General features: G+C 51.7%; 1 protein-coding gene and 1 long non-coding RNA gene across 2 annotated transcripts; one reads left to right on the forward strand and one right to left on the reverse strand.

The window, feature by feature from the left end:
* Positions 1–2651: 2651 nt before the first annotated feature.
* On the reverse strand, positions 2652–111338 carry LRP5 (LDL receptor related protein 5). The gene is made up of 23 exons (XM_055311371.1): positions 111214–111338; positions 81336–81732; positions 74869–75066; positions 71293–71489; positions 70042–70173; positions 53965–54361; positions 52394–52565; positions 41956–42172; positions 39410–39699; positions 37603–37829; positions 36256–36440; positions 31743–32066; positions 30338–30537; positions 24373–24581; positions 22985–23175; positions 22126–22335; positions 18922–19047; positions 15585–15821; positions 13086–13196; positions 11046–11282; positions 10698–10837; positions 5243–5340; positions 2652–3081 (listed from the first exon to the last, which is right to left on the reverse strand). The coding sequence occupies exons 1-23, from the start codon at positions 111275–111277 to the stop codon at positions 2820–2822; spliced, it is 4821 nt and encodes a 1606-aa protein (XP_055167346.1). The 5' UTR covers positions 111278–111338; the 3' UTR covers positions 2652–2819.
* LOC129500704 (uncharacterized) lies at positions 110804–116334 on the forward strand. Its single transcript, XR_008662591.1, has 3 exons — positions 110804–110892; positions 115502–115659; positions 115856–116334. It is a non-coding gene; the product is annotated as an uncharacterized LOC129500704 (long non-coding RNA).
* Positions 116335–143198: the final 26864 nt, after the last annotated feature.

A 143198-nucleotide genomic window follows, 5' to 3' on the forward strand; every position in this document is an offset into this window, starting at 1 on the left:
ATGAATCAAAGCAGGTTCATTTCACTCCATTAAGACACAGCTCAGATATTGCCTCCTCTAGGAAGTCCTCCTGGCCCTCCCATCTGAATAGGATATTCTCTCTGGGCCCCAGGATATCTCAGCACAGAGCTCTCCCCTCAGCTTTGGAAACTGTCTGTAGCACCCTCAAGAGAGGCCCACATCTGACTCATCTCTGGGTTCCCCAGCATGCGGTTTAAGTACGGGGCTCTGCACGTAGTGGGTGCTTAATGAAGGCTGACAGGGTCACTTAGAAGGTAGTAGTGGCCAGCAGGTCGGCCCCCATTCCTCCTCGCTGACCTCATGGCAAGAACGGGTCCGGCAGAGTGGCCTCTAGAAACATGCCCGGGATGCTGGGGGGAGGGCTAAAGAGCAGGTCTCAACTCGCCTGAGCCCAGGCAGGCTATCACCAGGGGGCGGCAGCCCAGGCCACCCTTCACCCTTGCCTGATCCCTAGCTGGCCTAGGAGAACACATGAATGAAAGGAAGGGCAGGAGCATGGGAGGGTGTCCTGGTGGACTCCCACAATGCAGCTCCTGCTTTGGAGTCAGCCAAGCCTCCCACCCCATCTGCCCGGGCTGAGGTTAGTGCTTCCAATTAGCACCTCAGGGCTTGTGACCCAACCTGGAAGAACAGGAACCCCGAGTGCTTGGGAGGCCCCAAACCCCTGCAAGCAGCTCTCTGGGGGCAGGGGACCCCACCTCAGGCCTGAGAGCTCTGGGTGCACCCTCTAGCTCTGCTGGTCCTTAGCGGTGTGACCTTGGGTGAGCATGTCACCTCCCTGAGCTTGAACAGGTCACAGGTTCCATTTACTACGGAAGTGCTACTTGCCAGGCCCTTACTGGGCAAGGCTCCTCTCTCGATAGGCATTATCTCAGGGAAGCCTATGACGGTCCTGAGGGTGGGTGACAGCGCCTTCCTTAACAGAAGCGGCCAGCTGGTGAAGTGGATAAGTTGTGAAGCTGGCCTTCCCCAGGCAAATCCGATGCCTCCTGTCGCAAAGGGTCCTGTAGTGTAGGTCCCCACCAGGACCGGACCTCCTGCACAAGCTGTTGCTTGCACTAATGGCAGGTCACCTCATCCTCTTGTCTCTTGCAGCAGCACCAGCAAGTGCACCAGCCCCCAGCACCACCAATGCTAACCATGACCTCAGGGGACTCCTGGGCAATCAGGGAGCGGGGGAGGCAGCTCCCCAAAAGTCTCAGGAAACCAGGCCTGGCAGGCTTACGTGCCTGATGTCCCCAGCTATGTCCCCTGGTCGAGCAGTCTTGGGAGCCCCGAGGGCCACCACCTGTCCCATCCTGCCTCCCCAGCACCAGGGCCCCAGGATCTGAGTGTTCTGGGGTTTCCGCATCCTGGAGCCTGTCACCTCCGCATTCCAGGCTGTGGGGGTTGGCCAAGGGTCCCATTTCCGGTCCTGCTGGGAAGCCCTTCTTCCAGATCTCCATGCTGATTCCTGAGTGGAGTATGTGCCCAGCACCAGAAGTAGTGGTTCTTCTTTTTTTTTTTTTTTTTTAAACAGACCACCAGGTCCCTACCCCAGCTTTCAGGTCAGGAATTCTGGGTAGGGGCAAGGATCTGCATTTCTTTTTTTTTATTTTATTTTTATTTAGTTATGATAGTCACAGAGAGAGAGAGAGAGAGAGAGAGGCAGAGACGTAGGCAGAGGGAGAAGCAGGCTCCATGCACCGGGAGCCTGACGTGGGATTCGATCCTGGGTCTCCAGGATCGCACCCTGGGCCAAAGGCAGGCGCCAAACTGCTGCGCCACCCAGGGATCCCAGTAGTGGTTCTTCTCTGACCTCCCCACAACATTCTGGTTGGGGTTTGGCCCTTCTGGCCTGGCACCAAGGGAACAGCCAGGCTTCCTCATGACTCATGACTTGCTGACTTCTCCATCTCCTGAAGGCTGGAGGCACCCCCTGGGCAGGGAACAGGCCTTATCTCTTGGCCTCCTCCAGTACCACCCCAGTAGGTACAGCGCAGGCCTGGGGCAGTGTTTACTGACTGCCTCTGTGAGGACCCGGCTCTACAGGGCCTGTCTGCTGGCAAGTCTGCTGGAAAGGACAGGGCGGAAACTGGGGAGGCAGGAGGGCTGGGAGCTTCCCACCCCACCCTGGGTGAATGCAGCCTGGCAGCCTCATCCCCAGGGCTCCACACGGACGACAGGGCTGGGAGGGATCCCCTGGCCCTGTCTCCACGGACTGCAGAAGCCTGGGCCGGCCACACACAGAGGTCAGGTGGTAGCAGACTCCACCAAGGACCAGCCCAAAGCCCAGGTACATAATCTGTCGAGCCGAGTGCAAAATGAAAATGCAGGGCCTCTTCCTTAAAAACGATTTAGAATTCCGGGGTGGCGACAGTGGCACACAAAGCAAGGTGCAGGGGCCCTTCAGTACTGCATGACTCAGGCACCAGCCTGCACGCCTCTGCCTTGGGGTTCAGCCTATCCCGGGGGAGCCTTATGGAGACACGGTGCTCAGAAGGACGCTTGCACAACCCGGACAGCTGCCCAGGGGAGGACCAGAGGTCAGGATGCACTCCGGGAGAGCACTCAGTTCAAAAAAACACACATGGCACAAAAGAATGGCAGTGACGTTTAAAAAAAATTAAGTTTATAAATATTTTCTCCACTGTACAAAGTTTTCCCAGCCCTGCCCACCCCATCACGGTTCACATTTCTCATGTTTTTAAAATCCCAACTCTATTTATTTTTTTTAAATCATAAAATATATTTTTTTCTTTGTTCATATTTAAAACTATTTACAAGGGCACAGAGAGGCCAGGGTGGCCCGGCAGGGGTCAGGATGAGTCCGTGCAGGGGGACGGAGGGGGAGGGAAGAGATGGAAGTAGCTCCTCTCGGTGGCCGGCGAAGGGGGGCAGCTGTCCTCTGCAGACAAGTACTGGCTGTGGGGCGTGGGCGGTGGCGGGTAGGGGTCTGAGTCTGAGTTCAAATCCAGGTAGTACTTGCTGGCCTTCCAGCGGGTGGCGCTGTAGTCGCTGTCGCACACATCCGTGCTGCAGGGCGTCGTTGGGGGTGCCACGCCTCGGATGATGTAGGGCCTGAAGGAGACAGAGGGACCCAGTGGGGTCTGGGCTCAGAGAACAGCCCTGGGGGCCCCTCGATCATGTGGCCTCCCTGAGCCACACGTTCCCCCCCTCTAATGCGGGCAGGCCTGTACCCGTGCTCCAGGGCTGCAAGCCCCGGCCCTGGCAGGGACCTCAACCCTGGGTCGAGGGTCCCTTCAGGGCCAACACAGCCTCCAGAGCCTACCTGGTTGGCCTTGGGCAACAAACTTAACTCCTCTGGGTTTCAGTCTCTCCGTGGTCAAATGAGGAGGAGAAAAAGAGCACCTCATTCAGTAGGGGGCTGTGGGGGCACCAAAGTACTCAGCGGTTGAGCATCTGCCTTTGGCTCAGGTCGTGATCCCAGGGTCCTGGGATCCAGTCCCACATCGGGCTCCCCATGGGGAGCCTGCTTCTCCCTCTGCCGAGGTCTCTGCCTTTCTCTCTGCCTCTTGTGAATAAATAAACAAAATCTTAAAAAAAAAAAAAAAGAGTAGGGGGAGCTTGTGAAGGTTGGATGAGATTCTGCACAGGAAGTGGAAGACACAGTGTAGGACACCAGAAAGCGCTGGACACCTGCTCCCCATGCTATCATCACTATAAATATCAGAGACCGATGGGCCTGAAGAGTCCCCTACCAAATTAAGACAATCCAACCCAGGAGATGCCTCCCAGATGCCCCCTGCGCCCTAAGGTTTTATGTGGGGCAGCCGCTTGGCCTGAGTTGGGGGGGCATGGTGTGTTCAAGAGCCCCAGTGGGCTCAGAGGGTCAGGAGGTGTAGCCAGCACCTCGGAGACAGCCAGGGGCACCTGGTGCTGAGAAAGAGTAGCAGGAGGATGTGCCTCACAGGATCCTGGGGAGGGGGGCAGGAAGGGGCCCTGACACACAGAGGGAGGGAAGAGTTGGCCCCCAAATTGGACATAATGAGTAGAGTAGGGGGTGGACCAGTAACTGAGGAGATCTGGGGATGCACTGGGACGCTGACACACTGGGAGGACCAGTTCAGGTCCTTGACTAGGGCAGCACCCAGTAACACTGGGTGCCTCTCCTCTTCAGGGCCCAGAGTTCCTGAGATGGCCACCAGATGGCGGGAGGCACCATGCTCTAAGGCTCCTCTGCGGGACACCTGGTGGCTCAGCGGTTGCGCATTGCTTTGCTCTGGGCCTGATCCTAGAGTTCAGGAATCAAGTCCCCCGTAGAGCTCCCTGCATGGAGCCTGTTTCTCCCTCTGCCTGTGTCTCTGCCTCTCTCTGTATCTCTCATGAATGAATAAATAAAATCTTTAAAAAAAAAAAAAAAGGCTCCTTTGCACCAGGCAACTCTAGGGAGGAAGAAGAGGAGGAGGAGAAGAGGAGGGGGAGAAGAAGGGGGAGGAAGAGGAAGAGGAAGGGCCTCCACTCCCAAGATCCGCCTCCACTGGCCCCTTCAGGTAGCTCCCTTGGGGTGAGGGGTCCTGTGCACCTCTGCAGTAGGCCCTGTAGGCTGAAACTACTGGGTTGAAGGTCATCTCAGGCCCTGACCTGGCTTCTGGACACAAGCCAGGACACCTAGATCCCTCTTCTCAACATTCTCAAGTGCCCCCTCCTGACCCAGGGAGGTGGGGAATGTGACCCCAACACAGACAACCTGGGGCCCTGAGCAGACCTGTGGGTTTCCCTGTAGTGGGTGGAAGAGGGGATCATCCATTCAAGGGCTGCCATGGCAGGTGCCACAACTGCACTCAGGTGATTTGGATTTGATCGTCATGGGATGGAGGCAGCGGCGGCATCACTACTGGGGTCCTGTGGCTAGATTCAGACACAAACCTTCGCCCCTGTGCATTAGCCTCCCTGGGCAGTGGGGCCAGCCGTGCCACAGTGAGAATCCCTTGGTGGCACCATTCCAGCCACGCCTGCCTGGATGTGTCCCGACTCACAAAACACCCCCAAAGATACTTCTAGATTCTAGAGCCTGCTCAGAAAATGTGATTTGATCGGTTTCTGTACTCAACAGGCAGGCCAGGTAGGGTCTGAGGGGCCAGGAGAGCCTACCAGAACCCTGGACCTCTCTGCCAGGGTCTCTCACCCGGGATATGGGGACAGGGCCCCTCCTCTACCACAGGCTGTGTGGAGGCCCAGACGACCACGGGTGGGGAGGGCCAGAGCAGGGACTTCGTACCTGTAGGGTCTCGCAGTGGTGGGAATGTTTGAAGAGTAGAACACATCCACGTTGTACAAGGAGGGGTCTGTGGCAGGGGACGGCGGCGGGTTCAGGATCTGAGGAAAGCCAAGCAAGGGTGATGTGGCCTGACGGAGCAGCACGCTCCTTGCGGCCCCCTGAGCAGGCGGGTAGATGGGCACAGGCCTACTGGGCTAGGCGGGCTCCACATTATGGGTACAGCTCTGGGTCAGGGGTGGTGACACTTGGAAAGTGGACAGGAATCCACAGCTGTCACGTCACCCCTGGAGGTCATCACAGTGAGAGGCAGGGTGCCTGTGGCCCAAGTACCCGCCCTGCACACTGGTGGGGACCCCCAGGCCCAAACCCAGATGCTCAACCCGACTCGGAGGGGTCCCCAGGTGCCTGCACCAGCCCCTTGCACTGGCCCCCACACTGGGCAGCGAGAAATGTCTCCCCAGCCCTGGGGTGTCCCGCGGTGCCAGGGGGCACCTCGCAAGGGTCCTCTGGGACATCTCCAACTCCCCTCTTAGACCACTACAACCCCCTCTCTCCCCACATGGTGCGAAGACCAATTCCTACAAGACATTCCTTATTCCCAACACCAAGGGGGCTCCACATTCCGGCTGGAATCCTGACCACGTACAAGGGTCGCCAAGCTGAGAGAGGGACCCCAGCCATGCTGCTGGCCCCCACGGCACCTTTCTCAGGGCAGGTACTGCCCCAAACTGTGCTAATGAATACACAAGCTCACCAGGTAAATGCATCCTCCAGAGCTGGGCAGCCCACAAGTGGCCCCACAGAGGGATAGAGGCCTAGGCCCCGGTGACCCGCCCAGGTCTGCATCTCTGCCCGCAGCCGCCACTCACGACACTAACAGGCAGCTGTGTATGAGTCCCGATCCATCACTTCCCACTGTACCATGCCCCCTGGTGACACGCAGATAGTAACCTGTAAGAAGCGCCCTCTGGGAACTGGCAAGGGTCCCCATTGCTTATTCTGGGGAGGGTCTTCTTCAGCCCCAATAGCCAGCCAGAGGATTCCTCAGGACTTGACCCCAAAGTCGAGAGGGCATGATACAGAGGTGTCATTCAGAAGGGGAGCAGAAACCAGGCAGGGAAGCCCAGCAGGAAGGGCCTCCTATAACTGCCCCCACGCCCTTGGGGTCCTGTTTCCTCTTCTGCCCAAGAATCTAACTGGATCTGCTTTCACTTGACCTCTACCCCCCAGGGGAGCTTTGAGATCCTGAATCCCTTCCTCTGCTGCCAGTCAGGGCCATGGCCCCAATGCACTGTTGTCTGGCAGCTCTTCCCAAATTCCATGGGGTGGAAGTTCATGACAGCGCCTCCTTCTGGTTGGGTTACTGTCACATGTGGCGAATGCATTCGCCAGCTGGGAGCCTCACAGGTGCTCAGAAAAACCAGCTTTTGGGACACTTGGGTGGCTCAGTGGTTGAGCATTTGCCTTTGGCTTGGGGCATGATCATAGGGTTCTGGGATCGAGTTCCGCATCAGGCTCCCAGCATGGAGCCTGCTTCTCCCTCTGCCTGTGTCTCAAATAAATAAATAAATAAATAAATGAATAAATAAATAAATAAATAACCAACCTTTTTTTTTTTTTTTTAAAGCCAGCTTTTACTTACTGTTAGCAAAAAGCAGAGCTTGGGGAGAAGCTATCATTGCCTTCAGATGCTATCGTTTGGGTTTCAAAACATACATATGAAACTACTCTGTACAATACCCTAATGGTGGAGTCGTGTCACTGTACACCTGTCCGAACCCACAGAATGTACAACACCACCAATGAACCATATAGAAACTGTGGAGTTTGCGTGATTATGATGTGTCCATGCGGGCTTGTCCATGACTATCTTACTCTGGTGCAGAGTGATGACATTGAGCAAGCTGTCCATGTGGGGGGCAGGAAGCATGTGGGAAATCTCTGTACCTTCCTCTTAATTTTGCTATGAACCTAAAATTGCTCTTAAAAAATGGTCTTAGGGGTGTCTGGGTGGCTCAGTTGGTTAAGCATCTGCCTTGGGTTCAGGTCATAATCTCACAGTCCAGAGATCAAGCCCCGCATCAGGCTCTCTGCTCTGCAGGGAGCCTGCTTCTCCCTCTCTCTCTCTGCCTGCTGCTCCCCCTTCTTGTACTCTCTCTCTGTGTCAAATAAACAAAATCTTTTTTAAAAAGTCTTTAAAAAGCACCTATGTAAAACTTGTAAAATCTGAATAGAGCTAAAGAATATTCCACCAATTCCCTACTACTTATGTTGCGCTATTGCCATAGACTGAACATGTCCCCCAAAAGTCCTATGTTGAATCCCAGCCCCCAGTATGATGGTATTAGGAGGCAGGGCCTCAGAGAAGTGATTCAGTCATGAGAATGGAGTCCACACGACCCAGGCCAGTGCCTGGATAACAGAGCTCATGAAGCTCCCTCACCCCATTCTGCCCTGTGAGGAGGATGAGGCCATCTGGGAAGCAGGAACTGGCCCCCACAAGACACCAAATCTGTCAGTGCCCTGATCATGGACTTCTCAGCACCCAAAACTGTGGAGAACAGTTGTTGAAGCCACCCAGTCTATGGTACCTTTGTCAGAACAGCACAAGAGGACCAAAACATTACCTTTGGGGGAGTCTGGGTGAAGGGTAGATGAGCTAGATGAGCTCTCTCTGTATTCTTACAACTACATGTGAATTTACAATGATCTCAAGATAAAAAGTAAAAAAAAAAAAAAAAAAAAAAAAATGACTCTTGGCTAGGAAAACAAAGTCCAGACTCTTGTATACTTGCTTGTTTACAGACTACCTGGGAGGACACACAAGAAACTTGCCATAGGGGGATCCCTGGGTGGCCCAGTGGTTTAGCGCTGGCCTTTGGCCCAGGGCATGATCCTGGAGTTCCGGGATCAAGTCCCATATCGGGCTCCCCACAAGGAGCCTGCTTCTCCCCCTGCCTGTGTCTCTGCCTCTCTCTCTCTCTCTCTTTCTCTGTGTCTCTCATGAATAAATAAATAAAATCTTAAAAAAAAGAAGAAGAAAAAAAGAGGGCAGCCCCTGTGGGTCAGTGGTTTAGTGCCGCCTTCAGCCCAGGGCATGATCCTGGAGACCCGGGAGTCCCACGTCATCCCACGTCAGGCTCCCTGCATGGAGCCTGCTTTTCCCTCTGCCTGTGTCTCTGCCTCTCTCTCCTCTGTGTCTCTCAGGAAAGAAAGAAAAGAAAGAAGAGAAGAGAAGAGAAGAGAAGAGAAGAGAAGAGAAGAGAAGAGAAGAGAAGAGAAGAGAAGAGAAGAGAAGAGGAAAGAGAGGAAAAGAAAAAAAAGAAAGAAAAGAAAAGAAAAAAAGAAAAAAGAAAAGAAAAGAAAGAAACTCGCCACAGGATATGCCTCTGGTAGGTGGGGGTTCTTGCTCAGGATGAGGAGGGGACCGTCTTTTTGCTGTATATTCTATTGTACCTTTTGAATTTTGTACCATGAGCATATATTACTGATGTGAAATAATGCAGTAAATTTGAAAACAGCTAGCTTCACGCAGGGTTTTTTTTGGAGGGGGGCGGGGGGAGACGAAAATGTTCTAAAACGGTGGTGAAGGTTGCACAAATCCATAAATATACTAACCACCACCAATTTCTTCCCTTTACACGGGTGAATTGTATGGTATGTAAGTTTATCTCAACAAAGCTTTTTATTTTTTTTTTATTTTTTTTTTTTTATTTATTTATGATAGTTACAGATAGAGAGGGAGAGAGAGGCAGAGACACAGGCAGAGGGAGAAGCAGGCTCCATGCACCGGGAGCCTGATGTGGGATTCGATCCCGGGTCTCCAGGATCGCGCCCTGGGCCAAAGGCAGGCGCCAAACCACTGCGCCACCCAGGGATCCCTCAACAAAGCTTTTTAAAAAAGAATAGCTGTCTGGTAACAGAGTTATCCTCTGGCTGTTAAGAAGACCCCCCCAGCTCCCAGCAGAGCCAGAGGACAGAGAAGCCAGGGGACCGAGCCTCCTGGTGTCTGCATGGGGGGGGTCCCAGGGGCTGTCCTGGAGTGGGCTCGGCCTTTCATGATTGCTGGTATTTCTAGCTGGTCATATAGCACATGTGAGAGTCAGGGGATGATAGCAGCAGAGAGGACCAGAGGGATGGTGGGGAGTAGTGTAAACTCTAGGCTTGCGGCCCCTCACTTTGGCTGCCCCTAGGCACAGCCCAGACGTATAGCCTCCAGGAGGCACAGTTCTCAGCAGCCAGAGCCGAGACAGAGATCCTTGCTGCTCCCTTCCTCCGGGGGCTGCCAGTGTCAGATGTGGTAAGGAGGGGAGACCGGATAAAATTTTAAAAAAGGGAGGGGGGGCGCCTGGGTGGCTCAGTGGTTTGGTGCCTGCCTTTGGCCCGGGGTGTGATCCTGGAGTCCTGGGACTGGGTCCCATGTCGGGCTCCCTGCATGGAGCCTGCTTCTGTCTCTGCCTCTCTCTGTCTCTCATGAATAAATAAATTAAATTAAATTAAAAAAAAAAAAGGAGGGGAGAGCAGGACATGGAAGACACCAGGAAGGCAGAAACACCAGTTCTGGCAGGGGCAGCTTCCTGGAGACCCCAGAGAAAGCACAGGAGGCCACATTCACCTTAGAAGGGCAAATGTGGCAGGAAGTCAGGTCTTTAAGGATTAAAAAGTATAGAACTACATAAAGTTAGACCCTGATGTTTGTCTACATAGATTGACTCTCGTGAATCAAGTTCCCTGGGGCTGTACTCTTGTAAATGTCCCTCCCAGCCAGCCTCAGGAGAGGTCCCCTGGCAGGATCCTGGGGATGGGGGCGGGGACACTGGGGGATTTAGTGTTTCACCCTCTGTATGGTCATTTCTCTATAGCATGTCGCCAGGCCAGGTCCTCACCCTACGTGGGCTCCTTGGAGTATTTCAGCCACAAAAGTCACCCGTGAGTGTCAGTCCTTTGGAAAACAATCCAGGTACTTCCTGGGACCCAGTAGGGCCCTGGGAGGGAAAACAGGATGCTTGTGGCAGAGACCCTAAGGAGAGGTCACATAAGCAGACTTGGAGCACTTGGTCCAGACTGGCCCTACAAGAAGTAGTCACAGGGGCAGCCCTGTGAGGAACACAGGTGCTCACCGGGACACTGACATGCCAACGGCAACCCCAGGAGGTGGGACTGTGGGGGAGACTCCATCTGTGATATTTTTATGAGGTTTCCAGATTAGCTGCAATGAATAAGGGGTATACACCCCTTCTTTTTTTTTTCACCCCTTCTAAACAGAAAAAAAAAATGCCATAGGAGAAAGATGACAAGACACACACAAGGAAGAAAGTGAACACTCCCACCATTCTCTGTGCTGGTAGGACAGCTAATAATTCTAGGCACCCTGAGGTCACGAGAAGTGGCCCCTGGCCAGCCACTGATGGTGGAGGAGCCCCAGATGGCCAAGCCTGCTCCCGCCCCCACTTACCGGCGGGTACAGTGTAGCCTTGGTGCTAGACGAGCTGCTGGATGAGGCCCCAGTGACATGGTTCCGGTCATAGAGGGGCACTCCGCCCCGGCCCCCCATCAGGCTCACAGAGCTCATCATGGACTTGCCACATGAGATGCCTGCCCGGGAGAGAGGGACAAGGCAGGTCAGGGGCCAGGGCACTCACAGACAGACACAGCACACGCTGTGGTTCCTGCTGCCTGTAGGACCCAGGCTCAGGGGCACGAGTCCTGTCCTGTCCTTGCCCCCATAGGCCCCTCTGCCCCCTCGCCCCACACCGTGCCCACCTCTGCCCAGGATCCCCGCACACATCAATCAGCTCCTCACCTGGGAAGGGACCATGCTGGGAGCTGCCAGGGGCTATGAAATTGAGGGGAACATGGGGGGTCCCGCTGACATACTCATGTGGGAAGGGCCCGTTGGCCCCCGTGTAGCGCTGACACACCACACGCTGGCAAACAAAGTAGACCCCGCCCATGACGAAGAGGGAGAGGATGATGCCGATGACCGGCCCGATGGCACTGCTGTGGGCCGGGGTGTCATCGGAGGGTGGCTTGGTGATCTCTGCCAGAGAACAGACGAGACAATGGACATTAGGCGCCAAGGAACAGGCTCACCTCTGGGGGTGGATACTGTGTGCTCTGAAGGGGCTGGTGCAGGCACAGCACCCATTGGGAAGAGGGAGATGCTGGGGTGCTGGGGCACCATATGACCTCAGTACCACTGACACCTGCCTACCTGGCCTGCCTGGAGCACCTCTTCCCTCCTCCTCTCCAACCACCCTCCCTTACCCCCTCCCGGCTGGCTAAGCTTTACATACTTTCCAATAACCCATCAACAACAACTCCTCTACAGTAGCCTCAGATTCATCCCTGTGTCTGGGGGCTCTCTGGGTGGCTGAGAGTTTGCGCCCTGGAGGCTCTGTGAGTCACGCCCCTAAGACAGCAGGGCCAGGAGGTCCCTGGAGCCGGTTACCTGGAGCTGACCATGGGGCCACAGGTGTGGGGCAGGTAGGCAAGGCCTAGGGTCCATGAGCCTGTCTAGCTGGGGACAACCCACGTGCAGGGGCTGCGCTGGGCTGACAGAGGCACCCACGGGTGGAGGCCTTCACCACAACAGGGCTCACAGCGCCCCCCATGCCTGCCTGAGACAGCGGCCCACCATGAGAGTAGCGTGAGGGGCAGAGCGTGATAGGGCCTGGGCTAGGGGCTCTGCCAACCTGCGAAGCCAGAGCCCACTCAGGACTACAAGGTACCTGGAGGTTTTTCTGGGTGCCCTGACAGTGTGCCAGCCAGGAGGGGACAGTCCTCAACTGGCTCCACTGTCAAAGCCTGGGGCATAGGGCAGGAGCACGGAGGCTCTCAAGTCAACTTTGACAAAAGGACATTCACTTTCCCATCAGGCTGGCCCAATGGTTCCAAGGGTAAGCCACTGTGACCCTCCTGCCAGCCTAAACCCAAAGGGAAGGAGGAAAAGTGTTGGCTCGGGTGACAGGACCAGACTGTGGATAAATGTCACCCCCGACACTGGAGCCACCACCATGCCAGAGGCTGAAGAGAGACACTGTCAGAATGACGCATGCCCAGCAACGGGGTGGGGCTTTAGACCCCTGGTGGCACCCATCTCTGCCCACTGGCCCCAGGGACCCAATTTCTTGAGATAGTAACTGAGGTGCCTCACCTGGCTTCACTTGAAGGTACAAAAGTGTTCGGGGACCCCTCCTCCTTCCCTGCCCATAAGACCTCTCTCCTGTAGTCAGCTCTCAGCCTAGGTACCTCTATGGTAAATAGAGAGCCCATGTCGCCAAGCATGTGTACACATTCCCACTTCCTGTCTGGGACTCCAGCTCTCTTCCTGTCAGAATCAAAGACAGGCTTTCAAGAGCCACCACCGCCAGGAAGCTTTCCCTGACTGCCCTGGCCTCACATCCTGTGGCTCCTGTATCCCTGACTGTATAGGCTGCATCACTCAAGAGGTATGGAGCATATGTGTGCATTTGCATACTGCAATTCCTCTGCCAGAGAACAGTCTGCCAGGGAAGGGGCCACCCTAAGTCCCATCAGTAACCTTGCTGCCTGACAGATGCTGCTGAGGTCCTAGTGGGCACAAGCATTCCCTCTCAGGCAGTCAGCCTCTTCCACAGGGGGCCTGTCTCTCCATGGCTCACAATCCTCTCTCCCCATCCTAGTTCAGCCTCACAACTGCCTCCACTTCCTCCTTCCTCCCTTGCCCACCTCCTCCACAGGCTGAGTACTCCCAACCTTCTAGCCTCTTCGTTTGGCCCCCAGCATACCTCCTCCCTCGAGACCCCACCCTTGTGGGGAGGAACCCAGCCCACGGTGAACCCTCTACAGGAAGCTGGCTCACCACACATGAGCTCATCCGAGCCGTCGATGCAGTCGGGAAAGGAGTCGCACTGCTGCTTGATGAGGACACACTGGCCACTGGCACATCGGAATTGGTTGGGCAGGCAGACGGCTGCAAGGAGGAGTCTTGCATTCAGAGAGGCTACAGGGTATGATGCAGCCAGGTGTGCTAAGTGCATAGCCACCAACCATTGCTCCCTGCCCCGCCACTGAGACCCAACTGAAAGGTCTGGGTTCCAAAGCAGAATGGACGAATGGGACCCTTTCTAGGATGGGGTCAGGGAGTGGTCACAGCAAATCCAGTCTCCACCCTCCCCTCAATGACCCCTGTTCCAATGTCTATGTATAGCTGGGGTAGGACTGGCAGGAAAGAGACCTCGATGACTCCCAGGAAGTATTTATCAGCTCTTACCATGATGGGTCAGCCCATGCAGAGCCAGGACTAACACAGCCCCTGCCCCAAGGCTCTCCTGAGTTATGGGGAGGTAAGAACCAATTGTAGGAATGATCCAGAATGGGTGAGGCAGGAGACAGGTGATACATCTCAGCACAGCTCCGTGGGTGGAGAATCAGGAAGGCGGAGCAGAGCTCAACCAGGAAGGCAAAGGCAGTTCAGAGCCTTTTGGACTAGGAGGAAGAAGGCTGGGTATGGCTTGCTGTCCCTGTCTCACTCCATGTTCCAGAAGGCTGACCTGGAAGGAGCTACAGCTCTAGGCACTGAAAGACACTGCCTGGGGGGGGGGGGGGGGGGGCGGGCTCAGCCATCACCCACCCCCAGGGCTTGCTACTTCAGCTCCCCAACTGCCCTGGCCTGTCCGGAGTGCCCCTTCCTGGGAACTAGAGATGAGGGAAACCTGTCCTTTCAGAGGGTGGGACAATTTGTTGGCAACAGAACAGGGGAGGAAGCTTCTAAAAGACGGTAAAGCCCAGAGCCTGAAACAGTGCCTGCGGTCAGCACTGCACTTTGCACGGGGATAAACATTTACAGGGGAAGAGGCAGGGAAATGGTGCCTCATCAAGGCTCCTGTCCTGCTCTGAGATTGTCACCAAAACACTCACGCTAGGGCAAGAGTGGGTAGCAAGGCTCAGCAAACTCTTTTGTAAAGGGCCAGGTAATAGGTATTTACGCTTCAAGGGCCACAGGTCTCTATTGTAATGACTTAACTCCACTGTTTTATGCAAAACCAGCCACAGACAATATGTAAACAAATGAGCCTGGATATGTTCCAATAAAACTTTAGGAAAACTGGTGGAGGTCTGGATCTGGCACTCAGGCTGTAAGCAGTCTGCCAATCTCTGGTCTCCCACCTCCATCAAATCCTCAGAGGGTCCATAGGCAGGAAAGACTTCACAATTGCAGCTTTATAGAAACAGCTGAAGAAGTGACTCCCCCCACCCCCAGGCCCTCATCCTCCACAAAATGGCTACACATCATGAATGGGGACAGTGGACGGTGACCAATGAGCATGTGAGTTATCTAAGAACAGCATCTGGCAGCTGTTGGGGAGGCAGTTAGAGCAACCCACTAATAGCTCAGTCATGGAGCCATGACCCTGACGATAGATACGTGGCAGGAAACAACCGAGCAAGTCGTTTATAAAAAGAAAATTCAGAGGATGCACACAGATGAGGTTTCACTGTTAAGGTCTAAAGGAAGATCCTGCTGGTCAGAGTGGACTGGGGATGACTAAGCAAATCTTTTTGTCACTTTCGGCTCAGTGGGATGCTAGAAACCACCCAGGAGTAAGCATTATCCTACAGACTGCTCTGTGGAGGACAGCACTACCTTTTGGGATGGAGATTAATAGAGTGAGCACCATGGAAATCCTGCTGACTACTGGATTTGCCTTGGGTTTTTGTGAAACTCTAGCTCCAATGAGGGAAGGCAAGATAGACTCTTAACAGTCTGCCTTCAAGTCAAATTGACCCGCAGGACAGGACAGAGTGGATGGCAAGGTTTTCCTCAGTGTACCTAAAAGGATCCTTGAGGATCTGACAGTTTTGCTCCCGGCAAAGGTTCTACACCAAACCTACTCTTGTGTGGCTGGACTGAGTCCAAGCTCCAGGAGGGCAGGACAAGCGGCTGGCTGGGGCCTTTATCTCAGGGAGGGCGGCAACCAGGAAGGGGCCGGTCCAAGGTCAGGTAGAAGTGGGGCCGGGGCCAGGGCAGGAAGGGGTGGGACCAGGCAGAGGTAAGAGAAGGGTCGAGAGCGAGAGCGGGCTGGGGTAGGGGTAGGGTCAGGGTGGGGGCGGGTGGGGGCAGGAGGGGCAAAGAGCGGAGGTAGGGCCAGAGAAGGGCGGGGCTGGAGCAGGGTCTGATGGAGTGGAGGCGGCTCAGGGAGCGGGGGCGGGACCAGAGAGGGGGCCAGGGGTAGGGTCAGGCAGAGCTGGGGGCGGGGCCGGAGCAGGGTGCGGTGGGGAGGAGGTGGGGCCAAGGAAAGTGGGCGGGGCCACGGAGGGCGGGCCGGGTCAGGCGGGGTGGAGGCGGGGCCGGCCTCACCGTCGCAGTCCACCTCGTCCGAGCGGTCCTGGCAATCCGCTTCTCCATCGCAGCGCAGACGCAAGTCGACGCACTGGCCCCGCGCGCAGGGGAACTGGGCGGCCGAGCACACGGGGCAGCCCTCCTCGTCGCTCTGGTCGTCACACTCGGGGAAGCCGTCGCAGCGCCAGGCCCCGGGGATGCAGTCGATCTCCCCGGTAGCGCACGCAAACTGGTCAGGGGAGCAGGTGGGGGGCTCTGCGGAGAACACAAACACCATCACGCACCACCCTGCTGGGCTTCCAAGCAGGAGACGGCTCAGCTCCATCACGGTGCTATATCCACGCGGTCTCCACTGCAGCGTGACCTGCCGCTGTCCCGCCTCCTGCCCCAGAGTAAGATGAAGGCGGGGATCATAAATGTTTGCTGAAAGGAGACGTAAATCTTTGTTGCTTTTTTACTGTGGAGGAGAAAGGATGCTGATTTGAACGTGAGCTTTAAGCTGCAAATACTACACCAAGTTGAGCAGGAAATGCTCTGGGCTGGAAACTCGACCCTGACCGTTGAGAAGCCAAGGCAGACCCCCGTAGGTCTCCAGTCTCCTCACATGCACCTGGAGGCACTGGACCAGGTTTCTGGGGATGCCCACTGGAGCCTCACCTTTGCCTCCCTGGGGTCCCAGGTCTGTGTGCATACCTGGCTGGCCACACCTGAGCATCCACTGCATGCACACGCACATACACCCCCCCCTCCCACACACACACCCCTTAGGAGATGGAAGGTCAGAAAGCAGGTGCTTAGGACCTGCACCCATTAAAGGTCTCAGGCAGCTGGAGCAGCGGGGCTGGGACTCTGTGAGTGGCCAGCATGCCCACAGATACAGCAGGGGGGCTAGTGGAGGACCTACCAGGCATCTTGCTGAGAGGAAGGCTAAGGAGAGGCGGGAGAGCGAGGATACCATGATGGGAGAGTGCAAGAGGGAGTAGGAAGGCTCCCGGTGGAAGGCGTCACCTGAAGGTGGGGAACTGGGTGAACAGGAGACAGGGGACCAGGGGCCACCTCCTTCCTGGTGACCATGGCAAGTCGCTCTACTCCTCATGTCTGACTACCTCAGTGCAGGCCAAGTGCAGGCCAGGACACAGCTGGAGAGCAGGGTAGAACCACGTGGGAGCTAGACAGCTCTGGGGTTGAACATAGGCTCCCCTTGGCAACTTTGCTCAACCAGACAAACACCCCAACCTCTCAGGGCCTCTGTTCCCTCATTTCCTAAAACAGAAGTAGCAATGCTACATCCCATGCTCCTCACAGGACAGCAAAGTAAGCGTGGGGGGGTGTGACTGCACATGGCTCAGAAGAGCTCAAATGGCTTTGGGGCTGATGCGCCCTGAGAATGCTGAATGAAGCATGTGGTGGTACCTCCACCATCTGGTTCCTGCCACTTCACGAGGCACAAGGGCCCATTGTCACCCCCAAGAACCCCCAGAGCTCTCGTCCTCTTATGCTCTCCCCAGAGAAGTAGCCAGGCAGCCCCAGTCTGAAGGGCTAAGGGCAAGGTGGGGAAGGGGCAGGGGGCACATCGTTCCCGTCATTCATGTCATTCACACAGAGACCCAGGGTTGCAGTCCAAGGGATGGCTGAGTGCTCTGTGTGGTCCCCTCTTTGCCAAGGCAGCCTGGACATCTGTGGGAGTTGCCAAGCCACTCAGGCCACAAAACCACATGAGCCCTGGGGTTGGAATTTGGAGAAAAGCCATAAAGAGCTCAGGAGGGTCAAGGTAGCGGGGGACAGCCACAAAATGTCCTCTCTGCTCTGTGCACCACTCTTGGGGGTTCAGAGTGTAAGGCAGGGCAAGAGAAAGCTCCAGAAGGACAGACCCTATGGTCCTACTCCCCAGGCTCCTAGGCAGTGGATATTATCTCCAGGGGCAGGGTAAGCTGAGAACAGGCATCAGTGTACTGACGGCATATGCTGAGCACCTGCTGTGGGTAGGACACAGTGTGCAGGCCGGGCCGTAGGGGTGAAGATAAGCAGAAACAGGACAGGATAAAAACCAGCACCCAGGAACTCAAAGAGAGGAAATGAGAGGATTCAATGTTACCTGGTGGACACTGGGGGCAGCAGAGAGGAACCCTGGGATTTGGGCTTCATCACAGTGATGATAACAATTGTCTCTTTTTATTATGACTGCCCAGTGTCCCACAACCAATAGCAGCTAGCATTTCTGTGTGCCACATGCCAGGGACCCCGCAAAAATGCATGTTACTTAATACCACAACAACTCCAAGGTTACCAGGCACTCTCAAACTCTCTGTTCCACAGAAGAGAATGTGGAGGCTCAGAGAAGCCAAGTGACCTGCCCAGGATTGCTCAGCTGGGAAGTGGTAGAGCTAGGATCTGAACCAGATATGTCTGACCCCAAAGCTTACATTTTGACCACTCCCCACCCAGCTTTAGGGAAGAAGAGGATCAAGGGTGGAAGGAGGGAGAATGGACAAAATTACAAAGAGAAACAGACAGGCCCACTATTGGAGTTGGAGACTTCAACACCCTCATAACTGAGAGCTCACAGGCAGTCAGGAGGGATATAGACAGCCTTGAACAACACCATCCATCAACTGGATCTAACTGATGTCTACAGTACAGTTCCCCCAAAGGGAGCAGACAACACAACCTTTTCAACGTGGAGCACTTGCCAAGAAAGACCACATGCTGTGTTGTAATACACAAATGAACAAAGCTAAAAGGATAGAAATCATACAAAGTATTTCTCTGACCACAGCGGAATTCAACTTGAAAGCAGGAGCTCCTGGATGGCACAGTTGGTTGAGCATCCAACTCTTGATTTTGGCTCAGGTCATGATCTCAGGGTCCTGGGATTGAGGCCCACGTCAGACTCTGTGCTCAACAGGTAGTCTCCTAGAGATGCTCTCTTCCTCTGCTCCTCCCCCTGCTTGCATTCTCTCTGTCTCTCTCTCAAATACAAATAAATCTTTAAACTAGAAATCAGTAACAGAGAGCTGGCTGGGAAATCCCCAACTATTTTGATATTAAAATAACATACTTCTAAATAGCTCAGAAGCCAAAGAAATTGTCTTAGGAGAAATTTTAAAATGTTTGAACTAACAGAAGAAAATAGAACTTATAAAAATTCGTAGGATGCAGCAAAAACAGTATCTCAAGGGAAATTCATAACCCTGAATGCATACACTGGAAAAGGAGGGAAGACAAAGAGACAATTGGCCCTGGAGACTGGATGCCACAGTGACTGTGATTTTAAAAGGATGCTGGGGAGGGACCTGACAGGCAGGAATCCAGTCCCTGTCCATGTCCCAAAAGAAAGCATTGAGATCACACCTACCACCACAGGTCAGCAGATTCTGCAAGAGCACGAGATGGACTGGGCATGAGCACCGTGGTGTCCCATCTCCCTTGGCAATGCAGATGTGGGAACAGCCACCGTTGTCCCGGGCACACGGGTGGGCCGCTGTAGAGACAAAAAGAGGGAGGGGGTCAGGCTCTGCCTCTCACCTCAGGACTGCAGCCCAGAGGGTGCTAGAAATAAAGGCCAGGTGAGAACTCACAAGAATGTGTGCTCCTGTGGCCAGGCCCCTATACATCATCCCACTTAATTTCCAGGGCAGCCTACAGAGTCTACTTTCTCAACAATGTGCATTCTACAGAAGGAAAATGAAGGCTAAAAGCACTCTCATCACAGCCAGCCTGTCTACACCAGCTCCCACTGCACCCACAACCACCACTCTGCACTGTCTCTCATGGTGTGCGGCCTCCACACATTCACGTCCTAATGCCTGGAATCTGTGAATGTGACTTTATTTGGAAAAAGGGTCTTCACAGATGTAATCAAATTAAGGATCTGGAGATGAGATCATCCTGGATTTTCTGGGTGGGCCCTAAATCCAATGACAGGTGTACTTGTAAGAGACCACAGGACAGGTGAAGACATGGAAGTCTGTGTGATGACATAGGCAGAGACTGGAGCCCTGTTGACCCAGGGAGCACCTGCAATCACCACAAACTGGAAGGGTCAAAGAGTGTTCCCACCCACAGCCTCCAGGAGGGGTGCAGTGCTGCTGCCACCTTGTTCTTGGACTTCTAGGCTCCAGACTGTAGGAGAATACACTTCAGTTGTGTTAAGTCACCCAGTTTGTGGTGATTTGTTACAGCAGCCACAGGAAGCTAACGTACATGGGGATAAATACCAGGCCAGCGAATCCCCAAGGAATGTGGTGTTTTTGATTCAATTAGCTGGATTAACTAACACCTGAACAACAGGATGAAGCCTGGGAAGGTACCTGCCCTCCCTCAGGTGAGGGGAAATGACAGAAAGCATGAGCCCAAGCCCCAACCCCACAGAAAAATCGGTGGCCTGCCTCAACCTCCAGGACTAAGTATATAAAGTGATAAAAGTCATGGTTCAGAGCAGGGGTCAGCAAACTTTTCCTATAAACAAGAAAGTAAGTAGTTTTGGCTTGACGGGCCAGACCATCCATCACAGGTCTGCCAGCTGTCACATGAAGGCGGCTGTGCATGACACATAAACCAATGGGCATGGCTGGGTGCCAATAAAACTTTATTTACAGAATCAGATGTCTGGATGGAGACCAGAGGCCGTGGAGCGCCACCTCTGGTTTAGAGTTTACTGTAGAGTTTCCTGAGTAAGCAGGTTGGGTGCTCCATGTCCCAAATCTCCACAGGGGAGCACACTCAAGGATCTCAAAAACGTCATGTCACCCTAGACACTGCACAACTGCATGCACACGGGCGCCCCAGTGTCTAACCTCATCCCTTTTTGTTAAACATTTCCTGGCTCTCCCACCCCCTCAGGTCTAAGGAGCTGCTGGTTATATGCCTAGCTTTGCACCAACACCAGCAGGTCTGGACATTCGTGGCCTTGAAGTTCACCATTTGGACCACATGCCAGCCATTCTAAAGGCTGTGACACCTAAGAATCTGTGGCTTCACTGAGAATGATGTGAGGGGCCAACGGGAACTCAGGCCCTCTGACCCATCTATCGGGCGTCTGAGCCATCTGGAAGTCACTTCCCCAGTGACTTCACTTATCCAGGACCCGACCAAGAACCCACAGGACAGGAACCAGCCACCCAACAGTCATCACAGAAGTGACCAATTCAGTTTGTCACAGGTCACATCCCCAGCTCAGAGCAGGGAGCCCCAGAACCCCACTCAGACCCACGTGTTTGTACTCCACACACACCTCTGCCAATCTCAGCTGCTAATCTACCTACCCCATAGGAGGTAAGCATCAGAAAAGCCCAGTGTGGAAACCCAGGCCCCCAGACCCAAGCCCCACCCTGTTTACTAGCCACTTGACAAGGAAAGCTAACACCCTTTCTGAGCCCTGCTCTCCTCGGATATAATACAGAATTAGAGTAAAATAACACACATAACATAGTGATGCACTTGGGCATCTGGGTGGCTCAGTCGGTTAAGCATCTGCTTTCAGGTCAGGTCATGACTCCAGAGTCCTGGGATCGAGTCCTGCACCAGGCTCCCTGCTCAGTGGGGAGTCTGCTTCTTTCTCTCCCTCTCCACCCTGCTCACGCTCTCTCTTTCTCTCTCTCAAATCAACAAAATCTTAAAAAAACAAACAGTGATGCACTGAGCACAAGGACGAGGTGCTATCCATCTGAGCGGCGTGGCTGAGCAAGGAGGCCAAGAGAGAAGCTTATCCACTGAGAACACGACACTTGAGCTGAGGGAAAGCCAAGGAATTAGCAGGATTCACTCAGAGCAGGAAAGGGGATCAGAGACAAGGACTCTGGGGAGGAGTGGACATGTCCAGTGGGAGGGTGAGGGGCCCAGGTGAGGTGGGCACATGGGGCAGCCCCCAGGGCTTTGAAGACAGGCAGCTTGAAGGAAGCCAGACCAGAGGCATCACAGGACAGAGATAGTGATGGCCCTGTTCACTGCTCTGTCCCAGTAGCAAGCATCTAGCTGGTAGCTGGGGTATATTTACTGAATACAGAGTGGAAAGACAGATGCACACATGCCCCTACATCCATCTACAGCCATAAATGGAGAGGGTGGAGGAACAAGAGGTCTTAAGTATAGGGGTCCCTCTCTCCCAGCCCTTGGGCACAGCCCAGACTGTTGTATGTGGAATCCTAAATCCCATTCCCCAGCCTGATCCTCTGCACAGTGGGTGTGATGAGCTATCATGCCTGTGGTTTTGTTACCATATACAGTGGAGGGGTTTTACAGAGCATTAAGGCTACTTACCAGTTGAGTTGGAGTTAACTAAAAGGGATGCTAATTTAAAGGTGTGTAAAACTAATCACAGGACCTCTGAAAGGCAGAGCAGGTTGTCCAGCTTGTAGTAGAGGAGGAAGTCAAACCTGGATCTGTTGCTGAGACAGAGGCGCCCAATGAGGGCCTGAGAGTGGCCCCGGCCAACAGCCAGCCCCGCAGCCATTGCACTGGTCAGCCTCCTACTTGCTAAGAGGGGTTGGCTCAGGGCTCTGCACAGATGCCCACCCTCTTGTCGGGGATCTGCCCGCAACACTTCCCCTGCTCCACGTACAGAACTCCTCTAGGCTGACATCCTCCACAGCATGGATGCCGGTCAGGTGGGCGACTCGGCCCTGGACTCGCGTCCTCTTGTCTCCGGTGGTCTTCTCCACACGCTCAATCATCTGCTGCTGGCGGTCAATCCAGTAGAGGTGCTTGCCCAGGATGGTCAGGCCCAAAGGCTGCACGATGTTGGCATCCTCCAGGGTCAGGCGGTTGGCCCCTGCAAGTGAGACAAATGCCCCCTGAGTGGAGGCTGACCCTGAGAGCTCACCCCTTGCTCATCTCAGAACAGAGGGCTGCCAGCGACCCTGGGGGATTCTGTGCTCTGGCCAGGGCCAGGAGCTAAAGCAGATTCCCTGGAAGCAGGCAGATCTGAAACCAGCTGAAGCAGCTGAAGCAGGCAGATCTGAAACCGACAGCCCTGCTCCCTTTGTGCCGGTCCCTCCCTTACCTCACCTCATGTGTGGAAGAAAAGCCCCTCAAAGCACCTCTCCAGCCTCAGGGCATCCCAGTCTAAGAGGCAGCCCACAGCAGAGTAGCTACAAGTGTGGGTGCTGGAGGTGGAGGGGTCAGACTCCTGTTCCAGCCCATGCTATGGGACCCTGGACAGGTCACCCACCCTCTCTGAGACTCTTCTTCTGCCTCACCACATGGAGATCATTCACGATCTGTGTCCTGGAATTCTTGGCTGGGACTATATATTGTAGACACAAAGCTGCAACACAATGCCCACCTGAAACAGATCCTTGACGAATGTGGTGGCTGGTACCAAAATTACTGATGACAAGGGAGGCTGGCTGGCCCTGGGAAAGTCAGACCTGTCAGTTGCTGAGGGGCCCAACCCCTGGGGGAGCCCCCAGGGTACCAACCTGACAGGTCACAGCTTTCGATGCGCTTCAGGTCCGCGTCCACCCAGAAAAGCTTGCCCAGCCTGTTGTCCACCACGAGGGCCACGGGCCGAATGAGGCCTGTGGTGAAGAGGACCTCACGCTCAGTGCCATCCAAGGCTGCGCGCTCAATCTTGGCTGCTCTGTCTTGCATGTTGGTGAAGTACAGGTACCTGTGGGAGGGGAGCAGGTGAAGGTCAGGTGTCACATCCTGACCTGCCATGTCCTCATCCAGGATTGAGTGCACAAAGCCCCTGATCCAGCAGGCCTTTGGGAAGATAACAGTCACATGGCCCTGGCCTGTCAGGGCTGGCCCCCAAGGCTGTACAGAGTTGAAAGGTGTCCCCCAAGAATTCATATCTGCCCAGAGCTCAGAATGTGACCCTAATTGGAAACTGGGTCTTTGTAGATGCAATTAAGAATCAAGGTGAGACCATCTGGTCAACACCTGGAGCCCCCAGAACCTGGAAGAGAGACAAGGAAGGGTCCCCGTAGAGCCTCCAGAGGGGGCACAGCCCTGCTGACACTTGACTTTAGACTTCTGGCTTCTGGAACCATGAAAGGACAAACATCTGTTCTTTCAATCCCCCCAGCCAGTAGTCATTTGTTGTGACAGCCTCAAAGATGAGCACACGCTCTGTCCCCTTCCACAGCTAAGAAGTCCCTGCCTCCATGGAGGTCAGCCTCAAGGGAGACTCATTAGGTTGCTAAGGAGCCACCTGAAATAAATGGGTTTGTGTTCCCCAAGCCCTTGTGGGCTGCAGGGGCTGATACCATCATCATCCCCAATTCTCAGATAAAGACACCAAATCCCTGAGGTTACAGCACCTGCCTGAGGTCGCAAGGGCAGTAAGTGATGGGGTCAGGTTTCAAACTTGCACCTGGCCAGCCCAGGGCCTGTGTTCACACTAGCTGTCTTTACCCCTCCACCAAGTGGTGCCTCCACAAGTCTGAGTCCCACCTGGCATGGCAGCCCTGCAGGTATCTTAAGGTAGCTGCTGTGTGCCTGCCACCCACCTCCAAACCTCCACATGCTTAGCTTTATTACTGAGCTTTATGTCATGCGGCTTTTTGGTCTCCCTCTTGCCCTGGTTATTCCCTTTGGGACCCTCCAAGTCTGCCTACATCTTCATGGAAGGAGAAAGCTCCCAGGAGTTGGACTGCACCCAAGAAGGGAGTGAGCTCCCTGTGGTGGAACATATGCAAGTGAATAACAGCCATCAGCCGGCATGCTATGGAAGGGATTTTTGCATTGGGTTCAATTTGATGGGGATGGTACAAAACCTATTAATTAAAACTATGTCCTTCCAATGTCTCCCTGCTGAAGTAAAACTCCACGCTGCAGTGCCTGTCCACCCCCAGCCTCGCACCCTCGCTCAGCATTGACGACGATGGCCCGTGGCTTGTCACGATCCCCACGGAGCACCACACCCATGGCGTCTCCATTCAGCCGGTGGACATTGATGGTATTGGTGGCCTCGCACGTCCAGAACAGCGTCCGGCTGTAGATGTCGATGCTAAGATCGTGGGGCTGCCTGTCCGGGTTTTGGCTCTGGCTCGGCGAGGTCAAAACAAAGGGCTGTAAGACAGGAAGAGACGAGCATTGGCTACAGACCCCAGGGGAGGGTGGAGGCTTTGGCGCCTGAGTCCAGAATGAAAGTCGAGACTCCTGCCCTGTCTGGGGACCTTTCCTGTTGGATCAGCGCACCCATGTGTCCACCTGAGAGGAAGATTGATCAAGAAGCAGCTCCTGGGAGGGCGCTCGCCCATTAGCTCAAATCTCCAGCCCACTCACTAGGAAATTCGCAGTGCGCTGTCACGTTCCATGCCCTCTGGGTCCCATTCCTGCCCCACAGAAGGGCCACCTGATGGTTCAAGAGTTACCACCCCACACACAAACCACAGCCTCCTTCTCAAGACATCATCTCTCTTCCTGCTTATCATCTTGGACTCATGCTTTTGGATTAAGACCTTCAAACCTGGGACACCTGGGTAGTGTCCAGGGTCCTGGGATCAAGGTCCGCATCAGGCTCCACAGGGAGCCTGCTTCTCCCTCTGCCTGTGTCTCTGCCTCTCTCTGTGTGTCTCTCATGAACAAATAAATAAAATCTTAAAAAAAAAAAAGAACTTCAAACCTTGTTATTTTTTAAATTCAGGGTGCCAGGACAATTAGATGTATTGAACAGAAGCCCACCTCTCGCAGCCCTCTTCCCTGAGGGAGAGACCAGGGCTGCGGGCCCTGGCAAGGGTGGATGGGTGACACACAGCACACCTCCAGAGCAAGGGGCCAGACACCTCTCCCAGCAGTGGTTCTGTCTACACCCTGGGTCTCTGCCCTGGGAGACTCTCTGGAGAACTCTGCCTGACTCTATGCCATCTGCTGTGTAGCAGGGTCGAGCCCTGGCTTTTGGAGCTCCCGACAGAGAATGTGTTTTCCAAAATGCCACAGGAGGAGGGGAGAGCCCAGTGTCACCCTCATCTCCCCTACAGGCCAGAAGCCTGGCTCTCTGTTGCATCTGGGTCCCTCGGGGTTACCCTGAAAGACTGTGTTCAGGTTCTCAGGTGACACGACCTGGTGCAAAGTGGACTTCCCAGAGGTCCCACCATGAGTTTAGATGAAAAGTCCTTCCCTCTAAGAAAGGCATCATTAAGATGATGCTCTGCTAAGAAGTCACTGCAAATTTTTTCTCTTGTTAACAGTCAAAACAAAGTCTCCTGGGGCAAGAAGGGGCTTATAGCTGAAAAGAAGCCCAGCCTCTTGAACCCAGCTAGAAAGGAACACCACCCCACACACAAACCACAAACAGCAGCCTCTGATCCAGCCACACTGGGCTGCTAGAAGCGTGTGATTCACGTCTGAACATAGAGAACTGCTTTCAAGGGCCATGGGTCCCTGCAAGTAACAACAGCCATATCCCCAAGAGTTGGGGGCTCTGGGAGCCAAGCATCAGCTCCAGCTGCAAACATCCCCTTCCCCAAAGCCACAGACTCTGGCCAGAGACCACAGCCCAGAGCAACGGCCAGGCTGGGAGTAAGGTTCTAGCCGGCCTTAGTAGGAATCAGGCTCTCTGTGGAGGGCAGGTCTGTGAGGGCCCAGGCATAAAACCAGACTTTGGGACACCAGTCATCAGAACAACCAGCCAAGAAACATACGTGGTATGAGGTGACCCGCTGCTCATACCTCTTCCCAGGGCAGATGAGCTCCAACGACTGGCCAGCTATAAAATGCAAACTCCAATTTTAATGTCAGTAACAAAACTTAGGCTAATGCAAAAGTTCTTTTTTCTTTTTTTTTTAAAGGTTTTATTTATTCATGAGAGACAGAGAGAGAGAGGCAGAGACATAGGCAGAGGGAAGCAGGCTCCCTGCAGGGAGCCCAATGCAGGACTGGATCCCAGAACTCTGGGATCACATCCTGAGCCGAAGGCAGCCACTCAACCACTGAGCCACCCAGGCATCCCTAAATGCAAAAGTTCTTAAGAGAATCCTATTCGATACCACAAACACCACCACCCCTCCATACCAGTACAAAGTAGCACCTGGCCATGGGGGAGTGTCCATAACAGTGCAGTCATGACAGCCCAAGGACCCGGGATCCATCAATGGGGACAGAGGGGGTGCCTGGGTGGTTCAGTGGTTGAGTGTCTGCCTTCGGCTCAGGTCATGACCTCATGGTCCTAGGATGGAGCCCCATGTCAGGCTCCCTGCTCAGCAGGGAGATCTGCTCCTCCCTCTCCCTCTCTCCCTCCTCTTTGTTCAAGCTCTTTCTCTCTCAAAATAAGTAAATAAAATCTTTCTTTAAAAAAAAACAGATGGGGATCCCTAGGTGGCTCAGCGGTTTTGGCGCCTGCCTTTGGCCCAGGGCGTGATCCTGGAGACCTGGGATCGAGTCCCCTATCGGGCTCCTGGCATGGAGCCTGCTTCTCCCTCTGCCTGTGTCTCTGCCTCTCTTTCTCTCTGGGTCTCTCATGAATGAATGGGTAAAATCTTAAAAAAAAAAAATTAAAAAAAAAAAAAAACAGATGGACAGAGGAGCAAACTGTGGTATATCCCCTGTGGAGTATTTTCAGCCTTAAGAGGAAGGAAACTCTAACACCTGCTACGATGTGGATGAACCTTGAGGACATTATACTGAGTCAAAGATGCCAGGCACAGAGAAGAATACAGCATGATTCTACTTACATGAAGTATTTAGAAAAATCTAATTCATGGAGACCCAAAGTAGAAGGGAGGTTGCCAGAGCTGGAAGAGGGGGCGGGGGAACTAGTGTTTAGTGGAGACAGATTTCCAGTTTGGGAAGATGACAGAGCTCTGGAGATGGTCATGGTAACAGCTGCATGACCATATGAAGGTACTTAGTGCCCCTGAGCCATATACGTGCAAATGGTTATAATGGTAAAATCTGTTACATATGTTTACTGCAATAAAAAAAAGATTTACTGCAAACACAACTTAGTCAAGTAGATAATAATTTAAAACATCATCCTTGAGTGGTGGGGAGGGTCTTGGGTAGCTTAGTTGGTGATGCATCTATGCATCTGCCTTCGGCTCAAGGTCATGATTTCCGGGTCCTGGAATCGAGCCCCACGTGGGGTTCCTTCCTCAGCTCCCTCTCCCTCTGCCCACTGCTCCCCCTGCTTGTGCTCTCTCACACTCTCTCTCCCAAATAAATACAATCAATCCATCAAATAAAATAAATAAATAAATAAATAAATAAATAAATAAATAAATAAATCCATCCATCCATCCATCCATCCTTGGGGGCACATCCCTAATAAAGAATGAAAGCCACCAGAGGGTGGAGCTTAGCAAGACTCACAGGGAGGGAAACAGATGTGTCCCAAATTAAGTAGAAACCCAGAAGGGAAAAGAAAAGAAAGAAAAGAAAAGAAAAGAAAAGAAAAGAAAAGAAAAGAAAAGAAAAGAAAAGAAAAGAAAAGAAAAGAAAAGAAAAGAAAAGAAAGAAAGAAAGGAAAGAAAGAAAAGAAAAGAAAAAAGAAAAAAAGAAAAGAAAAGAAAGAGAAGAGAAGAGAAGAGAAGAGAAGAGAAGAGAAGAGAAGAGAAGAGAAGAGAAGAGAAGAGAAGAAAAACCCAGAAGGTGTCCCTAAAGGACTTTTCCTTCAAAGTCTCTCCCTGCTTTTGGCGGACGCTAAGAAAGAACACCTCTTGATGAGACTTCAAGGCAATTTGCGCCCAGTACCTGCCTCCACAGGGAAGCCACCAGCCATCAATTAACACTTCCCGTTCTCCAAAGGACTCAAAGTGACTGTCACCTGCACAGTGGAGGGATGGTGGAGGGATGAAAGGAATGCATTCCCACCATTCCACCAGGCTCTACCCCCTGCAGAGATGATACCACAGCTGCCCAGGCCAGCTGAGACTTTTATTCCCAACCAAGGACACAGACTGCCAACGTCCTATCTACATCGTTGTGCTGTCAGATGGAGTACTTTGTCAAAAGTGATGCCTAGCCTGTACACACAGCGCTGGTGCTCAATTCAGGGTGGAGAATGGCCAAAGGAATTCAGAGGCACAAAAATTGTCTGAAAATCTCCACCAGCAGCATTTCTCTGTGTCACTATCGTAATGGTGCCATGATTTCACTGTGGAGACGTGAGTTCCTGCCCTGACCATGCCACAGAGAGAGGGACCCCTAGGTTCTGTAGCTTTCATAAAAGGAGTCTTTGGAAACTGACACAATGAGCCAGGCCAAGTCCGTGGATGACACACCAGCGGATGCCAGCCACAGCTGCCTGCCACGTGGAAACTCTGAGTGGGTCCCAAGGCCACAGTGAGAATGTCCTTCGTGGAAAAGGCCACAAAAACTTAACATGAAGGAAGTCAGTTCTGCTAGAATAAGCATTTTGAAAATGCTTATTTGTTCTGATGGAGTGATACACCAGGGCTAGTTTGAGCCTAACATAGATTTTGCATTTGCCAACACACAATTTTTTTTAATTTTTATTTATTTATGATAGTCACACACACACACACACACAGAGAGAGAGAGAGGCAGAGACACAGGCAGAGGGAGAAGCAGGCTCTGTGCACCGGGAGCCCGACATGGGATTCGATCCCGGGTCTCCAGGATCGCGCCCTGGGCCAAAGGCAGGCGCCAAACCGCTGCGCCACCCAGGGATCCCCCCAACACACAATTTTAATCCAGTGAGAAATGCTAGGAGAGGGCGAGGACAGCACGCAGCATGGAGTGAGCCACTAAGGAACACACAAGCACACACACCTCCAACGCTCCACCTCCCTTGTGCCGTGAGCCACGCCTGTCTGTGACTGCTGGCTCCTCACTCCTGTCCCATTTCAGACCGTTCCCTCCCGTCAGTTCCCGCAAACCCACCAGCTGCAGCCCTCTGGCCCCATGTCCTCAACCAACTTGAAGGCTTTCCAAGGTAAAGCAATGGTCATAAGGAGTTATGTCTTGACCCACTTAACATATGCAAAAAAGTGTGCCTGTATTTATGAGGTCCCTATCTCTTCTTCATATATTGCCAACAAGAGTTTTGAGTGCTGTGTGCCTCACCCCCTTCCCCTATAGCTCTGTGATTTTACTGTGTGAATCTGTACAGTGTAGTGAGTTTTAGGAACCTATATGTTGCAGGACACCTGGGTGGCTCAGTGGTCAAGCATCTGCCTTCGGCTCAGGTCGTGATCACAGGGTCATGAGATCGAGTCCCACATCGGGCTCCCTACAGGGAGCCTGCTTCTGCTTCTGCTTATGTCTCTGCCTATCTCTTTGTCTCTCTCAAGAATAAATTAAATCTTATTATTATTATTATTTTTTAAAATATTATTTATTTATTTATTCATGAGAGATACAGAGACAGACAGAGAGAGGCAGAGACACAGGTAGACGGAGAAGCAGGTTCCATGCAGGTAGCCCGATGTGGGACTCAATCTCGGGACTCCAGGATAACGCCCTGGGCTGAAGGCAGGTGCTAAACCACTGAGCCACCCAGGGACCCCCCTAAATAAAATCTTTAAAAAGAAAAAAAAGGAACATATATGTTGCATTACAACAAAACTGACTATATAAGTCCTATGAACTAAGAATAAATCCAGAATAACCAATAACAACTAGCTTTGCACAAAACCACTGTGGAAAGAAAAAAATCCCATTTCTACATATAATCATAATCTAAGGGTTTCACACTGCTCAGGATTATACCCTAGGATGACATAATTAGAGCCCAAAGGGTCGTTGACGCAAGCCGTGCTCTGTTGGCACCCCCTCTGCTAAGCAAAAGGGGTAGCAGCCTGGAAACTGCCCAGGGGAGTTCCTCACTGAAGTGACCCCTGTGGCTCCCCAACGGGTACACTTGCCTGGGTCCCATCATCCTTGGCTCGTTTGATGTTCTGGCGCCCATCCACCCAGTAGATGAACTTGTCCAGCGGGTCATAGTCGATGGCCTTGACGTTCCTCAGCCCATGTAGGGGCAGGATGAGGTCTGGGCTGTGCTGGTCATCAGGGATCATGCGGCTGATGGCACATTTCTGGCTGAACAGCAAGAAGCTGGTGGGCGCTAGAATGGGGCGAACAGACGAGGGGGCTGCACATCAGCGTCTGCAACTGAAGCCAGGTTGGTGGGGATGGACAGCATTCCGCTTTCTTGGAAGAGGCAGATTTGCATATGCACCTACTAGATGCAGTGGGGAAAGCACTGGAGCCAGTGGTGGCGGAGGGGCGGGGTACAACTTTGGTGAATTTTACTCTCCATGTTATGTGTGTCTCTGCTGTTTCGATATTTGGTAAGCGCACGAACTCTTTTAAAATACAGAGCATGTTTTAATTCTCAAGACTTAAGACAGAAGAAAGGAAATGGTAATAAATATGAAACTCCCAACCATACACGTACTTAATGCTCGGGTAACCATATTATTTGCCTTATGCCTAGATGTGCTCAAGTGAACGCTGAAACTGTATGAAGTGAACATGACATGAGAGGGGACACTGTATGGGGGTGGCAGTGAGCAAAACTGTCTAGGTGCAGAAATGGCACTGCTCACAATGTGTAGGAGGCAACCGTTAGAGCCACAGTCAGAGAATTACAGTTGGGTGGTTTGAAACTATGTTATGGCCCCAAGTCTGCTGGCCACAAAAGCAGAGACTTGCATTACAAGCATCCCCACCAGCGGGTTATGTGCACCTCTGCTTGATCTTTCAAGGTTATGGCCCCCAGGGGAAGGGGACAATAGGACCAAAGGGGGCGCATGCGCAGGGAGGCCCAGGCTGCATAGAGGACCTGTTGCTTCATCATGACTCAAGGAAATGGGCTGAACCCTCAGCAGAGACATTCCATAGGAGGATCTTTGGGTATAAAATCCAATCACTGAGGGACGCCTGGGTAGCTCAGTGGTTAAGCATCTGCCTTGGCTCAGGACGTGATCCAGGAGTCCCAGGGTTGAGTCCCACATGGGGTTTCCTACATGGAACCTGCTTCTCCCTCTGCCTGTGTCTCTGCCTCTCTCCCTATGTCTTTCATGAATGAATATATAAAATCTTTAAAAATAAATAAATAAAAATAAAAACCAATCACTGGGAAAATCCCTCGTTTCCACAGCCAGGTCTAGGCTTCCAGGTAACATGCAGCTTATGCAGTGTACAGTCTACTCAACCAGCCATGAACACCAAGGCACCTCCAGCTAAGAAGCTCCTTCCTGCCTCTGCGCCCAGGGCCAGCCTGATCTGATATGGAGGAGAGGCACACGAGCAAAGCAAGGCACTTACGGCTGCAGTTGCGGCTGCTGGGGTCTAGGGTATAATGTGAGGCACAGCCACAGCGGTGGCCGCCAGGGATGGCGAGGCACAGCTGCCCACACTGCCCATTGTTGTGCATGCAATCATTGAGGCCATCCTGGCGGGAGGAGTGGAACACCAGGATGTCCATCACAAAGTCCAGATGGCCCTGGATAAGAGTGCGGTTCCGGCCACTGGTCTTGTCAGCCCTCTCAATGCTGTGCAGGTTCCAGTCTGTCCAGTAGATGTAATCGCTGTACTGTGTCAGGCCGAAGGGGTGTGGGAGGTCGTCAGCAATCACAACCCGCTCCTGACCTGCATGGAGATACATGGGCACAGTGTCAGCAACGCATAGCCAAGCCACAGCACGGGGCCACGTGCTTCAAAGCTGCCTGGCAACCTGGGTCAAAGTTCAAGTGTTCAACCACTTTGGACAACAAGCAAGATCGGTTGGAGCTGGATGCCACCTACCCTGTGACCGGGCAGGCCCCCTCCTACACCACAGCAGAAATACACTCATTTGTGCACTCAAATGACAGAGACCATCATATGCACAGCAGCAATTGTTTGTAAAAGCCAGAACCAGGAAAGAACCCAGATGACCATCAGTAGTAGACTGGATAAAAAATGATGAATCTTGATAGAATAGAAATAGCATAGCAATAAAAAATAATAATGTGGGGAAAATCTCACACAATTGTGAGGTTGAAAGAAGCCAGGCCCTAAAGAGCACATGCTGTATGATCACAAGAATAGAAAGTTCTAAAACAGCAAAAGTAGCACCTGAGACAGAAGCCAGGGCAGCAACCACCCCTGCACTCCAGCAGCAGAGGACTCTTGAAATGAACCGTGGGATAATCATACGGTAGCGGAGCCGTGTGCGGAGCACATGTGTATGCACCTGCTATCTACCAATTATCGGCTGTGTGTCGAGGAAAGGAGGTGAACGTGCTGGCTCAGGGGGACAGTGCCAATGGGGGCTGAACCATGGGGGAGGCAGAGCCCATGTGCAGGGCCTCTGTGACCTTAATAAGCTCTGTTCTTCCACCCTGCAACGTTCTCCAGGTCTCCACCTGTCAGACCCTGTACTACGTTGTATGAACACTTCGAGCATGTTCTACATCATAATAAAGAGGGTGTCGGTGGAAACACGTTAATGGCATGAGAACATGCTTGTGATACTTGCGAGAGAAACCAGAACGAAAATTACATATGCCATGACTTGAAACAACGTTTTAGGAATTATTTTCAAAAAGTAAAAACATAAGAAAAACTTCAGATATTGACAAGGATATTTATCTTTAAAAAGTCAAGTAAGGGGCGCCTGGGTGGTTTAGTCAGTTAAGTGTCTGACTCTTTTTTTTTTATAATAAATTTATTTTTTATTGGTGTTCAATTTACCAACATACAGAATAACACCCAGTGCTCATCCCATCAAGTGCCCCCCCTCAGTGCCCGTCACCCATTCACCCCCACCCCCCGCCCTCCTCCCCTTCCACCACCCTTGTTCGTTTCCGGAGTTAGGAGTCTTTATGTTTTTTTTTTTATGATAGTCACACACACACACAGAGAGAGAGAGAGGCAGAGACACAGGCAGAGGAGAAGCAGGCTCCATGCACCGGGAGCCCAACGTGGGATTCGATCCCGGGTCTCCAGGATCGTGCCCTAGGCCAAAGGCAGGCACTAAACCGCTGCGCCACCCAGGGATCCCCAGGAGTCTTTATATTCTGTCTCCCTTTCTGATATTTCCCACACATTTCTTCTCCCTTCCCTTATATTCCCTTTCACTATTATTTATATTCCCCAAATGAATGAGAACAATGTTTGTCCTTCTCCGATTGACTTACTTCACTCAGCGTAACACCCTCCAGTTCCATCCACGTTGAAGCAAATGGTGGGTATTTGTCATTTCTAATGGCTGAGGAATATTCCATTGTATACATAAACCACATCTTCTTTATCCATTCATCTTTTGATGGACACCGAGGCTCCTTCCACAGTTTGGCTATTGTGGACATGGCTGCTAGAAACATTGGGGTGCAGGTGTCCCGGCGTTTCATTGCATCTGAATCTTTGGGGTAAATCCCCAACAGTGCAATTGCTGGGTCGTAGGGCAGGTCTATTTTTAACTCTTTGAGGAACCTCCACACAGTTTTCCAGAGTGGCTGCACCAGTTCACATTCCCACCAACAGTGCAAGAGGGTTCCCTTTTCTCCGAATCCTCTTCAACATTTGTGGCTTCCTGCCTTGTTAATTTTCCCCATTCTCACTGGTGTGAGGTGGTATCTCATTGTGGGTTTGATTTGTATTTCCCTGATGGCAAGTGATGCGGAGCATTTTCTCATGTGCTTGTTGGCCATGTCTATGTCTTCCTCTGTGAGATTTCTCTTCATGTCTTTTGCCCATTACATGATTGTATTAAACTCAACACCAAAGAAACAAACAATCCAATCATGAAATGGGCAAAAAGACATGAAGAGTGTCTGACTCTTGATTTCGGCTCAGGTCATGATTTCAGAGTTGTGGGATCAAGCCTCTGTGTTGGCCTCTGCACTCAGCAGGGAGTCTGCTTGAGAATCTATCTCCCTAGTCCTCTGCCCCTCCCCCAGCTTGTGCATTTTCTCTCAAATAAATAAATCTTTAAAAAATTTTAAATTAATTAAAAGAGTAGCTGGCTTAGTCCATGGAGCATGGTCACAGGTTTGGGCCCCATATTGGGGGTAGAGACTACTTAAAATCTTTACAAAATCAATTAAAGGGCAGCCCGGGTGGCTCAGCGGTTTAGTGCGGCCTTCAGCCCAGGACATGATCCTAGAGACCTGGGATCAAGTCCCACATTGGGCTCCCTGCATGGAGCCTGCTTCTCCCTCTACCTGTGTGTCTGCCCCTCTCTCTCTCTCTCTCTCTCTCTCTCTCTCAAATAAATAAATAAATAAATAAATAAATAAATCTTTTAAAAAATCAATTAAAAATTTTGAGACTAGAAAAAAATATGCTGACATGTCAATATTGATTATCACGGGGTGGTAAAAATTATGAATAACTACTTTTTCTTTCTGTACTTCTGTGTTTTCAGAAATGCCCTATGTTGATTATTTTACCATTAGGAACAAACCAGTTATTACATAAAGACGCTCCCAAACTGCCTCCACGTGCCCCTGGGTCCTGCACCCGGAGCAGGTTCCCAACAACCGTCATCAGGGAGAAGTGCTTTCACCCTGACTGCTTCATTCAATTCTCCCCATGGCAGCTATGGGAGGAAAGTGCCATCAGTATCAAGGAACCGAGGCCCAGGAAGGTTAAGTAACGTGGTTGAAGTCACACAGTAAAAGGCACGGCCAGGACTGCAGCCTGACAGTGAGGCCCCCAGTGCAGGAATGTCTGCGGTGTTAAATAGAGATTGTGCAACAGCAGTGATAGGCAGGCCTGCGGCACGGGCCCACCCTCGGTCTGCACGGCTATGCAAGTTTCAGGGGCTCCTGCAGATTTCCACCCAAGTACGTCTATCCCCCCGCCCCCGGGGCAATCAGTGAGCTTCCTTATTTCAGGCAACCCCTGCTGCTCAGTGATGGGTTCCTCATCAGGCACCAGCCTCTTGTAATTCACTGTGGGGCTGGGGTGGCTGTCTCAAAGACACCTTCAAACCTTGCCATCGGCCTCAGAAACCTGGACAGTCAGCATTCAGGGTGGGTGCAGCCTGCCCTGAGCAGAAACCAGGACACTGGGGTTCTAGCTCTGGTTCTGCTCACACAGTACCTGGCACAAGCCTCTCAACCAGCCTATGCCTCTGTTTTCTTACCTGTAAAATGGGTACAACCACACTCATCACAGGGGAGCAGCATCAGTGATCAGAAAATCAAATTCTCTCTATCACACAGGGCAGCCCTATCACCCGGTGCATCACTGGAGACAGCTAACACAACCACTCCCCTCCAGCTGTAGAGAGTCTAGACTTGTGTCCCTGCCCCTGCTGGCAGGTGACTTGGAATAAGGTATTTTTCCTCTTTTTACCTAATCCCAGGATGTTGGGGGTGGCCTGTGAGGGGTCCCACAATAATACCCAGCACCTGGTAGGTGCCCAGGATCATATGGAGATTATGTGTGTAGCCCCGGAATCTGAGCAATTCCCTGCGACCTCAGGGAAATCCAGTGACCTCCCTGGGCCCTAGCTTCTCCATCAGTGAAAACCTACACCATGTTAGGGTCCTGGCCCAGAGCTTAGCTGGGCCCCAGCTCTTGTAGGTGTGCAGAAACAGCTGTCACCAAGGCTTTGGCCGACATGCCTAGAGCAATGGCACAGGGTGGAAGGGGACAGCCCCTGGGAGAAGACAAGGCTGGATGGGCAGCCAGGGCTGTGTCCACACTTCCTGTGGGGCCTTGGGACTTGCAGGTCAGAAGTGCAGCAGGGGCTGAGAGACAGCCAGTATCTCAGCAGGGGCTGAGAGACAGCCAGTATCTCAGCCGCAGGAGGCCCCAGCCCAGCAGGACCCCACCTGGCTCTCACCCAGCATGTCGGACGACTCAATCATGTTGGTGTCCAGGTCAGTCCAGTAGAGACGCTGGTCAGCGTAGTCGATGGTGAGGTCGTTGGCCCGACCCACCTTGTCCACCAGCGTCATGCAGTTGGTCCCATCCATGAAGGCCCTCACGATCCTGGGTTTCCCACCCCACTCAGTCCAGTAGATGTAGCTGGAAGACACAGGGAGGGCAGGGCGGGCTCAGGAGCATCCACTCATTACAGGGCAGGAGGACACGACCACCACCATCTCCTCGGCGTGGCCCTCTCCATCCTGGAGAAAGCCACATTGGCGATATCCCTCCAGGAAGTAGGAACAGGGCAACACCCTGGGAGCCCCCCAGAACCTTAACATCCCCCAGGTGCATCACTGCGATGCCTCCTACCTCCTGGATTCCCACAGCAGTTCACCTGCAGGGTAAGTGCGAACATATCTGTTTACAGACACAAGCCGGGTGCTCAGCTGGGGTGACCATGTAATAGAATGCCCAGGTGGGATAAGCTGGACAGGATGCCAGGGTGACGGGGAAGCCAGGATGAATGTGGGCAAATGAAGATATACAAGATATCCCCTTACTCAAAGAGGGCAGAAGATAAGAATCTGAGGCCAGTGAGCACTACCGGGCCAGGATCCAAACTCAGCTTTCCTGCTTCCAATGGGTCCTCTTTCTTTGTTCTTCAGCAGCTCCAAAAAAAGGAACCCCGTTCCAGAATTGTGTGCCTTTTCCTTGCCCTTTGGCTAAAACTGGGCCTTTCCCTCTACTCTGCCATCCTAAAATCTTCCTTTCCTAACTAGTTGCCTGTGAAGACAGGGCTTAGGGAAAGCTGTACACATCACTGATGTTAGGGGGCAAGCGCTGTGTCTGTGGCACAGAAAGCTCTGGTGCAGAGGAGACTCCACCCTGGCCCCTCTGGACACCCTGCCCAGGACAGGTCCCCCCAGCCACCTATAGATAAAAGCAGGTACCTGGCAAAGCAGGTGACACCCTGCCTAAGAGGCCTGTGAGGAGCCCTTTCTGAGCACTCTGGAATCCAAGTGGGGCAAGGAAGGAGCCCAGCTCTGCTCTCCCCAGTTATGTGACCCTCAGGAAGTCACTCACCTTCCCTGAGCCTCAGTTTCCACATCTGTGAAATAAACTAGATTCCTCCTCAGGTCCCGCTGGCCCCAGCCACCTCAAAGCTAGTGGTGGTCACCAGGGCTAGTAGTGGTCACTAGGGCGCTAATCACAGAGTGCCAGCTGGGCAGCCACCCCCCGCGGCCTAAGGTCGTCATACACTGGCTGATGTACAGAAGTGGGAGGGGGCAGGGACACGTATGACAAAAACAGCTCTTACCCTTGGGTGGGGTCCAGGGCCAGTGACCTTGGGTTGTCCAAGTCCCTCCACACGAGGACCTGTCGGAACTGTCCATCCAACCGGGCCACTTCGATCCTGTTGGTCCCAGTGTCTGCCCAATAGAGGTTCTTGCCCACCCAGTCAACGGCCATGCCTTCCGGGTAGTCGAGGCCAAACTCGATCACGTGCTCCACAGAGCTCCCGTTCATGAAAGCTCGGCTGATGGTCTGGGAGCAGGGGGCAGGGGCCACGGGTTAGGAGTCAGCAATTCTGCAGACCTCTAACCACAAGATGCTTGGTCACTTGGAGCAGCTACTGACCACATCTGGGGCCAGATCGCCAACATTTGACAGTTTTTTAAAAAAATGCTTGATATACAGCAAGACACACTTTTTTAGGAGAAAAATGACTTGGCAAGAGTTAAGCACTTATATTTATATATGTATATCACATAGAGATAAGTCTTTTCATCCAGTAATCCGTGATGTGAAGTTTTATCCAAGGGAATAAAAATGCAAAAGATGAGACACTACTAAAGCAACACAGAGGTGCTCGTGATCATGATAAGGTTTAGAGTGGGGGAGACTGGAAGGGAACGGTTACACAAAATGGGGAATATCTGTGCAGTGGAACACTTCACACATCTAAAGACTTGTATTAAAGAGTTTGTAACAGGGGCGCCTGGGTGGCTCAGTCAGTTAAGTGTCTGCCTTTGGCTCAGGTTGTGATCCTGGGGTCCTCAGATCAAGCCCCTGGTCAGGCTCCCTGCTCAGCAGACAGCCTGCTTCTCCCTTTGCCCCTCCCCGTCCCCCTGCTCACTCATGCACATGCTCTCTCTCTCAAATAAATAAATGAATCTTTAAAAAAAAGAAAAAAGAAAAAGAGTTCCTAACAGCTTAATCAATTACCTCTTAAAATGTTAAGTTAAAAAAAAAAACGAGGATACAGAATCCTCTATAGCACCTACTGGTGAATGTCAGGGACATTAACATCAGAACTACCCTAAAATGCTGGCTGGGGGGTTATGAGTGAATCTCATTTTTTTATTTTAATTTTCTTCTGCATACTTTTCTATTGCTCTCTTTCTCTAGTAAGCTCCCATGAGTTTTAGAATCAGAAAGATTGGAGAGCTGTGTAATATAATCGATAGAATAAAAGATCAAGGGCCACACAGAAATGTTGCAACTACCCAACCTAGTGGCACAAATGCAGCTGTAAACAACCCATAAACAAATGGGCATCGCTGTGTTCTAATAAAACTTTATTTACAAAACCAGGAGGCCAGCCCGGGAACGAGTTTGCCAAATCCTGCTTTACAAGATGAAAAGGCCCTTCCACGTGTTCACATATATTCACACCATGCATAAAGATAGCATTTGCTAAGCAGGTGGGCACCTGCTGAGGGTGTGAATCCAAAGACAGTGTCAACTTACCACAAATGTTTCACAGATACACAGTCTAGAAAAGCCCACTTGTGTGTCTACTGGATCTGCTTGTTACAATCGTTCACGTTAGTTTATTAAAAGAGCTCACTAATACTTTGTCATAGATCAAATTACAATAAATATTACAGCTCTTTTTTAAAAAAATTTTTAATAGGCTCCATGCTGGGCATGGAGCCCAATGTGGGGCTTGAACTCACAACCCTGAGATAAGACCTGAGCTGAGATCAAGAGTCAGACACCTAACCGACTAAGCCACCCAGGCACCCCTAAATATTACAGCTCTTTTAAAAAGAACGTAAACACCTTTGAGGTGTTGCTGTCACAGGCAAAGCTGCATGCATAGGACACTTGGCAGACTGTACCTTCAGGCTGACATCTGTCCAGTAGATGTGATTGTTGGACACATCAAAGTCTAGCGCAGAGGCCTCCTTGACGCCCGTGAGCGGGATGGCCACGTCATTGTTGTTGGTCTCAAGGGAGATCCTGTGGATGGCAGCTCTGCTGGTGAACACCAGGAAGGCCTCAGGGACGATGCAGGTCTTCATGTCACTCAGTAGCTCTAGGCCGATGGGGCAGCCGCACTTGGTCGCATGAGGCGTAAAGAAGCAGAGGTGGCTGCACCCCCCATTCTTGTCCGCACACGGGTTGGTTCCTGGAAGTAAGCATACTAGCTCTAAACCTTGGCAGTCCAGCAGAGAGAGGCGTGCATCGATCCACAATCACACACGGCTTTGCCTCAGCCACACATCACATGAGGATACCAGTGGGGATGATGGAAACCGAGGTCCTCCCCCAGTACAGGGAAGGGCAGTGGCAATGACAAAGTGGTAGCTCTGGGCCCAGTGCGACCCAGTGCATCTGAACTCACTCTGTCTGCCCAGCAGCCTGGGAGGTGGGAGCCATTCCCACCCTTTTTCCAGTCTCAGAAACTGAAGCTCAGAGAGTCTGATGAAGGTGACGTAGGCAGGAAGTAGCACAGATGGAAGAATGTCACATGACAGGACAAGTCACACACCCCCAACCTCACCCCAGGCCTGGACTCCAGGCCTGCTGTTTGGACTGACCACCCGCATGGCCCATCCACTGCATCAGTTCTCTGCAGCCTCACAAACCCAGATTCACCCAGGACCGCCAAAGGGGTCTCTTCTTTATTAAAGCAGAGTACTTAGGGTGTTCATTTATTTTTGGCCAGCCTGTTAATCTCACTTACCTACTGAGGTGCTATTAAAATTGGCTTTAATTTAGTGTTAAGTATTTCAGCTAAAAAAAGAATCCTTTCCCCCATCTCTCTCCAGAAATCCTGAGATGAGAGAGAGAGAGATGAACCCAATTTCTCAACTTTAAAGCACACCTGACAGACACATCTTTTTTCTCCTGTCAGTTTTACTTTTTGTTTTTTGTTTTTTAAACAATAACTCACAGACAGGCCTCACCTTCCAAGGTAGATAATCAACATGTTCTGAAAGGCTACTGTTAAACTAAGTTTATCAGTCAGTCCCATCACCTCTTTATCAGGAACCTAGGCCACTGGAAGGGAAGGCCCATCCCAGTGACACAGAAGCACCAGCTGCTCTCGGGTCACCCCATACCACCTCACTCCTAGGCCTTTGCTCAGCTGCCCCTCTGCCAGGCAAACCTTGCCCCCACCTGCTCTCTGAATTCTAAGCTCAAGTGACTTCTCTTACGCTTTTTTTTTTTTTTTTAAGATTTTATTTATTTATTTGAGAGAAAGAGCAAGAGAGCACAAGCAGGGGGAACTGCAGAGGGAGAGGGAGAAGCAGACTCTCTCCTGAACAAGGAGCCCAACCCAGGGCTTGATCCTAGAACCTTGGGATCGTGACCTGGGCCAAAGGCAGACACTTAACCGACTGAGCCACCCAGGCACCCCTAGTGTCCCAGCTACAGTCACTGCCTGGCAGTAGAGCTAAGGAGTGTCTCACCCTCTAGACCATGAGCTACTTGAGGACAAGCTCTGCATCCTCTCTGCTCATTCATTCATTATTCATTCATTCATCCAGCAAAGGTCTGTTGAGTACCTCTGACATGCAGGTACTGTACTAGGTGCAGAGACCTAAGGTGAGAACAGAGGCCCTGCCCACATGGAGCCCATAGCCCTGCTTCCAAACTTCCCTACCACACCTGGATGCTACTGTCTCCAGTGTAGCCTAATGACTTGCATTTGGAATCCTTTTTCATAAAGAGACAAATCATGTAAAGGGAACCTTTTGCAGATCCTGGCTTTCAGATAAAAGGTGTGTATTTGGGGCACCTGGGTGGCTTAGTTGGTCAAGGGTCTGACTTCAGCTCGGGTCATGATCTCGGGGTCCTGAGATCAGGTTCCACACTGGGCTCCATGCTCAGTAGGTAGTCGGCTTCTCCTTCTACCTCTGTCCCTCCCTCCCCTTATGCTCTCTCTGTCTCTCTCAAATGAATAAATAAAATCTTTAAAAAAAGCATGTATTTGAAGGTCCAGCCTGGACACCGTGGCTGCCCCGCAGGGAGGAGGCTGAGGTAGACTTGGGTGAGTCCTGAGCTCGGCCACACATCAGCCATGGGGTGGTGCCTCCTTCCTTCCCAGTGTAAATGGGGCAATACTATAATTAGTGCACAGGGTTGCTTCAGGCACAAAGGCACTTAGCCAGAGCCTGGCACACAGCAGGCACTTAATAAACATTAACCATTATTATAATAATTATCACCAGCAGTGCCTGTCCACAAACAGTAGCGAGTCAACATTCCTGGCCGAGGTACCATGTGCATTCCCACTTGTCCTTAACCAGGTCCTGCCATATCCTGTCCTGCCAGTTTCCAGGGTGAGCGCCCGTGTGAAGGGCTGCCCTGAGCCCACAGCCCCTTCCTGGTGCCAGTCGGCGGGGCTCACCCGTGGCTGGAGGCCCAACAGACTCACCAACAACCTTGGCCACGTTCACGGCCTTGAGCCCCATCAGGTCGGGCAGCTGGTCAATGATGACATCGCGGCTGGCCTTGACCTTGTGCACGCGCTCAATACTGCGCCGCTGCCAGTCAGTCCAGTAGATGAAGTCCCCCAGCAGCGTGAACCCAAAAATGTGTGGTAGCTTGTCCTCTAGGAGAGTCCGTCTCTTTGTCCCGTCAACGTTGATCACCTGCAGGACGGCAGACACGGGTATGAAGCAGCCTCAGTCCTGAGCCAGAAGGAAGTGGGCTCAGCTAGTGGGGTGCACAGCTCTGTCTGCAGCCTGCGAGGCTACGATACAAAGCCAAGGGCTGTGGCTCACTGGCAGAGCTGGATGGATGACATCTTCCGAGCTGCGGCTGGCTCGGGGCTTTCCCCGCAGCCTCCCCTACCTGGGTACTAACACTGTGCTGAAAGGGCCAGGCGGGGCAGATGGGCATCTCCACCCTTCCTGTTGCTGATTGCCGGACAATGGCCACCTGCAGTCCCAAGGCATGGGTCTCAGACCCGGGGCAGCCTCTGATAGCAACGTCTGCCTGCATGCAGCACCAGAAGGCATCAAATCACACTCTTGGTACACACTTGCATTTCCGGAGGCTGGCCTGTGAACATGCTGTGGGCCCTGGGCCAGACCTCCCACTGGCCTGGGGACCAAGGTCTTGCTTGGTCAGGACCAAATGAACTCTGAGGGCACTTCTGGCCCTTAGCCTGAGCCCGTAACTCTAAGACGCTTTCCACCCCCTACACGCCAGTGGTCATTTATTCTGAGATAGAAAAGCTAAGTCTTCTTCTTGAAGAATCAGTGCTGATGAAAAGCATTAACCACAAAAGCCACAAAGGAGAAAACTTCTGTCAGACATCAAAACGCCTTAACCAACTGAAACACACAAAAGGGGTAAGATGGGATTCTGATGACAGATGATCCTGTAGCAGCTTCTGTTGAAAGGAAGACTCGATAAAACACAACATCGAGATTCTCAGGCTCTCGGGCCAGGATGAAAGCGACATGACGAGTCCCAACAGGCCTCCTGCAGCCAGATTATGTTTCCAGCCCGTCAGAAAAGCGACAGACCCTCTGCTTTGCAGGTGGTGAGAACAGAAGACAGATAAAATTCATGCCGAACAGAAGAGGCTTGGGTCCTCTGCTGTAGGACAGCATAGGACAAAACTGCCAGGTCAACTGGGAGGGGTGGGCAACTCTGGGCTGACCCAGCAAGCCCCCACACCCCAAGGACCTGAGTTTGCCCACCTGTAACTGAGAGGAGCAGCTGATGTCATCCAGAAAACTTCACCAAAGACAGAACACCACCCAGGCCCCAATCTGAGGCAATTCAGCCAGCAATGGGGGACCCTGGCCCAGGTATGGGTCCTGAAAGCAGCTCCCCCCGCAGGTGTGGTTCCAATACACAGCCCAGGTGAGAACGCGGGATTAGGGGATGCCCTTGGACAGTGAGCCGGGGAGCTGCCAGCCTCACCCGGAGGGAGGAGCTCAGGTTGTACCAATTTCTGTGAGGATCTGGGCACCATTCCTGGCCGGCCCCTCTGGCTAGCAGTAAATGGCAGGTGACAGACCACCTCTGCAAACGGCTTGGGCGCTGGCTCCCATTCTATCCCCCTGCCAATGGGAAGGCACATAAAGATGAAAACTAGAACACAAGGAATTCCTCAGAGAACACTCGGCACAAAACTTGCCCCCAGGAGGGGTCACATTGGGGCTCATGGCCATGGAGGTGAGGCTGGGAGGAGAGAAAGTATGTCCAGGAACACGTCTCGTCAGGGCAGGGATCAAGCGAGGCCTGGGGACTTCTGCTCCCCCCTCGGCTCAGGATAACTGGAGGAGGGGGCAGAGGGTGGTCTGTACATGTAACCATATACAAAGAAAATTGTCCACATCTAGAAAAAAGCCTCAGCTTTATTTTTATTTTTTTTTTTTAATTTATGATAGGCACACAGTGAGAGAGAGAGAGGCAGAGACACAGGCAGAGGGAGAAGCAGGCTCCATACACCGGGAGCCCGACGTGGGATTCGATCCCGGGTCTCCAGGATCACGCCTGGGCCAAAGGCAGGCGCTAAACCGCTGCGCCACCCAGGGATCCCCCAAGCCTCAGCTTTAATACACCAAAATGTCAATATCATCTCTGTATGAGATTTTCCTCTTCCTTCACTATTTCCATATTTTCTCAATTTCCTTTAATAGCTGAATTCCAGACATAAATAAATACACATTTCTATTGAACTGAGAAAAGGAAGTACCTTTTTCCTGGCTCAGGAAGAATGAGAATGAGTCCACGGAGGACATGGGGCCAACGGGGGAGGGTGGGAGGGTGGGAGGGTGGCCAGCATCACCTCCTCTCTCCACCCCTGCCCCCTCCTTGCTGCCCACCTGTGCTGGTCACCTTCCACCAATTAGAGAACCCACGAAGCTCCCATGGGAACCCATGGGCTCTCCATCAAGACTCTTAACACTTGAGAAAAATAAATGAGCCCAAAGTGGCTTTCTTTTTTCTTTTTCTTTTAAAGATTTTATTTATTTCAGAGAGAGAGAGAGAGAATAGGGAGCAGGGAGCAGAGGGAGATGGAGAAGCAGACTCTCTGCTGAGCTGGAAGCCCTACACTGGACTCTATCCCAGGACCCCGAGATCATGATCTGAGCCAAAGGCAGACGCTTAACTGACTGAGCCACTCAGGCACCCCCAAAATGGTTTCCTATGGCAGCTTTTAGCACCTCTTGAGCAAATCCAGCCCATCTGTAAAAGTAACTCTGCTGGACTGGGCCTTTCCTCAGTCCTGGAGCACCAGTGGGGCCTGTCTACAGGGAGCACACATATTTCAACATTCCAGCTTTCCTGGAGCCCTGAGAAGAGCCAAGGGTAAGGAGACGAGACCCAGGGCACATATCCCTCTGACCCCTGAGGGGATAACACATCCAAAAAGAATTCAGCAATAACAGAATAAAATCTAAACATCCAAGAATGTTGGAGCCAACGGGAGAGCATGGGAGACAGACTTTCCAGGTCAGGAGCTGGCAAACTTTTCCTGCAGCAGATCATAAATATTTCCAGCTTGGTGGCCATATGGTCCTTTCAGCGCAAGAGCAACCACAGACAGCGTATGTAAGTGAACAAGCAGGGCTATGCTCCAACAGAACATCATTTGTGCAAAACAAAACAAAACAAAATTTTGTGGATCATGAAATTCGAATGTCATGTAATTTATACACATCATGAAATACTACTTTTCATTTTTTTTCCAATCATTTGAAAGTTTAAGAATTTAAGAGTGGTACAAAAACAGGCAATTGGGTCACAGGCTGTAGATTCTAACCCCTGCTCTAGAACAGAAACACCTGTGCATTTGATCTTCAGGAAAGGAACCACAACTCCAAGAACTTATGCCAAAGGTGATCACATCAGATGCCGAACATGCCCAGAGTCTTGCTCTCTCTGACCTCTGGCTTCTGTCCTCTTGGCTTGGCCAACTCTGCACTCCATGCCCAGATCTGGGGTCAGAGAGGGGGTGGCTGAGACGTGGGACAAGCAGAGCAGATGCCTACAGATCCCAAAGAAGCCCACTCTCAGCTGAGCTTTGAGTGGCTGAACCCACGGGGGTCTGGAGGGAGGCCCACACAATGGTGGACCCCAGAAAGTCACCATGCAAAGAGATACGAGACCAAGACCAACCCTTTGAAAATACATTTTTAAAGGGAAAAGACTTCTGTTTTCTGATGCAGTAACTGTCACAGTTGGGGATGCCTGGGTGGATCAGCGGTTGAGCACCTGCCTTCAGCCAAGGGCGTGATGCTGGCGTCCCAGGATCAAGTCCCACATCGGGCTCCCTGCATGGAGCCTGCTTCTCTCTCTGCCTATGTCTCTGCCTTTCTCTATCTCTATGTGTCTCTCATGAATAAATAGATAAAATCTTTAAAAAAAATAATTATCACAGTTGGACATAAGCATCAAATTAAAACTGCCCTGGTTATTTTGTTCTACATAATAAAAAAGATCTTAAACACACACTTGCATGCACGTGCACAGGGCTCATGTTCTAATGTCCTCCCTGGGGGACGAAGGACACACAGCCATCAGGCCTTGCAACCATTACTCTTGTGCCAAGTATTTACTCTGGGTATACCAGAAATCCCCTCCATTGACCTAGGACATGTGAGGAACAGGGACATAGATATATTTTTAGTTTCTCAGGCTGTGACTTATCCTCAGCCCACCCACCAGCCAGCCCCACCAGGTGTGTGGATCAGATCCTCGGATCTGCCATCTGAGAGCCTACCCCAACGGCAGACGTCAAGGGCAGGAGATGCAAGCTCCCACTGTCCTGGCCAGAGTGAGACAGCAGGGTGCCTCAAAGAGCCCAGATGATCTACGGAGGTTGGGGTGGGGGCCCCGGCAGGTCCACCATAAGCCCACACACTGGTGATACTTCCTGCCGCAGGGAGCCTGGGTTGGCCTGCAAGACCTCTGCTTGGTCTGTCTTGGAGTCCAGACAATCCAGAGGGAAACAGCTGAGGAGGAAGCTTTAGAAAGACAGCTTAAGACTTCAAAGGGGCAAGACCAGTCCCAGTTTTGATTCACTAACAGCTGAAACCACCCTCCGTGGACATGTATTGCGGTGTGTGTGTCTGGCTGTTTAAAAGCTTTGCCTGTTTGAGCGTCACTCATGGGCACAATTCTTCCCTCTACTCTAGAAACAGAGGCAACAGAATCTGCACAAATAAGGCAGAGAAGACAGGGCTTCAGAACAAACGCGGCTGGAAACACAGCTGAGGCGCCGTCAGGGAAGCCTGGATGTCACCCCCCAACCACGGTGCCCCGTCGCCTCTCCTCAGCATCCTTCTAGAGCACGGCCCGCCTCCAATGTGCTACAGCTGTCAGGTCACCCCGTGTCCATCTCCCCTCTAGAACATCTGCCCCACCAGGGCACAGGGCTGTCCCTTGGTGCTCCTCCAGGTCGAGGCAGTGTCTGTGGATGCTGGAGAATGAACAGAGGTGTGGAGGGGGTTGGGGGGCATGACGAGAGCTCTGTTCAGGGGCCTGCTGAGCAGCTATGGGAAAGGGGGACCTGCTCAGAAGGGGACAAGAGGAGGGGACCCAGCAAGGGGCAAGTGGGAGCGACAGAGAGTGTGGGAGGGAACAGAGGAGGGACGTGGGAGAGGGCACTCCCGATACAGACCCAGTGTGTCTTGAGTCTCCACCCATGGTCAGCACGGAGACCCTGACTCAAGCTGGGCCCAACAGAGCTCCCATCTGCTTTGGGAGACAAGGCTTGCTCACAAACTAGGGAAGGGGTGAAAATAATGATGCTGATTAACTGGGTGACGGGCACTGAGGAGGGCCCATGATGTGATGAGCACTGGGTGTTATACTCTATGTTGGCAAATTGAATTTAAATGAAATTTTAAAAAATTAATTACGACAATGCAGATGATCTGGTGACTAAGCCAGAGCATGGGCACTGGACAGGTTTCAAAGGTGCTGCGGCTTCCAGCTGTGAAGAGCCATCCCCACGCCTGAGACCTGGGGGCGGCCGGGACAGGTGCAGCTGCCTGGGGGAGGCCCCACGCAGGGCTGTCACAAGCCTGGTGTCTGCCAAGCAGCATGGACAGAGGGAGAAAGGATGTGGCATCTGCCAAAAACAGAGAAGCGCAGGGCCCCAGTGGCCACTGGTCAGAGCCAGCTTAGGGAGACAGTGAGTCCCAGGTGCTTTCATGAATCAGGCTGACCTTTGGGACACAAGACCTAAGACTGCAGGAGGGGCTCCTCAGCCCCCACCCATCCCATGTGGCTCCAGCCTGCTTGTGCTGGGGGAGGTCGGGGCTGCCTCCCAGCATAAGCCTGGAGGGAGCGGCCTGAGGCCACTGCCACAGGGGGAGCCACCCTGCGACTCCCATGATGGCAGCTCGCTGGACAGCTGAGGGGCTGCCCCAGGGCTGGCCTGAACCCCATGTACAGACAGCTGTCACCAACAGGGCCAGCAATTTGGCCTGTTCTGTAAGATGCATCTACGTGCCACTAATGCCATCCAGATGCAACCCTGTTTCACACGTCTGGCCTTTCCAGACCTTCACTCTCCTGGTTAGCCACAGCTGCTCTATGAAGCACTTCTTGGGGGCCCAGTGGGCAGAACACAGGAGACTGATCACCTCTTCAAAGGGAAAGCCAGTTTATCACCATCTAAAGTACCTTTCTTCCAGCGCCTTCTCTCTGCATTCAGAGCCAGGCCATGCACACAATGAGGCCGCATGGAATCCGTTCTCCCCGTCAAAGGCAGCCACGTGAGGGAAGCCCAAGGCCAGTGCTGGGGCTCCTTAGCATCTGGCCTGGCCATTCCATTGTCACTGGGCATAATTTCTTGGAGACATTACCACTGCCAGAAGCATGTCCTGTTGCTGACCTAACCTGGTTTCTGCCTCCCCTGACCACCCCTCCCACCTGGAAACTGAAAAGTAAACACAGCGCCTGGTTCCTCAGCTGTTCCCCCTGAAGCCCTCAGGATCCTCTGTGACCTCTGGCAGGGGCTTCTGCACCCAAGCTGGTGGCCTGATCCAAAGATCTGTCCTGAGGGGCACACCAGAGGAACATCTGTTGGGCATACCTGCCAAGGTGGCCACAGCGCTGGGAACAGCGCTGGCACTCACCAGGTGCTCGTGGCAAACCCTGGGACCTGAGAGTAAGGAGTTCACAGCAGGAACATGCAGACACGTCCCCTAGCATGGTTGGGCCACCTCCAAAACATTCACCCCTGTGTCTGGGGTATTTCACCACTGAAAAGAACACTAGAGCCAGAGGAGCCAGCACGACCAGAAAGCACCCGTGACTCACCTGGGGCATCTCCCACTGGCGGGATAAGACTCACTGAGTTTATGTGGAGGATGGTCTCCATGTCTGTCTGTGCATGTCAGTAGCCTCCCTAGGGGCAGGGGTTGAGGGGTATCCTGCACAAACCCCGCAGCTAGGGTCAGGCCTGGATGTGTGGGAGGCAGCAGCAACAGTTTCCACTGGGGTCAGCATTCCCACAGTGTGTGCCACCAGAGCCACAGCAGGGAAAGAAAGGGACCCTCGATCACACAGTTTGAGAACACTTAACGTGCCTCATCCCCTCAGAGCAGCTCAGCTTATGTGAGCACGTGAAAGGCTCCCACAAGAGGAGTCCTACAGGGAAGTCGCCGCATGTTTCCTGAGTCTGCTTGACCCAAGATTCTCAAACACTTCTAACTCTGCAGCCCTTTCTCTTTATGCTTTCTGGTGATTAGCTCCAAATGGATAGATGTAACAGGCCTGTGGTGCACATTCCTGGTTTGCCGGCACAGCCACTGCGTAGGCGAAGCCTCTTCCCTCACTCCGGGCCTTCCCTCACCCTCATGCCACTGTGCTGGCACCGTCCTAGTTCCTCCATTGGTTACCCTTGAAATCATGCTCCTACCTCACCCCAGCCTCACGCCTCCTAACTTCCGTCCTTTCTACTTAGTGGTTACCACAGGGGATAACGTTTGGATTCTGAATGGAAGCCTGACAGTGTCTTTGGGTTCTGTTTGTGGATTGAGTCTAAGAGCAGAAAATAAAAAACCACCCACTTGCTACATGACCCCAAGCAAGGTACCATCCCCCTGGACCTCGGTTCCTGGTCCACAAACAGGGACCATGTCACATACTATTGTGGGGCGAACACATGAAAGGTGCTGAACATCAGGAAATGCAAATCAAACCCATGAGACACCACAGCCAGCATGGCCACAATGATAAAGGACATGGAATGTTACAGCAGGTGAGGCTATGCTGAGAGTAGAACACACCTACGCTGCTAGCTAGAGTGCCAATCGATGTAGACCGTGGACTAGTCTGACTGTTCTTCAGTAAATCATGACCCAGCAATTCTGCTCCTCAGTATGTACTCAAGAGAATTAATAACAGGCGCTCAAACAAAATGTGCACACAGTGCTCTTCCCAGCACTGCTCACAGCAGCCAAAAGGGGGAAACAACCCAAAAGTCCATCAACAGATGAGTGGATGACCTGTGGTCTGTCCATCCAACCAGTGTTATTCTGCTGTAAAAAGGAGGCGGAGACAGGTGCCACAGCGTGGATGAATCCTGAAGACATGCTGCATGAAGAAGCCTGGCACAACAGGCTGTATACTAGATGACATCCGGAACAGGCAACCCTAGAGGGACCGACAGGAGATCTGTGGATGCTAGGGGCTGGGGAGGGGAGACTGGGGACTGGCTGCTTAATGCATATGGTGTCCCAGGGGATGAAGACATTCTGGAACTAGGTAGCAGTGATGGTTGCTGTGGTTCAGTGCTGTGAATGTATGAGAGGCCACTGAATGCTCAGCACACTTTAAAATGGTTAAGATGGCCATCGTAGATTACATGTATTTCACCACAGCAGACAACACCCTGCCGTGGAAGCACACAGAGCCATGCCTGTAACGTGTCCAGTGGTGTGAGCTGGACACACCCATCCCCAGCCTGCTCCCAGGGGTGGGTGGGGTCCCTGGAGACGAAGCCTCCTCTGCTGACTGTACCAGAATCAAGGGTCTCAGCTTCAGGCTCAGAGGCTCAAAAGAAACTCCCTTTTGCAACAAGATTGTTTGCAGGGAATTTGACAGGAAATGGCCACTCTGGCAGCAACTTGTTGGGGAGAAGCATCCACCCAACCCTGAGTCCCCTTCACATTCCTGCTCAGAAGCATGGCTGGAAACCCTGAGACACATTGGGATCCTCACTCCCTGCAAGCTGCCTGGTAGAGGGCTCCCCATGAAGCCGAGAGAGGAGAGACAGTGACTATCGACAGTGATGCCGATAAATAGTGATATGACCAGAAACACAAGAATGATGCAAAAGTGACCAGAACCAAGGGAGGCGTCCTCACTAAGGCATGAATGTTGGAGTCTCCCCTCCACAGTGACAGATCTAGCTACCATATCAAGAGCACCTCAAAAAAAAATACACCCATGAGCAAAAACCAAGTTGCCAAAGAACACATTCAGACACCACTTAAATCAATCATGTAGAACCATTCACAATAAGACTGTTCAGGGAAACACCCATGTAGTCAAAGAAAATGTCTTGGGAATGCAACACCAAATTCAGGACAGTGGTCACCTCTGGCTTCAACTATGTTGATGAGATTTTGTGTCTTGAGCTGGGTGGTGGGCATGTGCACATTATTTTTCATTAAGATGTTGTATTTTGAGGGGTACCTGGGTGACTAAGTTTAAGCCCCCAACTCTTGATTTTGGCTCAGGTCATGATCTCAGGATCCAGAGATCAAGCCTGCGTCAGGCTCTGTGCTCAGTGGGGAGTCTGCTTGAGGATTCTCTCTCTCCCCCCCTCTCTCTACACCCCCCACTTTCTCTCCCCCTCTCTAAAATAAATTGATTTATTAACTAAAAAAAAAGACTTTTGTGGGACACCTGGGTGGCTCAGTCAGTTGAGTGTCTGCTTTTGGCTCAGGTCATGATCCTCGGGTCCTGGGATCCAGGACCTGCTCAGCAGGGAACCTCCTTCTCCTTCTCCCTCTACCTCTATCTCTGCCTGCCACTCTGCCTACTTGTGCTCTCTCTCTGTCAAATAAATAAAGTCTGTTTTTTTTTAAGATTTTTATTTGGTTATTCATGAGAGACACAGAGAGGCAGAGACATAGGCAGAGGGAGAGGTAGGTTCCCTGTGAGAAGCCTGATGTGGTACTTGATCCCAGGACCCTGGGATCATGATCCTAGCCAAAGGCAGATGCTCAACCACTAGCCACCGAAGTGCCCAAATAAATAAACTCTTTAAAAAAAAAAGATTTTGTATTTTGAAATAGTCTTAAGATTCACAAGAAGTCACTCAAGTGTCTCCCGTGTGCTTTTCACCCAGCTTCCCTGGGGTAACACCTCACATCACTACAGTATATCCTACGATGGCATTAACTTGGCTACACATATCCTTAAAGGCCTCTTACATGTCAGAAATGTATCATAATAAATTATTTTATCAAGGATCCTATTTGGTCAAATATCAGAGCACAGAGGCTCAGTTGGTTAAGCATCCCACTCTTGATTTTGGCTCAGGTCATGATCTCAGGGTCGTGAGATTGAGACCCGTATCAGGCTCTGTGCTAAATGTGGAGACTGTTTAAAATTCTTTTCCTCTCCCTCTCCCCACGGCTTGCACACACACACACACGCACACAGTCATGTTCTCTTTCTCTAAAAAAATTAATAAAATCTTTAAAAAAAAATAGCAGAGCACAGGCATCCATCTGATGCCCACCTGGTACATGTGATAGGCCACAGGGGCAGCCAGGCCTGGCTTCTGCCTAAAACAGTGCTCCAGGCCTGCCGGGCTCTGCCAGGCTGCACAACCTATCTTAAACAGCTCCAGGAACCAACGCCCACTGGTGGGGATGACTCACCTCAATTTTGTCCGTCTTGGCATCTCCCCAGTACAGCTTTCCCTCCTGCAAGTCCAGAGCCAAACCGTTGGGCCAACCGAGGGACGTGTTCACCAGGATGTGCCGCTCCTGCCCATCTAGGTTGGCACATTCGATTTTGGGGTTTTCCCCCCAGTCCGTCCAGTACATGAGGCTGGAGAAGAAGCACATATCTGTTTGGCACTGTCTGTTTAGTCCCGGCTGCAACCCCAGGGCTGAGGACACCTCCCTCCCTGCCCCATGGCAGGTGCTCGATAAGTGCCGGCTGGTGGACAAATGAGCGCCAAGCCCCCAGGCAGGAAGGACCAGGGGCCCCACAGGAGCAGCGGTGCCCACAGTGCAGGCCTAACTACACGAGTCCTTGATTTAGAGGGGGCTGCTGGGACTCATCTCCCGGGCTGTAGGTTGGCAGACAGCAGACGCTCTGCTGAGAGAACCATGGGCTGGCGGGACTGAGCACCAGGATGAGGAAGAAGTGGATAGCCCCCATGTACAAGGCGCAGGCTCCACGGGCAGACAGGCCCAGAACCCCAGCTCTGGCAGCAGGCACCTCAACAGGTCACTGCATGCTCTGAGCCTCAGACCCAGGGAAATGAGAGAAGCAGCTGACACCCAGTGGGTTCTCCGTGGATGGCAGCCAGTTACCACAATTACTATTACTGCAGCTTTGCTACTCCCCACAAGGCATGGCTCCCAGGGCTGCCTTCATGGGTTGCCCTCCGTTTTGTCCTTGCAGCTCCTCTTCCAGGCCGTTTCTGGGACACTGTCCATATCCTGCACAGAGGGTGGGAGGCCTCCCTGCAGCCCTGGCTCCACCCACCAGGAGCTCCAGCTGTTCTTCCTCCCTCAGGGTCTGCCAGTTTCACATTGTTGGCCATGAACCCCCAGGAAGGGGGCTGCGACCCTGCCCTGAGCCGCTGAAATTCTCAGAAAGGCTCCTACATCCACTCACAAGCTATTGTCACAGAATCCTAAAATGGAAAATTGGAGCCAGGCTGCCAGATCCAATCCCAACCTCCTAGCTATGTGACCTTGGGCAAGTCCCTTAACCTCTCTGGACTTCAGCTTCCTCCACTGTACAACTGCTCTGACCTCATGGGGTGAGAGGAGGAGGTAAAGATTCACTGTGTGTAATGTGTTAAGAAGAGGCCCAGACCATACATAGTAAGGACAAACCGTGATTATCCTGGAAACCACCCTGGTGGACCGTTCCATGGGAAAGGTGAGGCCCATGGGAAGAAATGACTTATCCAAGCTCAACAGGCCCTCTATACACATGCACAATAGCCTGTGTCAGAGCTCCTCAAAGTCTGGTCCCTGGACCAGCAGCAATAGTATCACCAGGGAGCTCGTGAGAAATTCAAGTTCTCAGGCCCCACCCCAGACCTCCAGAATCAGAATTCTGCAAAGAAGGCCCAGCCACCTGCATTTTAACAAGACCTCCTCCAAAGGATTCTGATGCCAGAGAAAGTTCCAGAACCACTTGTCTCACTTCTGGATGGCCTGGCTCCCAGTCCCCACCAGATGGGAAGTCCACCCACCCCCATCCTTACCCCATCACAGGGTGCAGCACGATGGCACGAGGCTCATCCAGGTCATCGGACACAAGGATCTTGCGGGAGGTGCCATTGAGACGGGTCACCTCGATGCGGTCGGTGCCTGTGTCCGTCCAGTAGAGATTTCGGGCCACCCAGTCAACGGCAATGCCATCGGGGTCATTGATCTCGGTGTTGACCAGCGTCTGTGCACCCGACCCATCCAGGTAGGCCCTGCGGATGGCCCGCACCTCATCGTCTGTCCAGTAGACATAGCCCTCCAGCGGGTCGTAGTCGATGGCGATGGCATGCCGGATGTCATCCACCTGCAGCACGATATCAGTGAAGTCTGGTGTGTCCAGAGAGATCCGCCGCAGGTCCGTCCGCCGGGCCAGCAGCAGCACCTCCTCGGCCCCTGTGGATGCACAAGCAGTGGGGTCAGAGGCCTACAGCAAGACAGCAGCCTGGGCCTGTGCTGAGACTGGCAGGGAGGGGCTCAGCCAGCCCTCGGGGGCAGAGCTTCCTTGCAACAGCAGGTGACTTTGGGGAACACTTGCCGAGATCTTTCTACGTGGTCACTAGTACATCCTCGTAAGGGCTCTGTGAGGCCAGCACAATTTGTGCCATCATCTTACAGATGAGACGAGGTAGGCACAGAGAGGTCAAGCAACACAGCCACCTGACTTCAATCACTATGGAAGAACTGCTTCATATGCAGTCCCCCTTCACCCCTGCCAGCCCCTCTCCTGGCCACAAGCTAGATCCAAATACAAGTCCCACACAGACACTGGGCTCCAGACATCAACTGCCAGCCATACTTCTCAAAGCTCCCCTGGGCCCTGCCTTCCACATGCTCATCCTTCACGGCTCAGTTCAGTTACCACTTCTTCTCTGAGGCCCTACCCCTGCCCCGCTCACCCCCCCAGGGCAGCTTCATGCCACCTAAGCACACACATCATTGCAAAGTCCGATTCTTCCACATGTGGCTCTCTCACTGACAAGGGTGAGCACCTGGAGCCTCGGCCACCCCAGCAGTATTAATATTTTGATTCTGTCCTGGACCCTCCCTGCTGGGATTTGTCAGAACTTCCAGGACAAACAACACAGGGAAGCTCACAGTGCTCCCCAGCCTTGACCTGGACACCTCTGGAGGCTGCCGGGGTCAGGATGAGGCCCCTCCCCCAGAGCTGGGTCACTGTCCACTCACTCATTCTGGCCCTTTCCGGTCTCAATGACCCACAATCAAGATTAGGCCCAGAGACTACTTTGGGAACTTTGGGACCACTTGCCTGGTTTGGTGAAAGGCCCAGAATGGGGAAGGACCCGCCTCAAGTCATGCAGCCATGCAGGATGGGGACAGGGCAGAACCAGCGGGGCACACTTATCAAACTCAGGCCCCCAGGCCCAGCCTCTGCAGCCAGCTGCCTGGTCAAGCCACAGCCCTCAAACAGCAGGCTGTCTCCTTCACCCAGTGCCAGCTTCTTGCCACAGCGGCAGAGCTCCCCGAAGCCTGGTGATTGTGGAATCCACCTGGGGTCCCTCACCTGGCATTCAAGTAAGGGTAGGACAAGGATCCTCACTGTTGGGCTCCTAGACCTAGAGGTCATAATCTGATTCCTCCACTAGAGGGCGCACACACGACAGCAAAGGCTTTATGAGCCCAGGCTGGGAAACTGAGGCAGGCAGTCCTCAGAAGGTTCCCCAAGTACCTGACTACACTGGAAACCTCCAAGACCCAAGTTCAGATTTGGTCGTGATCTGGTGTGTGCTGGAAGGAGGGGAGGGGAATTGTGAATTTCAACAAACTGTCTTCCTCTGGGCTCCATTCCCAAAATGTTCTATGGACATCTGCCCTGTCCTTCAAGACCCAGGTCACACACCTCCTCCTCCTCCAGGAAGCTGTTCCTGTGACACTCACCCCCTTGGATTGGCTGACCACACACACACACACACACACACACACACACACACACACACACACACTACCTGCCCCTCTGCGTGGGCACCACACTTAACAGTTCGTTGGGATTCTGGCACATGCCCCCCTGGTCCTCTGCAGACCCAGAACCACACCCAGAGCAGATGCTGACATCCTAAGACAAGCAGGGAGAACACAGGGCAGAAACTTCCTGGTCCTGCTCCCACTGTGTGACTTTAGACAGATCCCTAACCCTCCCTGGGCTTTGGTCTCCCCGTTTATAGTGAAGAATCAGCCCAACCTGATGGTGTCTGAGTTTCCATCCAGCTCTGACATCAAAGGAACCAAACTCCATGAAAGGCTCTGGCTTAATCTGCCACCATAGATGGAAGGAGGAAACCCCCCGACCCCACAGCATGGCCAGGAAGAACCCCGTCCAAGCCGGCATCTGCAGAACTGTACAAAGAGGCTGTTAGCCTCCCAAGCTGAGCCCGGGACAGCTCAGTCTGTGAAGCAGAAGGGTGTGTGTCGAACCCCACTTGACTTCAAGCAACCCTTCTTCCCCAGAGGAAACATTTGTCCCCAAGGAAAACCAATGTTCTGTCCCAAAACACATTTAAAAAAAAAAGATTTTTATTTATTTACTTGAGAGAGAGCATGAACAGGAGGAGGGGCAGAGAGAGAGGGAGAGAGGATTGCAAGCAGACTCTATGCTGAGTGCAGAGACTGACACAGAGCTCAACCTCACGACCCTAAGATCATGACCTGAGCCAAAAATCACGAGTTGGACGCCTAACTGACTGAGCCACCCAGTGTGCCCCATAAAACACGTTCTGAGCTTGTTTCACCCAACCCTGTTCCTATGATCCTCCAGACACAATCACCTAGAATAGTATGATCCTCACACCAATCCCCAGAGGTATGATGATGCCCCATTTTACTGACGACGACCCTGATGCACAGAGAGGTAAAGCTCCTGGCTCAAAGGCACACAGAAGCGAGAGGGAAAATAAGGTCCCGCAGACACTTGGATCTCTGGAGATGGCACACATTGGAAGCCCAGGGTTAAAGCACTGCCCCACTAGCTCGGTCACCCCACCAGTATCTCTGCAGGCAGCTACTTCACACCAGGCCCTGGACCAGGAAACTAGGGGTGGGGGTGGGCAAAACCAACACAGGATCGACCCCCATGGTGCTCCTGGGATCGCAGGGCAGAGACCTTCAGTGAGGAAGACCACCAGTGAACAGGAACTAGGAGGAGAGTTGGGGTTACAGGTGGGCCTGCTAAGGGGGCCAGTGGAGACTGGGGAGGTTGGCGGTCAGCTTCAAGAACCTCAGATTCATGAGGCTGTGACCACGTAGTAGATCCCTGCAGAGTGTCCCCCAGTGGGCTCAGAGCTGTCAAGTGTGTCTGGCCCCAGTTCTCTGTTAACCAGGTCAATGCAAATCCCCCAGCACACCCCACTGCCAGGGAACCCCATTATCAGCATCCCTTAGAATTAAGTCTCTGTGGCTGAGGCAGTAATTGAATGCCAGGATAAATTTGTAGGTGATAATTGATTCCAACGGGGGTGTCTGACACCCCTTGGGCTGCAGAGCCTTTGAAGTTGTTATTTGAGCTTTGCCTAGAAGACCAGGACTTGTGGGCAAGAGCCATGGCCCAGCTCATTGCCTGAAGCGTAAAGGTGGTAAAGCACTGTGTCCAGGGCCAGGCCAGTGGGGGGTGGCCGCGGAGAGAGGAACCCAGAGAGAGAGAAGCCCTGGCCTGGGCTCCGCTGAATGCTTGCCGAGGCTGCGGCTCACAGGTGACCTCCAAGGTTGTTTGCAGTGAGGTCTGAGCAGCAGCCCCAGCCTTGGGCCGCCTGGAGGGTGTAGGGCACTGTGCCGGCCATGAAGAGGAGAAGCCAACCCCCTCCCTGGGCCAGACCCAGATCCTGGGTAGGAGTTTGTTTAAACACCAGGGAAGTAAATTGTTTAGAAACTAACAGTTTGGCCAAATGGTTTTCTTTGGGGTTGTTTAAACAAACAGCCTGCCCCACAGCGCTGCCAAGGAAAGTGAAACCTTCCCCTTGCTGGCTGGGCAGCAGTCCCCGGAGCCTCCTTCAGGCGGACTCCTGACCTCTCCCCTTCCTCCCTGCAAGCACACGCAGGAAAGAAGGGCAGCGCCCCTGTCCTGAGGCCAAGCGCGGGCGCGGAACACAGGCCAGGGCACAGCCTTCCTGGCAGCAGGCGTTCTCAAAACAAAAAAAATCAGACCTGAGGGATGGCCCAATGTCATGGGCATGTCAAGCTCAACACCACCCCTCCCTGCCAACATCCCTGAGGAGCAAGCTGCCTTCCATCATGGGGCACTGTCCTGTGGGTCACGCAGAGCAGGCAAGATGCAGGAAAAGGCTCCTGTAACACATCAGCACAAATGGGGGTTGGGGTGTGTGTGCGCTTATAATAACGGACTCTTTCACAGTTCTGGAGAACAGAAGTAAAAAATCCAGGTGCTGGCAGGGTCATGCTCCCTCTGAAGCCTCTGGGGGAGATTTCCTTGCCTCTTCCAGTTTCTGGCAGTTACCAACAAGCCCTGGATGCTCCTTGGCTTGTGGTTTCACCATTCCAACCTCTGTTTCTGTCTTCACACAGTCTCCTCCCCTATGTCTCTGTGTCTCAGTGTCCCTCTTATTACGTCACCAGTGATTGGATTTAGGGCCCATCCTACACCAGTATGACCTCCTCTTAACTTGGTTACACTGGCAAGGACCCTATTTCCAAGTTAGGTCACATGTATAGGTTCCGGGGATTCACCATGTCTTTTGGGGGGACACAATTCAATCCACAAGAGATGGGGAGTGGAGGTGAGAGGAAAGCTTCCATGGGAGGACAGGCAGGTCCAAGGGGTGGGGAGACTCCAGGCAGGAGGGACACTGTGCACCACACCGTGGAGGCCAGAGTGCACCAGGCCATTTCTGCAGCTGCGATGGGCAGGGATGGGGCTGGCCCATCGACACTAGCCCCACCCTGCCACCCCACCCAGGGCGAGTCTGGTCTGAGCTCGGAGGCTGGGTGCCTGTGTACAGGATGCTAGGACAGCCCTGAGCCCACCCCTGTCTACAAGGAAGCCTCGTGCAAACAGCACGCTGTGCATACAGCAGGAGCCCAGCCACAAGACAAACAAAAGCCATCCTAGAACAAAAGCCTGGCAGGAAACACACGCAAATGTCCACAGCAGCTATCTTTGGACCATTCCCGGTCTTCCTTCTGGTCTCCAGCAGGGGGTCTGCACACGTTTTCTGTGGAGCACCAGCTGTAAGCCTTCTAGGCTCTGCGGGCCACAACCACCTCTGTCGCCGTCAGGCAGCCCCAAGTTGTAGTATGAAAGTGGCCACAGAGAACGCATAAGCAACAGTGTGCAAGCCAAACTTCGTGCATGAAGTGACACTGAAATCTGAGTTTATCAGTACTTTCCCACATCATGAAACATTCTTGTGATTCTCTTTTCAACCATGTAAAAACGCCAAAACCATTCTGAGCTCGAAGGCTGCACAAAAGCAGGTGCAAGCCATGCGGCCCATGGGCCTAGGGAGCTTTGCTGACCCTTGCATGGCAAGTACATGTGCCTTTTACAACATTAGACAGCACACACCAATAACAGTGAAAACTGTCTACGGAGGGAGAGCGGATACACAGGAACTCTCGGACCCTCCACTCGGTTGTCCTGGAAACCTAAAACTGCTATGCCAGATAAAGTCTATTCATTTTTTAAGTACACCAGAAGGTGGATACATCAATAAGAAAACCGCCCAGATCCCAACAGCAAGCAGGTGAAGACCACAAATGCAAATTAACAGGAGAAAAAAAAAAAAAACAAAAAAACACAGTCAAGAAACCAGAGAAAGGAAGGTTTCTAGAGGTGGAAAATGCTGGCAGCCCAGCATGGCCACAGCCAGGCCCCCGCCTCCCAGAGGACCGTACCCAGCACACGCTTCCTGGCCGGCAGTGTGGCTCAGGGACCCTCTGACCCAGCAACTTCCCCTCTGAGAACCCAGCCCAGAGCGGCTGCTGAAAATAAATGCACACGGATTCCTGGCCACAGATTCCTCCTGGTTGCAGAGGTGTGGTGCAGAGGTGTGGTGATAACAGCAAAGCCCGAACCTGCAGGAAGAGCTCCGTAGGCAAGTGTAAATGTCCCACTAATGCAAGAACATCGAGTAAATAAGGGACCCGCTAAAGCAGCGGGTGGACGTGCCTGCGAAGCGGTGTGTGAGGTGAGGTGCAGTGGGGCTCACACGCTATGATGGAATCATGCAAACCCAGCTCTGAGCATAAGCAGAGGGCAACGAGGAGCGATAAGCTTAGCACAAGGTTAGCAGCAACGATGTCTGGGCGGCAGCATTCCGGGTGGTTTTTATTTTCTGTTCTTTTGTGTGATGTTTTCTTTTTGAGGGTGAATACAAATGTTACTTTTTAACAAGAATAAAACAAGACTTTAAAACATGGTGCCCCCGCTTATGGGTAGAGGCCTCGTGGTTCCAGTGGGCGGGGGCAGGGGGAGGAAGCTCTGGGGACAAGGCTTTCTCACCCGATGACCAGGGGAAATGGAGCAACCACACGGGGCTGACCTCTTTAGCCTCCAGGTTCTGGGCGGAGTGGGAGGAAAGAACCACAGGAGGGAGGCGGGATGGGGCAGAAGGATCCACAGCCCCCCACAGCCCAGCAGGAGGAGGGTCTGCTGGCAGGTCATTCAGCGAGACCTGGAAGGTCCTCGAGGTTAATCCCCTCTGTACTCCAACATGGGAAAGGATTTTTCAGGATGAGCAAAACCACACATATCAGGATGTGGACTGACCAAATCAACACAGATTAAAGAGGCAGCACCCACAACCCCTGCGCCACCTGCCACCCAGCAGCAGGGCCTGGCCTTCCCGGCTGGCAGAGTGGACATCACAATTGTCCCCACTGAAGCAATGGCATCTCCGAGAAAGGATGGGTGCCCACCCAGATGCTCACACTACCCCAGGGCCACCCCTCCTACTAGCTTTTCATCATGCTAGACTTGGGAAGCGGAGCCTCCTACCTCCCTTCTGCCCCAGCTCTCCTCGCTGCCCCCCATCGCTGACTTCACGTGGGCTCAGGAGTGGGCCTGGAGTCACGTGGGCAGAGCCGGTCCTGGCGCAGGCCGCCGTCCACACTACAGTCTCTGAGGCCATAAACAGCTTCACAGCTGGTAGACAGCCAACTTATTTTTGTTTTTTAGCAATTGATTAAGTTTATCCACTGCCCCCTGGGGTAAGCTGTTGGACAGGCGCTGAGACCACAGCCCGGCGCCCTGGCCCAGGAGACCATGCCGAGTGACCACAGGGGAAGTGGCCGGGCCAGGCTCAGCCTCCACTAGAAACCTGAGGCCCGAGCAGCTGTCTGCCTGCGCGGCCCACCCCAGGCCTTCTGTGTGCCCATGGGAGGCCAGAGCCCGCCAGGAGAGGCCAGGCAGGTACCTTGGCCCAGGGTCCTGGCCTCCTTCTGCACAGCTCTACACAGTCACTCCTCTGCCTTAAGGCCTGGGGCGGCCAGGGCAGCAAGGTCAGTGCTGACCTCGGGACTTCCTTGCAGCCAGCCCCTTCCTCTCCTCTTCGCAGGCATTAGCCCTTCACGTCATCCTCTGCCACCTGCCTTTCCCCTTCAGAGACTGTTCACCATCCAGGCCACACAGCCCAATGGTCACACCCAACTTCGGCCCCCAGCCACATTTCCTCACTGAGTGACCCTGGGTAAGCAACCTGACCTCCATCTCCTCACACGTAAGAGTCAGGAGTAGATAAGGCTCCCCAGCGAGGCTGGGTGGTCCCATGACAAAGTCAGTGAGGCCCTGAGCCCAAGGCTACAGCCCCAGCACATGGCTCCCTCCCAGGGGCACGGAGCATGCTCCAGGGGACCTCCCTTAGGCCACATTCTCTCTGAGCCAGCAACAGAGAGGTGCCCTGAAGGCTCACAACCCAGGCCACAGGATCTTGAGAGAGAGAGACATGTGAACAAAGTGCAGTTGGGACTCATTGAAGGCAGGCTACCCAGTCACCTGAAACAGGGTTGTGGGGCTGGAAGCTATATAACAGGCGGTGACTCACATGATGGGGAAGGCAGGGTCCCACCTCTCTGGGCACATGGCTCAGCATTTAAAAAAAAAAAAAAAAAAAAAAAAAAAAACAGAGTGCCTTCCAGGGCCCAGGCATACTGTAGGTGCCCTGCAAACAGCAGCAATCCTTCTTGCTCCTGATAACATTCACAGTTGTGAAAGCTCCCCAGGGCCCCAAATTCGAATCCCACCTCCATCCCTTCTTCTGTGGCTTTGAGCAAGCTCCGAGTGCCCAAACTTCTGAAGCAGGCTGGCCTGTCAAGTGCACCCGCATGGCGGCCCCCAGGCAACATCATTATTGCTACTGTCCACCCTGCTCTGGGGATGGAGGCTGGAATCACAGAGCAGGCAGGTGGCTGGGCACTGGTGGGTCACACAGTTCAACCTAAGTCAAGTGCATTTCACCTTTCAGATTGGTTGGAATTTTTTTTGTTTTTTGGTTTTTGTTTTAAGTGGGCTCCACACCCAGCATGGAGCCCAACATGGGGCTTGAACTCATAACCCTGAGATGAAGATCTGAGCTGAGGTCAAGTAGGACACTTAACCGACTGAGCCAGTCAGGCACCCCGGCACCTTACAGTTTAACACAAGCTTGTTTGATACTCCCAGGCCAATGAGACACGAAGATCCTACATTTCATCAGGTCACAGCCACATCTATAGGGCCAAGACCAGACTCAGATGCCCTGATTCCTACCAAACCTGGGGTGGCAGGGAGAGGAAAAGGAGGGGTCCCTTTTGGCACAGTCACCAAAGTTGTCCCCAGCTCCAGGATGACCGTGGCCAATGCTCTTGAAGGTGTCTAACCAACTTTCCCAGCATTCTTCCCGGGCCTGTTGGTCCCATGGGAAGCCAAAATCCCTCCCTTGCAGTGGATGTGGGAGCGCATCACATCTATCGGGGACTGTCTGAATGGAGGAACATCAGGTGGGGAGCTACAAGGAAGGGTGCTCTAGACAACGGGCACAGCACAGGCAGAGGCAGAAGGGAAGTCCTCAGAGGGAAGGGGGTGAACCATCCATCTCCTCCATGGGAACAGGAGGCAAAAGGTGAAAAAGAGCCTCCTGGCATCAGCCCAGCCTGGGGGGGCAATCAAGTCACTGCCTCCAAGGCACTTGGAATTGGGGAGGGCACAGTCAGTGGAAGGAACCAAGACTGAGGACCTGTAGCCATCCGCAAAGCCAGAGAGGGCATGAGGAGCCCATGGTGGAGGGGCTTTCTCTGGCAGCCTGAGGGCTCCACCGGGGCCCAGACCTCAAGCCCAGAACCTGACTCCACTCTGGGGCCAAACTCAGGTAGCACCAGCCAAGGGGACGCTGGACAGGGCGGGGGGGTGGGAGGTTGGTGGAGGGGACAGGGCAGGGACACAGGGCCAGGGCTGGGAGTGACTGCAGTGTAGCTCTCAGTCAGTGGACCCAGGGTATCCAGGGAGCTAACCGCACCCAGGAGGCGCCACTATGTCTTATCCCAGGGCTGCAGGATGACAGTTTTCTCTTTCTAAGAATATGGCATGCTCCCCTCTTCTCTTTCATTAGATTTAGTAGTCTCTAGGCTCAGACACAAAAGAACACATGCTGTGTGGTTCCATTTCTATGGTGCTCCAGAACAGTCAAAACTAATCCACGGTGATAGAAATCAGGACAGGGCTGCCCCTGTGGGTGGGGAGGGGGCACCCAGGAATCCCCCGGGTGCTGGCCATGTTCTGCATCCAGACCAGCGTGGTGGCTTGGCAGGTGCATACAACTCTCAAAGCTACATCACAACATATACTTAGAATCTGTGCATTTTACAGTCTGTGAGTTATACCTTCATCTCCAAAAACTGAAAAAAAAAAAAAAGTTAGTGCTTGGCCTTGTTACACCATTTCCTGGGACTGTGCAATCTGATTTTCTTGCTATTAAAAATTCACGGTCCATGGCTGAGAACAGCAGCTGCCTTCTGTTTGCAGAGTCAACGCCAATCACAGCCCAGGCGGCATCAGCCTTGGCCACAAGGGCCTCCTTTCTTTTCCCTTTGACCTACTTCCCTGATAAGTGACAAGACAGCCAGACCAGGAACAAACGCGCCCCTTATTCCTCAGCCCTGAGCCCCGGCTAATCCACCCAGAGAGACGGATGGATGTGAGGGGCTTTGAGACATCGGCCCAGTTGTCAGTCTGCGCGTCAGACCCGACAGTGACGCCTCTGTTCTCCCGGCCCCCACCACCGCAGCCCCCCACATCCCCTCGTCCTTTTGTTTCCTGTCCTCACGAACATCTGTTAAAGCTCCTTCTCGGCGTAAATCATGAAGCCCAAGCCTCCCGCCTGCCCCAACACGCAGCCACGGCCTCCTCTAGGAAGGCCAAGGTGGAGGGCATGGAACGGGCTGGAGGCTGGCCGCTCTGGACATGGCCCCAACGCATCACCTGCCCAGGTCATTCAGGCCCCGAGCAGGGGAGCAGGGCTGCACAATGCCCGGAAGCCCCCAGTGGAGAGGGGTGCACAGGGATAAACGTCAAAACAGCAGGGGCGTATCCTACAGAGAGCCTGGGCCAGAGCACGGGGGGCGGAAGGCTTCCTTGGACAGTGGTGGTAACTCCCAGATTGGGCCCCGCTACTGCTGTTTGTAGCCGATCCCACATAATTGGAAAAACATGGGGAAAACCAAATCCAGCTGGGCGTCCCCGTGGGCCAGGCTGCTGGGGAGGGGCGGGGCAGCAGGCGCTGGAGGACGCTGGCTCGCTGCATGGGATCACAGCCGGCCCAGGCGTCCTCCCCTGGCTCTTGGCTCTTGGCTCATGAGACAAGAGTCACTCAGGCCCCAGGGTCTCACCAAGCTCACCCCCTGCAGAGCTGGGACCCAGGAGGGGCCGCTTGCTAGGACATCGATGGTTCTAGTCTCCTAGCCTACAGGACCTCCACTGGGGCCCCTTGAGGAGGGGCTCGGGGACCTGAGACGTCACACCCTGCGGCAAGTGGGTGTCACCCCACCCACAGGGCCATGGGATATAAGCCAGTGTTGATCTTAAGGAAGGGAGTCCAAGTCTCCCATCCTGTTTGTGTGGCCCCCACACAGGTGCTGCGGAAAGTAGCCTCTCAACTGTCCCCCAGCTACATGGAGGGGTGTCACCCTGCTCTCCCCATTTCACAGGTGAGAAGGCAGCAGCTGGGACGTGACCCTCTGCACCCTGCCTTGTGCCATCCTCTGCCTCTGGGGCACAGATTGCAGGCCCTGGGTTGTCACCACCACCACCACCCCCATCCACTGGGGTCTGAGCATCTCTGCCACCTCAGCCCCTTCCTTGGGGAAGGTGGTGTCAACTCTGTGCACAGGGCTGGCTTTCATTTGCTCAAAAGCAGGAAAAAAATAGGACTCATGCATCTTACAAAAATGTCTTTAGATTCAAATCCACAGCAAAGATGGTCAGACGCCCAGAGTGAAAGCCCCAGGAATCTGCCAAGCCATGCCTGAGGCTATGGCTCCAGGTCCTGAGATGTTCCTGGCTGTGTGGAGGTTCCCCAAATGCAGCACATGAGCCACCTTGGGTGCGTGTCAAGTCCAGACTCAGCCTTCTGCCTCCCATACCTGGCCCTCGTCCTGGAGACTCTGATTTGCTGGGGCCTGGGGAATCTGCACGTGATGTAAGGGTCCGAGTAATTTTGACACATCCAGACCTCTGCCTCAGACCCCAATCCTGCCCAGCTCGATGCTGGCCTTCATCCCTGGAAAGGGAGCCACATGCCCAGTGCCCCCAGAACATACCCCTCACTCTTCTGCTCTCCACCCACCCTATGCCATCTTCAAAACTCCTCTTGCCACCACCCAGCCTCATCATCTGATTTCAAACATTCAGGGAAGAATTGCTCTTCCGGCCTCAAATGAGACTAGCCTGTCTGGCTCCAAGTTCAAGTTTAAACTTAAGCACAGCTCATATTTGTTGGGTGGCCAGGCCTTCCTCCCAAGAATCAGGTACTATTATCATCTCTTTTTACAGGGGAGGAAACTGAAAACAGAGAGGCTGAGTTATTTTCCCAAGATCACACAGCCAGGACGTGAGTGCAGGTATCAAAAAATGGTGACTGGACACACAAAGCCATCACATAATTGGAAACGGATCTAAATTCTGGGTCTCCCCAAGACTGGATTTCCTTACCACTCCAAAAGTCAATTAAAGAGCAAAGCTACATTCTATAGAGCGAATGTCACTTCTGATGCCTCCCCTTTTAGAAGACTGGAAGTTGTGCCAGCAGGTGCCTTCCATTCATCTTTCCTGCCAGTGCCTGCATTCCATCATCCTACCGGCCACCAGGAAACCTCTCCCGAGCACTGGCAGCCTCCACAGGTGCTGCTCAACATCGCCCAGCGATGCCCTGCGCCAGGTCCCCACACACTGGGACCTCTGAGCTCCACTGTCCGCGGGGGGCATTCAGCAGGACTCAGTGTTTTGCTTTCTCCAATTTACCCTCATGTTTCCAGCTACTATCTCCAGGCTGCTTTCAGGATCGCCTGCACAAAGCCAGCAGTCAAAATCCACGCTGCACAATGTAAGTCATGCCTACCCCCAGGCAAAACTACAGGCGGCAGACATGAGAGGCCTGGAAGCCACGTGAAAAAAGTAAATCAGTGGACACACTGGTTTCATCAAACGTCTTTCTTTAATGTGACATTCTGTGGCAAGAAATGAAACCTGGAGGGCAGATCTGTGCCCTAAAACCCAGTCTGCCAGCGGAGTTGTCACATTGTGTGAAGTCCGAAGCCCATGGTCCTGGCTCACGACCCTATCTCTGACTCGCCATGTCTGTCCCCCAGACACCCCTCAAAGATGGAATCCATGTTTCACTCATGCCCTGATACCTCGAGATTAATATACATGGACAGATACATACCTCAGTTCCACCCCGGATCTCCAGAGAGCCACCTTGGTGGCAAACCCTTGAAATGTTCTGAGAAGCTCTGGATTTCTTCTCAACTCGAACTAAAATCTTGAGGAAACTCTGTTTCCCCTTTCCCACAAAGCTTCAAGTGGTCCCAGGGCAGGAAGCTACAGAAGCCCCATGCAGCCTCCAGAGCCAGTCTATTTAGTGGGAAGCACACGGGGTGGGAACCATTCTTATAAAAACACAGAACTCTCGCATTCAGAGCAAAAGTCCCAGCCCATCCCTTCTGTGTCCTCTGGTAGCTTCCCCCTCCTGTGACATACCCTCCAGGGCATTTGGAGCAAAAGCCTGAAAGAGCCCCCTGAGCTGCTCTATGCAGACAAATCCACACACCCACACACCCAAGGAGGCTGCCCTGAAAGACAATAAAAATTTTTTCTTCCTCTCACTTGGCATTCTCCAACTGAGTTATTTGTAAAAGTGCACTTTACAGTTGGGAGATGGAAATGGCTCTCACAAGACCTGAATCCCAGGGGAATCTGCAAGCTGGCCATCCTTCCTGAAGGATCAGCTCCCTGCCAGACAGCTTCCCACAGGGCCAGGCCCTGCTGCTAACTCACCAGGTTCAATCCACAAGGGTTGGTGCCAGCTCTCCACCAGAGCTTCCAGCCAACCCCCTTCACCCTTGTACAGCCTCCTCCAGGAGGGCCTCCCCCCCAGGGCATCTCTCCTACTCTGCCTCCTGTACCCCACTTCCCACAGATGTTTGCAGAAAGAACAGGATGCCCTCAAAGGGCTTGACCACAGGCAGTGGTCCCCAGAGCTCAGAGGCTCCAGCTACTGGAATGCAGAGAACCAGAAAGTCCCTGCTCCTCTGCCTGGAAAAGAAGGCAGCCCTGAGGACTGTGGACCATGAGACAAACTTAGGCCTCCGGAAGACCTGTCCTACTCCCTCTGGCCCAACGTGAAGATGGATCCCAACAGTGTGAATGGTGGGTGTGGCTGCCATGTATGTGCACAGACTATGCACTGGGTGCCCTGCACAGCACTTCTAAGTCCTATCAATACACTGTCCTCCCCAACTCCCCTGGGCAGGGGGTGCTCGGTGAGCCCTACCTCTCAAATGAGGAAGAGAGGCACAGAGTGACAAGGCCCCAGACACCGTCCACCCCTGATGACCAACAGCCGTTTGTACACCAGGGTAGCCTGGGCAACCCTTTGGGAAACTCCAGGCTTCTCTAGCTGTATAGCTGCACGGGGCCATGACTCTGGGATTCTAGGGGGTTCCACACTCCAGTCCTGGATCTGTGGGGGCATAGATCTCCTGCTTCACATGGCAGCAACAGACACCATGTTCAGATCCCTCTAACTCTAGGGCCAGGCCCCAAGCTGGCTCTCTCATGGCAGCACGACTTGGAAATACCAAAAACATAGATAAAACAGAAATGCACAACTGGGGACAGATGTGTCATTGGATAAACATTTTTCAGGCACTAAAACTCATGTTTTAGAAGCATATACACCTCCTATAATTGCAAGTACTCCTGCAATAATATTGAGTAAAATGCAGAAACACCCATGGAAAAGCAGCAGAGAAAGAAACAGCAAAATGTTAAGACTACCTCCGATTCCCTTCAGTTTCTCCTGCACACAAAGCAGGACTGGCTACATAAATTGCAGGGCCACTGCAAAATGAAAATGCGGGGCCCCCTGTCCAAAAATTATTAAGCATTTCAAGTCAGCAACAACAGAGCATCAAACCAGGGCTCTTTTGAACTTGGGGCCCCGAGTGATTGCACAGACCAAACCCCTGTGAAGTCAGTTCTGACACCATCTAGCTTTTGCTCCAGGGCTGTTGCACATGCTGTTCCTTCTCACTGTTCCTTGCCCTTCCTCCCTGTTAATCCTCAAGTCTCAGCCTGAATGATGCCTCCTGGGAAGGACCTTCTCTGACCTTCCACCCTACCCCATCTGAATCTCTCCTTTGTGCCCTTCCTTACTCTGATCCAAATTTGAATTGGTTTTATTCATTTGTGTGCCTGCTGGCCTCCTGTCGACCCCACCTCAACTTGCACATGTGCTCTAAGAATGGCAGTGGGAGTGGGGTGGGGAATAGGCCAGTGTCACTTACTGCTTTTATTCTCTGCACCCAGCACATAACAGGCATGTGGTCATTGCTTGTGGATACATGGAACTTAATATACTCCATATTTTTCAGATTTGCCAAGATGAACTTTTGAGTCAAACCCAAGAGCTGGGTGCTCAACTGAGCCCCCCAGGCACCCCTGATCTTTTTTGTTCTAAACCCATGCTCGAGTTCTGGTAACACTCCCTCCCCTCTGCCCCTAGGTCCCCAGGGAAGTCCCTGGCCCAGGGGCAGCTGCTTCCTGACGTCTCTCACCAGCACCTCACTGGCCACTCAGGCTCCACCCAGCCGCGCTGGGCCCTGGGCATCCCAGAGACGGCTGTATCCTGGACGCGCATCATGTCCAGAAGAGCACACTCTGAACCTGACACTTGGAAATGAAGAGCTTCAGACACTGTCCCGGACCAGGGGGTGGCATGTCATTAAAAAATAATCATACGAAAAGTCCTGGAAGCGGCAAATGCTGAGAATTAGGGAGGAGAACAAAGAGGCTGACATATACCTGAAGCAAAGAGAAACACCCGTGTTCAGGAAGGGACCTCCACTGAACTCCCTGTGCCTGAAGTTTTCTCCCATTGAGCATGTGCTTGCAAGCTGAATTTCCATGGGGCAGGTTAGTGGGGCACAAAGGCCCCACGGAAAGCGGATGCAAGGATAGAAATGAATCCCAAGTGTGCAGCAGCGCACTCAGGAGGGATGGAGAGGCAGGAAAGGAGACTGTACCTCCCTCTGGGTGCAGGTTCGCAGGGTACCTCCCGGCTCCCTGGCCACTCCCACACCACCCTAATGTCACTCTTACACTCCACACAGTTTTCACGTGGCAGTTGGCAACAGTGAGCATCTGGGCTACAACCACAGTGTGCTGGCGGCCCACTGCAAGCTGGCCCGATGGACCAGAACGCAAGTCCAGAGCCCGGAGCCTGGGAACGTGCCCAGCGGGCAGCAGTACCCAGATCCAACCCCAGTCCCAGCTGCTGGGCTGCCCCCTCTCCGCAGCTCCCCTGCTGCCCCCGCATCCCGGGGCCAGGCAGGCCCCCAGCCGGCGCTCCCCATCTCACCTGCCTTGCACGTCTTGCCGTTGTCCTGAAGCTGCACGCCAGTGGGGCAGGCACACGTGTAGAAAGGCTCCCTCGGGGACAGCAAGCACAGGTGGGAGCAGCCACCATTGTCCTCCGCACACCGTGTGTGGACTGGGGAAGAAAGGGAAGACTGAGGAAAGGTTTTAGAACAGGGCCCTCGACCCTACTCCCACCCCCATGCACCACTCCCGCTGGGGGCATCCTCCCTGCTCCTCCCCCCAACCCTCTATGATAAGAAACTCTTGTCTTCTCCCAAGCCCCTCAGACAACACCTCCTCCGTGAAGGCCACCCTCAGCCTTCCCTGCCACGATCTCAGGACCTGCCCGTGCAGTATGGATCATGGGCTCCCAGAGCAGAGGTCTGTCTTGTCTTTGTGACATGCTTGGACCCCACCGGATATGCACCAATGCTTTGGTGGCCACACCTGGACACTCTCGGTGCTGAAAACAACCCTTTTCATTCTCTCAAGACTGTCCACAACTAGCACGCAACTGAACTGAATACTGCCGGCACTTCACTCTGCCCAGGGCAGGCTGGGGTATGGTACCCCAAAATGCAAAGTAGGAACCGCCTCACCCCTGACAACTGGAGCAGACTTGTAGGGTGGTGCCTCTCCTGTCCCTAAAGCCGCCTTCCACGTGTGGTCTGCCCCAAGTGTGGATCCATTTAAGGACCATGATGTTCTCACCAGAAAACGATTCCAGAGAGCCCCACCTTCCCTTTGGCATTGACAACAGTTGCCCCCTTTGGGTCTCCAATCTTGAGTTCAAAGCTGGAACCTTCTACATAAGCCCAGGGCCCCCACTCTGCTATCCACCTGTCACAGGAGCCCTGAGCCCATGTGTTTCAAGCTTCTCACCAACAAAGACCCCAGCCACCACCCTATGGGAATCCCAGGCTGAGTCTCAACTTAAAGCCTTAGTGATTGTTCGTCAATAATTCTGTAACTTCTGTCGGCCTTGAAAACAAAGCAACCTTCCTTGGGGAGTCCCTTTGCCACCTCCGAAGAGAGGACAGCGGGGGGCGGGGGCACATGAAGCAGCCCCCACACCAGCTCTGCAGAGAGCTCCCCTGGTTGCTCCTGAACCTGGCCCTGCACTCTGCAAACACCTCCCTCCCCTCTACCAGCACCTCCTCTTCTCCTCCACTGCTCTGAGGCCAGCACCCCAAGACTAAGGGCTTCAGCTGAGGGAAGAGGCCAGCCACCCCCTCTCCAGCCCCCCACTTACAGTAAGGCTGCCGCTCTGGGCTGAGCACTTGAATATCCATGGGTGAATAGAGAGCGCTAAGGATCTCCTTCCTCTTCTCTCCAGTCCTCTTGTTACAGGCGTGGATGGAGCGGGTCTGCCAGTCTGTCCAGTACAGAGTGTCCCCAGAGAGTGTCAGGGCGAAGGGGTGCGTCAGGCTGCCCTCGACCACCTTCTGCCTGCAGGTGCGGGAGGAGACGGAGGAGCCATCAGCAGATTCCCCACAGCCCCGCACGCCCCAGCTTCGAACACCCTCCACACCGGCCACGGTGGACCCATTCACATCACATAGGATAACCGTGGGGCAGGCATCCCAGGAATTGGCCCATGTGTGCAGGGCAGCTCCCAGACTCAGCCAGCCTCCTGCCGTCCCTCACGGTGACATGGGCCTCCCCTCCCCACCTGTTTCTACAAAAGTGGCTGGCGGCAGAGTGCCCCACAGGGAAACAAGGGGGGAGCCACAGCTGATGACAGCGAGCTGGTGACAAGCATGCCTGCTCAGCCCTGATGTTTCCACAACGTAGTACAAATTGGACCAAATGTGTCTGCTCATTCCTGTAATGCCAATAACTCACAGTATCAGAGTAACTTGAAGTTGCTATCAGTGCCAGAAGAAGCAGCTCTTTCATGTGTTTATAACGCCCAGCAAACAACTTTTTTTTAACAGGATTATGGACGCTGGTAATAGACTCATAATTTTACACCTGGTAATGTGTGATTATCTGGTTTAATGACCCTCCCCCGACTACAGGCTCCCGGGGCGGGGTGGGGGGGTGGCCTGCAGGGGGCTGGTCACCACCACCTCCCCAGCCTGTGTAACTTTTAAAATAAACTCATTGAGGTGACATTCACATAACACAAAATCAACCATTTTGTTAAGTGAGCAATGAGGTGCCGTGCAGCACATTTACAGTGCTTTGCCACCACTCCTTCCGTCTACCTCCCAGACATTCCCACAGCTCCTCAGGAGAACCCAGAGCCCACTCGCCTGTTCCTCCTCCCATCCCCTCCACCTCAGCCCTCAGAGGCCACCAGCCTACTCTCTGTCTCCATGGATCTGCATGTTCTGGACATTTCCTATAAACGGAGTCCTTCTGTGTCACCCACGTTGTAGGCATGCCAGTGCAGCTTTACTTTTTATGGCTGAACAATATTCCGCGGCACAGATGGATCATGCTTGGTTTATCTATTCATCTGCGATAGACACCAGGGCTGCTTCCACCTCTGGGCTACAGTGGGCACTGCTGCTACGGACATATGTGCACATGTATTTATCTGATACCAATTCTCATTTCCTTCGGGCATCTCTCCCCGGAGTGGAACTGCTGCATCGTACGGTCACTCAACGTTGACATTCTGAGGAACCACCCAACTGTCTTTCATGATGTCCTTTTTTAACCAAAGAAGCCAGAGGCCCATCATATCTCAGGCTGTTCCCCCCAAGCCCTGCCTCAGCCAGAGGCACCACAGGAAGCTGGTGCAGGCCTCAGCTCCTCTCACCCACCCTCACCCCTCCTCTCAGGTGCTGGCCCAACCATGCCCACCCCACCTCCTGTTGGGTCCAGGAACTTCCTGAGCACAGCCTTTATTGAGTGCTTACTGTATCCAGGCACCATGCAATGAGTTTGATGTCTGTTGTTGCATCAAACACTGTGAATACCCCTAGAAAGTATAATTGCCACCCCCAATTCACATGTGAGGCCCTGAGGCTCAGAGCAGTGAAGTGACCCAGCCATGGTCACAGCTGAGAGGGGACCAAGCAGGTCCATCTGGCTGCAGTGCTTGCCCTCTTTACCTGCAGATTATGCTTCTACTGGAACGGCCCTACACACATCCATAAAGAGTGTTAGCCACCTGCAGAGCCAGAAGAATCTGGTGCTGAGGAGGACAGAAGAAGGGCTGAGTGAACCCTGGAGTCATAGTGCCTGGCTTCCTATCTTGACTCTGACTAGCCTTGGGGGGGTTCACATGCCTTTCTGTGCAATATCATAATACGGGATTATAACTACTAGCACATTAGGGTTGGTGTGAGCATGAAACGAACTGATAAGTATCCTGGCAAACACCAAGCAGTATGGAAGGGTTAGCCACCATCACCACATCACCATGTCATTGCTATCTTCACCACCATCACCATCACCACCATCATTGTCACCACCATTAGTATCATCACCACCACCATCATTACATCACTATCACCATCATCACCATAATCATCACCGTCATCATCATGTCTTAAATGCCACCACCATCCTTCCTGTCTTGTCACAATCCCTCTGCCAGGGACCCCCAGCCTGCAGCCTTTCTGGCCTCACACACTCCCTTCACAATGGCCAGGGTCATTCAACTTCCCAAGAATCACAGCTCTTCAGGCTGCTACACTTTCCAGGTCTCTGTCCAGGCCCCAGGCCAGTCTGTGCTCACAGAAACAATGGGATAGAATGTTTCTAACCAGCTAGGCATGGTCCGCAGAGATCAAGGAGGAGCTGAGGCCTCCTGCCAACCACCATGAGATTGATCTTGGTCAAGCCTTCAGATGACCAAGCCAAGAGCTTGCTTATAACCACAGGGCACACTCTGAGCTAAACCAGCAAAGCCACTCTCAATTCTTGATACCCCTTTCTTGCAAAAAACCCTGTTTGTTGATTTAGGTGGCCACATTTGCGGGTATTTTGTTACACAGCAATAGCTAACTAATACACAGGCCTGGATAAAATGTGGCAAACTTGCTAACATCCTCACATCTTATGGAGTTGTCATCTGCCTGTGTGGAGAGATCCAGCTAAGTGTTCCCAACACCATGTGACTGCAGCCCGTGGCACCAGCACCCACATACGCCCTGCCTGGTTCAGGAGCTCCACCATGCAGGAACAGGGTCTGTCCTTCCAGGAGGATCCCCAAGACCTGGCACAGAGCTAACAGGCAGCCTTTGGTCAATAAATAAAAAATAAATGAACACCTCCACATGGGAGGGATATTGCTACATCTATAGGGTAATGAGGCAGGGGCTGTCAAGCTAAGCTGACCAGAAAGTTCTAAAAGCAATTACTTAATAAGTAAAAAATCCTTTATATTTCATTCACTTAACTCATTTTACTGAGCAACTACTATGTATAAGGTCCTCTCACAAGACTGGGGGATGCAATGAACACCAAAACCAACCCTGCTCCTGCCCTCAGGATGCGTACTTTGCACAGGGATGAAGGGGGTACAGCCGAACAGCTCACGACCCTGTCAGACCCCCTGGGCTTTAGGTCTGCAATCCCTTATCTGCAATTCTGAAATCCAAAAAGCTCTGAAAATTTCAAGAGTTCTATTACTCATTTGGTGGCAAAACCTGTGTGTGACATGGGGCTGTTTATCGTCTTCCGACCCCACTTAGAATGAACATTCTGTGGTTTTTTTGTGAATGCATTCCCACAGTGGATGGCAGATCTTGCCTGGGTGTGGTATTAGACATGCCCTGGGCACTCTCTGTTTGAAGTTCTGAAAAGCCCAGACCTGGCCAAGGCCCTGGCAGTGGCTGGGGAGCAGAGTAAGAGGTGGGGGCCCACTTACCGGAAGGAGCCGTCCAGGTTGGCGCGGTGGATGAAGCTGAGCTTGGCATCGGCCCAGTAGAGCTTCTGCTCCTCCAGATCGATGGTCAGTCCGTTGGGCCAGTAGATGTCCGAGTCCACGATGATTTTTCGGGTGCTGCCGTCCATCCCTGCCCTTTCAATTCGAGGTGTCTCTCCCCAGTCTGTCCAGTACATGTACCTAACAAGGAGGCAGAGCACAAGCAGACAAGGCTAGCCCAGATCTGCTTTCGTCCTCATTTTCTATCCAAACGAATGTAAACATGTAACATAGAAACAGTGAATTCATCCTAAAATCTCACCCACTAGAGAGAACCAGTGCTTAGGGGCTAGGCTATTATTGCTTCCAATTTTTTTTTAAGATTTTATTTATCCATCTGAGAGAGAGAGAGAGAGAGAGAGAGAGCAAGGGGAGTGGCAGGCAGAGGGAGAGGGAGAGGGAGAAGCAGGCTCCCCACTGAGCAGGGACCCCGATGTGGGGCTCGATCCCAAGACCCTGGGATCATGACCTGAGTTTAAGTCAGACGCTTCACCAACTGAGCCACCCAAGTGCTCCTCTAATTTGTGTTCTAAGCAGTTAGTAACATATTAATTTTTAAACAATGTTGGGGGGCAGCCCAGGTGGATCAGCGGTTTAGCGCCGCTGCCTTCAGCCCAGGGTGTGATCCTGGAGACCTGGGATTTAGTCCTGGAGACTTGGGATCGAGTCCTGGAGACCTGGGATCAAGTCCCACATCTGGCTCCCTGCATGGAGCCTGCTTCTCCCTCTGCCTGTGTCTCTGCCTCTCTCTCTCTCTCTCTCTCTCTCTCTCTCTCTCTGTCTCTCATGAATAAATAAATAAAATCTAAAAAAAAAAAAGTTGAGTAATCAAAATACACTGTTCCCATGTGTCCTCAGTTAGCAATATACTAATAGATATCCTCTTTGTTCTCGTAATGTACTATAAATTATTTACACAACTCCACATTGGGCGTTTGAGTTGTTTCTGATTTTTTGCTACTACAAAAATGCTGTAAGTGAACTACTAAAGCCAATTAAAAATATGTAGAATGGAATATTATTCAGCAGTCTAAAAAAATGAGCCATTAAGCCATGGAAAGTCATGGAGGAATCGTAAATGTATATTACCAAGACAAGCCAATCTGAAAAGGCTATATACTGTGTGATTCCAACCACAGGAAATCTCAGAAAAGACAAAACTACAGAACAGAAAGATGAGGGGCTGCCAGAGGTGGAGCAGGGAAGGACAAACAGGTGGGGCAGAGAGGATTTTCGACACTGGTGGACACATGATGTTAAATCATGGTCAAAACCACAGACTGTTCATAGGTATACGGGCAATTTCTATACCTTCCCCTCAGTTTTGTAGTGAACCTAAAACTGCTTAAAAATATAAAGTCTATTAAAAAAATACTATTAAAAAAATAAAACCCACATGGGTGGCGTTGTGCCCTGCAATAGTAATAACATTTTTGCCTGGGTGGGTTTGTGGGTGATTTGGCTCTGCTTATCCACATCCTCCAGCTTTCAATAAGGGGCAGGTGCCTCACATCCATTGAGAAGCCACCCTACCTCCTTAGTCTTCCTTATGTGATGTCCCACCACATAAGCAGACATAATATGCAGTGACACCAGGCAGTCGGGGTGACAGGCCAAAAGCTCACCAGCACCCAGAGAACACATCTAGTTCTCCAGGTGGGGTGACCACCCAGCGTGCTCCTCAAAGCCAGGCATGGGTCTTGGTGACAGCTGAGAGGAACCACACCAGCCTGGAGGACACATGACCCTCAGGTTCCAGTAGGACGTGGATAAGCCACAGGACACAAGTGGCAGACCTATTTTATTTGCTCTGCCCAGTGTCTCTCGGCAGATAAGTAGGACAGTGTCCCTTTGAGAAGCCCTGCTGCCACATGTGGTCTATGAAGCTCTCCTTCTGAGGTAGGTGTGGGTGGGTCCTGGTCAATCAGCAAATCCCAAAACCCTGGGCCAGGCTTTGTTTTAAAAGCAGGCAGCTCGTCCATGCTGGGCCAACAGGAGTTAGCCTGGAACCCTGACCCAGGAAGGCAGGGAGCTCCCGGGCCCTATCTGTGCCATCATGAAAGGGCCTGCTGGGATGGCAAATCCAGATGGGGAGAGCCTGTGGCCCGTCCCTTCTCAGGCATCCTAGTTCCAGGGCCCATGGACTCTCTCTCCCCTTCGAGCTTCTTCCCTCCCACCAAGCAAGTCCCCTCCCACTGCTCTCGGCTCTACCTCTTCCCAGATTTCATCCGTTTTCAGCAAACCCTGAGCTACTGCTGTGCGCCAGAGGTCAGCACACTCATCAGGGGTGTGGGGAGAACAAACCCCACCTGGCCTTTCATGGGTCCTTGTCCAGTGGGACCCCGGCGGCCACAGGAGGTGTGGGTGCCTGAGTGACCAGCTGCATTTGTGAGGCTGTGCAGCCTTCCCAGAGGGGTGTCATTTCCGAGCCAGTGCCATTACTATCTGCTTGAGGAGCTGTGACAAGGTCACTGAGAGTGAGCCTGCAGGGGCTTGGTTCAAAAAGCACCCTCTGCCCCATGTGGCAGCAAGCTTACTGTCACCAAGCTCCCCTGCTCTCCATGCCCAGTGGGGACAGAGAGAAGAAGGCACACCTCACACGGAACACCTGTCCCAGGAGCCTCTCCTGCACTCTCTCCCCTGCATCTAGCGAGTACTCAGCAGATGAAGGGGAAGCAGGAATTACTATTCCCACTGGACAGATGGAAAAACTGAGTCTACAAAACTGAGGCTGACCTGCGCCAGCAGTTCTGGGAGCACCGTGTGGTTCTCTGAGTAAGACCAGAGCCCAGCCATCATATGACTCACCCCCGTGCCAGCAGGCCAGGGGCGTTGGTGCACTTTTCCTGGCAGCCCCGGGCTGGCAGGTGCTGTCAGCCAGCTCGGCAAAGGCTCCCGCCAGCCTGCTGTAGCCGCCTTTCTTCCCAACGCTTTCCCTGCCCCCAGCAGCCCAGACAGGGCCCAGCCTTCCCACCACCCGCCAAGAAGATATCAGGAGAATAAATCTCAGAGTGATCCACTCATGACCTCCCTGAATGCTCCACTGCAGCCAACGAGAAAGGCCGGAAAATGTGAAGGCTCGGGACCTCCGTGAGGAGCATAATTCAAATTCCTTCCCCCGGGTTTCATAACAGAGGCCCGCTGGTTTCCTTAAATGGGGAATTTGCGAGCCACTCCATTACCAGAGACCAGTTGGCGTGGATGTGCTTTTGCAAAATCTTGAACACTGCCCCAGGCCCGGCCAAATTCCACGGGGGAAAATCAACTTCCGAAGGAAAGCACGGCTGCCTGGTCTCTCTGCAGAGGCTGGCTGCGGTCGTGGTGGGTCGCGGTTGTGTGTTATTTTAGGGAAGGACCATTTTGCATTTTAAAGAAGGGGTTGGGTTTCAGCCTGGCTTTAACTTGAGACCCAGGAACCACTGCAGCCCCTCTTGGGCTGATGCCAGCTGGGCCTCCCCTGCACCCCTGGCCCTGTCCCCGGCACCAGGTACTCAGGGCCAGAAGGTCTCCCTCAGTGCCTGCTCTGCCCCCCACGTGGGCACGTGGCACTGGGGAGGGGGTGTCCACCCTCCACCCTACCTGGATGTTTGCACTTTACTACCTATGCTGTGGAAACCATATCAAGCCTAGTGTCAGGACCAGGGCCCTCCTGGCTGTGGGCTCTTGGTGGCATGGACACTGAGATGGACTGAGAATCTACCCTCCTGAGGTCCAGGTCCCCTCATCTGATGTGGGAAAGGCTCCCACGGGACCGGGAAGGGGCGCTACTGCTCTTGCAACCTCATGCTTGTGGCCAGGAGAGAGCACAAGATCCACTGTCTCTATTCTTTAGGACAGTGGTCCTGTTCCCGGGACTCAGCCCCAATCTGTATTCAGCAAGAGTAGTGGTGCTGCCCATGGCATCTGGGTACTGGCTGGAGTCTTCCCCTCCTGGGCAGCATGGTGCCTCTAACCTTTTCCCCAGGGGAAGTGTGGGGGAGAGGCTAGGGCCTCAGAATGCCCTACCCAGGGCATCAATACCAAAGTCAACTTCACCCCAGGGGCCAGGCTGTGGGAGAGAATTCAGAGGCAAGATCAGAAAGGATTTCAAACATTTAATAAGAAAAGCCAGAGCCAGAGACTGAGCGACTCGCAGAGATGGCACAGGCAAGGCCAGCCTGGACGTGAACATGGAGAAGACCCAACCAAGCACCAAGCACCTCTCTACCAAGTGCCAGGCATCTCCCCATTAAGTACCTCCCTTCCAAGCACCAAGCACCTCCCCACCAAGCACTAAGCATCTCCCCACGAAGCAACTCTCCACCAAGTACCTCCCTACCAAGCACCTCTCCACCAAGTACTGAGCACCTCCCCACGAAGTGCTGAGCACCTCCCAACCAGGCACCAAGAACCTCCCAACCAAGATGGTGAGAGGTCATAGAAGAAAAGAGAGAACTCTGTGCACAGACAAGGAGACTGTATCTGGGGTGGTGAGGCAGGGGCATTTTTAGTGTAACAATTACTAATATTTATTGAAGCCACTAATTGTTCTTGGTGTTTTCTGCATGACATGACATCGTCACACCCTGTACAACAGATGGGGACACTGAGGCACAGAACAGCAAGTCACCCCTGCTTCATATCTTTCTAACCTGCATGCAAAGAACCAGCAAACCCACGTGATTCTGCCTTCAAAACATTCCAAATCTGGCCACTGCTCACCCATAGCCCACTAGCTTCCTGATCCAAGCCTCCACCTTCTATCAGATCACAATGATAGCTTGATAGCTGCTAATGAGTGCCCTTCCCACCTCAAAGTCCACCCTCACTCTAACAGCCAGAGGGACTCCTTTACATGAGTTGGAAGAGCAACCCCTCCACTCTAAACAGGACCTGCCCCTCCCCTACTTTGTGTCCTTCCCTCTCCCCCTCACTCCACTACAGCCCCTCCAACAGGCCAGGCCTCCTCCTACCCCAGGGCCTTTGCACTGGCTGCTCTCACTGCCTGGATATGTATCCCTGGGATGGCCATGTGGCTCTCACTCTCATCTGCTTCAGGTCTCTGCTCAAATGTCACCAACAGATGTTCCTAGTCTCCTGACCTACAACAGGAAGCCCCTTGCCTCATTTTCTTTGTCCTCAGGCCCTGCACTATTCTCCTCTGTGGCATACATCCCTCCTGAGCATACAACATTTATGGTCTTCTCCCCTTGGTGCATCATAAGGGCCTCCAGGCAGCACCCCTCAGCCTCTCCCATCACTGACAATATTCCCTCTTAGCCAGGGAGACTCAGCCCATGCCAGCTGCCAACTCCTGCAAGTCCTGGAGCCACACAGCAGTATGGGAGAGGTCTGAAATGGGGGACATCCTGGAAGGGCAGCCTGGCCCTGAGCAGCTCAGCCTGCTCAGAAGGGGGGCAGGAGGGGCCTAAGGGAAGTCACTGTTGGGCTTGGCCCCTCAGGATGCTGGGCTGGGCTGCTCCTCTCGTGGTGGAGGCATCAGGCTTGTCTGGCCTGACTTCATTGAGTCAGACACCGGGGCCATAAATCCCAGACCATCCCATACCTCGCATGTGTGCACATGGTGGACAGCAGAGCCAGCGAGGTACATTTTCTAAGTCAACCGAGCACCCCCGACCTAAGGAGGTTTACTCGGCCACCACAGCACCCCTTCAACCAACCTGTTCCCTGAGTTACCCAAACGCCAGCCCCAGCAGGACAGGTCTGCACTTCCCAGCCCCTGTTCCACCCACCCTGGGGCAGGCTGACAGGGCAGAGGAGGCACAAGCAGGGACACGAACAAGTGGGTGGCATCAGGACCAGAACCCGGGGGTCTTACTGTGTTTCCGTTCCAGATGTCAGGGAGCCATCCACCTCTGACAACTGAATCAGCAGAGAACTGGACACACATCAGTGGGTCAGCTGCTGATAGCAGGTAGGCACCTGCTGCCCAGGTAAGACTGTGTCACTCCCAGGCTGTGGGAAGAGGGGACTGAGGGTGGAGGGGTCACTGAGCAAAAGCTCCCACTCAGAAAAATCTAGAATGAGCCTGGCCAAGCTGGGCAGTGACACTCAGCCACCTCCCCATGATCTCTCCCTCCCGGCCTTCAAATCCAAGGATGTTCTTAGCTTCACTGCCACTCACACAATCCCACCTGGAACTCACGGCTGGGCCCTGAGCCTTTGTGGGTCACTGTGAGCTCAGCCAGACCAGGGAACAGAGGGGAGCAGAGGGCTTCCGGAGAGCTCAGAGAAACAATCCCCTAACAAGTTCCTCATATCAAGGGAAAATGATTCTCAACAAGTCCTGAAAGGTAAACTTGTAAGATTGTCAGGTTTTCTCTGAAAAAGTTGCTCGGGCCCAAGCAAATTCAAGAAGGAAACCCCGACCCCCCCTCACCCCCACCAAGAAGGAAGGCAGCTGGGTTTACCCGTGAGCGGGGTCCAAGGCGATGGCCCGTGGCTGGTCAAGGTCCTGCCAGAAGAGAACCTTCCGGGATGTCCCATTGAGGTTGGCCACCTCGATGCGATTGGTCTCTGAGTCCGTCCAGTACAGCTTCTTGCCAACCCAGTCACAGGCCAGGCCATCAGGTGACACCAAGCCAGAGATGACCACATTCTGCACAGCAACCCCCGTCTGGTTCAGGTAGGTCTGTTTGATGGCCTCCTCACTCACATCCGTCCAGTACACGGCTCCCTTGGAGAACTGGAAATCCACGGCCGCCGCATCCTCCAGGCCGCTGACCACGATGGTGGACTCCAGCTTGACTCCGCCAGCGTCCACCAGCCGCACATCCCGGCGGTTGGCAAACAGCAGGAGTGGTGAGGCTGCAGGGGGTGGAAGCGAACCATAAGGACCACTCACTCAGCCAGAGCCCACACAGCCTGGCACAGGGGGCCGTGGGCACTCCGCAGCCCCAGGCCCTCTGCTCCTTCCTCCCACTCCCCTGGGCACATGCTGGAAGGTGCCCAGGCAGGCCCAGGCCGGGCCATCTCAAAAGCTCCTCTAAAGCAGCAAACATTAGCTCCCCTAATTCCTGGGATCATGGAGTACCCCATGCAGCACCCCAAGCCTAGGTGACTCTGCCTGCCATGCCCACACCACATGGCACTCCTGGGGGCTGCAGAGAGGTAAGTCACATCAGCCTGATGCCCGGCTGGGCCACAGTCTCAGGATTCCCTTACAATTCCCCAACCCGCTGTCCTAGCTCAGGCCTCTTCCTGGGGCTGTGGCTTCGGTCTGCCACTCTGGAGTGCCACCCCTCAGTTCAAACCCTTCGACAGCGCCCTGTGCTGCTGGGGCTGAGGTCAGGCCACCACAGCAAGTGCCGGGCTCAAACCTAGGCTGCACCTCTAGAGGACACAAGGACGGCTGAAGGTCAGGACCCCACGGGCTCTACCACTGCCACCATCACCATCGCCATCACCAGCATCACTGCGTCGTGAGGCAGGAGGGGACGCTTGTAAAGATCAAGTGGGGGTGGTGCAGACACATCTGAGCCGGCGTCCTGACCTCTTGCAAGGAGGGACCTCTTGCAAAGTACTCTGTCCTCGGATCTCACCCCTCCCTGCCCCAAACAGATACAGACAGTAAAGAACATTCATCATCACAGGCTGACAGCTCTCTGCAGCTCATGCACAGTACGCAGAGCTGTGCGGGCTCGTCAGTAAGTCCCCTGGGAACCCCGTGCCCAGGTTTGGGCTGTGGGTGACATTGTGCCCACTTCATGGAAGGGAAAGATAAGCCTTTGAGAGGTGCCTGCGCAGCCCAGTTCAACAGTGTACCGAAGGCCCCTGCACTGTGGGTCGCTTACAGTATGCTGGTTGCACAGATGTATTCAGTTTGTAAAAATGCATTGCTTTTCTGTTGTATATTCACTTCAATAAAAATTTAAAAATGGTACTTTTCCTGTTTTTCTGGCTTCTTATAGGAATCTTTCCCAATATGCCAAGGGTCCACTGCCTGGCTGAGAATGCTCCTGCCCCTGCCCCAGGCCCGTGCACAGGGGCTGCTCTGCAAGTGCACATCACCCACCCCACCCAGCCTACACCATCCCCCAACTTTAAGAAAGTGCGTTACCTCTGCCCTGTGAAAGGTGGGGAGGGAAAGCAGGACTGTCCAGAAGGGTGTGGGCCCCCACCCCCAGCCAGAGGCTCTGGGTAGTGAAGCAGGGATGCCCACCCCCACGGCTTGGCCGGCAGTTAGGTGCCACATGAGAGCTGGGTCCTGGCCAGCCGTGTAAGGCAGTGGGAGAAGGTAGATGAGACCCAGGATGAAGGAGGGTCCAGAACCTTCTGAGAGGAAGAATCCATGAGGCCAGAGGACGGGGGCCTTCACTGTGAGCAGGGTCGGATGTGGGATCTGAAGGACACAGTGGCACAAGTGGACAAAGCCACCCAAACGCAGACACCCCTCAGCACACCCAGGATGATGTGGCATGCCTAGACAACATTCCCATTCATCATCGCCATGATGTTCCTGGCGTCCCAGGAGAGGTTTACAGTACCCAGGCTCCTGAGGTTCCCTGCAGCACGGTCCCCTGGCTCATCCCCACTCCTCCAGCCAAGGCATGACCTGCCGGGACATGAGGAGTCAAAATTCCACACTATGGTTCTTAACCTTCTGAGGGTCACAACGCTCTCCCTGATAAACTGATCCTCTCGTCCGACACAGACACCCACAGGAGCACACTCAGTGATGTCACCAAAGTCCCATGACCTCCCCCTGGCAGGGAGGACCCAGCCCCAGCCCGATAACCCCTTGTTAGGCAAGTGGGGAGGTAAGGGGAGCTACTGACCTCTCTTTCTATAAAGTAACCTCTGTTTCAGGAGGGAGCAAGCTCCCTGTTGCCAGGTATTCAAGTGTTGTTAGTCCGTGACTACAGATGAGGGGCCGCAGGTGAGCCTCGCCGGGTGTGAGCACCATCGGGAAGACAGCTCCATAGAGGACTGGCCTCCAATCGGCTGCTCTCCAGCCAGGAGGGGAAGCGCTGGGGAGGAGGTACGGGGGCGGGGGTGGGGGTGCCAGACCCAGTGTTAGCCAGAAACCCAGAACACCCTACCCTGCAGCAAGAGGTGCCTGGGCTGTGGAGACAGGGGGAGGAAAGGAGCTCCTGGAAGCTGCCCCAGGCACAAAAAAAATTCTAGCTCTGTTCTGTACTTTCTCCCCAAACTGGAAAGACCACATTTTCACCACGGTTTACACTCTGGGCAGTTCAGGTGCACCCTTCAAAGGCCACAGATGGGGAGTTTTTCAATTTCTTATGCTTTTCCCAAAGTGAAACTCTTAGGGAGGGGAACCACCCTGAGGAGCCAGGGGTGGATGAGTGGGTGGCAGGCAAGCTTCCACGCCACCCGGATGGGCGTGGCCCCAACAGGCAGGCTCTTTCCAGGAGGAGCGGCTCCTGCTTCTAGGATGTTTAGAAAGCATGGCACACTCCACTTCCAGGTCTACAGGGGCACCCACCTCACTCTCCAAGTACCTGGGAACTCAGTGAGGGTGGCTTCCCCAGCTGCCACAGGCAGCACCTACCCTCCTCATGGCCTGCTCAGGGCCTGGGTGACCCTGGCCAACATGGCCCTCCCACCCGGCCTCCTTAGGGCCTCTCTTCTCCCACTGGTGGAGAGACGCTGGGCACAGAATGGACAGGAGCCAGCCAGCCACGGAGATGCTGGTGGGAGTGGGGCCAGATGGAAGAGAACAGAGCAGAGCAGAAAGGCAAGGAAGCTCTCAGGACAGCAGTCAAGACAGGCAGTGTGTTGCACTGAGACCACAGCAGAGACAGCCAGGAGAGTGGTGGCAGAGGACCCTATAGCATCACCCCAGACACACAGAACCCCCTTCATGTCCTCTATGATGGTAGGGAAACCATCATAAGCAATAAATACAATAGACAGGCAAAGTTAGTACCTTGAAACATTAGTGCTATGGTTTGGAAAAACAGAGCAGGGTCTGGGAGTGGGGGGCTCTCATTTCACCTAAGGCGGTTAGGGCAATCCCCTGAGAGAGTGACACCTGGCAAAGACGTGAAGGGGTGAGGGAGGGCTGAAGAGAAGGCATCATCAAAAGAGGGAACAGCCAGTGCAAAGGTCCTAGAGTGAAGCATGGAGGAGGAGCAGACACTGGTCCTAGGTCCTCCTTCCCTGCCAGGCAGCATGCCTGTATGCCCCAGACCCTCTCATCTCACAGTCCCCTGTGGGTCAGAGGTCTCAGCGGCATATCCCCCAGGTGAGAGGACTGCAGCTCTGAGAAATGTAACTTGACCTTCTCTGGTCACTCCACCCAGGGACGATTTATTTTTTTTTTTAATTTTATTTTACTAAAAAAAAATTTTATTGGAGTTCAATTTGCCAACATATAGCATAATACCCAGTGCTCATCCCGCCAAGTGTCCCCCTCAGTGCCCATCACGCAGTCACCCCAACCCCCCCGCCCACCACCCCTTCCACTACTTGTTCACTTCCCAGAGTTAGGTGTCTCTCATGTTTTGTCACCCTCACTGATATTTTCACTCATTTTCTCTCCTTTCCCTTTATTCCCAGGGATGATTTATTGACTCAGGGCCTGAGCTTCTGGGCAGCAAGAAGGAATCGCAGGAAGAAAGAGTGCAACGCAACAGGGAAGAGGAAGGTAGGGTGGACAGGCTGAGCGGAAGCCACTGGGCCCAGCCACCTCCAAGCTCCAGAAACCACATGGGTCACCATGAAAAACAGACTGTCACCTGATGGCCATGGACACCAGGAAAACCCTTTTGGAAAACACTGTAGCACCTGGCATTAAGGGCCATGGAAACGTCTCCCCAGGGCTCACCCCTGCAGGAATGCATCCGAAGGAATACTGGAGGAAGGAAAAAGATCTGATCACAGTATTTGCTGCAGCCTTATTTGCAATAAAAATATAAACAAAATATCTCCACAGTCAGGGGTAGCCAGACTGTTCTCCCAGCATAAAGTCACATCCACAGAAGTAATAAAAAAGTGGTTGCGGGGACATCAGAGAATGTGCATGATATCGTGTTAAGTCAAAACACACCCACACGAAATATCAGAAAGGGAGACAGAACATGAGAGACTCCTAACTCTGGGAAACGAACTAGGGGTGATGGAAGGGGAGGAGGGCGTGGGGTGGGGGTGAATGGGTGACGGGCACTGAGGGGGACACTTGACAGGATGAGCACTGGGTGTTATTCTGTATGTTGGTAAATTGAACATCAATAAAAAATAAATTTATTATTAAAAAAACCACACCCACACAACCTAACTCTAATTGTACTTGTACTGCGGTTTCTTTTTTTTTAAAAGATTTATTTATTTATTTTTATTTATGATAGACACAGAGAGAGAGAAAAAGAGGCAGAGACAAGGAGGAGGGAGAAGCAGGCTCCATGCAGGGAGCCCAATGTGGGACTCGATCCTGGGACTCCAGGATCACGCCCTGGGCTCAAGGCAGGCGCCAAACCGCTGAGCCACCCAGGGATCCCCTGCACTGCGGTTTCACGGACAGGCTTAGTGGGGACGAAGATTGAACAGGAGACCGGGAAAGATGACCTCGTTGGGTCTCTGGGTAAATTTACTCTTCATGTCTTCACCCTGAATTCCATTCACGTCGCTACAAAGTTATCTGTGCCTAAGTTTTTCAGGACCATGGATCCGAAGGGCCGGCCAACCAGGTCGGCGTTCCGAGTGTGAGCGCTGGAGCCCACTGGGGGCGACGGTTCAGGCCCGGCCCTCTCGGACGGCTGTGTCTGGCCTGAAACGGGGGGGATTACTGTCCGTCTAGTTCAAAGACTGTGGACTAGACTGGGAGCCAGGACGATTCATACACAGGCTTGACCCAGACAGCAGCCGGGGTGGGGCAGTATCCTCCATCCAGTACTGGGCCAGCTCGGCTCCAAAGGAATGTGCACGGACTCACACTTGGGGGTGGGGGTGGGGGGGCACTGGGCTCTCACTGTGAAATTTGGGACAAAATTTTAGAGGCAGGAAATGAGATCTACCCTTAAAAGGGCACCACCAGGCCCGGAGTGGACCAAATCCCCCTGTGATGTTTCCTCTGTCCTGGTCTCCCAGTTGGTTTAACCAGGCACAAGGTTACCCTTTCCGTGGCCCTGGATTTGCATGGTCCCTTCTTGCCATAACCCTCAGGACACCCCCCAAAGAGTCCTGTGGGTTCCCCACCCCTCCCTGTTAGGGGCCTGGGGGCAGGTCCTCCCACCTGGTTGCAAGTGGTCTGACGTTCCCAGCACCCTCAGCCAAACAGTGTCGGACACAGGCCGCTGGCTCCTTCTCCCTCCTCCCCTGGGTTTCAGGACCCATGACCAATTTCCAAGTCTGAAAATCCAGCGCCAGCCATCCCACTCTACCCCATGTAAGCATATCCAGTATTTATATATAGAATTCATAGCAGATGTCTGGGCTTCCATTCCAACAGCCTGTATTTTATACTGTTCACATGGTTACTCTAAACACAACGCAACTCAAGGTAACCCAATCCTCTGCTACTCGACCAAATAAGCAACATTTTTAGTGCACGCCTTATTGATACTCACCAAGCGTTACATTGCTCACTGGGCTGGCGAGGCCGGGACACAAGCTGTGGATTTACCAGCCAGGAGTGACCCTCCATCCCACACCAGCCCTCTAGGAAAGGAAGACTACATGGGACACATTCAAGGATTTAGTCGGGCAGGACACACACTGCACACACACAGTTTAACTAAACAAGAAGAAATGGCAGGTGAGTGCCACAGACAGGAGACATCTAGAGCCTGAAGGAAAATGAACTGTTGGCTGGACCTGGCAGGCTTCCTGGAGGAAGGGAGACCAGAGCCTGGAAGAAGGAATAAGGCTTTGTGAATACCGAGTGTGCCCAGGCTCAATACCAAGATATATCTATGCACTTGAAATAATTTTACTCACAATGGCTTACAAGCAACTTACCCAACTCCTAACAGCTCTGGATGCCTTCTAGCAGTTTCTCAAATGGGTATTGATGCTACCCTCCTGCACACCCCATCCCCAGGAGCTCCCCTACTCATGCCATATCCCCAGGTATGCCTGGGTCCCTCTGCCCCTGTCTACCTGTCCAGCCCTGAACCAGCAGCACACACCCCAACACCAGGCAGCGCCAGCCCCTCGTTTCCTCCTCAGGACGTCCTGGCTGTCCTGAGCCTTCTCCACATTTCACAACCAGCTTCCTGAGTTCCAGAGTCTCTGCTGGGATGTTTTATATGGGATCTTAAAGTGTTCACAGTATGAAAGGCAAAAATGTCACAGCAAAGCCGGCGGGACAGAAAGATATACCAGGATGCTTATCACGCTGCTGTCTCATAGTGAAAGCCTGGCTTCAGGAGTGTATACATTACTGTGGGAGGTGGGTGGAGTGGATGCTTCACAACAGGGTGAATGTACCCCATGCCACTGGGCTGGACGCTTTTACGTGGTTACGATGGTAAATTTTATATGATGCATATTTTAACACAACTTAATGGTATAAATCAAAGCACATGGTGTAGTAACATTACAGATTCATACAAGCTACTGAAAAGAATGACTTAGAACTGCAGGTAGAGCCTGCATTCAGGATTTTATCTTTAAATGTTGGGCAGTCATTAAAGCATGTCTGCAATGTGCTACTTATTTATTTAAGCCCGTGTAGACTCATCTATTCTTAGCTTTTTTTTTTTAAGATTTTTATTTATTTATTTGAGAGAGAGAATACGAGCACCAGGTGGGGGGGTAGGGGGAGGAGAAACAGGCTCCCTGCTAAGCAGAGAGCCCAATGCAGGACTCGATCCCAAGACCCCAGGATTATGACCTGAGCCAAAGGCAGATGGCTAACCAACAGAGCCACCTAGCCACCCCTTCCTAGCTCATTAAATGGATTAAGGTCCAATATTCCCATTTACTCTGATGTTTATACTTCCCTACATTTGGACAGTGAGATTCCCTTCACACTGACTCCTACTGGCACACCTCCACTGCCCCCTGAGGATTTCTTTACTTTCTGCCCCAATAATATGCTCCAGGCACAGGGGCCCCTTTCCCTACCTCAGCTCTGGCTCTGGCCTTTCCTCTGAGGAGCTCTGGTTCCTCTCCTGGGACAGTGAGCTTTGGAAGCCCAGACCTGGGCATGGGGTCTGCTCACTGCTACTTGGAAATCACTGTCCCCGGGGTTGTCAGGAGGTGCAGCTAGAAAACACGAGCACAGGCCACCCTCGTTATCCAAATATCCCATCTCTTAGTTGGCCTATACGCTAAATTTTCTTTACAACCCTCAAGTCATTGGCAAAGCTCCTGTGATCACCAGACCCTCTGTGCACACACAGAGGGAAAGAACTGTCGTCTGACGTGCATGTCCCACTGAGGCAGGACGAGGCGATGCTCTGCCTCCTTGTTTCTGCTCTCAAACAAAACATCCTGTTTTGTGCCCTAGTGAGTGCCATCTTGTTCATATTTCTGGGCTTTTTGGCGGGGTCACCATTAGAAACGGTCCCTAGGCACGGTGCTCAAATGCTGTGTGGCATGCCCGCATGCAAGAAGGCCAAGGCCAGCCTTACAGACACAATATGGGCTGCAGGAGCTTCCTGAGGGCATGACTCCCAGCACTGCTGGCCATGCATTCATGCCATCCATCCTAAACAAGGAGTCTTCGACAAACTCATGTGGGAAGTAAGACTACATACTGATCGGTAGATGAAGATATCAGGATGAGAGGCCCACAGAAAGCCAGCCTTGCATTTCCCAGTCTTCACTAAGTCAGTGTCTGTAGAGACTTTACAGGACACACTGCTATAAATAAGGAGAACCAACAGTCATGAATCCATGCACTTTTATACACAGAGACACCTAAAATTGTATTTCTATATCACCGTCTGCATGTGCGTGCACATGCAGGAAAAATCCATGAGTGCGTGGCACTCCTTGCGATTTTACACATTTCTTCAGGGTGCTTTCTAATCATTCCTTTTTTTTTTTTGGCGATCTTTTTTTTTAAAGCTTTAATTTATTTATTCATGAGAGACACAGAGAGAGAGGCAGAGACATAGGCAGAGGGAGAAGCAGGCTCCCCAATGAGCAGGGAGCCCAATGTGGGACCCAATTCCAGGACCCCGGGATCATGCCCTGAGCCGAAGACAGACGCTCAACCACCGAGTCACCCAGGCATCCCTAATCAGTTTCCCTTTCTACGTGTGTTAGTATCTTCTCCAAAGTGGAAAACTGGTGTTTGGGGCTGTCCATTTGACTGACTTATTTGCTCAATATAACCAACTTCCCAACCACTCCCCAGCCTCTGCCGCCTGCCACTGCTCACAGCACCCCTGCGTGCTTCCCAGACACCGGGCGCCCAGGCCACATCACCACCAGCACCTCCACGCCGTACCCCACCACCACTCCGCTTCTTCACATGCCAGGGGCTAGCACCTATGCCCTGGGAAAGGATAGACACAGTGGTTCGTGTACGGGAAGTAACATCTCCAAGACTGTGTCTTCTTATCCATAAACATTTATTTAAATATTATTTAGGTCCTTCTACAAAACTGTATTCTTTTCCCAAACCGTCTTGTACATACTACTTAGGTACAATCCTAGGTACTTTAGATAAAGCTCAAACCATCATTTACAAAAACAAAAAAACTAAGGCGGGCACTTGAGATGAGCACTGGATGTTATACTATATGTTGGCAAACTGAATTTAAATATTAAAAATTTTTTTTTAATTTTAATTAAAAAAAACAAAAAAGGGGGGGTACCTGGGTGGCTCAGTCAGTGAAGCATCTGCCTTCGGCTCAGGTCATGATCCCGGGATCCCAGGATCGGGTCCTGCATTGGGCTCCCTCCTCATCCGGGAGCCTGCTTCTCCCTCTCCCTCTGCTTCCCCTCCTGCTTGTGCTCGCCCTCTCTCCATCTCTCTCTCAAATAAATAAAATATTTTAAAATAAATTAATTCATTAAATAAAAAACAAAAAAAAGAAGCATGACTTGAACAGAGAGAAACTGCAGAATTCCCTCGAATGTTATGATAAAGCATACCTCAGAGGCACTTGGGCTGGGGTGGGAGCCTCTCCCCACCACTGGGCAGGAAAGTTCTATTTCCCCTGTAAGAGGAAACACAGGAAAGGCGCTGATCTGGCTAAAATGACGGGGATCAAGGAAAAATCTGCATGGTCCCCAAAAATGCAAGTGAATGAGGTTCCCCAGGTGTGTGCACAGAGAAGTTCAGTCCCTCACTTCCGAGTCCGAGAAGCACGCGCTGGATCGCGGAGCAGACTGCAGAGATGTTCGAATGGCTGGAAAATGTCTGCAGCTCCACCATAGGAGCACCGAGCTCAGCAAAACCCCACTGCAACTTCTCAAGGCAACTTCTTGATTAACGTCATGTTAAAACTCCCTTTTACATGGGCAGATCCTCGGAGCTGGGAACCTCCCACCCCACGCCTCCGCCCGGCGCCCAGAGCAAGGGAGCACCCTGTCACTGGGGCGCAGAGGCCACGTGCGCGGCCACCATCCCAGCAACGGAGCTTCACCTTCTCTCTGGGGCTTCTGCCCAATGAAGATAGGCTCCCCTCAGTGACACATTCTGCGGTTCCTAAACATTCTAAAGGGGACACTTGACATTTACAACAATCATAAATGTTGGGTTTCCTTTAACTGAACAGATGTTCTGCCTTTTATGGAAAGCTCAGCAAACAAACATGTTGGCCTGAGTGGGCTGAGCTGGAGTGGAACTCTCCATAACCTGGCCTGCCCTGTCAGAGCCCCCAAAGCCTCCCCCACCCATCTATCCACCTCAGACCCACTCAGCCAGGGATGTGCCCAAACTCCTCTCGCACCCCCAACCTGGCCTCAGACGCCCAGGTTCCTCGCAGGCTCCAGCTTCCACCAGAGCAGACCAAGGAGACTCCGCTCTCTACCACCATGCCTCCACCATTTCTACCCCCCGAGCCCTCCCTGGTCCCACACCTGGCCCAGGTGAAAGCCAAGTCCTCCGTGAGACTGCCCAACTCCCCTCCAAGGCTGGCTCTGGCTCATGGGGCTTCTGGCAGAGGGCCCTCCTTCTCCCTCTCTGTTCAAGGTGCTATCCTGATAATGACCTATCCATCAATCAGGTATGCTGACATCTGCACTATATTAATAAATAAATATTGTACTTTGCTTCAAATCCAGAGCAGATATAGCCACGGTTGGCATTAAGACTATAACCTATTACAAAGGATGCTTATCTACTCCCAAACCAAGGCTGCTTGGGATAAAAAGAAATAGCTTTTATTACGACCACAAGGGTGGGGAGTTCAGAAGACAAAACTTGAGTGGTGCCTCCTGGGACAGGGCGGGCAGGGGAAAGCTAGAAAGCAGCTCGAGGAATCTTCTGGAAGTTATACTCTTGACCTGGACTAAGACGCATGGCTGTGGACATTCATCAAGCTGCTCTCTGAGGTCTATGCACATCACTGGCTGCAGAAGCAAGGTCACCACCTCTCATCCCACCTGCCCTGTCCCAGCCCAGTCATGTGGGTTGGTGCCCAGTCCTCAGGTTCACCTTGCACCTGCAAGACTCCAGGTGCCTCCCCACCTGCTCCTCCATTCACAGGCTCACCAGCCTGGGCTTATGGCACAGCTCAGAGCCAGCCATCTTCCTCCAGCTTGGTCACCCCGTTTCTACAGTTCCCCAGCTGCTAATTTCCCTAGCCTTAACACGCACCCGCGCACACACACACAGGGTACTTAACCCTGAGGCCCAGGAAAGCTTCCAGAGCAGGGACCACATTTCAAAGGTCAGGGAAGCAGGCAGACAGGAAACTATGAGGGGAGGTCTGGGGGGAGTGGAGCAGGAAAGAAGAAATCAGTTGTAAAAGATACAAGAAAATGAAGCTTCAGATGTCTTAAGAGTACAAAGAAGTTTAGAAAAAACCCTTAAATAGTATTTTCATTAAACAAGGAGATGGGCTGGGTGGGGGGTGGGGATGGGGGGGTCCCTGCTGCCACCCTGTGTAAGGAGGCTGTGCCCTGAGGCAGGCAGGAGGACACTGTGGCCCATGCTAAGGAGGAGCCTGAGCTCAGCTACTCTGGAAAGTCCTAGAAGATGAGCAAAGCCCCAGGACCTGGCACAGACCCACTGAGCACCTGTCAGAGGGGACCCCTAGGAATCAGTTGGGGTAGCACACTGCCCCCAGGGGCCACTCTAAAGGTCCTGACCCTGGCCCAAGTAACATGGACCCCTTCCAGAGGTGACTATGGTGCCCTAATTCCCACCCAACATAGGCTCACCCCCAATGCAGAACACCTCCCGGGATGACTGTCAGATGATCATCAAGCCTCCCACCTGGCAAGTCCTGGACACCCCTTAACAACTGAAGCCAGCTCCCCAGCCCCCAGCCCAACTCCCACATGGGTCAGCAGACTCCAGAGGGATCTGCTGTGGGCTTACTGCCCACTCACTCTCTATCTTAACCCAACTCAATCTCATAGCACCTTCCCTGCCCCGCCGCCTGGCCTGAGGGAAGAGCAGTTTTACCTCTTTCTCTTTTTTTTTTTTTTATGACCAAAAAAAGCTGGACCTCCAGCAGCTCACTGAGACCACATAGCACACAAAAGGTGGGGCCCAGGGGTGGAGACCCCGATCCTAAGCTGGCTTCTTCCTCCACTACCACCCACCACACCACACGTCACCCACATCTATCTGAGGGCACAAATCCCAAAAGCAACCAACAGGCAACCTCAAAGAATGTAAAAGTTGACAGATCTCACTAAATCTCTTGACAGGAGTGGGCAGGGGCTTACTCTGACCTTGGACCCAGACACGAAGCCAGGCTACTCTATACAGTCAGCAGAGTTAGGAGACCACTGCCCAGAGGTGACAAGTGTGAAGAAGCAGGGGTGATGGGAAAGAACATTGCCAGTGATGCCCCCTGTTACCTTGGGCACTATAGAGCTCACACACCAGTAACCACCCCTTTTCTCCAACCTGTGGAGTGAGCCTACAGAGAGGAGACACAATCTAGCATGTAACTGCCATTTTAAAGGCTCTGAGAAGTCCCACAATGAGGAAACCTAGTTCATGTCCTATACCCAGGATTTCCCAAGTGTATCTGATGAAAGAGTACCATTTAGTTTTGATCTAAGGGACACATTTTGAGAAAAAGTGGCCTGGAGGTAAAGTGAAATGGAAAACACAAAAGCAAAACTGAATAGGACACGTCAGCAGAGACTGAGCAGAGGCACCACAGATCCTATCTCCAGCCCATCACACTTACTTCCCATCCCCAGCCACCTCCTCCCCTTTTCGTGAACAAGAAGACTGATATATCCAAGTCTGGGGGCTCTCTGAGGCTCTCTAGGGGCTCTCACATGGTCTTCTGGCCAGAGGATGTCAGTCCTGACAAAGAGGCTTTCTCCATCCGGTTACTGGGAAATCATTTGCAACCAACCACCCCAGATACCAATGACCCAACAAGCTCCAGGACGCTGGTCTACACAGGCAGGTAAGCATCCTACCCCCACAACATGGCTCAGAACTGGAAATGACCCCAACTGCCTGGGACCCCAAGCCCAGTTCCTTGAACGCAGCCCCAGAAGTGCACAGCGCCCCAGAGCTGGTGCCAATGCCAGGGAGGGAGGGCACAGCCCACACCAGGGCCAGTTACCAGAGATAATTGCCCTTTCCAAAACAGAGTCCATTAACGGAGTGCATTGGTGGTGGATGTCAGGGTCTGGTTACAAACACTGCAGAGATTTCCCTGTGAGGGAAAGTGCTGCTCCCTGAAGCCGTTTCCTCTACCAACTATGTTGTATTTGGGCAAATATATAAGTTTCACTGCGGTGACCCTGCAGGTTCTGACAGGTAAGGGAGTCGGAAGCAGGGGCCCAAGCACCTGTGAGGGACAGAAGTGGGTTCCCCAACAAGCACCCCAGTCTCTCCTTCCCTCCTGTTCCTCATGAGCTTGTGCTCGCTCTCTCGTGCTCGCTCTCTCTCACACACACACACTCACATGCACTCACTCTGCAAGCCCTAATTTAGCAACCGTGGAATGTTACTAGCTCAGTGATACCTAGGACAAGTTTGTAGGAAATACGACATTTGATTTATGTTTGCAAATGTGCGTTTTCACTAATTAGAAGGTTTAGGGCAGAGTAGGGAAAAATATGTATTTCAGAGTCCCAGTTGGACTTGCCAGAAACCAGCCCATTACTAACATTCTTATTTTCGACAAAATATAGCATTCTGATTACATACCATTTCGGCTCAACAGCTCCCCGCTCCCGGAAGTGGCCCAAGGCCATGGCAGGGACTGACCCGGAGGCCCTGGGGGGCTGACTCTGCCAGCCCATTCCAGCGAAAGGGGAGGCAGGAGCTTCCACCCAAAGTCCTGAAGGCCTCATGGAAACGGGCACCAAGGTGGCTGCTCAGGTTCGTACAGAAGGTGGGGCCACCCAGGAGAGCCTTCTGGCCTGGGTCCTCCCCACCTCTTATAATGAAGGCCACGTATCTAAATGCACTGGGGGCTCTGCAGCCTATTTCCTTTATAGATGAAAGAAAACACTTTTATAATTCAAATTGCAATTAAGGAGTAGGCAGTGGGGCCTCAGTCTGCCAATTTGAGTTCTGCGTGATCCCAAGCAAGTTCTGCAGGCTCTCCTAACCTCAGTTTGCTCATCTATATAATGGGCACCCAGTCCCCAGAGTGGTGGCAAGGATTCAATGAGTCAGTCGAACATCCCTTAGAACCTGCCTGGCACACTGTAAATGTGTAGTAACTGTGAGCTACTTTTATTTATTAAGCCTAGTTATGTGTATCGCGGGTGTTCGAAGGCAGGGTACCTTGACCAAAAAGTAAAGATATCATGTAATGCACACCCTAAATAAAAATGAACACCCCAGAGAAACATTCTTAATGGACATCAGTATAAAATCCATCCTAAGTGCAAGCTTTTATGGGTCTCTTAACAGTCCTTGGAAATTAATCAAGGAGGTGCTAAGGATCCTGCACTTGTGTGCACGCATGTATTATGTGGGAGCACATGCAGCTGTGCGGTCCATGGCTCCCAAGGAGCACATGCATCACCCATGTCAAGCGCAAAAGGGATAGGCCAACCAGCCAAGGCAGGCCCGAGGCCCTGCTGACTCTGGGGATGTCCACCGGGGTCTACCTGGCTCTCTGGCCAACTCTGCCTCTGCAATGTGTCCTAGACACCTGCCCTTTGGCCAGGGACACCAGTATTTGATGCCAGAAAGAAGGGGCCAGATCAGCTCCAGGTAACATAGTCCCAGGATGCACAAAGGCAATGCACATCCAAGAATTTAGTGCACGGCCACACAGCAAACTAAAGAGTTAGGAACAAAGGTGCACAGGGCCCCGGTGCCTCTAAGCAGCCCCCCTACCTCCCCACCCCCCCACCAACAGTCAGCGGGAGTCCCTAACCCTGCTGGCACAAACTGGTCCTTTCCACTGAAGTGGGAGAAGGTGGGACGACTGCAGCGGCCCCACCCCGCCCCAGGCCCCCTGGCGAGGAAGACTGCGTTTTCCCTGTGTGGTCACAGAGATCTCATTGTTCTGCTCCACAGAGAGGAAACGAGAACTGAGCTCAGAACGCATTTTGGAATTGGCAGAAAAGAACATCTGGGAAAGGAAATGCATTTCAGAAACAAACATACCTTTGTACCAGCTTTTATTTTCTTTAAGTCTTGCACAAAAAAAATAATAATAAAGGCATGCCAAATTTACCATCACTCTACAAAATCTCCTTTTTTATGGGGCAAGACTGGGAGGCTCTGCTTTCAAATGATCTACTGTTCCTGAAAAAAAAAGCAGCCCGCTAGGTGCTGAGGCCTCGAGGCTGCTGCCAGGAGCCAAACAAAAGACCTCAGGCTCGCAACACTTCTGTCCCAGGCAGAGCAGAGTAGACAGATAGAAACCATGGTTCTTGGTCCCTGCTGAAACCCTGTCCAAAGCCCCTCCGGCCACTAACATGTCTTGAAAAGCTGGAGCTTCTGGGTCCTGAATATCTTATGCAGGTCTGGGGGCTGCCTGTAAATGCTCAGCACTTTAGACCAGCTCTGATTATTCTCATTATACTTGGAAACAAGCTAAGCATCGGATCTGAAGTTTTGTAAGAATGTGGAGAAGCCTGAAATGAGCGTTTAGGAGGGCCCTGGGTGCGGGGGCGGGGGGGGGGGGCTTTTTCAGTATGTGGGTATGTGGAAGAGGGGACTGGGTAACCTGCCCAAAGTCACCCTCTGCTAATCAGCAACACGGGAGAGCAAAGAGGACAGGTTCTTACCAAAGCACTTGAAATTCACTCATTCAGGGCACCTGAATGACCCCCATATCTCTCTACAGAAGGGTCAGACAAGGGAGGGGCATCCAGTCCCCAAGGCACTGCGGTGACCTACCACATTCCAAGGAAGAAGCCCAGCATCTCAGCCTCTGCCCCCAGGGATGGTGGCCTCCCACCCCCTGACCATATATCTGGTTCCTGTGTTCCAGGACAACCCTTCTGTGCCCAGGAAGAAGAAGAAACGGAACAGAGAGATGCACCTGGAGCCTGGGACTCCAACTGCTCCTTCTTGTGCAGAGAGAGTAGGTCCCAGAAGAGTGCTGCTTAGAAGGGGGAGCCAGGTAAGGCTGGTGGGTCAGCAGGCTCTCCTACTCATCTCTGTGGCTCCTGCCCCAGGCCCCCCCACCCCCAGCATCCCAGCAGAACTCTGTACAGGGTCCAGGTGCTCCTCAGATTCAATGTCCACATCTGTAGGAAGGGGGTAAGGACATACCAACCATTAAAACCACACAGCACCCCGGCACTGTGCCTACACACTCCCCAAGGGCCCCCTTATAAGGACCACTGGGCTTCAGGAGTGCCTCAGGGGCTCTAAGCCTGGAGCTACAGGTCTCCCTCATGACAGAGTCTAACATTCCTGTCGCACACTGAGCAGCATGCAAGGGTGGAGGGAGGGAGTGCCTGCCCCTCACTGGCTCACTCTCCAAACAGAGGTCAGCACTCTGAGCCTCTCTGGTGACCATGGAGATGTGGCCCAGCCTCCCTGCCTCCGGGGCTGCTGTGAAGGTCAACCATGGAAGAAGAATGGCCCGCCAGGCAGCAGAAAGCAAACGCTACAGGGAGAGAGGCGACCCTGCTCTCCCAAGAGGGAGTGACCAATGCCAAGGAAATCAGGGTCCAGATAGCACAGGAGCCAGGCCTGGGCAACAGGCACAGGGTGGAGGGGTGCCCTCCCTTCACAGCCTCACCTCCAGGACAATCACCACTGGCCAAGGGTCAGAGTGTTCTATTCCCAGATCTGGCCTGGCCATGATAGAGCCGCTGCCTGCCTGTCTTCATCCTATTCCAGGGGCCTAGTTTGGGGCCAGGAGCACCTGCTAGGGGCTTAAATTACTCTCGGGCTAGAGGCAACAGGAAGTCAGGAAAGCCAGCCTAGGCCGAGGAAAGGACAGGCAGGTCCCACCTAGGTTCATAGCCAGAGGGCAGGTGCAGAAGAAGGGCCAGGAGCTGAGGGCTGCAGGGTCTGCTCCCCTCCTGCAGGCTGTAGAGAGAGGGAGATGGCAATGGGAGACCCAGCCTGGCACCCGAGCTGGAAGGCAGCCTCTCTCACTAATTACGGAGTGCCTGCTGGGCACAGGGCCCCATCAGGAACCCAGGGCAAAGGCACTGACTGTCCCCATCCCAGGGCAGGGAAGCCAGATGGAGCAGGGACCTCACCTGAGGGCGAAGACTTGGTGCCTGGGCTCCCTTCTCTGCCTCCAGGGGGAAGGCCAATGGACACGAGAGGACTAGAGACGACTGCTGGCTGGCCAGGTGGCCGATCCAGTGGACAGGAGGCCCTGCCCAGCCCGGGAGCCTGCCAGGCAGGCCAGTGAGCCGGCAGTCAGAAGACAGGCAATAGGGAGAGAAGAAAGCGGGGCTACCAACAACTTCCTGTGAGGGGGGGCGAGGCAGGCAACACCTACAAATAGACGGGGTGGGGGCTCCAAATGAAAGAACTAAGAGGTAAACACCCCCCACCACACCTCAGACAGAGCAAAGTCCCAGGAAGATCCCCACCCCCACAGACATAGGCACCTGCCCTCCCAGCCGCAGGGCTTCCAGAGCACGCCCCTACCAGGCTTTACCTGGGCAAGGAAGCAAATTCAGCGCAGAGTGATTGGGTTCAACATGGCCATTACCGCAACGCAGCACTCCACCTTCTAACGAGTCTGAGCTAAGATGGTTTCAGCCAAGCCACCACTTAGCTGGAGTTGAACCTGACTCCAGGATCCCCTGAGGGCCCTCTCCCTGGAGAATCACAATTACGATTGTAATAATAACCCTAATAGCTAATAATTATTGAGCCCTCACTGGGAGCCAGCCCCATGCTAAGCACTTTGCAGCCTCGTTGCATCCTCAGGCAACAACTTTCCTCTGACACGTGAGGAAATTGAGGCCCAGAGGGGTTAACACACTTGCCCAAGGCCACGGAGCTGCGAGCAAAGCCAGGAATGCAGGCCAGGCCGGAACAGGTGGAGGCAGCCTGCACTGCCCGGGCTTCCAGGATCCCAGGGCCCCCGGGGCTCCCACTGGGATGCCTCTGCAGCCCCCTCTGCTGCTCACAATAACCCTGGGCAGGTCAGCAGGGGAGGACACTGTGGTACAGCATGTCCTCGGTCCAAGGATCCCCACCACAGTGACTCTACTGGGAGGCAGCAAGCTCAGAGGGACAGCTGCTACATGGAAACCCACACCACACCTCATGTGCTGCAGTGACCTTCCCAAGTATTCCCCAGTGACCCATCTGGCTTTTGGTACCATAGGCAGGCAAGAAGAAATGAGGCCTTCCTGCCTTCTTCACACCCACAAAGAGCAGAAGGGGGTCACTTTAACCAAATGCGTCCCCTGTTCCTTTTGATAGGGAGGACCTCACTGGCCATGGATGGGAGCACACTCCTAACTCTGCATTCCCACTTGCTTCTGCATCCTGCTCTGCTGACACCAGCTAGTGAAGCTCAGGAAAACCCAGCACCTCTCCAGCTCCCAGCCATCTAGGAGAGACCTTACACCCTTACTGTGGTAAGAAGAAATCAGTGATTATATGCCTGGAGACTCTGGAAACTCTGTCTCACAAGCCCCTGGTCAGGAAGCACCCTAAGAGGATCCCTCTGCCTGTGTAACAGAGTCCCATCTGTGAAACATCCTATTCCATCCTGATGGAGTGGGGCCCCAAGAAAGCCTGGTCACATAGACAGGTCTCAATAAGTGGGTCTCACAGGGATGCAGGATGCAGGAGCCTGGCTGGAGAAATACTTTGGGGTGGTGGGGGTAGAGAGTTCCTGAGCAGGTCTTTCTGGATACTCATAGATGGAGCCCAGCGCCTACCTCATGGCCAGACCTGCCTGGATCCTGGCATGGGTTCCATTCACCCTCCAAATCAGTTATTTCCAGCCCATATCCATGGCCCTAGGGGTCATGGACATGTCCTGGCTCTGAGAGGTGCCACTGGTACAGAAAAGCTGAATGCAGACACCCCTCTGAGGGCAAAGGGAACCCGAGCCTCAGTTTCTGGCATCTGTGCTGCTGGTGGGCCTTATAGAGCTCCAACCAGCTGTGCCTGGCCACCTGCACATGCGCGGCTGCAATCAATAAGCAGGAAGGGTTGGGGCACCTGGGTGGTTCAGTGGTTGAGCGTCTGCCTTCAGCTCAGGGTGTGATCCTGGGGTCCTGGGATCAAGTCCCACATCAGGCTCCCTGCTCAGCGGGGAGTCTGCTTCTCCCTCTGCCTATGTCTCTGCCTCTGCGTGTCCTCACGAATAAATAAATAAAATCTGAATGAATGAATGAATGAAAGAAAAAGAAAGAAAGAGAGAGAGAGAGAGAGAGAGAGAGAGAGAGAGAAAGAAAGAAAGAAAGAAAGAAAGAAAGAAAGAAAGAAGGAAGAAAGAAAGAAAAAGAAATCAAGAATGGTAACAACCAAACAGATGAAAACTGCTCTTTTGAGTGATCGTCCTCAAGCTCCACCACTGGCCGCACAAATGCCTCCAGCAAGAAGGTGGGGATTACATGAAAACTAGAGGAGCCTCAGCAAGGCCATTCCACCCACTGTGCCGTGCTCACCTGGGGGCCACACGGGCAGAGACCTCCCAGGGCTGCAAACGGCACACACTGCATCCTCCCTAGGGACACGACACAACATGACACGCTGTACCCAGCCCAGCAGGTTGGGGGCCTGGGGCAAAGGGTGACATGTCGGGGCTGCTCTGTTCAGCAGATACAATACCAGGCAGTCACCTGCTCTGTGGAGAGAGACAAAGCTACGGCCACAGCCAGCACCAAGATGACCAGGCCGACACTCCTCTCAGGCAAGAGGTGCCCACCCAAATCCCCTGTGCCGGGGCTGCTCCCTGACAGGGCTAGGGATCCAGCACCTTGGCCCTCATGAGCTGATACTGCTCTGGCCTGTGGAAAAGGAGAACTCTGTGCAAACACAGGTGACACCGGGAGAACCAGCACAAATGATCCCCACAGTGGGTAGGTATTTCATGGACGCTGGACTCCAGTTAAGTATGTTCAGGATGCACTGGGTTTCTTGAAATAAAACAGCTTTATTTGTAGCAGGCCCTCTCAGAGTCCATATCTCAAGAATATGACTCTCCATTGGGGAAGTGGGTCCCACACTTGGCCCCACAAGCCTTCTGCTATGAAGGACAGGTGCTCTGTAATCTGGGAAACACAGCACTGCTGGATGCCAGGATGGGGGTGGGAGCTTACTACACTGTAGATCTAGGGGCCAGAGGGGATAAGGATAGGAAAGATTGGCTCCCTGGACAGACGAGGTCTTGGGAATCCTCTAGATAGCTACTGAGCATCTACTACATGCAAGACAGCAGGTGGAAAGACAAGCATGAAGGCAGCCTCTGTCCCCAAGGCCCTCTCAGGCTGAGTGGGTCATGGAAGTTTCTGGACTCCAAGGAGACAGCTCTGTCTGGAGAAGCACTCATCCCAGGGAGCACAGGAGAGGACTAAAGCCAGCCTGGGGGCAGCATGGAATCCCAGGCCAAAAAGTCCCAACTTCAGATGTTGGGAAATTGCTGTCATTTTCTGAGAAGGGGAAGGAAGGACATGATGAAACTAGTTTTGGAAAACATAATCTGGCCAGAGTAAAAGGTAAATGGGCAGGGGGAGGTTCTAGGAGACTTGCTAGAAGCTGGTACAGTCTCCCACCCCAAGGGTGAGTACTGTGGGGGCCTAGAGGGGAGGTCTTGGAGCTGGGGAAGGGGTGGTGATGGAGAGGTAGGAAGCACCAGGGCTTTCCAACATGTGGGAGGGAACAGAGACCAGGCCTGCATCGCAGAGCAGAGGAAGAATGGGTGTCAGAATCAGCCCCGTGCTCCAGCCTCAGTCAGGAGGAATCTGGGGCATGGGGTAAGGGGGCGGGGGGGGGGGGGGGCAAGACAGTGCACACTCCCACCAGGCTCTTTTTGGAACCAAATCTGTTCTGGGGAAAGTTCAGAGAAATGGTCTTCCCTCCCTCCTCCACCCCCTCACCCCTGCAAAAAAAGCAGCTGGAGGACACATTTTGCTCTGAAACCATCTTGGAGCGAGGACATCACTTCAGCTCCCATCTCGGAAAAGGCATGCTCCTCCCAGGGTGAACTCCAGGGTGGCAGCTGCTGCAAGTGGACAGTCTGGAAGGCACCCAGGCACCCCCGGCTGACATGTTCTGGCCAGGGCCACGCGCTCAGGCGGCTTTTAATGCCCTATTGAGCAATTGCCTAAGAGTTCTGCTAGGCAGGAACCACCTCCCTATTGGGCTAATAAAGGGGTGCAAGCCAGGTAAGAAATTAAAGTTACTCACATTTTGTTCTGGAATGAACTAAGGGAGGGGAGCAGTAATTTACACGGTAATTATATTTCCCTTCGGGCTAACAGTGGAATTGGTTGCATTAAGAGCTCATCTCCTGGGCAGACGCTGGTGTGCCGGGGAACAGGAGTGTGGCTGGCTATCTGGCACAAATGTCACCTCTGGAGCACTCCATGTGCCAACAGGAAACAAAAGCATGAAGACCAGCTCCTTCGTGGCGGAAGAAGATGAATTTACTTCCACAGCCTGAGGCCAGCTTGCTTGTCAGAGACCACTTCTAAAGTCCAGCCCTCCGACACCTGTTGAATGTGACCACTCACTGTCTCTGGATCAAGAGATCAAAGGATGAAACCTGATAGGCTGGCTCTGAAGTTTATCACAAAAGAATAAGCGTACAAGAACAGTCAATACAATGTTTTAAAGACAATAATGAAGAGGGAGTCTCTGAATACACTCAGTCTCTAGATACACTGTGATGCTATAGGAGTTGAAACAGCACACTGGTACAGAAAGACACCCACAGGTCAATGGAGCAGAATAGAAGACGTCAGAATAAGGAGACACGCCATCTGTGAACACTGCACATGTCATAATGAGTGGTATTTTAAGTGAATGAGGATAGAATAGGCCATTCCAGAAATGTGTTGGAACAATTCTCCATCCACTGATGGAGGTGGGGGAGGGGCACATCAGGAACAGCTCAGATCCTTACTTGATACCATATACCTCCCCAAAATCAGATAAAATAACGTCTGAATATAGAACACAAAACAATAACAGCCCTGGAAGAAAATAAAGGATGAGGTGTTTATAATCTAGAGGTAGGGAAACAAAGCACAAACCCACACACCATGAGGGAATAGACACAGGGTTTTGATTACATGAAACTTTTTAATGCCTTTAGGATAATAAACCACCAGAAATAAGCATGAAAGACTAACTACAGATCAGAAGAAAAAACTGGAACAAATATAACAAAGAGTTACTGTCCATGCCCATAAACAGCTCCCACAAATCAATAAGAAAGATAAACAACTCCACAGAAAAATGGGCTAAGGACAATTTACAGAAAAAGAAATACAAATGGCCAAACAGCCAAGAAGCCAGTAATGAAGGAGGTGCAAATCAAAACGTGTTCTAATTTTTAAACAAACTGATGATTTAAGAACAATAAAGTCTGGTCATTGCCAGCACTGGAGAGGGCACAGGAAAACACATCCTTTCACAAATGCCTGGGAAGGTACAAACTGCTGCAGCCTCTTTGGAGGACTTGGTCAGGAGCTCGAGAAACTTACAAGCGGATATACTCTTGGACAAGGAACGAATCCTACAGAAATGCCTGTACACAAATGCATAGATATGCATGAACAAGGCAGTCACTGTGGCATGCCTTGTAATAATAATAATAATAATAATAATAATAATAAAGCCTGGTGGTGGATGGGGGGGTGGGGTAAGTGGGTGATGTGATGAGCACTGGCTATCATATGCAACTGATAAATTATTGAACACTACATCTGAAACCAATGAGGTACTATATGTGGGCTAACTGAGTTTAAATTAAAAAATAAAACAATAAAGCCTGGAAAAACTTCCATGCTGTTCCAGTAGATAAAAGCTATGAACTGTGGTAGATCCATATTATAAAACACTACTTAGGTTTTAAAAAGAATGAAAATCTGAAAGTAAAGATACAGAAAACATTTAAGATTCATTAGCAAGTAAAAAAGGCTACTGAATCACAGGTAAAGAGTGACTGGGTTTAGGTAAAAAATATGAACACAGTGTTCAAAACAATGTAATACATTTGTTACGATATGTATTAAAGGTCTGGTCATCTCTGAGGAGAGAAATAAAGTAGGCAAGAAACAAAGATGTCCATCCGCATGGAAATAAGAACCACAGTTAAGCAGAGCATATATATTCATGTATGTCTTGTATTTAAATATTTATGCATATTTATAAAAGAAAATGGCCAACTGGTAGGAGCAAAGATGCTCAACGTCATGAGCGTCCAGGAAAAAGCAAATCAAAACCATAATGAAGTATCAGTTCACATCTACTAGGATGGCTAGAACCAAAAAGAAAAGAAAAGAAAAGAAAAGAAAAGAAAAGAAAAGAAAAGAAAAGAAAAGAAAAGAAAAGAAAAGAAAAGAAAAGAAAAGAAAAGAAAAGAAAAGAAAAGAAGTGTTGACCAGGATGTGGAGACACTGGAATTCCAGGGCTGCTGCCGGCTGCATACAATCGTGCAGTTAGATGGATCTTCCAAAGAATCAAACACAGATGCACCATATGGTCCAGCAGCTCCACTTCCAGGCACATCCCCCAGAGTGAACACAGAGGCTCAGGGAGGTGCTCGCACACCCACATTCTCAGCAGCATTGTTCACAACAGCTAGCGGGGCAGGAGCCCCGGTGACAGGTACGTGGACAAACAAAACGTGCATTACCCATGCAGCAAAGTATCATTCAGCCATAAAAGGGAATGGAGTTCAGTCACACGCTGCAACTCGGATGGACCCGAAAACATTACGCTAAATGAAACAAGCCACACAAAAGGACAAATGCCGTGTGATTCCACGAAGAGGGGGTACGTACAACAGGCAGATTCGTGGCCATGGCAAAGTAAGAAGGCCACATCTGGGATGGAGCTGTAGAGAGGGAGAGATCATGGGGTTTGACTGCTCCACGGACACTGTTTCTGTTTCAGGCAATAAACAACCAGGGAGGGCAGCCCCGGTGGCGCAGCAGTTTGGTGCCGCCTGCAGCCTGGGGTGTGATCCTGGAGACCCGGGATCAAGTCCCACATCGGGCTCCCTGCATGGAGCCTGCTTCTCCCTCTGCCTGTGTCTCTACCTCTCTTTCTGTGTCTCTCATGAATGAATAAATAAAATCTTAAAAAATAAAAAAAACCTGGGGAAATAGTGGTACTGGTCGCACGCCATTGTGAATGCAATTAATGCCACTGAATCATACACTTAAAAGTAGGGGGGAAACAGGCAGAAATGGCAGAGCTGGGAGGACCATACTCCAGATCCGAGGATACAGGATTCCCAGGGGAAAGGGGAGCCCCAAGGACCCTGGGGAAGCCACACAGCCCAAGGAAACAGGAGCCGGGAGCAGCGGGGCCAGACAGTATGGCAGACAAGGTGCCTCTTACAGGAGCAGCCCTCCCAAAGACCTCTGAAGGGAGGAAAATGAAAGCCTCATCCTAGAAAATACCTCCAAGTTTAGGGCCAACCTGTTTCATTTTACAAAGAAGGAAACTGACGTTCATGGGAAGGAAGTGCACCCAGGACCTCAAGAGGGAGCCCGCAAGGGCCCAGTGTGTGTGCACCACTCTCTGGCTCTTCCAGGGACAGGAGCCTTACCATAGTTCCAAAGGGACACCTGAGACCCCAGAAAGCCTAAACTCTCCTCGTCTCCCTGAGCGGATCTTTGCTTTCCTTTAAGCACTAGAAAACTACTATGAGGCAATCTGAAAGCACTAAATTAAATACCAACAAATAAAGCAGCTAATACCCAGAGAGTACAGATCCCCACCCCAGCCCCACCTCAGATGTGACATCACCATGATAACCTTTCAAGGGGTCCATGGCAAGGGAGACCCTGAGCAAAGAGGGCACAGTGGACATGTGATTCTGGGCACAGACTGCATCTAGACCTGAGTTCCAGTGCTACTTGGCTGCTGTGAGGTGAGCACTCCCCTGGCAGGTGAGCAACAGGTGGGGCCTGGGGAGGGTTAACTGTCCACAGCCAGGTGGGTAAATGCTGGCCTGGGAGGCACACAGGAGATGGGGCTGCTTGGGGCTCAGAAGGGGCAGGATGGATGTATACAAGGGCCCAAGGTGGCTTAGGGGAGTAGGACACCCTTACTTACAGGGAAGTCAGCAGCCAGGTCTGCTCCTGATTGGAGCACCCCTTGGGGACAAGCTGGCGCCAAACCCAGGCCCCCATCAGGTCTCAGCACTCCTGCCCACCCCCCCACTGGGAAAGGTGTTCTCAACCTTGACTTTGATCATGCTCTCCAGCACTTTGAAAAGGTAACCTGGCTACCTAGGGCAGGACCTCTTGGTGTCCTTGGCACTGCAGCCTGTCTTGAGGGAAGAGCCTCCTGGCCCCTCCTCACGGACACTAGACACCCTCCTCACAAACCCCACAAGCTAATGCCACATCCCACTTCTGCCCATGTGGAATCTGAGGCCACAAGCTAGCAGACCATTCCCAGAGTTGAAGAGAAAGCAGGGACCAGCCAGGAACAGCAGGCAGGACCCAGGGAGTCAGCTCTTGGCCAGACCCGCAGCTGCCTTGACAGGTCAGTACTGGGACCCATGCTGTCCCCAGGACAGCCACCCCCCACCCCCACCCTGGGAGCCTGTCCCACAGCACATATACTACTGCTTTCTGAGCAAATGTGCCAGCAGGTCCTGCATACAGTGCCTCACTCCATCAGAGTCTCCCCATTTTGAGAGCCTGTTAAGTGACTGTCCAAGACGCCAAATAAGCCACAATGTCTCTCAGGGCTCTGGCAACACGAACCACAGCACTACAGCCCACCTCCCAGCATCCCTCCTCCTAGAGGCCAGCACCGGCCCTTAGCTTGTCCCCAGCCTCAGCCACCAGCTGTCACATCTCTGAACCGAGACACAGATCTAAGAACAAATCTGTTCGCTCTCAGCCCAGCTTAAAATGGCTTTCCTGTCCCAAACCCCACTCAGCACGGCCCATAGCCCGGGCCTGTTGAGAGGTCCCTAACCAAGATTGACCCATCGATGGGGTTGTTAAAGTGCACTCTATCCGATATACGATGGATATTGCTCAGCATTGAAAAGGAATGGAGCATAGACACATGCTACAGCATGGATGAATCTAGAAAACACTGACAGTGACATAAGGAGTCAGACACAAAAGGCCTACATATCATATAACTCCGTATACATGAAATGTCCAGAATAGGCAACTCCACTGAGACTGAAAGCAGACAGTGACAGGGGAATGGAAAGTTCTTGTCTAACGGGTGTGGGGTTTTATTTCAGGGAGACAGAAATGTTTGTAACTGGATTGAGCTGGTGGCGGCACAGCCTAGTCAATGTATTAAATGCCAATAAATTATATCCTTAAAAAAGATTAATTTTATATTACGTGATTTTCACTTCAATAAAAAAAAAATCAAGTTGACACCTTTCACCTAGGACAGACCTGACTCCAGCCTACATTTCCTATCCCTCTGACTAAATCCTTCCAGAAGCTCCCATTGCCTTCTGGATCACATCTAGACTCTACATGGCAATCTGGCCTCTTTCAGTGGAGAAGACCACCTGGTGGTTGAGGACAGGACTCTGGGACTGTGAGGGAGCGCCCCCAGGGTCCACCTCTCCCACAGCTGCATACTTAGCTTCTGTCTGCCTACCTTCCCCGTCTACACAGGACGCCCTGACAGCAAAAGCCCAGCCTCATCTGCCATTCTATCACCGCACTTCACATGGCACCAGGGGTACCAAAGAGTAACGGCAGCAATGATAAGATCTGATGGAGTGCCAGGCACGTGTTAACTCACTGGGCTAGTGATAGGAAGTATTATTATCCAATTTTACAGAAGAGAAAACCAAAGCACACAAGGTGGGCTCGGCTGCTCAAGCTCCTCCACATGGCAAGCACCAAGGCTGACGTTAGGCCCTGGTCCTCAGGCTCTGTCTGTACCCACTGCTAATCACCTCGAGACCCCACCAGGGTTGCAGCAATAAGTGAGTCAGGGCAGTGGACTAAATATCAGATGCTGAAAAAAAATCCAGCTTGTGTAAAAACGGCTTTTGGACCTCCAGGTCAAAAAGATCAAGGACCTTATTACACAACAGGCATTGCAGTTCGGCCACCACTGGTCCCCGCACCTGGGCCAGGGACGGTGCTAAGAGTTGTACACGCAGCAGTTCTTGCTCTTGAACTCTCTGGGGTAGGGGGGACCAGGTGAAGACATTGGACGCAGAAAAGCTAATCAAGTCATCCAAAGCCAAATAGCTCCTGAGCATGTAAAATCCAGGTTGGCCTGACCCCAGAGCTCCCCAATCTCAGCCCTGGCAAGCCCAAGCTGCAGGGCAGGCAGCCGTGCTGAGTCCTCACCTGACTGCACCCCCCCACCCCACCCCACCCCAGGGCAGTGCGCAAATTCTGCTAAATGCCTGAGCAGTGATACAGTGTAGCTGAGATTAAATGGGTTCCAAATGCCGCAGGATCTCCACAGCAAATGTGGGATCATACAGGTTGACCGGGGTAAATTCTTGGATTTGAACAGGGAGGGTCAAAAGCAGGTGGGCCCTGCTTTGAAAACAGGGGTTGGGGGACCTCTCTCAGTGGACTCCACACAGCACTTAATTATTAACTAAGCAGGACCCACCTGCCAGGCAGTGAGCCAGGCAGTAGGCATCTGCAGTAACCACCCTGGGAGGGAAGGGGGGGGGTCCCAGACAGGTGGTCCTGCAGCAAGTGCTATGAGGCCAGAGGGTAAGGAGGCCTGGGCCCGTGGAGCTGGGGAAGGCCATTCCCAGCACCAGGACCACTAAAACAAAGGCATTTCCGTGGGCTCACAGCTTCAAATTGCAACAGGAAGCAATCAGGAAAAATAATTAGCCACCAACTTACTGGCTCCACTCCGGACTAACGCATGAATCTAACACAGAAATCGGGGACATAACATATCAAGAACAGTCAAAATAGTTGTGCAGAAAGAGCCCTCCTTCTCCTTCCATTTTAGGACTGGGTAGCCACTTTAGCCAGTGCTCTAAAACCCTTGTGTTGACATGCTTCCTAATGTTAAAATAATCAACTCTATTTTTGCCTCCTACAGGACTGCACTCCACAGATGTGATTCCTTCTCATTAGGGGCTTGAACCACAAAACGACAGGCGTTCGACTCCAGCAACGTCACCCCAAAAGGTACAGGAAATCCAAAACTGTAACGAAGTGAAAAGCAACACAGCCGGCTGAGAAACCCCACCTTTAAAACAAACATCTTCCAAAAAAAAAAAAAAAAAAACTTTTGCCTCCGTGATCCAGGCATTTCCGGAAAGAAAAGAAGCAGCGTTGGCCTGAACTACCCAGATACTGTCATTGTTTTGTCATCACCTTGTTTTGCTAGTATCAGACGTGGCCGAGAAATGTAAACACGCTCCTGAGGGAGATAAATTTGGGGTGAAACCGCCAACATTCTCTAGGCTTGGGCTGGGAGGCAAAAGGACCTGAGGAAACGCTCCCCTCGACGCCCCCCAAACCTCAATGAAGGGGCTGCAGCACTGGGAATGTGACCACAGAGCCTGGCCAGGACACCTCCCTGCAATGTCCCAACTGGAAATATTCAGGGAGACAGCTGTTTGCCTTAAAGAGGCCCAGACAAAGGGACCTGAGCCACCCACCACCACCACCGCCGCCACCGCCACCGCCACCCCCCCCCCCAAAAAAATCTGCTACCAGCAGCAGAACAGCAGCCCGGGGAGCCCAGGGCTCTGTGGCCCTGTCCAGTCTGGCCAGCCACACTCCAGAAAAACAAAACACTCACGTCCAAACAGAATGATTTAGGTAGCAAGAGATTTGCTTCAAAACCACATGGCAATCTCCAAATTAAAAGAACATGTGTAGCGTTTCACGAGGCGCTTAGGTTTCCTGAGTCCTCCTGACCTCAACTCCACCCCTCGGGACACACCAAAAGTCGGAGAGAAAGGTGCCCGGCCCCCGAGCTCCCCGAGCTCCCCGCGGCCGTGCCCCAGGGCCGTGCCCCAGCGCGGCACACGCGCGCGTCCGACCGCGCCGTCGGCCCTCGCGGCGGCCCCACGCGCCCGCCCCCCGCGGGGACAGCGGCCCGGCGCCACGGCGGGGGCCCGCGGACACCTGGCAGGTGTCGGGCCGCCAGGAGACGCGGCAGCGCCACGGGCCAGGCCGCCCGCCGCCGCGACTCAGAACTTCCCCGCAACTTAAATCAGTTCCCGGGGCTGGCAGGCCCGCCGCGCGGCCATCGGAAGCGGGCGCGCCGGAGTCCCCGACGCAGGGCGGCGAGGCCTGCCCCCGGGCCAGAGTCCGCGCTGCGCGCCCGCCGCCGCCCGGAGCCACACGGTGCCGCGCGGCCGCACTTCGGGGCGCGCCCCGGGCCGCGGGCAGGTGAGGACCCGCCCGCGCCGCACCTGGCGGGGTCGGCGCCACCCGCACGCCCTCCGCGCCGGCTCGGGACGCGGGACGGGGACGGGGACGCGGGACGGGGGACGGGGGACGGGGGACGGGGCCCGGCCTTCCCGGGAGGGGCCCGGGCGGGCGAGACAAAGGGCCGGCGCGCGGCCCCCGGGCGGGGGCGGGGGCGGGGGCGGGGGGGGGCGCGGGGGGGCACCCGCGGCGCGCCCCGACTCGCCCCCAACTTGCGAAGTCGCTTCCGCGCGCCGCGCACTTGGCCGCCGGGCCATTGTCCCCGCGGCCCGCGCCACCTACCCGCGGCCGGGGCCAGGCTGCAGCACAGCGCGAGCAGCAGCAGCCGCGGCGGCGCCGCCTCCATGTTGTCCGGGGCCGGGCGGGCCCGCGCGCGCTCACTCGGGCTCCATGGCGCGGCGGCGGCGGCGGCGCGGCGGCGGCGGCGGCCGGCGGCGGCGGCGGCGGCTCCTCGCGCGGCTCCCGGCGCCTGCCGCCTCCCCCCTCGGGCGCCGGGGACCAGGACGGCGGGGGAGGAGGGACGAGGCGCGGGAGCGGAAGCCGCGCCGCGTCTCCGCCCCCCGCGCCGCCGCGCCCTCCCGCGGGCGCCCCCCGGAGCCGGCCCGCGGCGCTCCCCGCGCCCCCGCCCCCCCGCGGCGCTCCCCGGGGGCGCGGGGCGGGCGCCGGCCTGACAGCCCGCGGGGGCTCCGGGCCCGAGCGGGCCCCGGAAGCAGGTGTGTCACCTGTGGAGCAGCGCCGGAGCCGGCCGTCACCGACGGGGAAACTGAGGCACGGGGGGCGGGGCGTGGGAGGGGCACGCGACCGGGCAACTCTGGCGTCGGCAGCCGGTGCGCCCTCCCGCGACCGCAGCCGCTCTGGCAGGGTCCAGTGCTGGGGCGGCCCCAAGACACCTGTTCTCCCCGGTGAGGGCGCGCCCGAGGGCAGAGGAGGGCGACCACGATGTCAGCTGGAGGCAGCCACAGAAGCAGACGATGGGCAAAGGCAGGAGCTGCGGGGGCTGACAGTGGGGTGGGCTTGAGGCTATTTTCTTAGACTAAAGGTGATACCCTACATACTGGTTATAGCGCATGAACACTGAGCAGTAGACGCACTGTTCTTCCAGGTGCGCTTCCAGGCCGGCTGGCGGGAAAGCCCCTCTAGGATGGCAGACCTCACCCTTGGTCCCTAAAGCAGGCACGGAAGGGAGCCCGCCGCCCCCACCCCATCCTTCAGGTTCTGTGCCCAACTGAGCTGGTGGCTCAGCTCTGAACCCTCAGGGCACAGGAGGGCCTGGGAGGTGACAATGCACTGGCTCTTGAACTGGGGGCCCAAGCTCAAAACTCCAGCTCTGCTGCTTCCTAGAAGTAGGTGTGCCCTTGGGCAGGTCTAAATATAAACCTCTCCGGTAGTCTTTCCTCCCTTATAAGACAGGTAGGGCAATGCCTACCTCGCAGGCAGGTGCCAAGCTAGCTGTAACTCACACGAGCAGCCACATATGCCAGGATACCCACATTCTTCATAAATTTGTGACAGCTTGACCAAGCTACTGGTCAGGCAGGAGTCTCTGTCCTCCCGGTGCTTATGTTCTAGAGAAGGAGACAAAAACACAAGAGACAGGCAGATTTAAAAGAGAAAACGAAAAACACTGTTAACAGACAACAAGGGATGCCATGAAAAATGGATGGTGTTGAGCTGCAGTGTCTCAGGACATTGTGACTTTAGGGAGGTGAGGACTTTCTGGCTACAAATCAGGAACAGGCGCATGGTAGGGAGGGCAGTTCAGGTGGAGACAGCATTAAGGGTGAAGGCCCTGGGCAGAGGCCCTCCAGGATGCTGGGCTCGTGGGAGGAAGCCCGGAGGCCAAGGTATGCAGAGGCTGGGGTAGTGGGGGAGAGGGGCAGAGCTGCAGAGGGAGAAGCTAGCTGGGGCCACACATACAGACCCGGAAAAGGCGTCAAGAATTTATCCCAAAAGCAACAGGAAACCATCACGTGGTTTAAGTAGCAAGAGACCCTTGCTGTTTCCTCACGCAGGCCCCAGGCCCAGCTCCAGGAGCACATCCTGCTGCCTCTCCTGGGGCCAGATGCAGACTCCCAGTTCTTGTGGCCCCTCCACTACCAACACCTCCCAAACTACGTGGGTCTCCCACTTCCTGCCGTGACCCCCTTCAGCCACATTTCGCAGCATCCAGAATGAGCCTCTTGAAACAAGACAGATCCCATTCCCTCATCTGCTCAAGAATCTGCTATGACTCCCATCTCAGAAGAGAAGCAGAAGGCCTTAGGGCACCTAAAGGCCTGACCTGGCCACATCTCTCTTGTTTTTCTCTCCAACTTCTTAATGCACTGTCCTTTCTCTTCCTCACCCTGCCCCAGCCACAGAGTTCTCCTGGCTGGTCCTCAAACACACCAGGCACACTCCTGCCCCAGGGCCTTTGCGCTTGCTCTTCTCTCTGTTAGAACTCTTTTCCCCAGTTATCCATGTGATTTATTCCCTCACGTCTTCAGCTCCTCAGCCAGGCCTTCTCTGACGTCCTTTGAAAATAGTAAACTACACCCTCTCCATCACTCACCCCTACAAATACATCCTGCTCCATTTCTTTGTTTTACTTTTCTTCTTTGCTCTGACCAATATCTGACACACTGTCTACTTAACTTTTCTGCCCTCTGCTAGAATGGAAGCTCCAGAGGACAAAGATTTTCATTTGTTTTGTTCCCTGTGTATCCTCCCGAGTCTAGACTAGGGCCCAGGACACAGTAGGTGCTCAATAAAAGTTTGTTGAATGACAGAATGAAGCAAAGAGCTGATTTATGTTCATAAAAGGAGCATTCTGGCTGCTGAGTAGGGACAGGAGGACCAGAGAGAAGGGAGGATGTGGGAGACTGGTCTGCATATGGGTCCCATGGCAGCAACCAGAAGAGCTAGTGGCTTGGGCTGATGGGGTTGGGGAGCAAGAGGCTCACAAATGGCTAGAAGGAACCAGATACAGCATGCTTTGGGAAGATCTAATGGGACTTGCGGAGGGCACGGGGGAAGAGGGCCCAGGGGGGCCAGCTGTAGGGGCTTTGCTAAGGGGACATGTACAATAGCAGCTGGTCCAAAGTTCAAATCATGGTTCTAGATCTGAGAAGGAACATAGAGTGGCTGAAGACCCTATGCCCAGTTATACAGATGATTAAAAGGAAAATGAACCAAGAATAAAAGGACAGACAGACAGAGATTCTTTGTCCTCAAGGAGGGAGATGGGAAGCTTGACTCTTTTAGTGGGAGAATTCAGTCAACACGGAAGACACCATGGAGGTCAGGTGATGGCGGGCTGGCAGCAGCTCCAAGCATGCCCCACAGTTTCCTGTGAGGACTCTTGAGATGCCAGTGGTGGAGAAGCCACCAGAGACTCTCCCTCCCAAGAAAGGAAGGACTGAGCCCCAGGTCTCAAGGCATCAGAGCAAGATCTGAGCTTGCTTGACTCCTATCAGAACTTTGAGAAAAGTCGTTTACAGAGAACAGATGAGAACTAATCACGATTAGATCCTACAGGATTCCGACATCACAAGGGCAGTCATTTTTAGACTCCTCACTCACATAAGAAGCAACCGGAGAATGTGCTAAGCTCCCACTTCCCCAGAAGACTGCCTGTCACAGCTCATCACACCACCGACCTTTTCTTAGGCCTCACATTTGGAAGCGTTCACTCTCAATTCATCGCTCAGATGCAAGTTCCATCCCAGTGAGGTAACGGGGCTCGGCACCTGTCGGATCTAATCGTTTCCGGGGACAGGGGCTCAAATGGGGTCCCTGTAGGGCCCATCAGGGGATGGCATCTCAGCCCTGTGACACTTGGGGGAAGGTGTCTTTTTGGTTGCCCTCCCAAGCTAGGACATGCTGACTCTGTAGAGAGTTATTCTGGGCATAAGAGCCCTCCTGCCTGTCCGGCCTAGCCACTGTGATCAGAGGTGTGCACTGGCTACCCAGTGTCCCCAGGCTCTCTGGGCCACAAGCATCGTCCGGAGGGCTGCTCAGTAGAGGCGTGCAATGGGAATGTCACCGAGCTCGCCGGACCTCTCCCCTGCGCCACCTCCCAGCAACCTGCACCAGGGCCAGGCGAGGGCAGACGGCCACTGCTGCGAGGGGATGGGCAGTGGAAGGCTTGGATGGTAGCGGGCATGGTCACTGTGGAAGCTGCTGGGCTGTGAGGGACATGGGCCGGACTTTACTTCTCTGAGCCTGGGTGTCCTCAATCGTTAATATGACAATGGTGGTATCTGATCAACTTCTTACCTGTCGGTGCTGATGTGACCCTCCAGTAAGAGGAGACTCAGAAATGTGCTCTTTAGATATTAAAGTCCTGCCTGGATGTGAATTGTGATTAATATGGGCCCAGGACGGGGCAGGAGGATGGATGTGCCGGCACCCACTCAGTGTCACCTCCCCACCTCCCCTGCTGACCGTTGTCACCAACACTGACTTTCTGTAGCCTGAGTTCCAGCCCTGCTGATGGTTCAGCAGCTGTGTAAGTTGTATCCTTGGGGACCGTGTTCTTCATTGAGCCACACAGGTGTCTGATCCACCTTATTTTCTTTTTTTGCTGCAGATGAAGAAGCTGATGTTCCGGTTTCATTTTCCTTTTAAGGCACTTTAAAGACACCTGTAGTGGGTCAAATGGTGGCCCCCCAAAAGACATACCCATGTCCTAATCCCAAGAACCTGGGAATGTTAACTTACTTGGACCAAAGGTCTTTGCAGGTATCGGTAAGTTAAGGGTCAGGGGTGCCTGAGTGGCTCAGTGGTTGAGTGTCTGCCTTTGGCTCAGGCCGTGATCCCTGGGTCCTGGGATTGAGTCCTGCATCGGGCTCCCCAAGGGGAGCTTGCTTCTCCCTCTGCCTGTGTCTCTGCCCCTCTCTGTGTGTATCTCATAAATAAATAAATACAATCATTTTTTTTAAAGTTAAGGATCATAAGATGAGGAGATCATCCCGAATTATCTGGGTGGACCCCAAGTCCAGTGACAGTTGTCTTTATCCCGGAAAGACAGAGGGTGATTTGAGACAGAAGAGGAGGAGAAAAAAGGAGAAGCCCATGTGAAGACAGAGGCAGAGACAGGGCCATGAGCCAAGAAGTGCCCGGAGCCTCCAGAAGGTGGAAGAGGCACGAAGGATCCTGCCCCAGAGCCTCGGAAGGGAGTGCAGCCTTGCTGACATCTGCATCATGGACTCTGGCCTGCAGGCTACAAGAGAATACATTTCTGCTGTTTTAGGACGTCCAGTCTGTGGTTTGTTACAGCAGCCGCAGGCAATGAATATAGCCCCTAATTTTTTCCACCCCAGGGAAGGAACCTGAGGTCAGAGAGGTTTATCCGGGGTGCCATCCCCCAACTGTCTTTATACAATCAGGGCAAGGTCGAGGAGTGGCAACAGAGATGGTGTGCCTGCAAAGCCTAAAATGTTTGCTCTCTGGTCCTTTCCAGACACATTTTCCACCCGTGCTTTGGGGAGTCATATGGTAATGCCTGTCCTGGAAAAAATAAAGCAGGGGAAGATGGTCAAGGGGTACCAAGTTCCTAGGGTCGCCTCACTAGGAAGGCAACAGCCATGCAGGCACCTGGAAAAAGGGGAGGGAGGGAGCCTGCTGTCAGCAGGGAAGGCCAATGCAAAGGCCCAGAGGCACAGTGAGGGGCCAGTAGAGCGGAGGATAGAGAGCCAAGGTCAGAGAGGAGTGGGCCAGCTCTGCGGGGTCTGGAGGCCATCTCCTGTCTGAGTGAGACAGAGGCCAGGAGCAGAGGGAGCAGAGGATCTGATTTCCATGCTATGGAATCTCTCTGCTACTATGTGGGAAACAGACTGCAGGGGCAGGAGAACCAAACAGAGGCCAGTGGAGAGGCCATTGCAGGAGCCCAAGTTCAAAATGGTGGGAACGAGGCCGGCAGCGGTGAGAAGTGGTCGAGTTCTGGATCTCTCTGAGAGGAGAGAGGACACAGAGAGCATCGTCAAGGCTGAGAGGAGTCAAGGATGCTGTCAAAGCTTTTGGCCTGAGCACCTAGAGGCACGGCTACCATTCGCTGAGATTGTAAGGGTTGCTGAGTGAAAGGCAGGAGCCCCCCGGGTTCAGGGTGTGGTGTCCTGCCTTGAACTTGCCTAGCTACTAGACTTCCCAGGGGAGGGGTAGAACAGGCAGGGTCTGGGGTTCAGGGAGGAGGGTTGGGCTGGGCATAGAAAGGTGGGAATCTTCAGTGTGGAGGCCACAATCCTAGGGAAGCATCCAAGCAGAAAGGGGTTCAAGGCTACAGGTTGGGGTCTCCAAGCTTATAGGTGAGGGGACCAGAAGCCGGGGGGAAAAAAGTGAGTGGAGGGCCAGGGCCGAGTGTGGCTGCTGCCCAGACGGGTGGCCTGGGGATGGAGACTTGTCCCTACTCAGCAGATGGCTGGTTGCTGTGACCTTGAGAAGCCGTTCGGGAAGACGTGGCTCACATGCACCTGGCTCTGCCCTGGGACCAGGCACACAATGTACAGTCCATTGAACACCTAGAGGATTCCACTGATGGAGGCAGAAATCATTTGGGGCCATGCACCTGGGGGGAAACTGAGGCAGCTGCCACATCTCTCTGGTCCCTCTCAGGTGCAGTGAGGTCCTGGGGTCACTTCTGGGCCTCAAAACAGCACTGGTTAGCAGCTGCAATTCCAGTTCTGGTTTAATGACCCAATCCAAAGTTTATTCAGTCACTGCTTCTCCCTTCTTCCAGCTGGACTGGGCTGGGGGCAGGGGAGCCGCAGCAGGAGGGAGCTAGCTGGCCTCTGCTCTCCTGGAGCAGGGGGAGGAAAGGACATGGTGGCGGGAGAAGGCTGGGATGTGGGGGAGGAGGGACGGGCAGGCCTCCCTGTGACCAGACAGGGGGCCTGGAGGTTTGGGGATTCCAAATGTCAATTCTTTCCCTATCGAGCTCTTGGTGGGCATGCTGGCTATTTCTTAGATGCCATCTGACACTTGGACACGTGACTTTGCTTAGTTCCGTGGCCACCCAGGCAGCTATAGCAATGACCTTGCCCTTTATCAGGCATGGAGGAAGCACCAGACTCATGTGTTGGCCCCTCCAGCCAGACCCAGCTCCAGGGACATTCGTCCCCCTGGTTCCTCAGAGCCCCTTTTGTCAGGTCCTGATATGAAAGGGACCCACCCCAGAGCCTCTCTTTCTTCTCACTGTGTCTTCTCCTCTTTCATGCTCTCATGGTGGGCAGTGGGCTAATTAGGTGACCAGCCATCCCTGTTTGCCTGGCACTGGGTGTTCCCAGAACTCCGGACTTTCAGAGCTTAACCTGAGAAGGTCCCAGGCAAACAGGAATGAGTTGGTTGCCGTAGGGCTGGTAAAACCAAACTCCCCTCTGGCAGGCCCTGACCCCAAGCACTTTGCAGACCCAGGGCAAAAATATAAAGCAGGCCCTGCACTGTGCCTGCCACCTAAAAGTTGAAAAATCCCTCCTGAGCTCATCAATGTCATTTTTTGTTTAAGTAGAGGGATTTTCCTGAATACAAAGAGATGAAAGAGATATCCTGGCTGATGGTATCCTGTTTAAAAATAATTTTGATGACATTAAGAATTATGAACATTTATTTTATTTATTTATTTTTTAGAATTATGAGCATTTAAAAAAAGATTTTATGTATTTATTTGAGAGAGAGAGAGAGAGCATGAGCATGAACAGGGGGAGGGGCAGAGAGAGAGGGAGAAGCTGACTCCCCACTGAGCAGGGAGCCTGACTTGGGGCTGATCCTAGGACCCCAGGATCATGACCTGAGCTGAAGACAAGTGGATTGAGCCACCCAGGTGCCTCACGAGCATCATTTTTTTTTTTAGATGGGACAAACTATATGTAAGAGAATTCTCCTAGGAGATATCTTCCAAACTATTCAGTGGAGAAACACCGTATTGTCTGCAACTGTCCTCAATATTTATATTTTTGGCAAATGTGGAAAAACCTTAGCAAATTTAGAACCTAGGTAATAAAATTATGGGTGACCACTGAAAAAAAAAGTAATGAATTAGGTGCACAGACTATGGAACACGAGTGTTCTGTCCTCCTGGCTGGACAAACACACCTTCCTAACATCAGAAAGGCAGTGCCACATAGAACTTTTTGATTTCTTGGAGTTCTGCGTTGGAGCCTGGTAGCAAGAGTCAGGGGAGCTCACCTGACCTCTGCCACAGGAGACATCAGCAGGTGGGGGGATGGGCCTGGCCCCTGTGCTCTGTGCTGTCCCAGCAGGGATTCGGAGTCCAAGGTGGGGTGGGGGGCAGGGAACGTGTCTGCTGTGGGGGATGGGCAGGCTGGTGGGGGTGCAGTGGGGCTCCCCTAAAGCTTGGAGCCCCAGGCAGATGGCATTGTTTTGTTTGAAGCCTTCGATATCAGGCAAAACTGGGGTGGAAAGTCCCACGTGAACTCACCCCTCAGGAGAGACACCACCTCTCGGCACGGGTGTGGCTCCTGCCCAAAGTCACACAGCTGGAAAATGGCCAGGCTAAAATTTGAACCCAGGTCTCCCGGCTCTGCCGAGGCCCTCCTCCTGCCAGGCTGACCCCCTTCCTTGCACTGACCACTTCTCCTTCCCTGGGAACCCACCTCCTGCCAGGACCACTCCGGGCACCCCCCTCCTCCAGCTCTACCTGTTCAGCTTGCAAACCGAAGCATGAGTCTGCCCTCGTAAAAAAGCACAACCCAACCTCCCCATTCCCCTTCATTCTTTCCTCTCTGCTCCCCCCACAGCCCCCCCACCCCCGCCAAGCCTCTCCAACCCACCATCTACACTCACTGCCTCCTGTCCTCAGCCCCTGCTCATTCAATCCTGCCCCTGCCGAGATCTTCCCATTGCCAGCCCTAAAGGCCTTTCCTGCTGTATCTTGCTTCTGGATTCTGCAGCTTTCTCCACCCCAGGCCTCCTTCCTGTGCTTCCTTGAGTCCAACCCCCCTTCAGTGGTTCCCCTCTCCTGGGCCTAGCCTCTCCTGCCCACACACTGCCCTGCTCCAGGCATGGCCCGCCACTGTGCCACTTTTCTCCATCTCCAGGGCCAGCTTCAGGCCCCCCGGGCTCTCCCCCATGGCAGTCTGGCCATCGGCATAACCAGCCCGACGGTCCTGAAATGCCCATCTGACCATGGTCCTCCCTACACACAAATCCTCTATGGCTCCCCAGTGCCCGAGGGCTCCTGCTTCTGCCAGCTTCCAGGTTTGGAGCGTCCTCTCCTGCTGGCATCCATCCCCGGCCAGGCACAGATGCTCCAGACTGGTCACAATCCTCCCAGAGCCCTGGGTCTCTGGGCCTAGCTGCTGCCCTTCTGCAGACATGACATCAAGGTCACCTTTCACTGGGTGAAGCCTACAGGCTCAGATGGAGACAGAGGAAGGAGCAAAGAGAAAGTAAATACTGCAGAGACTCCGTGTGGGGGAGGCACATGCCAGCCATGGGCGAGGGTGAACCAGGTGAACTATGCCCTCACCGAGGGTCAGCTTGGACGGGCAGCCATGGAGGGGCTGGTTGTCTCTGGAAGGAGACAGGGTGCATGCATGAAATGGGGCCAAGAGCAGCTGGTTTCTGGGGTGCGGAGAGGAAGGGGATCTGTGGGTAGGCAGGCTGTAGGGCCAAGGACCCAGACAGGGGATCCCCCTAATGAGGGCTCTGCATTGTTGGAATATTGTGCACTGTGCCCTCAGGGATGCTTCGCTGTGGGGTGGGTCTCAACCCCTCCCTTCCTGCAGGACACACTCCTTCCCAGTAGAATCCTGGGATGTGGGCACTCCAGTAGCTGTGATGGGAAAGGAAGTCATGGAAGGCACACAGGACAGGAGGCTTTGCCTGAACAAGGTGGAGAAGGGTGCAGATCTCAGGGCTGTTTGTGGCTGAAGGCACGCTCAGGGGTCTTGTGTCCCTACAAGTCCCATGAAGTCCCCTCCCTCCCCCTGCAGAGGTCTTCAAAGCTGCAGCAGCACCCCTGGGCTCTGGTGGGTGTGGCCTCAGCCCTTATCAGGTACTGCAGGCAAGGGGAGAGCCTAAGGCTTGGGGTGTCTCCTGCCAGTGTTCCCTCCCAGGCTAGGATCACACATTCCTCCTGCTTTTCCAGAATTCTCCGACCAGAGATCACAGTGGGCAGAGGACAAGGGCACCCAACGCCTTCGATCTGCAGCCGGCTGAGCCCCTTGCCTCCTAACAGCCCTTCAAAGGCCTCATTTATGTCCATTTTACAGAGGGTGAAACTGAGGCCAGGGGCAAATGGGAGACATGACTGAGGTTCATCAGTGTGCAAAGGATGGAGCTGCAGACTCCGTGATTCCTTCTCTACACAAAGCTCTGTGTCCCTTCTGGGGAGAAGAAGCTGAGGTCCCGGAGGGTTGACTCAGGCATCTCCACGCTCTGGGCGCTCCGGGTCCTCGGGCTTGCGGTAAGCCATGCGGCCAGAAGGGGGCAGCAGCAGCCTGCCCTGCCTGGCTCTGCCTGGCTCTGCCTGGCGCTTGCGGAACCCAAGAAATCGCTCTCAGCGAAGCGGAGCTCCCCCTTTGTCAAGATAGGAGGAAGGAAAGCAGGCTCCCCGATCCGTGAACACGGTTGGAATGCCCGCTTGGGCGAGTGGTTGAACCTGCCCCCCCCCACCCGGGGGTCCTCAGTTTTCTAATGGGTGCTAATGGTGATAATAGTAGCTGCTGGCTTGGCTGTGTTGGGGATTAAGATAGTGGGTAGTGAGACCTGGAAAAATCTTGCCTGAACATCTAAGGTTCACGTTAGTTACTTAAAGGGGTTTGGTGGGAAGAATCCTCAAAAGGGAAAAAAGAAAGGTACCCAGGTAGCATGCATAAAATGTTACTGGCAGGGTCCTGAGGGCCCCCAGGCAGGGTCAGCAGCAAGGACCAGGGCTAGGCTTCTGCATGTGCCTGGAGGAGGGATCCTGGGCATACAGGCTGGGACCTCATAACACCTGGGCAGGTGCCCCTCAGGGCAGGGCCGCTCTGAGTTTCCCTGGTCTGCCCACAACTTTCAAGAGCCGGGTATGTTGTTCCTCGGCCAGCACTGGGACCCACATCTAGAAATGCATGACAGCCACTGAGCATCCACGTGACACACACACCCCCCACCAGGGAGACTCTGGTATCTCCATTTTGTGATAAGAAAACAGGCTCAAAGAGGCTGGGTACCTGGCCTGGAGCCATCCCCTGCTTCAGCCAAGGATCCCAGGAGCTGAGATTTGTGGGGGTGAGGGTGGCACACTCCAAGTCCTACACAAACCTGCACAAAAGGCTGTCTGAGTGACTTCTGCATGGTCAGGGACGTTCATTTCCTCCCAAACCCCCTCAACCAAGGTGAGAGCTGCTGATGGACATTTTGACAGTTGTCCTTCCTCACATCTGCCCCCCGCCCCCCCCCCAGGTTTGCCAGATTTCCTACGAAAATTTTTAGGCAGAGCTCCACTGTTGGTCTACCTTGCCCTCTCTCCACTGGCTCAGGACCCTTAGCCATGGGCAAGACAGTGGGAAGCCAGAGGGGATGCAGACAGGAATCTCCCCCTACTCATCCCTTGCCAGCCCCAAAAGACTGAGGAACATGCAAGTGTCCTGGGGCAGCCCTATCATCATTATAATAAGGTGTCAATAAGGCTGAAAGTCAAAGACAGAGAAGCTCAGTTTCAGAGGCAGTGCTTATGGCTTCATGGGTTAGAGTAATGGGATTTATTTTGTATTCTGATTATAGAATACAGATAGGAAAGGATAAAGAGGACAACAAAAATCATAAATGATCTATGCCAGAGCTCTCACTACTGTTAGCATGGTTATTTATTTCCTTCCAGTCTTTTTTTCCTAGGTATATATGTGGAGATGACATCTTTTAAAAAGATTTTATTTAATATTTATGTTTTATTTATTTTTAAAGATTTTATTTATTTATTCATGAGAGACACAGTGAGAGAGGCAGAGGGAGAAGCAGGCTCCCATGCAGGGAGCCCAATGTGGGACTCGATCCCAGGACTCCAGGATCACACCCTGGGCCAAAGGCAGGCGCCAAATTGCCGAGCCACACAGGGATCCCTAAAGATTTTATTTTTAAGTAATCTCTGCACCTGACATGGGGCTCCAACTAACAAGAGTCACAAGCTCAACCGACTGAGCCAGACAGGTGCCACTGAGATGATACTTTTAAAGCAAGATTGTGGTCAGAAGCTTCTGTTCCTGGCAGAATGACAGGCTAGATATCCAGAGAGGACCTCCTGATACAGAATGTGTAAAAATACTGAAACAATATTAATTTTAAAAAGCTTTGTTAAGGCATAGTGGAGTTGGCAGGAAAGTAGGAGACATTTTTCAGGCCAGAAATAACAAAGAAAGCCATATTCACATTTTTGAGGCAACTGGCAGTTTGAGCACTGATTAAAGCAGAGACATGAACACTGCTGATACTAGGGAATTATTATTTTAAATTTTTGTGTGTGAATATAGATGCTTTGGCTATATTTTTTTAAAGAGCTCTCATCATTTGGAGATGTATACTGAAGTATTTTCTGATGGAATAGCATAATGTGTAGAATTTGCTTCAAAACCATATTGAGAGCAGGTGAGCTTCAAAATTGGCCATGTCATTAGTTCACTGGGGTCATTACATTATTCTTTGCATAGTTATGTAAATTTGAAATTTTCCATTAAATGAAAACACAATCATGGAGGGCTATATCTATCTAGCTTTACCCCAGGGTGTCTCTGGTCCCAAGAACCTCAGAGCTAGGATGCCCTGGAAAGACACCACACTCCAAACAGGAGCAAAACTCTGGGCCTGAGCAAGGAGGAAAGTCATGCTAGAAACCCCCAAGAAGCTGAGAATCCCCAGAAAAGAGACACCCTCAGTGAGTAAACTGCAACAAAATTATCTCCCCCATGGAGGGCCATGGGGGTAAGAGGGAGAGGACTTCCTTAGCTTGGCTCTGAGTAGAAGAGAAAAAGTTAGAAGGAAGAAAGAAATCTTCCTGAGAATGTCTCAGTGTGGTGCTATACTCACAGGGGCTTGGAGCAAGAAGCCACATAAAGTTTGAAGGTTTTGAGCACCTGGGTAGCTCAGTGGCTGAGCGTCTGCCCTTGGCTCAAGTCCTGATCCCAGAATCCTGGGATCAAATCCCACATCAGGCTCCCCACAGGGAGCCTACTTCTCCCTCTGTCTATGTCTCTGCCTCTCTGTGTCTCTCATGAATAAATAAATAAAATCTTAAAAAAAAATGAAGGTGTCACCCAAAGTGGTCCCCATTGGTAGAACTCCACAGAGCCTGGCAAAGCAAAGGCAACTCAGGAGTAAATGCACTTCAGACGGAGCCCTCAAAGGCTTCCCACTCATAAAGTTGTGCAACTCAAAGAGCACATTGGGAAATGAACCATCATAAGCAAGAGTCGGCAGGAAAAGCAAACTTGTCCAGAGCCAAGACTCTAAAGTTCGAGAGAAAGTTTAGTTTGGAGCCATAAAAAAAAAAAAAAACAAAAAAAAAACACCTTCTTCAAATGTTTATGGAAATAAAACAGGATATTGAAAGTATGACAAAGAAACCATCACATTTTCAGGGAAGTTATAGGAAAACACTAAAGAAGGATTCCAGAAATAAAAATTATAATTGAAATTGGGAGCCAAATGGCCAGGTTAAGGATCTGACAAGACTAGTAAGTGCTCTGGAAACAGATGGAAGAGATTGCCCCGGGTGAAGTCCAGAGAGCCAAACAAGTAAAGGGGAAGTCAACTCCACATTTCTGGTGGCAAGATACAATGGTGTGTTCTACATTGTTTCTATTGGAAAAGCTCTGGGGGCTCATATAGGTTACATATAGGGCCACCACATTCCCAGGCATCTACTCAAGGGAAACGATGACAAAAATCCACACAAAAATACACGTGAAATTTCACATCAGCATTATTCATGATAGACCCAAAGTAGAAACAACCCAAATGCTCCGGGGTCCAGAATGTGGTGAATTTGATTTATCGAATATAATATTATTTGGTAATAAAAAGGAACGTGGTACTGACACACACTTTAATGAGGAGGAATCTGGAAACTATTATGCTAAATGAAAGAAGCCAGGCACAATAGACCTCATATTGTATGATTCTGTTTATTTGAAACATCCAGGATAGGCAAATCCACAGAGATGGAAAGCAGACTAGAATTTGCCAAGGGCTGGGGGGATAGGAGGATGGGGATGGGTTTTGGGTTTTTTTTTTTTTCAGCATGATGAAATGTTCTAGTGTCAGTTGAAGGGATGGTTGCACAACTCTGCGAATGTACAAGAAACTTCTACTCTTCACCTTACACAGGTGACCTGTATGGTATGTGAATCGCATCTCAACAAAGATTTTTTTTAAGAGAGATGAAGAGACATGGAGGGTGGGACAAGAATATCTCATAGAGAGCATCATCCTACAGAAGGAAAAACAGAGGGGCAGAGGCAATATTCAGTGTGGTAATGGTTGAAAGTTTACAGAAGTGTACAGAAGTAGTCACTGACACAGAGTCCTCCTCAGACTCAGAAAACGCAGTGAATCCCAAGCAGGTTTTCATAGGAGAAAGAAGAGAGGAAAAAAAGAAAAGAAGATGAAATCAGAGAGGGAGACAAACCGTAAGAGACTCTTAACCACAGGAAACAAACTGAGGGTTGCTGGAGAGAGGAGGGGCATGGGGTGTATGGGGGGACGGGGTAACTGGGGGATGGGCGTGAAGGAGGGCACATGATGGAAAGAGCACTGGGGTTATAGATGACTGATGAATCACTGACCTCTACCTCAAACCAATAATCCATTATACATTAATTAATTGAATTTAAATAAAATAATAAAAAGTAGTAATAATAAATTTTTTAAAAGACTAAAAAAAGAAATCCACACCTAGGCACATAAGGATATGTTGAGAGTCCAGTCAAGAGATTGGAGAAATCCACCCTTGAGTGCCAGGGAAGCCTGTTGTGCAGAGGTGTCCTGCTGGTGGCCCTGCACTAGGAAGCTGCCCAGGGCCCAGGAACACACTGAAGCTGGACAAGCAATCGGTCCTCCACTCCACTGTCCCCTGCGCCTTCTGGGTCCCTTGCCACAGAGAAGACAGCAAGCTTGCAGCTGGCCCAACAGCGAGACCGCAGGACAGCAGACAGAAAGAGCTCCTAAAGCCAGCTGGAGGGAAGGATGAAATGCCAACGGGCCAGTGCCAGCCAGCCTGGCCGGGGGCAGTGGGCCAGGGGGACCTTGGAGCAGAAGCACCTCCACTGCACATCCCAGACCCAGGAAAACCATCTTCAAGAATAAGGCCAACTTGGGCGCCTGGCTGGCTCAGTGGTTGAGCATCTGCCTTTGGCTCAGGTCATGATCCCAGGGTCCTGGGATCAAGTCCCACATTGGGGTCCCCACAGGGAGCCTGCTTCTCCCTCTGCCTGTGTCTCTGCCTCTTTCTCTGTGTCTCTCATGGATAAATAAATAAAATAAAATTTTTTAAGATTTTATTTATTTATTCAAGAGAGACACAGAGAGAGAGGCAGAGACACAGGCAGAGGGAGAAGCACATGCAGGGAACCTGACGGGGGACTTGATCCTGGGTCTCCAGGATCACATCATAGGCTGAAGGTGGCGCTAAACCGCTGAGCCACCCGGGCTGCCCTAAAATAAAATCTTAAAAAAAAAAAAAAAAAAAAAAAAAAGAACAGGACCAAATAAAGCCTTTATCAGACAAACGGAACCAAGAGAGTTTGCCAACACACCCTCCGTGGAGAAGCTGCCTGAACACACTCTCCAGGGAAAAGGTGTGAGTTGTAAAGGAATGGGAGGCAACAAAAATGGTAAAGGTTTAGATAAATGGAAATAAATGACTGTACACAGTAGTCATAACACCCACTGTGTGTGCAGGAGGAAGCCGCATGGATCTGAGAAACTGCAGGACAGCATTCTGCATTTCTTCATCTTTCTCACTTATATAGACTTGTGGACTCACGGATATTGGTTTATTCTTTGGGTCATAATCACAGACTGCCCTTATTTATTTTGCGAGTCCAGCTGTTGCAGCGCTGGTCATCGAGCTCTGTCCTTTGCTCCTGTCCCTGTAAGGTGCACACCCCCACCAGCACTTACTGAGTTTCTGGCCCCATAAGACACTCCAGGACCATCTTCTATTTTCCCTGCTCCAAAGCTAGAATAATCGGTTCTCCCAGGAGCCCTGGCTCCTTTGGCAGGATAATGGTACTTAGAAACCAAGATCTGGATGCTAAGTCTGTCCTGTTTCATCTTGTTTTTTATTTTTATTATTTTTTTTTTTTTAGTGAGAAAGAGTGCATGTATGAGTGTGAGTTGGGGCAGGGGGTCGGGTAGAGGGAGAGGGAGAGAGAGAGAACCCTAAGCAGGCTCCACACCCAGCAGGGACCCTGACTCTACTCCATCCCAAGATGCTGAGATCGTGACCTGAGCCAAAATCAAGAGTTGGACACTTAGCCAGCTAAGCCACCTAGGTGCCCCTGTGTTTTAATTAAAAAAAAAATTATCTTGGGTTTTCTACTTAATCACATTACCTACCAAAAAGAGAGCTTTACTCCCTCCTTTCCAATATGTCTACATATTATTTCATTATTTTATCTAACTGCATTTAAGTACACATTTTATTTTTGGAACAGTTTCAGATTTGAAGTTACAAAGAGAGTATAAAGTGATCATGTATAGCCCACACCCAGGTCCCTGTGGTATTAATATCTTCCATTAGCATGATACATAATTAATGACCCAATAACATTCTTAGTATCTGAAATCCATGCCCTATTCAGATTTCCATAGTTTTGTGTATGTGTGTGTGCATGTGTGTGTTAAGTAGGCTCTATGTCCAGCTTGGAGCTCAATGCCAGGCCCTGCTTATGACCCTGAGATCAACACCTGAGTTAAGAGTTGGATGTGTAACCGACTGAGTCCCCCAAGTGTCCCCAGATTTCTATAGAGTTTACCTGATGTCCTTTTCCATTCCAGGTGCCCATCTGGGATGTCACATCACATTTAGTAATGTCTTCATAGGCTCATCTGGGCTGGAACAGTTTCTCAGACCTTCCTTGCTTTTGTTCACCTTGACACTTTGGAGGAGCACTGGGCTCTCTTCTGCAGAACGTCTCTCCTTTGGAATTGTTTCCTCATGGTGAGACAGGGGTTTGGGGCTGGGGAGGAGAGAGACCACAGAGGTAAAGCACCTTCTCATCACATCACATCACATCAAGGGAACATAGGATCAACATGACTGGTTTACCACCGTTGCTGCCAATCTTGACCACCTGGCTGAGGGGCATGTGTGAGATTTCTCCACCGCAGTTACTCTCTTCCTGTTTCCCTGCTGTACTCTTTGGAAGAAAGTCCCTCATTGCAACCCACATTTAAGGAAGGGAGTGGTGCTTCACCTCCCTGAGAGTGGGGTAACTATATAAATTATTTAGAATTCCTCTGCATGGGACATCGAACTGTTGTCTCCCCCCCTCATTTACTTATATCACTCATGGATATTTATTTTATACTTAGGGTTTAGCTCAATACTATTTTACTTGTTATCTTTTTTTAATATTTTATTTTATTTATTTATTCATGAGAGACACACAAAGAGAGGCAGAGACACAAGCAAAGGGAGAAGCAGGCTCCATGCAGGGAGTCCCATGCAGAACTTGATCCCGGGACCAGGATCAGGCCCTGAGCCGAAGGCAGAAGCTCGACTGCTGAGCCACCCAGGCATCCCTATTTACTTGTTTTCTTTTTTTTTTTTTTTTTTTTTTTAATTTATGATAGTCACAGAGAGAGAGAGACAGACAGAAAGAGAGAGAGAGGCAGAGAGGCAGGCTCCATGCACTGGGAGCCTGATGTGGGATTCGATCCCGGGTCTCCAGGATCGCGCCCTGGGCCAAAGGCAGGCGCTAAACCACTGCGCCACCCAGGGATCCCAACTATTTACTTGTTTTCTTGCTCAAATTACTCCAGCTTTGGTCATTGGGAATTCCTTCAGTTAACTGTGTCCCTTTGATAAATACTCTTCATTATGAGTACTTTATTATTATTATTATTTTAGCATTTCCCTACATTTTAGCTCTGTGAGTTCCTCCAGGATTATTTGGTATATTCCCTGCCCAGTCAAGAACCAATCACTTAACCACTTCTCCAGGGAGCTTTGTTTCTTTTACAAAGAATGGTATTTAGGGGGTGCCTACGTGGCTCAGTTGGTTAAGTGTCTGAGTCTTGATCTCAGGGTCTTGGGATCAAGCCCCACATTGGGCTCCATGCTGGGTGTGGAGCCTACTTTAAAAAAAGAAAAAGAATGGTATTTAGAAACGAAGATTGGGGGCTAGGTGTGTCTTTTTTTTTTTTTTTTTTTGATGTTGATTATCTTGGGCTTTCTAGCTGTTAAATCATTTCAGCTAAAAAAAAGAGAGAGAGGGTGATTTAACTATTTCCCCCCTACATTTATACCTATTTTTTCATTTTTTAAAAAGATTTTATTGATTTATTCATAGAGATGCAGAGAGAGAGAGAGAGAGAGAGAGAGAGAGAGAGAGAGGCAGAGACACAGGCAGAGGGAGAAGCAGGCTCCATGCACCGGGAGCCTGACGTGGGACTCGATCCAGGGTCTCCAGATCACGCCCTGGGCTGCAGGTGGTGCTAAACCGCTGTGCCACGGGGGCTGCCCCTCATTCTTTTTTTGCATCTTTTATTTTGTTCTTTACATTTCTTAGACAGCCATACATTTACAAAAAATTCATGAGACACAAAGAGTAATTGCATTTTGTTTTTTGTTTTGTTTTGTTTTTAGTAATTGCATTTTGTATGCAATTTTTATCTTGCTTTTTTTCTTTTTTTTTTCTTGCTTTTTTTCCCACCTGGTATTATATCCTGAGCATTTTCCTTTATTCTGAGCCATACTTCACAGACATCATTTTTATTTTTTTTAAGATTTTATTTATTTATTCATGAGAGACACACAGAGAGAGAGAGGGATAGAGAGGCAGAGACACAGGCAGAGGGAGAAGCAGGCTCCATACAGGGAGCCGGACGCGGGACTCAATCCCGGGTCTCCGGGATCACACCCTGGGCTGAAGGCGGCACTAAACCCCTGAGCTACCCAGGCTGCCCCAGCAGGCATCATTTTTTAGTAGCTGCTTAGTTATTTTGCTTGTGGAAGACACCGGGTGGCTCATTGAGTTAAGCCTCTGCCTTCGGCTCGGGTCGTGGTCCCAGGGTCCTGGAATGAACCCCACATCGGGCTCCCTGCTTCTCTCTCTCCCTCTGCCCACCCTGCTCTCTCTCATTCTCTCCAAATCAAATAAACAAATAAAATCTTTAAAAAATAATAATTTTGCTTATGGATATACTACAACTGCATACCATCTAGCCGTCCCCATGTTCTCAGCATTGGACCTAATACTGCAGCTAACATCCTGCACATACATCTTTGGGCGTCTCTCTGTTTATGGGCTCAAGTGATAATATGCATGACAGTGCCCTGGGTCAGACTTTGCTTAGACTCCAGGTTCTTTTTTTTTTTTTTTAATTTATTTATTTATTTATGATAGGCACACAGTGAGAGAGAGAGAGGCAGAGACATAGGCAGAGGGAGAAGCAGGCTCCATACACCGGGAGCCCGATGTGGGATTCGATCCCGGGTCTCCAGGATCGTGCCCTGGGCCAAAGGCAGGCGCTAAACCGCTGCGCCACCCAGGGATCCCAGACTCCAGGTTCTGAATGTAGCCATGACACAGGACTGGAAGTTGGGAAAGATGCAGGGGTCAGGTTCAAATCAGAGCTGAGACAAACGGTGGTACACAACTCTACAGCCATGAGTTCAAGTCTCACATTGGGCTAGAGATCCTGCATCAAGGTCCATGGTCACTCCCTCACTCCCTCCACGTCCCAAAGTCCATAAGTGGTCTGTCATTATTTCTCAGTGCAGAGTCTGCTTGGGATTCTCTCCCTCTCCCTCCCTCTCTCTCTGTCTCTCTCAAATAAATAACTAAAATATAAAAGACAAAAACAAAACAAAAACAAAAGTGACTTGTAGGCCCACAAATGTGCATGAGCAGACATGGGCTGCCAAAGCTGGACATCTCCCAGGGAGGGCATAGTCCCCAAGTGTACACCTCAGATGTGGCTGCAGGCAACAGTGGCCAGGGAAGACTCTCCCAGAGGCTGGGGCCAGTGCTTTGTTATTCCTTCCATCCCTACCCCATCTCTACTCCCCTTTTCCTTCTGGAAGTTCTTTTTCTTTTTTTTAAAGATTTTATTTATTTATTTGACAGAGAGAGCATAAGCAGGAGGAGCAGCAGAGGGAGAGAGAGAAGTAGACTCTGCTGAGCAGAAAGCCCAATGCGGGACTGGATCAGGACCCTGGGATCATGACCTGAGCAGAAGGCAGCCACTTAAGTGACTGAGCCACCCAGGCGCACACCCTTCTGGAAGTTCCATCATCCACGGGGAGGGGGGGGGGTGCTCCAGATCTGTCCTGCAGCTTTCTGCTCTCTTTCATGTTAATTTCCATTTTTACTATAATTCTGCTTTGTTCTCAGATTTTCCATCTGATATTTCAGCAGGTTCTCTGTCGTGACTATTGGTTTTTTATATTTCCTCTTTTGAATTTTTAATTTTGGAAATGACGTCTTCTTGGTCTTGGGAAACTGTCCAGGACCTATTTGCATCCACTTTGAGGCTCCCATTACTCTCTCTCAGCCTGTTCTGCGAGCTCTGACTCCATGGGAGCTCTGACTCCATGGGAGCTCAGCTTGGCCTCACTCCCTCCACATCCCAAAGTCCACAAGCGATCTGTCATTGTTTTCTCTGCTGATGCAAATGTGCAGGTTCTGGGTGCCTGGGTGGCTCAGGGGTTGAGTGTCTGCCTCCCACTCAGGTTGCAAGCCTAGGGTCCTGGGATCGAGTCCTGCATCAGGTTCCCCACAGGGAACCTTCTCCCTCTGCCTATGTCTCTGCCTCTCTTTGAGTGTCTCTCATGAATAAATAAATAAAATCTTTAAAACAAACAAACAAAAAACACAAATGTACAGGTTCCTTTGGCTTCTGGTAGGGCAGGCTTTGAGGTTTTGCAGTACACCCCGACAGACCCCCTACATCTTTCTTCCCCCAGAACCGAAACACTCACTCCCCAGCCACTTGAAGTACAAGTGGAGTTCTCTCCTGGACTTGCTCTCAGACAATGGAAGCTGCCTGTCCCATGATCAAGGCCCTTCTTGGGGCAGCTTCATTCAATGACTGGTTGATGTCGGGGAATATAGGCCCAAGCTTCTCACCTCCAGTCCAGAGATCCCTCACAAGATGAGCTGAGGCTGTGCTCTGGCTGCATCTCAGGCCAGTTGTTTATTTCATCCTGTCCTGGGTCCTGAACTTCCCCACACATGTCCGTCCCAAAAACCTCCACGATAAACCTCTTGCATGCAAATCTTGGCATCTCAGAGTCTGCCTTCCAGGGAACCTCACTACACATATAGTGGATGAAAAAAAAAAAAAAAGAAAGCCCACATGCAGTGGATGGCAAGGGGGCTTTTGTTTGAGGGGCCCGGCCACAAAGCATTCAATAAGCTGGGCCCTCCATGTAGATGTGTTGGGGACGGGTGCTGTCTGTTCTCAACAGCAAGTAGAGGTGAGTGTGTGATGGACAGGAACACTCTGCAGCTCTGAGGAGGGTCACTTCTGTTGTAGTCAAAGAGATGAACAGAAAGCATGGAAATAAACAGAAACCACCCAAATGACACAAACAGAGGATACAGATTGAGGCTTGTTACAATAAGGGGGTCAACCACCATCGCTTGTGTTTAGCGGAGACTCAGGGCAGGCAGAGCAGTGGGGAAGCTTTATTGGTGGGCAAGGGAAGGCTCTAGGTGTGCCTTGATTGGAGCCTGGTGGCCTGGGAAGTAGTAGGCAGATGGACTGGAAGTGGGGCATCCTGTGTGACTCGTAAGGGGAGCATATTTAGCTTCCTGCGGTTGGCCTTAAGTTGGAAGCAGGGACAAAAATTATGGAAATTGTCAGTTATTAATCAAATCCTGGCCATATTGGCTGGTTGTTACAGAAGGTATTGTTTAGCTTCCTGTATTGTTACTAGAGATCTCAATGTGGATTCCTGCAAGTCTGACTTACAGCAGGATGCTTTCCCTAGTCATGATCTCACTATCATGGGTCCAGCACCAGGCAGCTGCTCGGTGTGGAATCTGCTCTAGATTCTTTCTCTCTCCCCTTGTGCCCCTCCCTCTGCTCATGCTTTCTCTCTCTATCTATCTCAGATAAATAAAAATTTAAAAATAAATGAATAAATTGCTATGTACCTAATAACACAGGCTTTAAGTAAGTAAAGCAAAATTTGATAGAATAGCAAGGAGAAATGGAAAATCTATAGTCCACAGAATATTATAACCCTTCTCAATCCCTAACTGACAGAACAAGGAAACAAAAAGCCAGTAAGGGTATAGAAGATTTGGAAAACATATTTTTTTAAATTTTTATTTATTTATGATAGTCACACATAGAGAGAGAGAGAGAGGCAGAGACATAGGCAGAGGGAGAAGCAGGCTCCATGCACCGGGAGCCCGACGTGGGATTCGATCCCAGGTCTCCAGGATCGTGCCCTGGGCCAAAGGCAGGCGCTAAACTGCTGCACCACCCAGGGATCCCTAAAGATTTTATTTATTTATTCATGAGAGACAGAGAGAGAGTGAGCAAGAGAGAGGCAGAGACGCAGGCTGAGGGAGAAGCAGGCTCCACGCAGGGAGCCCAACGCGGTACTTGATTCCTGGACTCCAGGATCACACCCTGAGCCAAAGGCAGGTGCTAAACCGCTGAGCCACCCAGGCGTCCCTGGAAAACATAATTAATGAATGGCTTGATACATGAGTATAGAGCACTGACCATCACACATTCTTTTCAGGCACACTCAGAACATTTGTGCAAAGTGACCATACACTGGCTTATAAAGCAGTTTGAACAAATCTCAAGGGACTAAAATAATACAGAACATACTCTCTGACCACAGTGCAATTCATCTAGAAATCAAAAACAGAAAGTTGGAAAATCCCTATTTGTTTGGAAATTAAGAAACACACATTCAAGTAATAAATAGACCCAAGGAATAATTCAGATAGGAATTGAGAAATATTTTGAATTAAAAAATAATACCATATCCCCAAACTGTGGAGTATGTGAAACAGCACGTAGAGGACATTTTTAGTCTTGTGTGCATATCTTAGGAAACAAGTCAAGGTTGAAGATTAATGGAATAAACATCCATCTCAGGAAGTTAGATGAGAACTCAAGTGTTTTACTGTCAACGGGAAGATGCCAGTAGAGAGGAAGAGGTGGGCCAGACAAAAGGGAAGTAGTTAGTTGGCAGACTCAGGTTTCACAGGAAACAATAGACACAGGTGAAGAGATCATCTTTTACAGGAACTCTTCTTCCAACTTGACAGGAAGGGAGAAGAGAAGAGTGGCCGAGGAACAGGCCTATCCATGTACAGGTGGAGAAACTGAGCACAGGGTTTTGAAGAGGATGGAAGGAAGTGGAAGCAAAGGGCCTCCCAGGAAAGTGTGGGATTCCTGGCAGCCGAGAAGACCCCACCATGGCCAGAGACTACGGATCTTCTCTAGCACCCAGGTGTAGTCAGGAAAGAGGTGGACAGCTGGGTTCATCCAGGGGTGTGGTGTTGCCATGTGGTTGTGCTGAAGGACAAGGAAGCTGAAGATACCATGTTGGCAAAAGAGTGACTTACTTGTTGGATCGCAGAATCCCAGCTGGAGGACAGCAGGGCAAAGGGGGAGAAAACAGAGAGGGGAAGGGGCTGCAGGTGAGGATGAGGCTCAAGAACAGGTACAGTGGGAGTAATGAAGTGGGATAGCTGGAAGGAGGGCCCAAGAGCGGGGAGCCTCTGCACAGGAATGATGACAGGTTCCGGATTGTGGCCTTGAGATGGCCAACTGAGGTGGAGAAGCCTGGAATTCACCGTGACAGGGGCAGAGAAAGTCAGAGCACACAAACAATGGAGTCCCCCTTAATGATATCAAAGGAGGGGTGGGGGAGGACTGTGACCTGATGCCATCAGAGGTGGGATGGGGATGCCTGGGTGGCTCAGCGGTCGAGCGTCTGCCTTCGGCTCAGGGCCTGATTCCGGGTCCAGGTATCGAGTCCCACATTGGGCTCCCTGTGAGGAGCCTGCTTCTCCCTCTGCCTGTGTCTCTGCCTCTCTCTGTGTGTTTCTCATGTAGAGGGTAGCACAGTCTCCCTAAAGCACCTCCACATGCATTTTTCAAGGCATGGAAAGGTCTTCCCTAGCACTTCTTCCAGGCTGCCTTTCTGGAAACACTAGTTGGACATTCTAAACCAGCTTTAGGACAGTCAGACATCTCCCAAGAGGTGAAATGCATGGGAGACAAAATCTTAAGGATCTACAGGTGTGTGTGTGTGTGTGTGTGTGTGTGTGTGTGTGTGTGTGTGTGATCAGTGAAATCTAAAGGCCACAGGGAAGCTTAGCTGAAATCAGACATGAAAGGAAATGTTCCTGGTTAGGGTTTGCCTCCATGCACCTTGTGATCAGGCTTATAATCAGAGACAGGAGTGAAGTTCAGTGTTTAGAATTGGTCAAAAGTACCTGGGCATTCCACTTCATTTGACTGGAAATAAACACACAGATGAGACTATTGCATTTATAGTTGTTGTGAAAAAAAGCAGCCTTTACTTCTCAAGATGATTACTGTTCAAGCTGGGGACTCCTGTTGCTTGTTTGCTCCTGTTTCAGGTTTTACAAGACTGTAACTGGTTTGCTTCTTTCTGTAGGCTAGACAGTATCAAATCATCAACTTCTTCCCAAAAAAACTATTTTTCCATTTCCTTTGTCAGTTTTTTAAAGCAGAGTAATTTGAACTTCTTTTAAAGATATTTATTTATTTATTTATTTATTTATTTATTTATTTATTTATCTATTTATTTATTTGACACAGTGAGAGAGAGAGCGCGCATGCACAAGCAGGGGGAGCAGGAGAGGGAGAAGAAGCAGATTCCCTGCTGAGCAGGGAGCCCGATGAGGGTCTCTATTCCAGGACCCTGAGATCATGACCTGATCCAAAGGCAGACCCTTAACCAATTGAGCCACCCGCCCCATAATTTGAACTTCTAACGATTATCTGATAAGGAATGGATAGAGCCATAGCAGAGAGGTTTTTGTATCAGTAGTTACATTCAATACGTATTTTAAAATATGTATTGGGATTAGTTTATCTTTTGTTGTTGTTAAAGAATACTTTGCCTCCAAAAAGTTTTTATAACAGAAAACCTTTTTCCACAATAAAAACAATTCATATTTTATGGAAAATTTGAGAAATATAGAAAGGCATGATAGTATCTTTGCTATTTTCACTATTTAGTCTTTCAGATGAACATTAGCATTTTTCTTCCAAATTTTTATTTAAATTCTCTTTAGTTAACATATAGTGTAATATTGGTTTCAGGAGTAGAATTTAGTGATTCATTACTTATATATAACACCCAGTGCTCATTATAACAAGTGGCCTCCTTAATCCCCATCCCCCAGTCAGCCCATCCCCCACACCCCCTCCATTCATCAACCCTCAGTTTGTTCTCTATCATTAAGAGACTCTATGGTTTGCCTCCTTTTCTCTCCTTCACTCTTTTTCCCCTGTTCCCACATGTTCATCTGTTTTGTTTCCTAAATTCCACATATGAGTGAAATCATACGGTATTTGTCTTTCTCTCACTTATTTCACTTAGCATAATACTCTCTAGCTCCACCCATGTCACTGCCAATGGCAAGACTTCATTTTTTTAAAATATATTTATATTTATTACTGAGAGAGAGAGAGAGAGAGAGGCAGAGACACAGGCAGAGAGAGAAGCAGCCTCCATGCAGTGAACCTGACCTGGGACTCGATTCCGGGTCTCTAGGATCAGGCCCTGGGCTGAAGGTGGCGCTAAACCGCTGAGCCACCAGGGCTGCCCAAGATTTCATTTTTTTAAAAAGATTTTATTTATTTATTCATGAGAGACACAGAGAGAGGCAGAGACATAGGCAGAGGGAGAAGCAGGCTCCCTGTGGAGAGCCTGACACAGGACTCGATCCCAGGATCCCAGGATCACACCCTGAGCCGAAGGCAGATGCTCAACCGCTGAGCCACCCAGCTGTCCCAAGATCTCATTCTTTTGGATGGCTGAGTCATATTCCATTGTACACATATGACACCTTCTTTATTCATTCATCAACTGGTGCACATTTCATAGTTTGGCTATTATTGATAATGCTGCTATAAACCTCAGGGTGCATGTACCCCTTGGAATCTCTATTTTTGTATCCTTTGGGTAAATATCTAGCAGTGTAATTGCTGTGTTATATGGTAGTTCTATTTTTAACTTTTTGAGGGACGTCCATACTGTTCAGAATGGCTGCACCAGCTTGCTTTCCCACCAACAGTGTAGGTGGGTTCCCCTTTCTCTGAATCCTGCCAACATCTGTTGTTTCCTGTGTTGTTAATTTTATCTATTCTGACAGGTGTGAGGTGGTATCTCATGGTGGTTTTGATTTGTATTTTCCTGATGATGAGTAATGTTGAATATCTTTTCATGTGTCTGTTAGCCATCTGGATGTCTCCTTTTAAAATATGTCTATTCATGTCTTCTGCCTATTTCTTAACTGGATTATTTGGTTTTTGAGTATTGAGTTTGATAGGTTCTTCATAGATTTTGGATATTAATTCTTTATCAGATATGCCATTTGCAAATATCTTCTCCCATGCCATAGGCTGCCTTTTAGTTTTGCTGACTGTTTCCTTTTCTGTGCAGAATTTTTTTACCTTGATGAAGTTCCAATAGTTCATTTTTGCTTTTGTTTCCCTTACATCTGGCGAGATATCTAAAAAGAAATACAGATGAATACTAGATCTTTATTTTATTATTTTAGGTAGGCTCTACATCCAACATGGAGCTTGAAGTCATGATCCTGAGACCCAGAGTTGCATGCTCTACCAATTGAGCCAGCCAGGCACCCTAAATGTTAGAATTATTTTCTCAAGTTCCAAAAGAATACAAAGAGTCTTTTTTTATTAGAATTCCATTAAACCTATGGATTAATTTGGGAATATTGACATCTTTCATTTTCCTACCCAGGAACATAATGTATCTCTTCATTTATTCAAGTTTATTTTTAAGTTCTCCATATAAAGCAAGTTAGAAAGACTGCTTAAGTCCTGAATGTTTCTCGCTAATGTATATCTAGGTATTTTATAATGTTATCAGAGTAACTGATGTTAAAATTTTTTTAGAGGAGCCTGGCTGGCTCAGTGGGTAGAGCATGTGGCATATATATATATATATATATAAAGATTTTATTTATTTATTCATGAAAGACGGAGAGAGAGGCAGAGACACAGGTAGAGGAAGAAGCAGGCTCTCTGCAGGAGCCCAATGTGGGACTTGATCCCCAACCCCAGGATCAGGCCCTGAGTCAAAGGCAGACGCCCAACCACTAAGCCACCCAGGCGTCCCGAGCATGTGACTCTTGATCTTGGGGTGGTGAGTTCAAGCCCCACCATTGGGTGTGAAGCCTACTATTAGTTAATTAATTAGTTAATTAATTAATTTATTTAAAAATATTTTTAGCTCATTACTGTTGGTATGCAAGAAATCTACTGACATATATTTATTTTGCATCCAGGTAGATCATTGACTTGTTCTTATAACTTTTTTTTGTTCTTATAACTTTTTTTTAAGATTTTATTTATTTATTTGACACAGAGTAAGAGAACACAAGCAGGGGGGAGGAGCAGAGGGAGAGGGAGAAGCAGACCTCCCTGTGAGCAGGGAGCCTGATGAGGGGCTCAATCCCAGGACCCTGGATCCTGACCTGAGCTGAAGGCAGATGCTTAACTCACTGAGCCATTCAGGTGCCCCTAATTGATTTTTAAGGTGACTCCTTTAGACATTTCAGGTAATCATATCATATGTAAATAATGAAAGCTTATCTTTAAAAATATATATTCCATTTATTTTTTTGTCTCATTCCTTTGACTAGAACAACGTTCACTAAGAGCTTGAGAATAGTCACCTTGTTTCTGATCTTTCTAGGAATATCTCTAGCTTTTTAAAAAATTTTAATCAATAACTTTGATGTGGGATAATAGTTCAAAATAATCATTATCACTTTGAGTAAATATTGTTTGATTCCTAGTTTACTAAGGATTTTTATAAAACCATGTTAGCTATTTTTTTACTAAATTGTAATAGAAATTCCTGTCATTTCCTCTCCATCCATGTCATACATAGTGAACACATGCGTGGAACAACGACCCAGAATACTTTTTTTTTAAAGATTTTATTTATTTATTCATAGAGACAGAGAGAGAGAGGCAGAGACACAGGCAGAGAAGGAAGCAGGCTCCGTGCAGAGAGCCTGACATGGGAGTCAATCCAGGGTCTCCAGGATCACGCCCTGGGCTGCAGGCGGCGCTAAACCGCTGCGCCACCGGGGCTACCCACGACCCAGAATCCTTAATCAAGATTTTTAATGATGATCTCTTCAGAATTTTGGAAATCAGGATATACAAGATACATTATTTGCATAAGTAGGAGATAAATATTTAAAACAAATTTTTAAATCAACCATTTCTTTTTTTGCTAAGATTTTATTTATTTATTTATTTATTTATTTATTTATTTTTAAAGATTTTATTTATTTTTTCATAGGAGACACACACAGAGAGAGGGAGAGACACAGGCAGAGGGAGAAGCAGGCTTCCTGCAGGGAGCTGATGCAGGACTTGATCCCAGAACCCCAGGATCATGCCCTGAGCTGAAGGAAGATGCTCAACCACTGAACCACCCAGGTGACCCAAATCAGCCATTTCTGATGAGAATCCTTGCTTGACCTCAACGCTTCTGTACCCTCAGTTTTTCATTTCTTGGATTCTGAGCCATGCTCCTTGGGTTCCTGGAGTATGAACACCTCCAGCAATATGCAGCCCTTGTTGGTGAAGGCAGCAGGAGGCTCTGAAGCATTGAAAGAGATGCTGGTAATAGCCCCTCCTTAGACTGAAGAACTTTGCAGTGGAGCGAGTATCGGTATTGGATGACTGGGGACCCCCAGGGTTTGCCAGCAGAACTTTCCCTGGACAAAAGGGCCATGTGGGGCCAACCCAAGGTTGAAAGTGAGCCAAGGCACAACTGGTTGAAACCCCAGTGTTAACTGCAAACTTGATAAGCATACCCTTCTTTTTTTTTTTAAGATTTGTTTATTTATTTTAGAGATAAGGAGCATGAGCTGGAGGTGGAGGGAGGAGCAGAAGGAGAGGGACAAGCAGACTCCACACTGAGCGTAGATTCCAACATGGGGCTTGATCCCACAACCCTGAGATCATAACCTGAACCAAAATCAAGTCAGACGCTTAACTGACCACACCACCCAGGTGCCCCAATAAGCATACTCTCAAACTTTTCCTTCAGGACACCCACTAATGCTACTGACTCTTCAGTTATTGGGTGGAGTGATCTCTATACGTCTAGGAGGCCAGGATTTGTCAGTGGTGTCATTCAAGTCTTGAATGATCCTACTGAGTTTTGTAGTTGCTGCTGTTGTTTTGTCCACTTGTTCTGTACATTATTAAAAGGAACATATTCGAATCTTGTATATTTTGAGGTCTTATTATTGGGTGTATTCCCATATAGAATATTTAGAAATGTTCCATCTTCCTTTTTTTTTTTAAGTGGAACCTAACATGGGGTCAGAACTCACAACCCTGAGATCAAGATCTGAGTTGAAATCAAGAGTAAGACACTAAACCAATTGAGCCACCCAGGAGCCCCTGTGTTACATCTTCCTGCTGTGCTGGATTTTGAATCAATTTGAAGTGACATTCTTTATTCTTAGTGTAGTTTTTTAAAAACCAACTTTATTGGGATACAATTTACATGCAACAAAATGCATCCATTTTTAAGTGTTCAAGTGGAACTGAGGCACATACACTCAGGTAACTACGAATATAATCCCTTAATTTTTGCCTTTCTTTACAGCAAAGTATTTGTTTTTAGTTAAATGTATTGAAGCATAGTTTACATTCAGTAAAATTCACATTTTCATGACCTGTAATAAATGTATACAGTTGTGCATCACCACAATCAAGATATAGAATATTCACATCATCCCTCAAAATTCCCTTATGCTCCTTTGTAGTCAATTTAGAGTTGCCAGATTTAGCAAATTTAGCTGGGCAACCTGTACTTTATTTGGCAAATCTTTTTTTTAAATTTATTTATTTATTTATGATAGTCACACACACACACAGAGAGAGAGAGAGAGAGAGAGAGAGAGAGAGAGAGAGAGGCAGAGACATAGGCAGAGGGAGAAGCAGGCTCCATGCACCGGGAGCCCGACGTGGGATTCGATCCCGGGTCTCCAGGATCGCGCCCTGGGCCAAAGGCAGGCGCTAAACCTCTGTGCCACCCAGGGATCCCTATTTGGCAAATCTAAGCCATTCTTGTACCCTCTCCTATCTCCTGGTGACTACTGATTTCTGTTTCTATACTTTTTTCTTTTCTTTTTTGTTTTTCAAGATTTTATTTACGTATTCATGAGAAACACAGGGAGAGACAAAGACATAGGCAGAGGGAGAAGCAGGCTCCTTGCCAGGAGCCTGTTGCAGGGTTTGATCCCAGGACCCCAGGATCATGACCTGAGCCAAATGCAGATGTTCAACCATTGAGCCACCTATACTTTCATCTTTTCATGAATGTCATATAAATGGAATCATATTGTGTGTAGTTGTTGGTTTGTAACCTCTTTGGGAGCTTTCTGTGTATAATATGAAACTGACCCCAAAATGCAGAGGGCAGGAAGAGACCGAAGAAAGAGAAAGTGCACTCCAGTTTGGTAGGTGGCAGTTTTAATAAGTGAAGGGAACTTATATATGAGGCTTGTCTTAGGTGGCATTAATGTGAGTGAATCCCTTCACCACCTTCTGAATCTTCAAAGTTTATATATAGAGAAGTCTTAACCAGTGTCACATATATTGCTCAGGTGTTCTCAACACCAAGTCATTATCTTAAGCCTATATCCTTGGAGCAACCTCTGAGAGCGGGAAAATCAAGCAGAACCCACATTCCATGGACAGGGGAGAGGCTGAGTAGCTTCTGAGAGCCCAGGTCCAGCTCACAGGTCAACTGGAAGTCACATCTTCTTTTTTTAAAATATTTTATTTATTTATTCATGAAAGACACACACAGAGAGAGGCAGAGCCATAGGCAGAGGGAGAAACAGTCTCCATGCAGGGAGCCCGATGTGGGTCTTGATCTCAGGACTCGATCCCAGGACTCTGGGATCATGCCCTAAGCCAAAGGCAGACGCTCAACCTCTGAGCCACCCAGGCGTCCCCAGAAGTCACATCTTCTTAATGACCTTCCTGAACAGTAGTTTCTCCTGTCTGGTTGGTTTCTCTTAGCATAAAGCTTTTGAGATTCTTCGGTCATGGTGGCTATATCAGTAATTCTGCTTTCTACGACTAATAGTCCATCGTATAGTACAGTTGTACCAAAATGTTATATCCTCTCACCCACTGACTGTCATTTGAGTGTTTCCAGCTTTTAGCAATTATCAATAAAGTTGCTGTAGACATTTTCATGCAGGTCTTTGTGGGTATATATGTTTTCACTGCCTCTGGGTAAATATGTTGGAGATTGCCAAACTTAGTATTTCTGAACACTATAAGTGACAGGTCAGGAACATCTGCCCAATAATGCATACAGAATTATATTTCTATTTTCATCATTATCCATCTTAATTCTACAAATTTTCATAATTTTTAATGTCCTTTTCTGTTTACAATAAAAACAAACCTTCGATTAATAATGACAATGAGGTGAAAATTTTCCCTTTTTTTTTTGTCTCCTAGGAGTGATGGTTCAGAATTCACTAAGTCAGTCTTCATGGAGACCTTATTGAACATAACTACCATGGGTAATGATAGTTACCTCTTACTTGCTGTCACTCAGCTAAAAAGTGGGGCTGGGATTTGAAGCCAGGCAGGGTTACTCCAGAGCTCTTTACATGTGCAATCTAGCATGGACTATATTCAAATAATAATGTAACTCAACAAGTAAGAGGACTGGGCTCTGAGTTTATTATTAGCTATTTCTGCGTAGAAAGCACCTGAGATTATCTGTGCCCTGAGACAAAAGCCTGAGGATCTAAATGGACCCATCTCTAAACTTAGTGCATCCACTGCCATCAGGAGCAGCACAGCAGCTC

Source organism: Nyctereutes procyonoides, unplaced genomic scaffold (assembly GCF_905146905.1).
Source record: "Nyctereutes procyonoides isolate TBG_1078 unplaced genomic scaffold, NYPRO_anot_genome, whole genome shotgun sequence".
Lineage (NCBI taxonomy): Eukaryota > Metazoa > Chordata > Mammalia > Carnivora > Canidae > Nyctereutes > Nyctereutes procyonoides.

Coding starts and splice junctions, on each gene's coding strand:
- LRP5 (XM_055311371.1), bottom strand. CDS start 111,277: ATGGAGGCGGCGCCGCCGCGGCTGCTGCTGCTCGCGCTGTGCTGCAGC. Junction 70,174..71,292: donor CCCAGAGCGGCAGCCTTACT/GTAAGTGGGGGG, acceptor TTTCTTCCCCAG/TCCACACACGGTGTGCGGAG. Junction 54,362..70,041: donor CGGCAAGACGTGCAAGGCAG/GTGAGATGGGGA, acceptor GTGCATCCACAG/GGGCCGAGGAGGTGCTGCTG.